The 144179-nt window shown below is 43.4% G+C and overlaps 3 protein-coding genes across 9 annotated transcripts in view; 2 read left to right on the top strand and 1 right to left on the bottom strand.

Moving 5' to 3' along the window:
- The window catches only part of MAGI2 (membrane associated guanylate kinase, WW and PDZ domain containing 2), a gene marked incomplete at its 5' end in the record, with an annotated part of 567180 nt that extends 509813 nt beyond the window's left edge, over nucleotides 1-57367 (top strand). The window contains 7 exons of one of the 2 annotated variants that reach the window (XM_081331358.1): nucleotides 4898-5146; nucleotides 11117-11302; nucleotides 14218-14356; nucleotides 16143-16362; nucleotides 19706-19849; nucleotides 29858-29996; nucleotides 54351-57367. In XM_081331358.1, the coding sequence (XP_081187484.1) occupies nucleotides 4898-5146; nucleotides 11117-11302; nucleotides 14218-14356; nucleotides 16143-16362; nucleotides 19706-19849; nucleotides 29858-29996; nucleotides 54351-55141 (1868 nt within the window). In that variant the 3' untranslated portion in view covers nucleotides 55142-57367. Of the gene's footprint in view, nucleotides 1-4801; nucleotides 5147-11116; nucleotides 11303-14217; nucleotides 14357-16142; nucleotides 16363-19705; nucleotides 19850-29857; nucleotides 29997-54350 lie in introns of both variants that reach the window. The other variant, XM_081331357.1, reaches the window with a different exon arrangement.
- An 8084-nt stretch (nucleotides 57368-65451) lies between these two features.
- On the bottom strand, nucleotides 65452-137679 carry PHTF2 (putative homeodomain transcription factor 2). 5 transcript variants are annotated; one of them, XM_081330915.1, is made up of 18 exons: nucleotides 118515-119539; nucleotides 115486-115560; nucleotides 99915-99971; nucleotides 92246-92315; nucleotides 90687-90845; nucleotides 89196-89361; nucleotides 88168-88332; nucleotides 86377-86575; nucleotides 84554-84712; nucleotides 83767-83985; nucleotides 82299-82427; nucleotides 79825-80097; nucleotides 76069-76200; nucleotides 73400-73486; nucleotides 71201-71356; nucleotides 69580-69675; nucleotides 68147-68272; nucleotides 65452-66627 (listed from the first exon to the last, which is right to left on the bottom strand). In XM_081330915.1, the coding sequence occupies exons 2-18, from the start codon at nucleotides 115528-115530 to the stop codon at nucleotides 66607-66609; spliced, it is 2259 nt and encodes a 752-aa protein (XP_081187041.1). In that variant the 5' UTR covers nucleotides 115531-115560; nucleotides 118515-119539; the 3' UTR covers nucleotides 65452-66606. The 5 variants fall into 5 exon arrangements, with proteins under 5 accessions (XP_081187041.1, XP_081187039.1, XP_081187040.1 ...); XM_081330913.1 differs by lacking the exon at nucleotides 65452-66627 and having other exon boundaries at nucleotides 67845-68272; nucleotides 118515-118640; nucleotides 118726-119539; XM_081330914.1 differs by lacking the exon at nucleotides 65452-66627 and having other exon boundaries at nucleotides 67845-68272; nucleotides 118515-118640; nucleotides 118793-119539.
- A 775-nt stretch (nucleotides 137680-138454) lies between these two features.
- Nucleotides 138455-143229, top strand: TMEM60 (transmembrane protein 60). 2 transcript variants are annotated; one of them, XM_081331365.1, is made up of 3 exons: nucleotides 138547-138591; nucleotides 142088-142200; nucleotides 142602-143229. In XM_081331365.1, exon 3 carries the CDS (start codon nucleotides 142648-142650, stop codon nucleotides 143050-143052), a length of 405 nt encoding a protein of 134 aa, XP_081187491.1. In that variant the 5' UTR covers nucleotides 138547-138591; nucleotides 142088-142200; nucleotides 142602-142647; the 3' UTR covers nucleotides 143053-143229. The 2 variants fall into 2 exon arrangements, with proteins under 2 accessions (XP_081187490.1, XP_081187491.1); XM_081331364.1 differs by lacking the exon at nucleotides 142088-142200 and having other exon boundaries at nucleotides 138455-138591.
- The last annotated feature ends 950 nt before the right edge of the window (nucleotides 143230-144179 follow it).

Here is a 144179-nt window from a genome sequence, read left to right as displayed (position 1 = left end):
TCTCATTCGCATAAAATCAATAGCACGCTACTGTAATTAGTTTATTTCATTTTTTCCCCAGACTGGTGACCCTTGTCATCATTCATTATTAAAAATAAAACAAGAAACCGGTCCAGTTAAAATAATTTAAAATTATTAAATTAAATTAATCAAGCTAAACACGATGGAGAGTGGGATAGCGTACTTGGCTGCTGGAAGTCCTTTGGTATTGCTTCTGGCTAAGTGAGTATAGAAATGCAGCTTCTGTTGATTAAATTAGTTTCAATTAATTTGTCCCTCTCTTTTCAATTAAATATTACTAATTTTAGCTGGATCGAGGCCATTTAACTCCTTCCAGTTTTTCCTAATGCAGGAGCATGGAAGGAAAAACCTTTCCAGTATATATGTATTTCCTAAACCAGGGCTTTTCAACCAGTGGTACGGGTACCACCTGTGGTACATTGGCACCTGGCAGGTGGTACGCGACCATCCTAGAAAAGTGGTAGCGGGGGAGGGGAATGAGCTGAACCGGTGGCAGCACCACACAAGCCTGAGCGAGAGATGGCTGGAGCTGCAGGGCTGTCAGGGCTCAGCGGAAGTGCCAGGATCAGTTCCAGGCTCCAACTGGAGCTCGGCGCTAATTCTGGCGCTTCTGAGCCCAGAAGAAGCGCTGATCAGCTGGAATGTTGCAGCCTCTCCAGGGTCTTGTGATTTACATTCAGATGCTTGGCAACTGATTCATATTTATGACGGCCACAGTGTCCCAGGGTCATGTGAAGTGGCCAAAACCTGCTGCAACCACCCAGCAGACGGGGAGAATAAAAACCAAACACCCCCCACTCCACCCCCGCTGCCAATCCTCAACAGAAATGCTCACAACAATGAAAACCTCGGACAGGAGGAAGAGCGCTGCCGGGCGGGCAGACAGGTGTCTTGATCGGCCGTGGCTTGGGGGGCACTTTTTCCAGTGGCTCTGTAACTTCGAACAGTCACTAAGCAAACTGTTGTAAGTCTTGGTGCCTTGGTGGAGCAGTGGGCTAATGCCTCCTTAAGTAACACCAGCTGCCTGCAATTAATTTGAATTTGAATTTTATTGAATTTATATACCGCCCTTTCCCGTAGGACTCAGGGCGGTTTACAGGGTACTTAAAACATCGATACAAAAATTAAAAACAATTTAAAAAGATTAAATTAAATCCCTGAAAAATTAGTGCAGGTTCGCATCCCACCAGGCTCAAGGTTGACTCAGCCTTCCATCCTTCCGAGGTAGGTAAAATGAGGACCCAGATTGTTGGGGGCAATTAAGCTGACTTTGTAATAATGCCGCTTGACCGGGGGGGGGGGGCGAAAGCCCTAATAAGCAGGCATATACATAGAATGAAGGCTATTGCTAAGCACATTGATTTGTGCTTTAAATTGTAAGCCGCCCTGAGTCTTCAGAGAAGGGCGGGATATAAATGGGATTTTTTTTAAAAAAAAGTCAAGGACTACCTGTACTTCATCACTTTTTTCCTTTTTTTGACACCTTGCTAGGTGACGGGTGGTCCTCGGATGTTGCCATATCCTAAAAGTGGTATACAATGGGTGAAAAGGTTGAAAAGCCCTGACCTAAACCATACGATGCCCAGTTAAGGAAACTAGGAATATTTAGCCTAATGAACAGAAGACTTGGGGGTGGGGGGTAATTTGATAGCCATTTTCAAAACTTGAAGGGGGGTGGTCTCACTCTGTTAGCTACCTGAGGCAGAACAAGAACCAACAGATGCAAACTCCACAGAGAGAGATCTAGCTTGAAAATAAGGAGATATAAAGGGTTACCAGAATGAGGGAATTCTAACTCAACCCAAGCACGAAGAGTCCAGCTTATTCTAAAAGCATTTCATAAATGGCGACCTGAAGGTCCTCAGTTCTTGTTCCTGACGCTTTTTTGAAGGGAAGAAGGCGGCTGTCAACGATGGAAGCCCGAATACGTGGAATCCTCAACTTACATTTCGTTTAGCGACCGTTCGAAGTTATGGCGGCACTGAAAAAGGTGACCGTTTTTCGCACTCAAGACCATTGTGGTACACACATACCCCAGCGTCCCGTGATCAAAATTCCGACGCCTGGCAACTGATTCGTATTTACGACGGTCGCAGTGTCCCGGGGATCCTGTGATCCCCTTTTGCGACCTTCTGACAGGCAAAGTCGATGGGGGGAAGCCAGATTCGCTTTAACCACTGTGGTTAAGGAAGGTCATAAAATGGGGGCAAAACTCAATTGTCTCGCTTAGCGACAGAACTTTTGGGCTCAGTTGTGGATGTAAGTCGAGGACTACCTGTCATCAGGAAATACTGACATTTCAAGGAAGAAAGAGGTTAAACCTGCTGCATTCTGCGGAGCATATGGCTAATCTTGAACTCTTCTTTTCCCGACGCATAGATTTTTTCAGATTAGACAGAAACACTACAGCAAAATAAGTTGATTTTTTTCCCGTCGTGAACTGCAACCTGTTGTGTTCATTTACAGCAAAGACAGCTGTCAGTAATTCTGTGGGGTGAGTTCATTTCCTTCCCGTTGCACCCACAGCGACATAAACACCCTTCAGCCATCCGAAACGTGACAGCCAGAAAATTAAATTTTTCTCGTCACTGATGGTGGCCCCTAGTTTTGACTTGGGTTCGACTTTAGGAGGTTTTCCATCCGAAACGTAGTGGCTCAGTCATTGTTCGATGGGATTTGTTTCTTTCCTTCGTGCCTTAATCCTTTCTTATCAAAGGTCTACGAGGGCTGCTAGAAGACACACACTTCCAGGAATAAATGATTGCCTTCTTTGTTTTTGCTCCTTGCGGAAACGTAATAATTTGCGCTGCGTTTGATTGTATCTGAAGATCCAATTATTTATTTGATGGCAAGCAGATGGCGCCCGGCTAAGAGCCAACCTGTCACTCAAACTATCGCGTAGTCATGTAGGAATCAACAGTGTTGCGTTTGTCGGCATGTGCTTTGGGCACGACACTTGTGCTGGTTGTAGCCGTTCGGTTGTGTCCGCCTCTCGGCAACTTTAGAGACAAGCGCTTTTTGTCAAGCCCAGCTTCTTTCAATTGTGAGATGTTCAACTTTATACCAGATTTGATATTGTCCAGCCAGGACGTTCTTTGTTTGCCATTTCTTCTTGTTCCACTAGCCCAGGGGTAGGCAACCTTGGCTCTTTTATGACTCATGGACTTCAACTCCCAGAATTCCTGAGCCAGCATAGCTCAGTATGGAAACCTCTCCATTTCTCCTCAGCATAGCTGGCTGAGGAATTCTGGGAGTTGAAGTCCATGAGTCATAAAAGAGCCAAGGTTGCCTACCCCTGGGCTAGCCATTCCTAGTATCACTGACTACTCCAATGAATTTGCACACATGACATGGCCTAAGTAAATCAGACCTACTCTTGTCATTTTGGCTTCTAGTGATATGTCTGGTTTGATACAATTCAGCATGTCTCTGTTGGTTGCATCGGATGTCCATGGTATAAGCAATAAATTACACCAGCACCACAGTTCAAAGGAGTAATCCTTCTTTGATCAGCCATTGTTCCTGTCCAGCTCTCACACCCATATATATCAATCAATCAAAATAAATCAGAACACAGCTGGAAGAGACCTTGGAGGTCTTCTAGTCCAACCCCCTGCTCAGGCAGAAAACTCTATACCATTTCAGACAAATGGCTGTCCAGTCTCTTCTTAAAAGCCTCCAGTGATGGAGCACCCACAACGTCTGAAGGCAAGTTATTCCACTGGTTGATTGTTCTCACCATTAGGAAATTTCTCCTTAATTCCAGTTTGCTTCTCTCCTTGATCAGTTTTCACCCGCTGTTTCTTGTCCTGCCTTCTGGTCCTTTGGAAAATAAATTGACCCCCTCCCTCCTTGTGGCAGCCCCTCAAATACTGGAACACTGCTATCATCTCCCCCCTAGTCCTTCTTTTCTTCATACTGGCCATTCCCAAATCCTGCAACTGTTCCTCCTATGTTTTAGTCGCCAGGCCTTGGATCACCTTAGTTGCTCTTCTTTGTACTTTTTCCAAAGTCTCAACATCAGAGACAGAGCTGGGTGGGCATCATTTCAGCCATGGACCACTTGAAATAATCCATAAAGTTGCTTCGATGACCTGAATTGGGAGTCACCAATTGTTACCTCTTGAAAGAGAGAAGCCCAATTTTGCATAGCAATAGCGCATAGACTTATATACCACTTCACAATGTTTTACAGTCCTCTCAAAGCGGTTTACAGAGTAAGCATATGGCCCCCAACAATCTGGGTCCTCATTTTACCAACCTCGGAAGGATGGAAGGCTGAGTCAACTTAGAGCCAGTCAGGATCGAACTCCTGGCATTCGGTAGAGTTAGCCTGCAGTACTGCATTCTCACCACTGCGCCACCACAGCTTTGATAGCAATAGCACTTAGACTTATGTACCACTTCACAGTGCTTTGCAGCCCTCTCTAAGAGGTTTACAGAGTCTGCAGGTTGCCCCCAACAATCTGGGTCCTCGTTCTACCAACCTCGGAAGGATGGAAGGCTGAGTCAACCTAGAGCCGGTCAGGATTGAACTCCTGGCATTCGGTAGAGTTAGCCTGCAATACTGCATTCTCACCACTGCACCACCACAGCTTTGTTAGCAATAGCACTTAGACTTATGTACCGCTTCACAGTGCTTTGCATCCCTCTCTAAGAGGTTTACAGAGTCTGCAGGTTGCCCCCAATAATCTGGGTCCTTGTTTTACCAACCTCGGAAGGATGGAAGGCTGAGTCAACCTAGAGCCGGTCAGGATCAAACTCCTGGCATTCGGTAGAGTTAGCCTGCAATACTGCATTCTCACCACTGCACCACCATGGAATGAAAAAAAAACCCATCTCTCTGATTCTGGTCAATGTCTTTTTTTTTTCCCAGGGGAACCGTGTCCAGAAAATGGCAGAAGTCCAGGGTCTGTGTCCACCCACCACAGTTCTCCCAGAAGCGACTATGCTACATACGCAAACAGCAATCACGTTGCATCCAGCAACAACACTACGCCCCCGGAGAGCGTCCCTTCGCAGAGCGTGCCAACCAGCGACGTCATCATCCATCGGAAAGAAAACGAAGGGTTTGGATTCGTTATCATTAGCTCCTTAAACAGGCCCGAATCTGGGTCAACGATGGGTAAGTTAAATCTCCTGTTAAATCTTCTTGATTAAAACCCCGAACAAGCTATTTTGCTAGCAACAATAGTTGCCAACTATTTAACCGTAGCGTTCAGCATTGATTCTCTCTTGATGTCCTTGGAATCAATGAGATCAATTATTTCCTTGGGTTTATGACATCCAGGGCACGGTTGTCCCAAAGGTCCTTTTTTCAAAAGACCACTGGACTTGGTTTCTTCTTGAAGCTGTTTTGCTTTTCATCCAAGGAGCTTCTTCAGTTCTGACTCCCTCAACGCCTGCCAGAAACCACAAAGTCCAGTTGCCTTTTGAAAAAAGCATCTTTGGGACAATGTCACCGGGTGGTCTGTTTCAAATCTGGTCATTGTCAGACACGTAAGATTTAAAGAGTGCCCTATCCATGTGCTAATGTTTCAGTTTGGGACAGGCTCTGCAGCTCTAAAGAAAGGAATAGATAAGCATCGCATCTCTCCAGCAGGGCATAAAGAACCAGGTTAGCTATTTGCAGGCCTCATCAGAGTCAGAAAGGCCAAACATGCTAGGCAGCGTAAAATGCACTTAGTACAGTACGTCCTTATCAGGTGCTGTTTTTGGAAAAGAAAGTCCTGTTAAATTAGGTGAAGGTAAAGGTTCCCCTGCACATGCGTGCTAGTCTTTTCCAACTCTAGGGGCCGGTGCTCATCTCCGTTTCAAAGCCGAAGAGCCAGTGCTTGTCTGAGGACATCTCCGTGGTCATGTGGCCAGCATGACTAGACACCAAAGGCGCACGGAACGCTGTTACCTTCCCATTGTAGTGGTCCCTATTTTTCTACTTGCATTTTAATGTGCTTTCGAACTGCTAGGTTGGCAGAAGCTGGGACGAGTAACAGGCGCTCACTCTGTTACACGGCACTCGGGATTTGACCCGCCAAACTGCCGACCTTCAGATCGACAAGCTCAGCGTCCTAACCCACTGAGCCACCGCGTCCCTGTTAAATTACTCTTGTTGAATTACCTTTTTTTTTTACAATTTGTGCACTTACCTGTCACTTACGACGCAAAAAAAAATCTAATGGGAGAGAGTCGTAAATTCATCATGGGAACAGACTCTGTGAATCACGCACCCCCGTGCTAAAGGGGCAATCTGCCTGATAATTCTCATAGTATTAAATTTCAGCGTTAATGGCTCCTCTTGGAAGAGGATGAAAAGAAATTAGAGAGGTGACTTTACTTGTCTTTTAAAATGGCATAGAACAGACATGTCAAACACAAGGCCCGGGGGCCGGATCCGGCCCGCGAAGTGGTTTCATGCGGCCCGCGAAGCCATCCTGGAAACAGTGAGGGAACGGCCCCCACTGCCTTGGCCCTGGCCCAGAGACCCTCCTTCTGCCAGAGACCCTCAGATCTGTCCCACTCCTGCCCAGGCCCCCATAGGCACCCTTGATGCGAACGATGTAGAGCTGGTCACGCCCACCCAGTAGGCCACACACACACTAGCCACGCCCACCCAGTAGGCCATGCCCACCCGGCCCCCTGAGGGCAACCGCAATGCTGATGCGGCCCTCAATGAAATTGAGTTTGACACCCCTGTTCTAGACCAACTCCCTGCTCAAGGAAGAGATCCTTTTGTAGCATTTTTGGGAAAATGGCCGTCCAGTCTCTTCGGCATGCAGGAGATGGAGCTGAAAAATCCCTTTTGAGAATATATTTTGTATGAGCTGTTGACGTTCCTACATGAACTTGGATTTGCTTGGATTTCATGGTAGAAATTTCCCGTGGGTTTTGTTTGTTTGTTTGCAGTTCCCTTGATGCAAGCTTGATGTTTTGAGAATTTAGTGGGACCCAGAGTCATTCTCAGCCTTACATACCAGAAGACCCAGGCTGGAAGACGTCACTGGATACAATCAAGAGAAAGCTAAGTGAGCTTATGTTCAGTTGAAATCAATGAGATTTAAGCTCAGAGACAAGCACTTAAGCCCCATTGATTTCATAGTTAACTTTCTCTGGATTGTGCCCACTGTATTTCAGTGTTCTCCTAATATTTCCATCTGTAGTCGAGGCTTTCTAGAGGATCGTATCCTTATCAAAGTTAGCAATATTTGTCATACTTAACTACAGATTTACAAGAAACCTGTGACTGTTTCAGGTCAGCTGGCCATGGCTGGCAGGATGTAGCTTATTAGCCGTCCCTCACTTAGGAGTAGCTGCACTCCCCCCAACGAATGAAATGGGAAATTTGAAAGAGAGAGAGAGAGATGTATAGATTAAGATGATAGATGGTGGTAGGTAGGTAGGTAGGTAGGTAGGTAGGTAGATAGATAGATAGATAGATAGATAGATAGATAGATAGATAGATAGATAGATAGATAGATAGACAGACAGACAGACATAAATTATAGATGATAGATTGAGAGGTGATGAAAGAAAGAAAAAGGAAGAAAGAAAGAGAAAGAAAGAGAAAAAGATGATATAGATTGATATATAAAACAACTGCTTAAGACGCAGTTGGCCCAGGTTCGAATCTCAGAAGGGTATGGCTGACTGATAAGAACAAATAAGTTTGAAATGATCATATCGGTCTCCCTTTATTCTTTGTTAGCAAGCCAAAAAATTTACACAAATATGAGCTGCCACTGCTGTGGCTACTGCCTGTAGATGGCCTTGGGCTAGGCTGAAACAGGAAATAAGATTTGTCCCGTGTCTGGGACCAAGGAAGTGTATTCTGAATGCTTAACAAACATTTAACATAGATAGATAGATAGATAGATAGATAGATAGATAGATAGATAGATAGATAGATAGATAGATAGATAGATAGAGATAGAGATAGATAGATAGATAGATAGATAGATAGATAGATAGATAGATAGATAGATAGATAGATAGATAGATAGATAGATAGATAGATAGATGATAGATAGATAGATAGATAGATAGATAGATAGATATAGATATAGATATAGATATAGATATAGATATAGATATAGATGATAGATACATAGATAGATACATAGATAGATAGATAGATAGATAGATAGATAGATAGATAGATAGATAGATAGATAGATAGATAAAGAGAGAGAGATGATAGATAGACAGATATAGATAGACAGATAAAATATAGATAGATGTTAGATAGATAGATATAAATGATACATGATAGATTCAGAGGTGATGAAAGAAAAACAAAGAAAGATGATAGAGATTTATACACACACACACACACACACACATATATATATATACACATGCACACATATATATTTGAAATCAGTAAAAATAAAAACAATGAACTCCGAGATATAAGAAAAAATTCTTCTTTATTGCTGAGCTTTGTCAACAAGCTGTTGACATCATCACAGCAAGGGCTGAACGATAAGGGAGTCAGTACATACACTTGTATGGCAGTTACAACATTCAAATTGTGGGATCTGGGTGTGGCCTATTCGTGACCTGGGATTCCAGTTTTTAAATTTATTATATATACATATACATATAGGATAGGATTCCGTCGAAACGTTGCTCCTACACCTTTAGTTCTACGCGGGGGGAAAACCCGAATGACCAAAGATCCACATACGAACACCCGCGAAAACCTCAGAAAACACATATACATATACATATACATATACATATACATATACATATACATATACATATACATACATACATACATACATACATACATACATACAGAGAGAGAGAGAGAGAGAGAGATGATAGATAGATAGATGATAGATAGATAGATAGATAGATAGATAGATAGATAGATAGATAGATAGATAGATAGATAGATAGATAGATGATAGATAGATAGATAGATAGATAGATAGATAGATAGATAGATAGATAATAGATAGATGATAGATAGATAGATAGATGATAGATAGATAGATAGATAGATAGATAGATAGATAGATAGATAGATAGATAGATAGATAGATAGATAGATAGATAAAATATAGATAGATTAGAGGTAGATATAGATAGAAAGAAAGAAAGACAGATAGACAGATATATAAATATAAATAGATAAAATATAGATGTTAGAGAGAGAGAGAAATAGGCAGCAGGCAGGCAGACAGACAGGCAGATACACAATATCTTGGTTGACATTTTTTTCTTTTACTAAATTATTGTCTGGAAAAGCAAAGACTGGGTTTGCATTTTTGCTTCTCTCTATTGCAGTCGCTTTCAATCAAACTAGACAGACCCTTGTTCTGGAGGAAGAAGGGACGGAAAAAAATTCACTCTGAAATTCTCTTTTGCAGTGTATAGCTAGAAAACACCTTAATTTATTTGCAAGGGGCCTCTGCGCAAATATCTCTTTGAAGAGTTCCATTAACCCTAAAACAGAGGCTGCCACGCCCAGAAGCAATTCACACTCCTAACCAATCATGGGAATGCAGTCTTTTTTTTTTAATGATGTTCTGAGTGTATATATGATGTTTTACCATAATTCAGCAGGTCAAGCTTTGATCAAGGTTTATTCTTTTTCCATCCATTTAACTGCTCAAAATTGCCCTGCCTGGCTATTTTGCGAGAGAAACGTGGGCTCCACTTTTTTTTTCTTTTTAACTGGAAAAGAGAATTAAAAGGATTTTTTTAAAAAAAAAGATAGGAGAAAGGAGTAGACAGCTCTTCTCTGCTTTCGGTAAATAAATATCTGCTGATTTATGAGCCCTCCCCCCCCCCCCGAAGATTCTTTGGGTTTTAAAAAAATTAAGCAGCAAGCTCCTGCGTGTTTTATGCACTTTCTGTCAAAATGAATAGATGAGTGAAAAAGGCAAGTCGGGGAAAAGGACAGCATGAGAATCAAATTCACCTATGCAGAAAGTGGTTATATTTCACTGTCTTAGACTGGATAAATGTAAGCTGGGTTTAGTCATTTCTTTAGCACCGATGCAAACCAGCTGCAATTATCCAGAATCTTCTTAGGAATCCACATTGAATTTAAGAGCCCATTGTCAGGGCAGAATCCGTCACTGTGATCAAAACGATAGACTGGCGTTGGACTCTCACAATGCCACAAAGCACACACACACACAGAGAGAGAGAACTGAAATAGAAATAGTACTCAGACTTATATAGCGCTTCACAGTGCTTTTTTGCCCCCAACAATCTGGCTCCTCATTTCACCGACCTCAGAAGGATGGAAGGCTGAGTTAATCTTGGGCTGGTCAGGATCGAACTTCTGGCAGTGGGCTGTCAGCCTGCAATACTGCATTCTAACCACTGGGTCGCCACAGAATGCTCTGGTTTTGGAGATGGTTTAGTTGTTGTTACTGCTGTTATTTTTGTTGTTTCCCTCCCCTCCCCCCCGTGACGTATATATCTTTTGGGATGCTTCTCCGTGTTCAATCACGTTACAGCATCCAACGCAGGTTTTGTCTGCTTCCCATCTTATACGGGTGAGAAGCAATCATGACACCACTCCTTTTGAATGAGTAGTTGTAACCATCGTTGAATTGTTTTTGTCCAGCTAGTGTCCAGGGGGAAAGCCTGCTGAAAGTGCCATACGTTTTCTATCTGTGGTGGGGTAATCTCTTATGTTTCCTCAGCCATCTTGAGAGAACTTGCCGGCGGGGCCACCATGACACTGTAGACTTCCACAATGTAGACACTGAAAGACTTCTGAAACTAGTCTGTGCCAATTGTCACCTTCAGCAAAGACAGGGCTAGGAGAAGCTATTTTGTCTTCAGATGGATCTTCAAGAGGAGATGCATTCCTAATGGAAGGCAGCTCCTCTACTTACCTTATTGTTGCCATTCCTTCCAATAACGGCTGAAGTTTTGAAAGAAAACAACCAAGGTGGCAGTGGAAGCTCAGGCAGTAGAGAAACTAAAGGACAAAGAGAGAAGCCGGGCGGGAATAACTAGGAGAACTTGGGCAAGCTCAGTCTGGACATTTTCCAGGGGGAGCCATTTTGTCTGTCAATAAATCTCTGTAGATGTGGCTTGCTTCTTATCCATCCCTTCTTTTGCCTTCCAGCCGTACCCCATAAAATAGGGAGGATAATCGAAGGGAGTCCTGCTGATCGCTGTGCGAAATTGAAAGTCGGAGACCGGATCTTAGCTGTGAATGGCCAGTCCATTATTAACATGCCTCATGCCGATATTGTGAAGCTAATTAAAGATGCTGGCCTTAGCGTAACTCTTCGCATCATTCCTCAGGAGGGTAAGTCCTTGACCCTTAAACTCCAGGATGGAACTTGACGGAGGAACCAATTAATCCGAACGGCTCTCTTGGGAAAGAGGAGGGATGTTCAGAGGGGTGGGCAGGGCCCGACATTATATCAAGGGTATTGCTGGACCCCTGCCGACTTTGCTGGATACTGATGATGTTACCTAGTTTAGACCATGAAATGTCTTCTAGAAAACAACCACACTGAAAGAGCTCCTCGTTTCAACCCTGAGCTACAAATGTTCACCTTTATTGGCTGGCTGGAATAGAATCTCAGCCCTTCAGATGACAAACGTACCCCCCTGTTGTTCCACAGAGGTTCCACAGAGACTGCAAGAAGCAGGAAAGTTTACATTGAGGAGAAGGATATGAGACTGTCTTTTTGTTGTTGTTGTTGTTGTTGTCGTTGTTAGCTGCGAAGTCGTGTCCGACCCATCGCGACCCCACGGACAATGTTCCTCCAGGCCTTCCTGTCCTCTACCATCTTCTGGAGTCCATTTAAGCTCACGCCTACTGCTTCAGTGACTCCGTCCAGCCACCTCATTCTCTGTCGTCCCCTTCTTCTCTTGCCTCAACCTTTCCCAACATTAGGCTCTTCTCCAGTGAGTCCTTCCTTCTCATTAGGTGTCCAAAGTATTTGAGTTTTAGCTTCAGGATCTGGCCTTCTAAAGAGCAGTCAGGGTTGATCTCCTCTAGGACTGACCGGTTTGATCGCCTTGCAGTCCAAGGGACTCGCAGGAGTCTTCTCCAGCACCACAGTTCAAAGGCCTCCATTCTTTGGCGCTCGGCCTTTCTTATGGTCCAACTTTCACAGCTGTGCATTGCAACTGGGAAAACCAAAGTATTCCACGGTTGCTCACAAATAAGACCAGGTCTTATATTAATCTTTGCTCCAAAAGACGCATTAGTGCCTCTTTTCCAGTTAGGTTTCATTTTGGGGGAAGAAATACAATACTAAATGCGTCAGCCTGGCTAACAATCTTAACTGGGGCTTATTTTGGGGGTAGGGCTTATATTACGAGCATCCTGAAAAATCAGGCAAGGGCTTATCTTCCAATTTGGTCTTGTCTTCCAGGAAACAGGGTATATTTGAATCCATCAGAAAAAGCCCTGGATGGAGCATGTTTTTTGCCTTGTAAGAAAACTAGCCTTGTCCCAACTAGAATCGGAAATCATCTTTGCAGCCTCTAATAGTTGCCATCTCATTCCATTTTACATTTGTTTGTTTTACCATCTCGCTTTTCATTTTGGGGAGGACCCCCCACCCTGCAGTCTGTACTCTCTGACTTTCTGCCTAACCAAACATTTCCATTTCGACTGAAAAAAAATTACTTGGAGGAGTATCAAAACATCTCAGTTTTAATAAACTTTGATCCAGTTCCCTTTTAAGGTATTTTACGTAGTTGCATTTCCACTGACCTCGGTTAACTTCCTCGGGGCTTTTTAGGGTTGTTAGCTGAGAACGGAGTCAAAACATTCAGACTCTTAACAGATCACTCGGAACTTTAGGTATTTTTGCTATTTCTCCTTGTGGATCCCCACTGCTCAACCGAGCGGAGATTTGTCCACAGATGGTAGTCAAAAAATTAATCATGGTAGCAGTGAGACTGAAGCTTGACCTGTTTTAGATCTAATTTGCAAACTATAAAAGCAAAGGTAGAACATAGATAGGTAGATATAGACAGATGATAGATAGATAGATAGATAGATAGATAGATAGATAGATAGATAGATAGATAGATAGATAGATAGATAGATAGACAAATGATAGATATGATAAATAGATGATAGATAGATATGATCGAGATAGATAGATAGATAGATAGATAGATAGATAGATAGATAGATAGACAAATGATAGATATGATAAATAGATGATAGATAGATATGATCGAGATAGATAGATAGATAGATAGATAGATAGATAGATAGATAGATAGATAGATATGATCGATAGATAGAGATAGATAGATAGACAGACAGACAGACAGACAGACAGAGAGACAGACAGACAGACAGACAGACAGACAGACAGATAGATAGATAGATGGATGGCAGATATGATAGATGGTAGATTAGATTAGATAGATAGATAGATAGATAGATAGATAGATAGATAGATAGATAGATAGATAGATAGATAGATAGATAGATAGATAGATATGATCGATAGATAGAGATAGATAGACAGACAGACAGACAGACAGACAGACAGACAGACAGACAGACAGATAGATAGATAGATAGATAGATAGATAGATAGATAGATAGATGGCAGATATGATAGATGGTAGATTAGATAGATAGATAGATAGATAGATAGATAGATAGATAGATAGATAGATAGATAGATAGATAGATAGATAGATAGATAGATAGATGGTAGATTAGATAGATAGATAGATAGATAGATAGATAGATAGATAGATAGATAGATAGATAGATAGATAGATAGATAGATAGATGATAGATAGATAGATAGATAGATAGATAGATAGATAGATAGATAGACAGACAGACAGATAGGATAGGTATAGATAGATGAGAGATAGATATGTTTGAGATAGATAGATAAATAGATATGATAGATATAGATAGATATAATAGAGAGAGGTAGATAAATAATAGAGATAGAATGACAGATATAGAGAGATCATAGACAGACAGACATAGAGAGAGAGATGAGAAAGAGACAGATGAGAGAGATAATAGATAGATAGATAGACAGATAGATAGATAGATAGATAGATAGATAGATAGATAGATAGATAGATAGATAGATAGATAGATAGATAGATAGATAGGAGAAAGAAAATAGATAGCTTGATTGGACTAGTTGCCTTCTTTTTTTCTTCACTTAATGCCATCTGGAGTGGCACCTCTCTAACCTCTTTTGTTCCATCATGCAGAGGTGAGCAGCCCAGCTTCCGCACCCAGCTCAGAAAAGCAGAGTCCCATGGCCCAGCAACACAGCCCTGGGACTCAGCAGAGCCCTGTAGCACAACCAGCCCCTCCACAGCCTCTACAGACTCAAGGACATGAAAACAGGTAAGGCAAGAATGTTTGGCTCTTGGTTCCAGTGGGAAGGTGGGAAGAGCTTATTGGGCTGAAGCTCAGCTTGACTTAATGCTTTGGTTGGTCTGAAGAAAGATTTCCATTCATAGAATAGGAGAGGGGTGGGCGGAGTTAAACGAGTCCTTAGCCTAGAATCAATACATTCCCACAAACGATTTAAGTTCAAGCCCTCCTGAATTCCACTGACTCTTATCTGGTGCCAATTTAGAGTTGAACTTTAGCTGACTAGATTCTTGTGTACAGGTACTCCTTGACTTACAACCATTCATTTAGTGAGAGTTCAAAGTTACAACAGCACTGATAAACTGACTTATGACTGTTTTCTCACAACCGTTGCAGCATCCCCATGGTCACGTGAACAAAATTTGGATGCTTGGCAAATGACTCATATTTACGATGGTTGCAGTGTCCCGGGGTCACGTGATCCCCTTTTGCAATCTTCTCCCAAGCAAATTCAAGGAGAAGCCAGATTTGCCGTGTTACTAACTGAACAACTGTGGCAAGAAAAGCTATAAAACGGGGCAAAACCCATTTAACAATTGTCTTGTTTAGCAACGGAAACTGTGGGGTCAATTGTGGCCGTAAGTCGAGGACTACCTATACAGGCTTGTGCAATGAATCTTCTGAGCTGCAACTTAACGTATGGTTCTGATTCTTTGCCTCTGACACATAGGCTGGTTTTATGTTCTCTGCCTCTTAAATCTCATCCTGTTCTAAATATTCTCCTAGCGCAGGGGTCTTCAAACTTGGCAACTTTAAGACTTGTGGACTTCAATGCCCAGAATTCCTCAGCCAGCCACTGGCTGAGGAATTCTGGGAGTTGAAGTCCACAAGTCTTAAAGTTGCCAAGTTTGAAGACCCCTGTCCTAGTGCCTCTCCATTTCTGTCCTTACAGCATCTACGTAGTTTTGCACACCAGAACCATAACTGGTCATCCTACGGACATCTCAAACACCACCGTCTTAGGAAAAGTTTTCTCCATTTCAACCGGGGCCCTCCAGATTGAAAATGAAATGCTGCGTGCTTTGATTACTTAGCCAAGCTTAGTGGTACTCGGTTTTGCCAGGGCAATTTGGAAATAAGCCTCCGTTTGGTTATCAATGACAGATACAGAACTTGTATTATGCACATTAGAAAAATACAACATTACCTTACTTTTCGACATAATCACCATTCAAATTGAGGCACTTGTCATCACGTCTTACAAGGTTTGAAAATTCCTTCTGCCAAAAAAAAAAAATCTCCCGCCTGGGAATGAAGGCACCCTGTAACACAGGGGCGTCAAAACTCTCAACGTCGTGTGACATGTCACCACGTATCGTGACTGTTTTTCCATTGCCGGCAATGGGGTGGGCGCGGTTTCGACATGACGCATCTGGCCCGCAGGCCGGCAGTTTGACACCCGTGCTGTAACAGCATCATGGAGCAAATTGTCATCATCAAAGCGGTGTGACGCAAGCCACTGTTCCATTTAAAAAACTGGTTCATTTTCAATTGATCTAGCGGATGAGTCAAACTGCAACACACTCTTCTCCTTCCTCTCCTCACCGCCTACTGAAATACTGTGCACGGCGCCATAGGACAGGCGTCGCTATCCCCGCCTATTTTTTGCACATGCTCAAACGGAGGTTTATTTCTGAATTGCACACGTACAATCCAGCAATCTACATTTCATTTCCGGGCATGTGTTTTACAGGTTCGCAATGTAACCCACAACAGAGTGTTCAGGTCCTAATGCCATTGTTCTTTTCTTGTTTAGTTATAGGTCAGAAGTAAAAGCAAGGCAGGATGTCAAACCTGACATTCGGCAACCTCCGTTTACAGATTACAGGCAGCCTCCGTTAGATTATCGCCATCCGCCAGTATTAGATTACCAGCAATCCCCCCCTTTGGATTACCGGCAACCACCTTTGATAGACTACCGACAGCATTCTCCAGACACCAGGCAGTTCCCCTTATCGGATTACAGACCACCTCAGGTATTTCCCTTCATTGACATCAACATCTAGATTGAGGATCCAAATAAATCACCAGGTTCATTCCGTTTTCGAAAATCTTACTGTTTATTGAAAACACAGCATGGTACCGTCGAAGCAAAATTAACTCTGAGGTTCCAAGACACCGATTCATAGAATTAAATAATAGTCTCTTCGGCCAAAGCCCCGCCCTCTCAACATAGCCCCTGTAAACAATTTCACTTTGTTATGGGAACCGTCTGCTTCTCCTCAACACCTACTGCAGTGTCCTTGGAAATGTTTCAGGCTGTCACGGTCTTCAGCAGAATCGTAAAGGTTTCATTTCTCCATCTAAACACTTCTGAAGCATCACCTCCCCCCAACTCTAATGCAGCAGTTCCCAACCTTTTCTATACCTCACACCCCTAGAACGCTTCTGATATATTCTCATACCCCTTACAAAAGTTTGAAATAACAGCAACGAATTACGCATATACACTCTAAGTGTGAAATTTCTAAACCCAGGTTTTTGCACCCCCTGGAATATCGTCTCGCACCCCCAGGTGGTGTGAGCACCCCTGGTTGGGAACCCCTGCTCTAAAGGCAAGTCAAAACGAAGAGGCATGTAGCTGCCAAAGTTTCATTCTTGACAATCAGTGTCACTGGAAAGCCGACAGGCCGGGTTTGAGACCCGGCACCACGCAACGGGGTGAGCTCCTGTTCCTTGGTCCAGCTCCTGCCCACCTAGCAGTTCAAAAGCATGCAAATGCAAGTAGATAAATAGGTATTACTTCAGCAGGAAGGTAACCGCGTTCCAAGTGCCTTCAGCGTATAGACTTGCTGGCCACATAACTGCGGAAGTGTCTTCCGACATTGCTGGCTTCCTCAACTAAGAAACAGAGATAAGCACCACCACCCTACAGTTGGACACAAAACCTTTACCTTTATTTGTTCTATTAGTTTTTGGGAAAGGTTTGGGTTAAGAAATAAATGTTTTCTTTCACTTTCTTTGTAAAGTGTGGTGCAGTGTGTGAAAGAAAGCAAGCTACAGAAACCCTTCTGTATTTAAAAACACAGCTTCCCAGATACTGTGGCTGAAAGGACTAGCTAATCAAGTCAAATGCTGCTCCTCTTGTTCTTTGGATGGGAGACCTGTCATTTCTGCAAGCAAGAGGGTCACTTTTACACATGGATAATCTAAGCAGTTCCACCAGCAGATTGGCTAAATATAAACGCTATGGAACGACTGTGTAAATATTGCCACTTTCCCACCCACCCCCCCTTTTTTTTTACAGATCAATTCTGGTAATTAGGAAATCATTTTTAAAACCCACAAAGGAGCTCAAGCAAAAAACCCCGACTGTTTGTTCAGCAGCTCATACCTTATGTATCTGTTTGCGTTGCTGTTCGAGCTGTCCAAGCAGACATTCTTCGCACATAAATTGCACAGATGCACAGATTCTGACATACTCACCAACTCCAGCAATGTTATACTGAGACGTCTTCCATCGAGACACAAATTTGATAAGCATAGAGGGTCAGCCAAATATATATAATATGTGTATGTGTGTGTGTGTGTATGAATCTGTGTGTGTTATATATAATCCCTTAATTCGAGGTAGAGTCAGGGTGACTCTGATGGAGCTGAGCGTTTACTGGCTGGATGCCCTTCCTGACACCTATGCAGAGTTCACAGCAGAAATTTTCTCTTTCCACCCTGACAGAGAAACATCTGCCGCTACCCAGGATTAAACTCTTAACCTTCCGAGTGGGAGGCAAGGTCTTCACCACTAGGCCACCCTGCCGCTCAATAAAATCATAAACATTTTATCGTATCCACAATACAAAAAAATATGACAATACTTTCAATTTAGAACGAATACAGAGAAGAGAAACCAAGGTGGTGAGGGGTCTAAAGGCTAAATCCTATGAAGAATGGCTAAAAGAAGAAGGACAGGTTTAGGTTAAGGAAGAGAAGTTTGAGGAGAGACGTCATAGCAATATTTGAAGGGCTGCCACAGGAAAGAGGGGGGTCAGTTTATTCTCCAATGAGGGCAGGACAAGAAGAAATGGATGGAAGCTCCCCAGAGGGACAGCCAACCTGGAAATAAGGAGGTAATTCCTGATAGAACAATTAATCGGTGGAACAGCTTGCCTTCAGGAGTTGTGGGTCCTCCATTGCTGGAGGCTTTCAGGTAAAGATTGAACAACCATTTCTCTAGGATGGGCAGATGGTTAGACAAGAAGACCTCCCAGCCTTATGATTCTATGATAATTACCCATCTGCCAGTACCTGAACTGTTTTATCTTACGTGTGTTGTCTCCATTCGGATGCGAAAATAAACTATAGCTTGTCTTGACAGAACAGAGACTAGGTGGTCTTTAAGTCTTCTATGTTCCCCTCTTCTTTTTTACCTCTGGAACAGCCATGAAGAAAAGGCGTTTTTGCTTTAGCTCGTATCGCCCCTTGACCGCACTTTTCTTCATCTAAAATATAAATACACCAGCTGCCTGCAATTAGTGCAGATTCGAGTCCCACCAGGCTCAAGGTTGACTCAGCCTTCCATCCTTCCGAGGTAGGTAAAATGAGGACCCAGATTGTTGGGGGCAATTAAGCTGACTTTGTAATAATGCTGCTTGGGGGGTGTATGAAAGCCCTAATAAGCAGGCATATACATAGAATGAAGGCTACTGCTAAGCTTGTAAGCCGCCCTGAGTCTTCGGAGAAGGGCGGGATATAAATGGAATTAAAATAAAAAAAATAAATAAAAAATAAATTCCAGCAAAGTTAACTCAGGATTTGAAGCATCATTGTTTCAAGAAAATTGTACTTGTCATTAGTCATAATTTTCCAGCTCCAGAGACTACGGCAAGTTGCCGTGTTACTGAGTTGAAGAAAACAACATCCAACCCAAAGCTGGAGTTTACACTAAACCTATAGCAAGATTAGGAGCACTTAGACTTATATACTGCTTCACAGTGCTTTACAGCCCTCTCTAAGCGGTTTGCTGAGTCAGCAAATTGCCCCCGACAATCTGGGTCCTCATTTTACCCACCTCGGAAGGATGGAAGGCTGAGTCAACCTTGAGCCAGTCAAGATCAAACTCCTGGCAGTAGGCAGAGTTAGCCTGCAATGCTGCATTCTAACCACTGCACCCTCAGGGCTCTTAATGATCTTAATGAGATCCATATGATCTTTAAAAAAAAACTCCTGGTGAATATCTCAATTAAGCATTGTGATTTAAAGAGGTCAACTTTTCTGAGTCTGTGTCCCGTCTGAAAGTATTGGCCTTGGTAAAAAAAAAAAAAAAACCTCTACCATTTCTTAAAATTTGTTAATTTTTCTTCTCACCCTTGGTTTGTCTAGGATTTTGATTATTTTACTGTGGACTTGGAAAAGGGTGCCAAAGGGTTTGGATTCAGCATTCGTGGAGGAAGAGAATACAAAATGGACCTGTATGTCTTGAGATTGGCAGAAGAAGGGCCAGCAATAAGAAACGGACGAATGAGGGTAAGACAACTTAAGGAGGTAAATGCTAACAGATCATGGAAAGCCACTGGCATTGAGCAAAATTAAGCTTATCTCTCACTAAAAATGCACAGGGTGGAGTATCAACGCTGGAGTCTGTGCATCCATAACTGTCAGTCTATAAATATGTTTGTGTTAATAAACATAAACATAAATAAACATTTAATAAACATCTTAGAGAGGTTGCAGTAATTGGGTATATCTAATGTGGTGAAAAGAAGGACTAGTGGGCGACCGGATAACAGTGTCCCCATTGAGCTGCCACAAACAAGAGGCAGTCAATCTATTTTCCAAAGCACCTGAAGGCTGAATAAGAAGCAATGGATGGAAACTTACAACAAGGAGAGAAGCAACCTAGAACTAAGGAGAAATTTCCTGACAATGAGAATAATTAATCAGTGGAACAACTTGCTGCCAGATGTTGTGGGTGCTCCATCACCAGAGGCCTTTAAGAAGAGACTGGACAGCCATTTGTCTGAAATGGTACAAAGTCTCCTGCTTGAGCAGTGGGTTGGACTAGAAGACCTCCAAGGTCCCTTTCAACTCTGTTATTCTATTAATATGATTTTCAAGTTGTTGGGACTTTAAACACCCGGCAGGTAGAGTGTAGCTGTCGGGCATAAAGAGCCCACACTTGCAGGGTTTAAACTAACTACTTTATTATCTTCGGCCTATAATACAGGAATCTGTCCAGCCTGGCAGCCTACGCCTGGGAACAATTAGCTAAGTCTCCAAGGATTTGAAGGGTGTGTGTGTGTGTGTGTGTGTGTGTGTGTGTGTGTGTGTGTGGACTTGCCCTTTTGTGGTTGCACAGCAACTCCAAGCCAGTTCCACACTCCCTGTCAGACTGGGTAATTCCTCGCAGTACCCCAGATGCAGACTAGGAGTAGGCTGGGTTGACTTCAATGGGCTCCCATCACGATAAATAAATATCTCTTCATTTGTTTGGTGTACAGAATAATGTTGAGGGTTGTAAGCCAGATGTTGTGACTGTATAGCATTATGTAGCAATACATTTGCAGTGAAGTGTTTTCTTGAGGAACTAATCTATCCTCCAGCATTGATAGATTTCAGCAAAACATCAGTATTAACCATCTGCGTTTTCTCTTTCTTTTTTCCCTGTCGTTTCCTTTCAAAGGGAAAGCAATGCTCTTCTCGCTGAGCTGACGTGCACATTAATAAAGTTAAGTCACAGAATTAAAAACACGAGCCTTGGTAATTGCACAAAACAATAGCCGTTATGTAAGGAACACACAAACAGAGCTAAGCAAGTCTGTCTGATCACTGTGGCAGATTTATCTGCACATCAAAGTATCTTCCAAGGAATAAAACTACCCCGTGCCGGTCTTTGTAAGATTGCATTCCTGCCAAGATGCAATTTTTTTTCCTCTTTAGCGGCAGTAACTATTACCGAAGTACATGTTTGAAGATGGAGAGACAACTTTATAATTAGGTACCTTCGAGAAAGGCAATGAGGGTGATTCAAAAACTAGAAACGAGGTTCCACAGAGATTGCAAAAAGCAGGAATGTTTAAATTGAGGAGAAGGATATGAAACTGTCTTGTTGTTGTTGTTAGTTGTGAAGTCGTGTCCGACCCATCGCGACCCCATGGACAACGTTCCTCCAGGCCTTCCTGTCCTCTACCATCTTCTGGAGTCCATTTAAGCTCACGCCTACTGCTTCAGTGACTCCATCCAGCCACCTCATTCTCTGTCGTCCCCTTCTTCTCTTGCCCTCAACCTTTCCCAGCGTTAGGCTCTTCTCCAGGGAGTCCTTCCTTCTCATTAGGTGGCCAAAGGATTTGAGTTTTAGCTTCAGGATCTGGCCTTCTAAAGAGCAATCAGGGTTGATCTCCTCTAGGACTGACCGGTTTGATCGCCTTGCAGTCCAAGGGACTCGCAGGAGTCTTCTCCAGCGCCACAGTTCAAAGGCCTCCATTCTTTGGCGCTCAGCGTTTCTTATGGTCCAACTTTCACTGCCATACATTGCAACTGGGAAGACCACAGCTTTGACTATACGCACTTTTGTTGGCAGGTTGACGTCTCTGGTTTTTAGTCTGCTGTCTAGATTTGCCATGGCTTTCCTCCCCAGAAGCAAGCGTCTTATAATTTCTTGGCTGCAGTCCCCATCTGCGGTGGTCTTGGAGCACAGGAAAATAAAACCTGTCACTACCTCCATTTCTTCCCCATCTATTTGCCAGACTGTCTTAATATAGCTAAACGGATATCCTCCAAAGGACGATCAAGACTCGTTTTGTATTGCCCCGGAGTCCAGAACATGGAGCCATTTATTTAAATTAAAGGGAGGTGGATTCTGATTAAATACTAGAGGGGGGGGAGACCCCATCCAAAAATAGAAGCAACTCAGCCAGAGGAACCAACCCTCCAGACGGATGGCATTTTCTTGTCCACTGGGTGTGTTCAGGTAGAGATGGGATGAGTTTTAATTTGAATCCCTCATTAAACAGGAGGCTGGGAAGCTGACACGGCAGTTTTCAGTGCTAATGAAAAGATTCTGTGAGAAAGTCTGAATTCAGCGGAGTCAAAAGTTTTAAGCGTCCCGTTTTTCAGTTACTCCGATCAGCAAGGGGTTTCCCTGTCACCATTCGTCATTGCTAAAGATTCTCCCCTTAAATGTATCATTGCCTCGTCTTTGAAAGCAAATCTTCATCACCACGGTCATGCGTGACATTTTCCCCGTTGATCGATTATTCTCCAAAATTCAGGTAATGTAATTTGCTTTCTGGTCTGCCCACTATGAAGGAACAATCCAGTCCTGGTGATCTCAATTGCATGTGAATCTCAAATCATACAACATTTCAGCTAGATCTGGAAGAAAAAGAGGGACATTTTTAACAAATGGTGTGCCTTGTAAACTTCTCCTCTGCAAGCATCCATCGACGGGTCCATTCTATCCCTTAAAAGCCTCAAATTTGCTATCCGCTAAGGGATCCATTTTATCCCTTAAAAGCCCCAAATTTGCCACGCTACAAAATAAAGCTGCGATATTTGGCCACACCTCTTCTAGGGCTATCACTTTGTTCAGATCCCCAGTAGCTAAGATAGGCCCTGAGCAATTTGGCGGAATTATGTTTTATAATTGAAGGATTTGGGTATGTCTAGTTCAGGGGTAGGCAACCTCGGCTCTTTTATGACTCATGGACTTCAACTCCCAGAATTCCTGAGTCAGAGCTGACTCAGGAATTCTGGGAGTTGAAGTCCATGAGTCATAAAAGAGCCGAGGTTGCCTACCCCTGAACTAGACATACCCAAATCCTAGACCAAATCCTGGTCTAGTTTAAGGAAAAGAAAGACTAGGGGTGACATAATAGCAGTCTTCCAACATCTCAGGGGCTGCCACAAAGAAGAGGGGGGGTCAACCTATTCTCCAAAGCACCTGAGGGCAGGACAAGAAGCAACGGATGGAAATTAATCAACCAACCTTGAATGAAGGAGAAATTTCCTGACAATGAGAACAATTAACCAGTGGAATGGCTTGCCTTCAGATGTTGTGGGTGCTCCATCCCCTGAAGGTTGTCTGGAATGGTATAGGGACTTCTGCTTGAGTAGAGGGTTGGACTAGAAGACCTCCAAGGTCCCTTCCAACTTTCTTATTTTGTTATTCTGAGAGAATGTCAGCAGTATTAACTTTTATTGACAGCAAATGTCTTATATTTTCCCACCTTTTGGTAGTTTGGACCTCCAAAGTTCCTTCCAACTCTGTTATTCTATTATAATTAAACAAAAAATAATTAATTAGCACACTGAACATTATTTAGGAATTCATTCTGGGTTCCAGTGACTTCTGTTAAGGCTTTGTATGGGCTGCATTCTGAATTTAAAGTGGAATCTCCTTCTCATCAATCTCAGCTCCCATTGCCAATTCTTTGGTCATCTTTTTTTTTTATTCTGAAGCATTTGGAAGACATGAAACTAATTCTCTACTGCATTCTTCTTCATCCACTTTTAATAAAATAGGCATTAGCTTTTGATGGATCAGAATCCTACAACTCTAGTAACATAATGTATTGCAGTAAGACCTAAGTGAAATAATAGATAAAGTAGGTAAATGCATTTTCTTGAGGGCACTTGAATTGATTTCAGCTGCATATTTTATTTCATCTTAATAAGAAACAAATGGGGGATCTATTATATAGCCTATTTTCAAAAACGGTTTAGCTCTCATAGTCAAAGAAACCTAAACAGAAAGGAAATGACTTCTTTTACACTTGTGATTAATTTTATTCTTTAAAACATGTAAGTCAGCTTGTCTAGCTGCAAGTATGTTCATAATTCATGGGAAATTACCTCCAAAAAAGAAAGTCAGGCTATTAATCTCAGTTTTAATCAGGCTGAATTCAACTTTTTATTTTTAAAAAAAATGATAATGTTGTTAAATTAATGTGGTTAAATCTGAATTATCTATAAGAGTACATACATTTTTCCCCTCTATGGAATGAGTTAGCATAGCTTACTGATACATTATGCAAACATTTCGGGAATATATTTTTGAAGAAAATTACAACTCGTAAAATAAGGAGTCATCCAGAATCTCGATGTAAATCTTCTGTTAACAGAACAGTGTAGGTCAAAATGCATATTGGTTTATTCTTTTACATAATTTAGATGGCCACCTAAAATATATTGCTGCTTCACAATTTCCAGAGCATTCATTGATTCAGGACCAATCAAGCCCTAATAAGCAGGCATATACATAGAATGAAGGCTACTGCTAAGCTTGTAAGCTGCCCTGAGTCTTCGGAGAAGGGCGGGATATAAATGGAATTAAAATAAAATTAAAATAAATAAATGACAGTGTTTCCCAGATTTATTCAAAAATTGAAGTCCTGTCATTTTCCTAGGATTACACAGAGTGAAAGGACAGCTTGTGGCTGCTCCATCACTGGATGTTTTCAAAGAGACTGAACAACCATTTATCTGAAATGGCCTAGGGTCTTTCTCTTGAGCAGGGGGTCAGACTAGATTAGAAGACCTTCCAGCTTCCTTCCAACTCTGTTATTCTATGTTCTGAGTTCTCTCTTCTATGACATGGAAGCTTCCTAAACTTCTTGCTTCCCAGATAATTCCTCTACTTTTTTTTAAGCATTCCTAGTTAAGGAAAATCATCCAAATAAGATTCAATCATCCTACTTGGACAAGAAACTACTGGTTTATGTCCACTAATTTTAACATCAATAGTATAGGAATAATTCTCAATGAGATAATGGGAGGCAGCTTAAGCACAGAGACACAAAACCCACAAAAGAACTACCATTGCTTGGTTCTGTTGCTTAATTTGCAAGGCTCTAACCAGCTCACTGCAGGCTTAGTACCAAAACTACACCCTAGGTACAAGGGTAGGCAACCTTGGCTCTTTTATGACTCGTGGACTTCAACTCCGAGAATTCCTGAGCCAGCATGGCTCAGCTTGGAAACCTCTTCCTTTCCCCTCAGCATGGCTGGCTCAAGAATTCTGGGAGTTGAAGTCCATGAGTCATAAAGCGGCCTAGGGCAGGGGTAGGCAACCTTGGCTCTTTTATGACTTGTGGACTTCAACTCCCAGAATTCCTGAGCCAGCATGGCTCAGCTTGGAAATCTCTCCCTTTTCTCCTCAGCATGGCTGGCTCAGGAATTCTGGGAGTTGAAGTCCACGAGTCATAAAGTGGCCTAGGCCTAGGGCAGGGGTAGGCAACCTTGGCTCTTTTATGACTCGTGGACTTCAACTCCCAGAATTCCTGAGCCAGCATGGCTCAGCTTGGAAACCTCTCCCTTTTCTCCTCAGCATGGCTGGCTCAGGAATTCTGGGAGTTGAAGTCCACCAGTCATAAAAGAGCCAAGATTGCCTACCCCTGGGCTAGGACATAATGTAGCCCTATTCTCCTGTGTCCCCATTAGATATATATAGCAATGAACAAGAATAGCATGGATTCCTCCTAATAATAAGACTGATTAAACTTTAGTGTTTGTGATCCTTAACAACCCTTGAAGGAATGGAGTCATCACTTCATTCGGGCTATCTAAAAGAAAGTGAGCAATCTCCTGATGGCCAGAAGGAGCCAGAGACATGGGACCTCTGGTGTGACAATAATGCAGAGCGCATGAGTCAGTCACAAGGGTTTTTCACTGATGTCTAAATTTGATAAATATTTCCGAACGCAAGAGATTTTCATCCGTTTTCCTTCTCATAATGGCCGGGCGCCAAACATTTTGACCTGAGCTACTATTTGTAGTTCAGGGTTCAACTGTATGGATCTTGGTGCTCTCTGAGCTTGGTAACTTTAGGGCAGAACAGAACAACAGAGTTGGAAGGGATCTTGGAGGTCTTCTAGTCCACCCCCCTGCTCAAGCAGGACACCCTCTGCCACTTCAGACAAATGGTTGTCCAATCTCTTATTAAAAGCCTCCAGTGTTGGAGTAGCATGGTGTAGTTGTAGTCTTTGAGGTGGGTCATAAAACCTTGCTAACTTAACCTCGAGGAGGTAACTTATGTTTAGTTTTTGTTATAAGCCGAAGTGTGAGCAGACTTTTCCCAAACACAACAAGTTGCCTTGCTCTCTCTTTCTGTCAACAAGAAGGATGGGGAAGGAAAAAGATACCCAAACAATTTGTCTGGAAATTACAATCCACATTTAGAAAGACAATGTCATTTTCCGCACAGGCAATTAGTCTGTTCCAGGAGCTTTAATTATGGAAATGCATTAAATTGGCAGGCAAGGCTACCCTGGGTGCACACTCAGAGGCTGTTTTGATCATTAAAAGTTGCCACTTAACAGAGGCTTGAAAGCCCACGCATGTAATTACATTTTGTTCTGATGTGGCCGGGAAATAGTCCACCTGGAATGGATTTTGGAGATTGGCCGAACTTTGCTCACTCAGGAATGACATGCAACATCCTTGGTTTAAAGTTTAAACTTTCAACAAAGCTGGGGTAATTATTTTGAATTATTTTGAAACATCAGAGGTGAACCAGGGACTTCAGCTGAAAATATTTACTGAGATGTTAAAATCAACGGCCTGTTTTGTCATTCCAGGGTTATTGGAGGGGCAGGGTTTTCATTTATTATTCTTTAGGGAAGATGAGAACATGATAGAAGAGAAGCAAACATATATACACAGCCCAGATAATTATATATAAAACTTCTACTGGGATATGGCAGTGGCCTCATAACTTAATATCCAATTCAGTATTCAGACTATTGCCTTTGGGTGTTGCTTCATGCAGATCCTCTACGGAACCAGAGAATGCACATATGTGGGCAATCATGCACAATATATTTGCATATTAGCACCACAGTCATGACAAGGGGAATAGAATAGAATAGAATAGAATAGAATAGAATAGAATAGAATAGAATAGAATAGAATAGAATAGAATAGAATAGAATAGAATAGAATAGAATAGAATAGAATAGAATAGAATAGAATAGAATAGAATAGAATAGAATAGAATAGAATAGAATAGAGAATAAAGTAGAGTAGAAATAGAAATAGAATAAAATAGAATAGAGTAGAGTAGAGTAGAGTAGAGTAGAGTAGAGTAGAGTAGAGTAGAGTAGAGTAGAGGAATGGAGAATAGAATAGAGTAGAGTAGAGTAGAATAGAGTAGAATAGAATAGAATAGAATAGAATAGAATAGAATAGAATAGAATAGAATAGAATAGAATAGAATAGAATAGAATAGAATAGAATAGAATAGGAGTAGAGTAGAGTAGAGTAGAGTAGAATAGAATAGAATAGAATAGAATAGAATAGAATAGAATAGAATAGAATAGAATAGAATAGAATAGAATAGAATAGAATAGAATAGAATAGAATAGAATATTAGCATTATATCTACCGGTAGCTCTACATGTACAGAGTAGTGTAACTATGCTTGGAATAAAAATGTGTTTGGGTTTTGCTTGCAATACACGGGTCAAAAGTATACCGTTACAGTCCTTGCCGATAGCATGTTTGCTCTGCCTTGTGCTGAGATATATTTTTTTTTGTGCGTCTCATGAAATGCAAACAAAATGCCAGAGAAAAATGCAACCAGGAAGCTGGAATTGCCTTGCATCAATAAAGGTTGCTTGGCTGGGTAGATATGGCTTGTTAAAGAGAGTCATTTCTTGATCGTATTGAGAGAACTCCATCAGAACATATAAATGATTTGCTTACATATAGAAGAAATATTTTGGAAATAATCATGTCGTTTAGATGTTCCCTCCAAATATTACCTGCTCATTATTGTCAGAAAGCCGGCCACCCAATTTCATAGCTCAGCGCATGGCTGATGAATCTGAATTAAGCTGAATGGTGGCCACGCTTTCTTCTGAATGCAAAAAGGAAAGGAAAGAAAAGTGTAATTAAGACGTAACTTACATTGGACTCGCAGAATTGCAGAAGGGTGTGGTGCCTGCAAACAGGCCCTTCAGTGTATGTACTACTGAAACACAATTGTTGATTCGGGGAAACGCAAAGGCGGTGGAACAATATGTTTGCTTAAAGAGCTTCTGAACTCTTCAATTGATCAATCAGAATGGAGCTGGAAGGGACCTTGGAGGTCTTCTAGTCCAACCCCCTGCTCATGCAGGAGACTCTATAGTACCATTTCTGAGAAGTGGCTAGCCAGTCTCTCCTTAAAAACTTCCAGTGTTGGAGCATTCACCACTTCTGAAGGCAAGATGTTCCACTGGTTAATTGTTCTCACTGTCAGGAAGTTTCTCCTTAGTTCTAGGCTGCTTCTCTCCTTGACGAGTTTCCATCCATTGCTTCTTCTCCTGCCTTCAGGTGCTTTGGAGAATAGCTTGACTCCTTCTTCTTTGGAGCAGCCCCTGAGATATTGGAACGCTGCTATCATGTCACCCCTAGTCCTTCTTTTCACTAGATTAGCCACACCCAGTTCCTGCAAGCGTTCTTCATATGTTCTTCGTCTTCTACTCAGTGATTATTCTTCCTGCAGTTGTGGGATGTCTTCACTGCATTTTCAGAAAGAGACTGAGGCTGCAGCTCTACACACTTTTAAATTGGGGACTCGGCCACCACACAACAGATTCCTGAGGCTCCAATTACATTCCCGAGGTCATCGCAATGTAAATAGTTTTGCAGAACTTGGCGGGGTGGATTGGATGAGGTTGTTGGACCAAGACTAGGAACATTCAAACTCAAGAATATTGCAATCAGTTTTGGCCACCATGCTATAAAAAAGATGCTGAGACTCTAGAAAGAGTGCAGAGGAAAGCAACTAAGGTGATTAGTGGACTGGCGGATAAAACATATGAAGAACGGTTGAAGGAATTGGGTGTGGCTAGTCTAGTGAGAAGAAGGACAATGGGTGACATGATAGCTGTGTTTCAATATTTGAGGGGCTGCCACAGAGAAGAGGGGGTCAGCCTATTCTCCAAAGCATCTGAAGGCAAGACAAAAAAAACAATGGATGAAAACCAATCAAGGAGAGAAGCAACCAAGGAGAAATTTCCTGACAATGGGAACAATTAACCAGCGGAACGGCTTGCCTCCAGAAGTTGTGGATGCTCCAACACTGAAGGTTTTTAAGAAAAGATTGGACAACTATTTCCTGAAATAGTATAGGGTCTCCTGCTTGAGCTGGGTGTGTGTGTGTGTGTGTTGGACTAGAAGTCCTCCAAGGTCTCTTCCAATTCTTGTTATTCTGTTAAGTCAGTTCTGGAAGATCACGAGGTGACTTGACAAGTTTGTCTCTTTTAGGCCAGTTTTCCCCACCAAATTGTGGTTCCGGAGATAAAATGAAGGGAAATCCCTTTTTTGTTCCTGGAAGATTCACATTGGACGTGAGACTCTAAATTGCCGCAATAAGAAAGAAGAGGAGGGGCAGGTAGACTGAGATACGTAGAACTTTTATTCGTTAAGCAGCAGGGCGAAAATCCAGATTCTGTGAACTTAGCAGTGTGTGAATTAATCACTGTGGTGCTCCTGTGTGAAATGCTCTGTCTACGAGGACTAACGTGGCCCCTTTTTGTCCCAACCTGGCAGGTCGGCGACCAAATTATTGAAATCAACGGGGAAAGTACAAGAGACATGACCCACGCCAGAGCAATAGAACTCATCAAATCCGGTGGCCGAAGAGTACGGTTGTTACTAAAACGTGGAACTGGACAGGTCCCAGAATATGGTGGGTTTCCTCTTTTTTTTTTTCCATTATCATTGTCGTTGTGGTTGTGCCTGTCGATTTAGTGGTCCTCACATTTCAAAATAGCTGTATTGCGTTTGGTGTAGCACGGAGGCAATGCTGCAAAAAAGAGAGGGAGGGGAGATGTTTCATTGTGCAGTGGCGTTTCCTCTTTGTCTCCATCCTGAAGGAACGTTCCAGAAAGACTCTTAGAGGAATTCATCTTTCTGGAACATTCTTTCATCCTTGTAGGGGGGAGAGGGATATGGAGGTGGTAGAAGAAAGATCCATTATAAGTGGATCTTTCTTCTACCACGTCCATACATTTTTTTTCCAGAAGATGAAAGAATGTTCCAGAAAGACTCTTAGATGAATTCATCTTTCTGGAACATTCTTTCATCCTCGGGGGGGGAGGGATATGGAGGTGGTAGAAGAAAGATCCATTATAAGTGGATCTTTCTTCTACCACGTCCATACATTTTTTTTCCAGAAGATGAAAGAATGTTCCAGAAAGACTCTTAGATGAATTCATCTTTCTGGAACATTCTTTCATCCTCGAGGGGGGAGGGATATGGAGGTGGTAGAAGAAAGATCCATTATAAGTGGATCTTTCTTCTACCACGTCCGTACATTTTTTTTCCAGAAGATGAAAGAATGTTCCAGAAAGACTCTTAGATGAATTCATCTTTCTGGAACATTCTTTCATCCTCGGGGGGGGAGGGATATGGAGGTGGTAGAAGAAAGATCCATTATAAGTGGATCTTTCTTCTACCACGTCCATACATTTTTTTTCCAGAAGATGAAAGAATGTTCCAGAAAGACTCTTAGATGAATTCATCTTTCTGGAACATTCTTTCATCCTCGAGGGGGGAGGGATATGGAGGTGGTAGAAGAAAGATCCATTATAAGTGGATCTTTCTTCTACCACGTCCGTACATTTTTTTTCCAGAAGATGAAAGAATGTTCCAGAAAGACTCTTAGATGAATTCATCTTTCTGGAACATTCTTTCATCCTCGGGGGGGAGGGATATGGAGGTGGTAGAAGAAAGATCCATTATAAGTGGATCTTTCTTCTACCACGTCCATACATTTTTTTTCCAGAAGATGAAAGAATGTTCCAGAAAGACTCTTAGATGAATTCATCTTTCTGGAACATTCTTTCATCCTCGGGGGCGGATATGGAGGTGGTAGAAGAAAGATCCATTATAAGTGGATCTTTCTTCTACCATGTCCATACATTTTTTTCCAGAAGATGAAAGAATGTTCCAGAAAGACTCTTAGAGGAATTCATCTTTCTGGAACATTCTTTCATCCTGGGGGTGGGGCGAATATGGAAGGTGGTAGAAGAAAGATCCATTATAAACGGATCTTTCTTCTACCACGTCCGTATTTTTTTTCCAGATGATGAAAGAATGTTCCAGTAAGACTAATTCCTGACATCTGGACCCACTCCTTTCCCCCCTTCTTATTTTGGCAAAATAAATACAATTACAAGGGCACTCAATTTGACACTCCCGCCTACCAAATTGTCATTAAATGCAACATTACAGAGGAGAGGATACCTTAACTACACAGAGGCATCCTGTTATTCTTAGGATGGTTTTTTTTAATGACTAAGTCGCTCCCACTCCCATTTTTTCACTAACAAATTTGCATATAAATTTATTGGGGAAAAGCCTGCAGGTTAGCTGGCTGCTGATACAAGCCCTTTCTGCAATCAAATATTTTGCAATTTTTTTTTCCATCCGCGGAGGTTCCCACCATGCCTATTTTATTTCTCTTTCAATGCTTGTTTGGAACTTGCCAGACCTTTTTTTTCCCTAGTATTTTTATTAGTTTTTATTTCAAGAGAGAGAGTTTTTTTAAAAAAAAATGATTTTAATTGCTCCGGCTTTCCTGCGCTTTTAATGGGAAGAGGAGTAGGAATACACCTTTATTGAATAAAACAAAACAAAATGGGATCAGCTGCATATGCTATTTTTCCCAGTAGAACTATCTGGAAATTGTTAGTCTTGATTTTCCATGCATGAATACAGAAAAAAATATATATATTCGTTTGGGACCTGGTTTCTTCTGTGGTGTGATGCATGAGATAACGTTGCTTTTCCTTTGTATGCGGCCTTCTACATGTAAATATCTGCATGCTGCAGTGTTAATCATTGGTCTTTGTCATATTTCATGTGCTAGGGGGTATCTGCAGGGACGCGGTGGCTCAGTGGGTTAGGACGCTGAACTTGTCGATCAGAAGATCGGCAGTTTGGCGGGTCGAATCCTGAGTGCCGCATAGCAAAGTGAGCGCCTGTTACTCGTCCCAGCTTCGGCCAACCTAGCAGTTCGAAAGCACGTAAAAAATGCAAGTAGAAAAATAGGGACCGCTACGGTGGGAAGGTAACAGCGTTCCGTGCGCCTTTAGCATCTAGACATGCCGGCCACATGACCACGGAGACGTCCTCGGACAAGCGCTGGCTCTTCGGCTTTGAAACGGAGATGAGCATCGGCCCCTAGAGTTGGAAACGACTAGCACGCACATGTGGGGGAACCTTTACCTTTACCTTTTTAGGGGGTATCTGCAGATTTATTTTTTTTCCAGAGGGAAAAAAAAACACCTTCTAGCTTTGAGTAAATTTCAAATTTCCAATAGCTTTATTGCAATCCTTACCCAGCAGAAAGAAAAAAGAGGAGAAAATGGTTTTTGAATCAGGTACTCCTTGACTTACGACCTCAATTCAGCCCAAAATTTCTGTTGCCAAGTGGGACATTTGCTAAGTGACTTTTGACCCGTTTTATGACCTTCCTTGCCACGGTTGTTAAGTGAATCTGGCTTCTCAGTTGCCAAGCGTCTGAATTTTGATCACATGACCACAGGGACGCTGCGACGGTCGTAAGTGTGAAAAATGGTCATAGGTCCCTTTGTTCAATGCCACTGTAACTTCAAACCGTCACTGGACAAACTCTTGTAAGTTGAGGACTTGGATATTTTTTTCTTTCTGCTGGTTAGTGACCACAATAAAGTTATTTGAAGTTTTTGATTAATAAATACATTAGGAGGGAGGGGTGCAAAATTTGTCTAGAGTCGGTACCTAAACGAGATCAGGAATCCCAGGAACTGTATATTAGCTTGGAAAGTTGAAAATATCCTTGGAATAAAGCCCTTTTTATTGATGCAAACAGAACCGACTGGATGTGTCCCTGAGGAATTATAGTCAACTCAAAGGTGATTTTAGCTTCTGCAAGATACAGGCAGTCCTCGACTTACAACGGTTCATTTAGTGACTGTTCAAAGTTGCAACGTCACTGACAAAAGTCACGTACAACCGTTTTTCCCACTTAACGACCGGTCACACAATCAAAATTGAGATGCTTGGCAACCAACCCGTTTTGACGACGGTCACAGTGTCCCCGGGGTCATGCGATCCCCTTTTAAGACAAGGACTATCTGTACATAAAAATCCTATTTTAGGTTCAAAATAGATGCCTACATATCGACATCTGAAAACTTTTAATTAGTGTATTTTATTGCTAGTAGCATTAACCAGGGCTGAGATAATTCAGACAAGATTTTATTTTAGTTGTATTTTTCTTCTGATGAGGTTGCTTTATAAAAGAAAAAGATGTTGCATGCAAGGAGCATTAAAACTTCCATAGCCAGTTTGCATTTTTATGTGACTGCTGTCTTGGTGGCTCTTTAAGAAAGAAGCAACATAATCTAAGGGCAAATACATGAATGATTTAAACTGTGCACCTCTCTGTTCTAAAATACCCTAATTAATACCCTACTGCTAAGCTTGTAAGCCGCCCTGAGTCTTCGGAGAAGGGCGGGATATAAATGTAATAAACAAAATTAAATAAAAAAAAATTAAAGGCTTTTAGGACTGATCAGAATTTTTTTAAAAAAAAACAGAAAGTAACGTGAGTTTATTATTATACAATTGATCAACAAAACAATCATGTGCATTAATCTGGGTTTGTTCTATTACAAAAAGGGAGAAGAGAATCGATAAGAATGAAGTCATTTGAAACTTATTCAAACACACACACACAAACACACAAAATGGGGAAATCAATTGCATTTGAAATCCACATCTCACATAATGGTCTCAAGTGTGCAAAGCGGGATTAAGAATACTAATGTCTGCCGGGGAAGTGTGAGAATCCCTGGAGACTTGTGTTGCTCTCCGCTTCTATAAAATGACATTTAAGTGGAGTTAAAAGGCAATATTGTGCCTCAGGAAAAACAAAGTCGACAGGCTGCCGTGAAAAGAAATATTTAAAAAGTGTCCCACAGAAAGTCCAATTCCGTGACAATAAGCCATTTATTGTTAAAGGCCATTTCTTGCACCGGCTCCAAGTTTGAAGAAACTTAACAGGCAAAACTGAAGCATTAAAAGTCATTTGATGTTGACTTTTCCTCGTCACGTTACAAGGACTGAGCTGGCCAAGAAAAGCTTCTGACAGTCAAAATGAGCCAACAAAGATGTTTGTGAAGGTTATGCACCTCAAAAGAGGCAAAGTATAAATCCAAAGCAGTTAATCCGCAGGGGATTTAAAACATCCACAAGAAAGGGAGATTATTCACGCTCATTCGCTAATTACAGGTAGCCCTTGAAGACCACGACTGAGCCCCAAATTTCTGTCATTAAATGGGACGTTTGTTCAATGAGTTTTGCCCCATTTTACGACCTTTCTTGCCACAGTCGCTGGACAGAAGGTCGCGAAAGGGGATCGCGCTACCTTGGCACGCTGCAACTGTCGTAAGTACGAGTCAGTTGCCAAGCATCCGAATTTTGATCACATGAACATGGGGATGCTGCAAAGGTCGTAACGATGGAAAACGGTGATAAGACAGACATTTCAGTGCCGTTGTAACTTTGAGCGGTCGCTAAACCAACTATTGTTTACTCAAGGACTGCCTGTATCTTGGGGAAGAAAGGATCTAAACGTTCTCCTGCCTATTTTCATGTGCTTTCATTTTAATCTTGACTAACACATGAACTAAACCAGGGGTCTTCAAACTTGGCCCCTTTATGACTTGTGGACTTCAACTCCCAGAATTCCTCAGCCAGGCACGCTGGCTGAGGAATTCTGGGAATTGAAGTCCACAAGTCATAAAGGGGCCAAGTTTGAAGACCCCTGATCTAAACACACAGGCCTAATGCAGCTCTCTTCCAGAGCTCTGGGGATGATGGGAAGTTTTTGAAATGAAATTATGAGTTCATCGTCAGGAAAAGTGATGCTAGAATGGAGAACAGGTTACTATTTTAAAATTAATGCCAGTTGGGTGATGATGGTTAAGGTACCAAGCTAGAACCCGGGGCACGGGGAGTTCTACTCTACTCAACCAAAGTTGAAACATTATGGCATAACCCAGCCACGGTTGCCCCAGTGGATATTGGCACACTGGGTGCTGTACCAAAAGAAATCTTAGATGGCATTTAGAATAGAATACAGCTGGAAGGGACCTTGGAGGTCTGCTAGTCCAGCCCCCTGCTCAAGCAGGAGAACCTATACCATCTCAGATAAGTGACTGTCCAGTCTCTTCTTGAACACCTCCAGTGATGGAGCATCTTTAAAAAAAAAGATGTAGCAATCCTGGTCTAGGGTGATGTGAATGTTGCATTTCCATCCCAAAGGTGTTTTTTCCAGAAGGCAACTGGACTTTCTTGGTCTTTTTTCTTTGAAAACGTTGGCTTGCTTTTCCTCACTTTTCATCCAGGAAGCTTCTTCAATTCTAGAACCAAGGAAAAACCCCAAGAAGTTGAGTTGCCTTTTTGGAATAAAGCACTTTGGGGACAACCATGACCTGGATGACTGAAAATCTCCATGGATATTGCATCTCTGTCCAACGTTGACAGACAAAACTATTGGGTGAAACGAATCGGTTTCATCCAGATCCTCTTGTACCATCGTTTAACCTTCAGAGGCCTTTTGGGACCACCTGAAGGTTTATTGCTCACCTGTCCTATGCAGGTAGTTCTCGACTTATGACCACAATGGAACACCCAAAATTTCTGTCGCTAAGCGAGAGATTTGTTAAGTGACTTTATCCCCATTTTATGAACTTTCTTGCCACAGTGAATCACTGCAGTTGCTAAGCTAGCAATGTGGTTGTTAAGTGAATCCAGCTTGCCCCTTGACTTTGCTTGCCAGGAGGTCGCAAAAGGGGATCACGTGACCCCCAGGGACCCTGCAATCGTCATAAATATGAGCCAAGTTGCAAAGGTCTGAATTTCGATCACGTGACCATCAAGATGCTGCAACGGTCGTAAGCGTGAAAAATGGTCATAAGTCACTTTTTTCCCCAGTGCCATTGGAACTTGGAACTGTTGTTATAAGTCAAGGACTGTCTGTATTTCTGCTTCCGAAATGTGTCTGCAATTCTCTTCCTTTTATTAATCGTCTGCATGCCTCTTTGTCTTCTCTGTGTTAAAAAAAAAGTTGGCTATTGCTTATAAACGTCTCTTCTAATCATAGAAAGCTGTTTTGCTGTAGATGTTAATAATAATAATAATAATAATAATAATAATAATAATAATAATAATAATAATAATAATAATAGCAAATGATTAATAATGTCTTGATGTTACTGCGTCTGTTAATTGTAATGATTGGTCCTAGGCTGTTCCTCCCATTCCTTTAGGAACGCTATCTTCCAGTCTCTCCATGTGCATGAAAAGTGACAAGCATGGCTCCCCATATTTCTACTTACTGGGCCACCCTAAAGACACGGTGTGTACACTGCCCTTTGCTAATCTACGTTCATTTGACAGATTTCTTCTCTCTCTCTCTCTCTCTCTCTCTCTCTCTCTCTCTCTCTCTCTCTCTCTCTCTCTTTTTTTTTTTTTTTTTTTTAATGGAGCTTTGTCCAATTGCTCGTAACATGTATGATGCCTCCTTGAATCTGAAAAACATAAGAATAACGGAATAACAGAGCTGGAAGGGACCGTGGAGCTCTTCCAGTCCAACCTCTCGCTGAAGCCAGGAGACCCTAGACCCAGGGGTCTTCAAACATGGCCCTTTGATGACTTGTGGACTTCAACTCCCAGAATTCCTGAGCCAGCGTGGCAAATAGGATCCCATTTTAAAGACTAGATGGCAGAGATTAATTGGGCCTAGATTAATTGGAGTGTGAACCAAATGTCTCCTAAGTGTACAGATGAAGATATTAACAGAATAGAATAGAATAGAATAGAATAGAATAGAATAGAATAGAATAGAATAGAATAGAATAGAATAGAATAGAATAGAATAGAATAGAATAGAATAGAATAGAATAGAATAGAATCTTTATTGAGAATAGAATAGAATAGAATAGAATAGAATAGAATAGAATAGAATAGAATAGAATAGAATAGAATAGAATCTTTATTGAGAATAGAATAGAATAGAATAGAATCTTTATTGAGAATAGAATAGAATAGAATAGAATCTTTATTGAGAATAGAATAGAATAGAATAGAATAGAATAGAATAGAATAGAATCTTTATTGAGAATAGAATAGAATAGAATAGAATAGAATAGAATAGAATAGAATAGAATAGAATAGAATAGAATAGAATAGAATAGAATAGAATAGAATAGAATAGAATAGAATAGAATAGAATAGAATAGAATAGAATAGAATAACAGAGTTGGAAGGGACCTTGGAGGTCTTCTAGTCGAACCCCCTGCTCAGGCAGGAACCCTATATCATTTCAGACAAATAGGAAGTTGTCTTAAAAACCTCCAATGATGGATCACCCACAACTTCTGGAGGCAAGCTGTCCCACTGGTTAATTGTCCTCACTGTCAGGAAGTTTCTCCTTAGTTCCAGGTTGCTTCTCTCCTTGATGAGTTTCCATCCGTTGCTTCTTGTCCTGCCTTCAGGTGCTTTGGAGAATAGCTTGACTCCCTCTTCTTTGGGGCAGCCCCTGAGATATTGGAAGGCTGCTGTCATGTCACCCCTCATCCTTCTCTTCATTAAAGTAGACATACCCAATTCCAGCAACCTTCCTTATATGTTTTAGCCTCCAGTCCCCTGATCATCTTTGTTGCTCTTCTCTGTACTCTTTCTAGAGTCTCAACATCTTTTTTACATCGTGGTGACCAAAACTGGATGCAGTATTCCAAGTGTGGCCTTACCAAAGCCTTGTAAAGTGGTATTAGTACTTCACGTGATCTTGATTCTATCCTTCTGTTAAATGCAGCCTAGCACTGTGTTGGCTTTTTTGGCAGCTGGTGCACATGGCTGGCTCCTATTTAAGGGATTGTCCACTAGGACTCCGAGATCCCTCTCACAGTTGTTACTATTGAGTGAGGTTCCACCTATGCTATACCTGTGCATTTGGTTTTTCTTGCCTAAATGTAGAACTTCACTTTTTTCACCATTGAATTTCATTTTGTTAGATTGTTGAAAAGTTCTGTTCATTCATTTCAGTTGAAATGAACCATGTGAGGAAAAACATGTCGATGTTACATCCAGTTCATTTTTATCCTTTAATGAAGAGGCTCAGACATTTTTCTGCTTACATTATTTTTCTGTCATCAAGGGTTATTTTTTTTTCTGAATGATCTTTTTCCCCCCCACAATGAATAGCCAACTTGGGTGGTGTTCAGCTTCACCTAGCAGAACTCCTGCAGATGAAAAATTCAGAGGAAAAAAAAAGATTTTTTTAAACCTGCTAAATTATTGGCATGTTCAATCATGCGCCCCTTAAAGAAGTATGATCTGACAATCAGTTCACTGATCCAAACCAAGAAAAACTGTGGAAACTAACTTTTTTAAAAAATGATATTTTGCTGCATTTTATTTTTCTAAGAAGTTATGTTTTATTTAAAACATTTCCAACTTTTACTTATTCAGGCTGTGCCTTCTTATGAAAATTAGATCACATCCAAATGAGTCAGTTTGAATGATGAAGCCACAAAGATATTCCAAGGAAATTGGTTGTGTAAAAAGTAGAATAGATTGCTTAAAACCCATCCTATTACCATGGTATCCAAATTCAATTCTTCTTCAAGGAGAATATTCAATATTCATTTGGGGAAAAACAAACACCACTTTCCATTCTGGGACTTATTGTTAACTATTTTTATTTATTATTAAAAAAACCAAAATGCATAATACTGTTTAGGCATAACTTTCTTCGTGAACCAGGATAAATAATCCCAAGTTCATTACAGAAAATATTTTTTTTCTAATTTCATATATATAGTAAGAATAGAATAGAATAGAATAGAATAGAATAGAATAGAATAGAATAGAATAGAATAGAATAGAATAGAATAGAATAGAATAGAATAGTTGGAAGGGACCTTGGAGGTCATCTAGTCCAACCCCCTGCTCAGGCAGGAAATCCTATACCATTTCAGACAAATGGCTGTCCAGTCTCTTCTTAAAACGTTCCTGTGTTGGAGCATTCAGAATTTCTGGAGGCAGGTTGTTCCACTGATTAATTGCTCTCAGTGTCAGGAAATTTCTCCTTAATTCCAGTTTGCTTCTCTCCTTGGTTAGTTTCCATCCGTTGCTTCTTGTCCTGCCTTCAGGTGCTTTGAAGAATAGCTTGACTCCCTCTTCTTTGGGGCAGTCCCTGAGATACTGGAACAGTGCTATCATGTCCCCCCTCATCCTTCTCTTCATTAAACTAGACATACCCAATTCCAGAAACTATTCTTTATATGTGTATTATATTCACACATAGATAGATATAGAGATATAGAGATAGATAATGTCATTTTAATGTGAAGATGCACGTGTCTTCTCAATCTAGAATCCAGAAAAATAAAAAACAATTCAGATTATGAATAAACAGATTTCTGGTTGAACCCCGATATGTTTTAATGGTTGAAAAATGGCATCATACATGGGCTCAGAATTAATGACTGTTGCAATTCTTTGTTCTACCTTATGATCTGCTGTAACTTAACACAATTAACCAACCTGAAAAATGTTATTGTACGATATCCCTTGCGTAGAAAAGGTTGAAGGGAGTCTTATCTAATCCTCAAGAGGCCATCCTTTCACTTCTGTGGGTCTGCAGACAACAATTCTCTGCCCCAAGGGGCCGAAAGCTTCAGTTGTGCAACTGAAACCACAAGATCAGTTTAGGTCATGTGAGATGCACATTGACAAAATAGAGGGGGTGGGTGGATTTGATCTTGTGGTTGAGTTGCTGTCTTGACGTTTTTGGGCACAAAGACAACTACGGATGTTAACTCAAGGTGTTTGATTTTACTTGATCCTTTTTTTCCAAAATGTATCAATCGATTTGATGTTAGGTTAACCATTATGCTACGTCCTGTTGGATGATCCATGAGTACCGCAGTATTAAACATATACTTTATCTGAGATTTATTTGCACCAACAAATAAAGAGAGCTCCTTGGTGCTCTCCGAGCTTGGCGGTTTTCTTGCAGACGTTTCATTACCAAACTAGGTAACATCATCAGTGCTAGCGACGCTGAGATTTATTTGTATTTTCATCTCTGCAAGTTGCCAATTCAGCTGCTAACTCCTAACAGTTCAATGAATGCAATAGATTCACCGATGCACTACATGTTTCTTTAGAAGCTATGTTGTACCCGAATAGGTAAATTATTGAGTTCATTGGAGTTCTTTGATATTCCTCTCATGATTCTTTTTTTTTTAAAAAAAAATGGTGCAATATAAGCTTCCTTGGGCAATTATGCATTTCATTCAAGGTTAACCTGAGTTTGAAAGTCATAGGAAAATTAACGAACGTTTACTCTGAGCTTTAAAAGGGGTGATCTGAATTCAACGTACTTCATGGGGAAATAAAAGGGAAGAGAAACTAAGGAATTAATCTCCTTTTTAAAAAACACAGATTTTTTCCCCTTTTTTAAAAAACAAGTATATAAAAATTTACGGACTGCCCCTATTTCGGGCAACGCAAGGCTGCAGCTATTATCCAATCGGAATAAAAGATTAAAATGATCAGGAAATATTCTGTTGCCTTTTTTTTTTTTACACTGAAAAAGAAGCCAGGAGACATATTTAACCATAGTTCGAACGTTTTGACAAATTTCTGTTCTGCTTTGTTATGCCTTGCATTTTAATAAAGACACGCTGCAGATTTGAGGCAGTGTGTGAAAAGGATTTTTAAAAAGAGAGAGAGAGAGAGAGAGAGAGAGAGAGAGAGAGAAAGGATCCCTTTCAATCTGGGGAGATTTGCAAATGTGATAAATAAATAACATGTATAAAAAAAAGGATGTAACATCCTTTTGGAAAAATACGGCACTTATTTTATCCCAGCTTTGTAAACAAAAAGCAGATTAGAGAAATGTGTTGTGACACCAACGGGATCTGACCAGATCAGTAATTCACATCTTTTTTGAAACGTCTTCTGAAGTTTTAAATTATATTCACAAAATGGCTATTGTGATAGGCCAGCCACTCTCACCATATAAAGCGAAATGATGAACAGCAGCAGCAAAAGCAAACAGTGAAAGAAACAGATAGTCCTCGACTTATGACAATTCGACCCAAAAGGTCTGTTGTTATGTGAGACATTTAAGTGAGTTTTGTCCCATTTTACAACCTTCCTTGCCACAGTGGCTAAGGGAATCACTGCAGTGGATAAGTTAGTAATCTGGTTGTTAAGTGAATCTGGCTTCCCCATTGACTTTGCTTGTCAGAAGGTCGCAAAATGGGATCACATGACACACAGACACACACAGGACACAGCAAGTGTCGTAAATAGGAACCAGTTGCCAAAAATCTGAATTTTGATCACGTGTGAAAAATGGTCGTAAGTCACTTTTTTCAGTGCCACTGTAACTTTGAACGGTCATTAAATGAACTGTTGTAAGTCGAGGATTACCGATAAGGCCAACAGAACAATAGAAAGCTCACCCAGTTTTTAACATGCATTGTCGGACTTTTTTAAAGCTCCATCCTGATATATCCCGTGTCTTTACAGTATCAGGAAACATTTTAGTGCAAATTGATTTTGTAACAACACAAGCCTGACCCTTGACAAGAACAAAATACAAATAAGAAATAACTGATTTACTCCTTCCCTATAAGACTAAGTCCTACATGCTTAAACCTCAAAGATCAGAAATGAGAAAATACTTAATTTTATTGCATGGCTGCAACAGGATGGCTGCATGCGTGTCTTGTGAAAAAAAACCCAGTGTGTACTGATTAGTAGGAAATAATCCTTCAAAAATATTATCTGTTCTTGCATTGTGTTGCTTCGCATCTGCCTTAGTAGTTTTAGGGGTTAAGGATCTAATCTTCAAAGCCAGCCACTTCCTGAGTGAATTATAATTAAAGAAAAGCACATTGATTTTTTGCTATGAGACATAAGAGAGAGTGAGCGGTCAATTCTGCTGCTGAAGGATAAACGATTGTGGAAAATAGAAAGAGTTTCTTTGGCTATAAATTAGGAATTGGGAAATAATGTGGAGGAATGGAAGCAGTGTAAGAATAAAAATCCAGTAATAAGGTAAAAATGGGGAGAGCAGGACTGATTCCTCAATGGTTTTCCATTTCCTCGCCTCCTGTTCTCTGTCAAGATTATGGCCTCTAAAATATCTGGCAAAAGTGAACGCAGGAAATAGAATTTGTCACTTTTTAGAATTCCATTAGGGTTTGTAAGTTTTTTTTTTAATCTCAATTTCCTGTTTTATTCCTTTCATTAGAGCCGTGGTGGCGAACCTATGGCGGCACGCGTGCCACAGGTGGCACGCAAAGCCCTCTCTGTGGGCACGCGCGCCATTGCCCCAGTCCTAGGCCTTCAGCTGAGTTTTATAAAACCTTTTCGCTTTAGGCTTCCACCGCCATGTGCAAAAAAAAAAAAAAAGGTTCAATCAATCAATTTCAACTTCTCGTGGGGGAAAAAAAAAGATCTCGCAAAGTTGGAATTGACTGAACTTTTTAGTCCCACCCAGTCTGCTGTTACCACCGCAGCCACGCCCACCCAATGGGCCACGCCCACCCAATGGGCCACACCCAGCCAATTGGCCACACCCACCTGGCACCCGACGATACATAAGTGGGTTTTAGGTTGCAGTTTGGGCACTCGGTCTCTCAAAGGTTCGCCATCCCTGCATTAGAGGATAGTTTGGAGACGTAGTTTTGGATACTGGTTTTTCGACATTTCTCCTCGTTCTTTTTTTTTTTACGTTTTTCTCTTTCCTTCATGAAAACATCTCTAATTTAAACCAACAAAGGATAACTTAAGCAAAGAGAACTAGGAGCCTGGGATTTCTAGTCCTACCTTAGACACAAAGCCAGCTGGGTGGCCTTGAGCCAGTCACTTTCTCTCCACCCTAGGAAGGAGGCAATGGCAAACCCCTTCTGAAAAACTTTTCCAGAAAACTGCAGGCAGTCTCCAAAAATCAGACACGATTGAACCGAAAGAACAATTAAACACAGCATTCAGGAGCAGATATTGCGTTAAGTGGCCTCTCCGAAGGAATAAGGCAGGCATTTTCCTTGTGAAGGCGCAACAAGCAGGGATTATTTAACTTTATCATAAGTCGTTCACCAGCATAAGGGAATTAGTGCTCAGATATTCAAAACATCCAAAACCTGAACTGACAATGTCAGGATTGTTAAAGGGGAAAAAATGGGCAAAAAAAACCAACAAGGATATTTGAAATGACATATGCTCAAGGGCTCACTTCGGCTACACCCATGCAACAGGGAGAAATTAATAATAATAATAATAATAATAATAATAATAATAATAATAATAATAATAATAAGAAGAAGAAGAAGAAGAAGAAGAAGAAGAAGAAGAAGAAGAAGAAGAAGAAGAAGAAGAAGAAGAAGAAGAAGAAGAAGAAGAAGAAGAAGAAGAAAGATGGAAGGGACCTTGAAGGTCATCTAGTCCAACCCCCTGCTCAGGCAGGAAACCCTATACCATTTCAGGCAAATGGCTGTCCAGTCTCTTCTTAAAAACCTCCCGTGTTGGAGCATTCACCGCCTCTGGAGGCAGGTTGTTCCACTGGTTAGTTGTTCTCACTGTCAGGAAGTTTCTCCTTAAATTAAAAGGATCAATCTGGTTCACACAACATTTGAAGCCCTGAGCAGGTAAAGCTGGAAAAACAAAGCTATTGCTTACCCTTCCGTGGAAAAGAAATGAATTAATCTGAGTTCTCTCTAGAGAGCTTATTGATCTTGTGTCTCTGGCTGACCTCACTAGCAGAGTCAGGCAGTTTGAATGACGCATCTTCCCAAATTGCACAGCTGCCGTATCAACCAACAGGGAGGCAATGTTCGTGGTTCCTTTCTCTGCCTTTTTCTTACCCTTTTTCTTCCGATCTTTTCTTTTTGAAGCCCTAAGTGGGAAGGAGAGAGAGAGAGGGGGGGGAGAGGGAGAGGGAGAGGGAGAGGAATAACCAGAGTGGAATGATTGCCATCCAAAATAGCCACCGGGAAGGTAATAATAACAATAACAATAATAAAAAAAGTTGGAAGGGACCTCGGAGGTCATCTAGTCCAACCCCACCCTGCTCAGGCAGGAAACCCTATCCCGTTTCAGACAAATGGCTGTCCAGTCTCTTCTTAAAAACTTCCAGTGTTGGAGCATTCACCGCTTCTGGTGGCAGGTCGTTCCAGGCGAAAGGAAGTTATTATGCAAAGCTGTAAAGGACCATCAGAAGGGGCAATTAGGATTGGGAAAACAACAACTCTTCATCTCAAATTTACCTTTCCAGTTTGGGCAAGCAAAAATCTCTATTTCTGATGAGGCTTTAGGAGATTTGAAGGAAGGAAGGAAGGAAGGAATCAACAGACTAGTTCTGGAAGGGACCTTGAAGTAGTCCAGTCAGAGACTGTCCAGTCTCTTCTTAAAAACCTCCAGTGATGGAGCGCCCATGACTTCTGGTGGCAAGCTGTTCCACTGGTTAATTGTTCTCACTGTTCTGAAGTTTCTCCTTAATTCAGGTTGCTTCTCTCTTTGATCAGTTTCCAACCGTTGTTTCTTTGTCCTGCCTTCAGGTGCTGCTTTTCTCTAGACTGGCCATGCCCAAATCCTGCAACCGTTCTTCATCCTCTGTGAAGATCTGACCTGGAAAGTTAACACAACCCAGGTGGCTAGAAAGGCCCAACAGAGGCTTCACTTTCTTAGGGTCTTGCGGAAGAACAGGGTAGAACAACGGCTAATGACCCTCTTTTACCGGTCTACTATAGAGAGCGTCCTCTCGTACGGTATTGTGGTCTGGTATGCCGGTCTGACAGCCGCGGACAGGAAAGTATTACAGAGGGTAGTGAGCACAGCACAAGACATTGTGGGCTGTCCCCTGGCACCACTGGATGACCTCACCAGGACTCGTTGACTTGGAAGAGTGAGGAAGATTATCAGGGATGACTCACACCCTGGACAGTATCTCTTTACTCTCCTACCATCCGGTAGGAGATATAGGAGTATAGCCAGCCGTACCAACAGGCTGAAAAATAGCTTTTATCCGTGGGCTGTTAGGCTTTTAAATGGGATATAATCTCTGTGAACTTATGCAGAATTGACTTGGGAGGCCGGTGTGTGGTGTAGTTGGTTCACATAGTGTGGTGGGATGGAGGGTTTGTGGTCACTGTGTGTTGGGGGGAGAGAGCACGGGAGGAGGCTCAGCTAATCTCAATGTACACATGTTGTACTTTATTTTATTTATTTTATTTTTTATTTTAATTCCATTTATATCCCACCCTTCTCCGAAGACTCAGGGCGGCTTACAAGCTTAGCAGTAGCCTTCATTCTATGTATATGCCTGGGGCTTTCACACACACCCCCAAGCGGCATTATTACAAAGTCAGCTTAATTGCCCCCAACAATCTGGGTCCTCATTTTACCTACCTCGGAAGGATGGAAGGCTGAGTCAACCTTGAGCCTGGTTTATTATTATTATTATTATTATTATTATTATTATTATTATTATTATTATTATTATTATTATTATTATTATTATTATTATTATTATTAATAATAATAATAATAATAATAATAATAATAATAATAAAGGTTTATTATTATTATTATTAGTCTCCAGGCCTTGGATCATCTTAGTTTATGTTCTTTGCACTTTTTCCAAAGTCTCGACATCTTTTTTGTAATCTGGTGACCAAAACTGGATGCAGGATTCCAGGTGTGGCCTTGTTTTATAAAGTGGTAGTAACACTTCACGTGATTTTGAAGCCCAGCTCAGCGTCCCGTGGGAAGAAACTTTTAAAAAGCTGCAGTTCCCTGCTTTAATGCTTATCAAATCAAACTGATTGGCAGAATAGACACACACACACACACACACACACACACACACACACACACGGGAATGGGGATTGTCTGCTGATTGGACGAACTCAGAAAGTTGGATATCATGAATAAAGATAGCACAGTGAGGGCTGATTGATTTTTTTTTTTAGCTGGTTGCCTTTAATTGAACGAATGGAGTTTCTAGCTGTTAACAAGTCAAGCTGAAGGTGATTTAATTATATCTTCCCGTTTCAAAAGGGCAGTGTAAAAATTGCTCCAATCTCACAGGAAGAAGATGCCAACTAAAGCAAAAACTGCAGGAGGCCAAAATTAAGAAGATTAAAGACTTAAAAACTTTTTGTTTTGTTTTGGTTGTTTTTTTTCCCCTACCATTCTTGCCATATTAAGAAAACATTGTAGTCTTCATTAGCTGTATCTGCTCCGAAGAATAATATTTGCTTCCTACCAGCTCCTCGCTTCATAGACAGAATTGTAATGTAGCCTACTTGGACTCTGAAATGAGAGTTTTTGGAACTTTTCATAAAAATTACCGTAGAAGCAGAAGTCTGACCTTGGGTGGGTTTGAGTTTGACGGAAACCGGGAATCACAAGCATGACTAATGAGATGATCAAAATGCTCAAGGAAGGAGTTGGGTGTTGGTTAGGCTTCCTTCCTGGTTTACCAGTTGCAGAAATTAATATATTTATTTATTTATTTATTTATTTAGATTTATATACCGCCCTTTCCCGAAGGACTCAGGGCGGTTTACAGGATATTTAAAAGAAAATCAATACAAAAGTTAAAACAAATTAAAAAAGATTAAATGAAACCCTGAGAGAAAATATAAACCCAGTTAAAATTAAAAATTAAAAATTCTCAGCCTGGGCCAGAGAGCTCGAAGAACCAGGTCTTCAGGTCCCGGCGAAATGAACGGAGGTCGGGGGCAGTCCTAATCTCCGCGGGCAGCTGGTTCCAAAGAGCAGGCATGCCCACTGAGAAGGCCTTACCCCTGGGTGTCACCCGCCGGCAATCTTTAACCGGCGGCACCCTGAGAAGACCCTCCCTGTGGGAGCGCACTGGACGAAGGGAGCTTGATGCTGGAAGCAGGTGTTCCCTCAAATATCCCAGACCCTCGCCATTTAGGGCTTTATAGGTCATCACCAGCACCTTGAATCTCACCCGGAGGGCAACTGGGAGCCAATGCAGCTCGCGGAGTAGAGGTGTTACATGGGAGTATTGGGAGACCCCCATCACGATTCGCGCGGCCGCATTCTGCACCAGCTGAAGCCTCCGGGTGGTCCTCAAGGGCAGCCCCATGTAGAGAGCATTGATGAATGGATGAATCAATCAATCAATCAAGGAATCGATCAAGGAAGCAGTAAATTGCCATCACTCCCAGATGAATGAACAGATCTAGGGATTCTTGATTGTAAACGGGGAGTGAAGAGCCAAAGAATCTTCCTCCATGGTTTTGTCAATGTGCATGGTGTATGCAAACATGTGCTTTTGTGTGTTGTTTCCAGACTTATCTAGAGCAGCGGTCCCCAACCTTTGCAGCTTGGTGGTCTGACAGCATAGCTCGACTCCAAGTTGAGTTGCACATGCATGCACGTGGGCGCCAGCCCAACCCCTTGTGTGAGTAGAGCTGCATGCAGCTGGCCCACCACTTGCACGGCCCAGTTCTAAATAGGCCATAGGCCAGGAGTGGGCTGAGGCCCTGGGGGTTGGGGACCCCTGATGTACAGCACCTCTTCCAAACTAAATTTCTGAAATTGATAGATTTAGGTCCAAAGATTGAGCAGCGTAGATCCGAGGTCCCCAACCTTTTGGGCACCAGGGACCGGTTCGGTGGAGAGAGGTTTTTCCACGGACTGTAGGGTGCGTGGTTTTGTGTGCTGCCTGCATCCTGCAGATGGGGCTTTGCTTGTTTGTGCAGACCGGTTGCTGGCGTGCTGCGGCCCAGTACCGGTCAACAGACCGGGGGTTGGGGACCCTTGGCGTAGATGATCCAAAGTGACTTCCCCCACACATACTTTTTTTGCAAATGTATCATGGTCACACAGTTATGTTGTGTTTCGCCACCAAGATTTGAACCCCATTTATTTTGTTTTCAAAAGTATTAACAAGTCAGTACCTTTCAGAATAAGTAATTTGGATTTTGTCTTAAGAAGAGCAGCATCCTTCATCTCTTGGAAGGAGAATGAGAACACAAATGTAATAATAAAAAACAATAATCTGAGAATCCATCCAAAACTCCCCCTAGGGAAGCAAATGACAGATCCTGTAGTTTTAGACAGGAATGATGCAAAATTCATCTTTGGGATATAATGACTTAGAGAAGGACACAAGCAAGCATCTGTGTGTATTAGTCAAAGGACATGCTTCAAAAATTGAGGGACGTGGTGGCTCAGTGGGTTAGGACGCTGAGCTTGTCGATCAGATGGTCGAAAGTTTGGTGGGTCGAATCCCGAGTGCCGCATAGCAGAGTGAGCACCTGTTACTCATCCCAGCTTCTGCCAACCTAGCAGTTCGAAAGCACGTAAAAATGCAAGTAGAAGAATAGGGACGACTATGGTGGGAAGGTAACAGCGTTCTGTGCGCCTTTGGCATCTAGTCATGCCAGCCACATGACCACGGAGACGTCCTCGGACAAGCGCTGGCTCTTCGGCTTTGAAACGGAGATGAGCACCGGCCCCTAGAGTCGGAAACGACTAGCATGCATGTGCGGGGGAACCTTTACCTTTACCTTTTTTTATGCTTCAAAAATACTAATATCTCCAGAATTTACCTGGAAAGACCAAAAACACTAATACATATAAGGTAGGAGTCCACAACCTGTGAGCACACACACAGAGAGATGCATGTGCGTCTTCCCTTGCACAAGCAGCGGGAGGGGCCGCGCATGCTCCATTTAAGTAAGCGGCAGGCGCATATACAGGCTGCTTGCGCAGAGCTGCGCGCTTGCTTGCATGCTGGCCAGCCCCTCATGTGGAACCATCCCTTCTCCTCTTTCCCACCCCTCACCCCCACCCCCACTGGTCCACAAAGCCGGAAACGTTGGGGAACTCTGCTATAAGGGACATTTTTTCCTATTCAACTATTTGTAAAACGTTATCAACGTACTGAGGGCAGAGCAAATGCAAATGAGCTGTTTGATTGAGTAGAGTTGCATTTGAGCAGAGAGAAAAAAATCACAGGATGATAATGTTCTCTGATGCGACCTAGTCATTTTATAGCACACTTCATCACCGTCGCCATAGGAGCAATAAAACCCCGAGTAAAATTGGGCTGGGTATTTTCATCCCGAGAAAGAGGAAGCTTGCTAAGGAGGTGCCTTAGGATGCCGTTAAAATTAATTTTCAATCCCCCAAACTTGACCGTTTACCTCCAGCTTTTCTCATCCAGCCCTTTGACCACCGAGCAGCTGTTTTAGGACTTGTAGCCACACTGAAAGGTATTAGAAGAAGAAAAAAAGGGGGGGGCTATTTTATTTATTCGCATCCCACCATCAACATTTTGCTCACCCCAGAACGAGACCTTTTGGGTTATGAGAGACAATTTGGAAAAGCAAGGATTGTATAATTCGTGAAATTGAGCCTGGAAAGGGGCCAGATAGCTATTTAGATGTAAGGCTAATTGATTACAAAACCTCACAAAGCCTTTTTTTTTTAATTTCACTATTTGCCACCTCCAAAACTTGGCTTTTCTTATCTGTTGAATTATCATTGGCTTTAACTCCTGGCCTAATGAATTGCTTAATGTTTATAGCTTCATTGGTGATTTTCACGGCCTTAACCAAATACGTTTAATTTCAAGCCTAATAGGGATAATTAACTGGGCTCTTTATCTTTTGCTTTCTGTATCATTTCTTTAACTTATGCTGGACTCATTTAGGCGCTTTCAAAATACATACATTAATTTCCTTGTTGAATGTTAGCCTCTCCTCCTCCTCCTCCTCCCCCCCCCACCACCACGTTACATCAAATCAAGCAGCGGTTATGCTCGTTTTTGTGTTTTGCAGAGGAATCCTGTCGTGTTGTGGGGTCTTGGGGGGGGTTGGTTTCATTCTCTTTTCTGAAAAGGCTGCTGAAATGATAAAATGGAGATGAAAGGGAAGAAGAAGAAGTAATAGTAATTGTGGTTTGTCATTCTATAGAATGACTCAAAAGCACGGCACAATTTTCAGCTTCCCTGGCATTATATTCAGCAGGCACCTCACTGCAAAAAGCTCGTAGCTTATGTTGGAGAGCAACCGTTCCAATCAAGTTGTTGTTGTTAGCTGCGAAGTCGTGTCCGACCCATCACGACCCTATGGACAACGTTCCTCCAGGCCTTCCTGTCCTCTACCATCTTCTGGAGTTCCTTTAAGCTCATGCCTACTGCTTCGGTGACTCCATCCAGCCACCTCCTTCTCTGTCGTCCCCTTCTTCTCTTGCACTCAATCTTTCCCAGCATTAGGCACTTCTCCAGTGAGTCTTTCCTTCTCATTAGGTGGCCAAAGTATTTTGAGTTTCAGCTTCAGGATCTGACCTTCTAAAGAGCAGTCAGGGTTGATCTCCTCTAGGACTGACCGGTTTGATCGCCTTGCAGTCCAAGGGACTCGCAGGAGTCTTCTCCAGCACCATAGTTCAAAGGCCTCAATTCTTTGGCACTCAGCCTTTCTTATGGTCCAACTTTCACAGCCATACATTGCAACTGGGAAGACCATAGCCTTGACCAATCAAGAGGAGGGGTCAAATAGGGAATTAGTCTGGAATCCTTATGAGAGCACAAGAGGGTAAGGTTTGTCCCGCCCCCCCCCCCCCCCCGCAATCCCTGGATGCCATTGGACTTTATCTAGCCTTTCCCAGGCAAAAGCTACGTGCCTGAGAAGATTCCTGTAAAATAGGCATTGAGCAATAAAGTAGCTCATTCAGGAGTTCTTGATTGCAAGAGGGGAATGGTTCTCCAGGGTTCTGTCAACGTGTGTGGTGTATATGTTGTAGATGTGTTGCCGTTATTAATATTTTAACACAGAGAAGCTGTATCACAAAGGACTGCACAGAGGCTGTCAGTAGGATCTTCAATTAAAACAATAACCCCCTGAAATTTAGTTAAGCCCCCATTCACTTCAATTTCAACTAAATTCAATTTATTTCCTGACTCACTATGATCTTCAGTTATTGCTCATGCTTTTTGTTGAAAACTCTTTGACCCAGGGGAAAGACATGGAGACAATCAATGTAGATGGGATTAATATCCATAGTATGTGTACGTTATTCAAAAAGCTGGAAGAAAATTGAAAATGATTCTCTAAGACTGAGTGCCCAAACTACAACCCTAAACCCACTTATGTATCCTCAGGTGCCGGGTGGGCATGGCCCATTGGGAGGGCGTGGCCCATTGGGTGGGCATGGCTGCTGTGGTAACAGCAGACTGGGTGGGACTAAAAAGTTCAATCAATCAATTCCAATTTTGCAAGATCTTTTTTTTCCCCACGATAAGTTGAAATTGATTGATTGATTGAACCTTTTTTTTTGCACACGGCAGCGGAGGCCTAAAGCGAAAAGGTTTTATAAAACCCAGCTGAAGGCCTAGGACTGGGGCGAAGGTGTGCGTGCCCACAGAGAGGGCTCTCCATGCCACCTGTGGCACGTGTGCCATAGGTTCGCCACCATGGCTCTAGGACAAAAGTGGTTCTTTGTGGATGGGATGGTTTTCAAAGCATTTTTTTTTCTTCATTCAAGCACCCGATGAAAAATCATAATTTCTCTGCATTACATGGAGGCACTCCATGAAATCAACAAATCTGCTTCATCCCACTTGCCATCTTCTTCCATGTGCAAACTTTCTCCACGCACAGATGTTATTTGCCTTGAATGAAATGTGTAATATTTAAGGCAGACATGAAATGACCATCAAAGGGCAATGAACAGAACCTGTGGTATAATTTAAAAATCTAGCTCTGAGCGTGCCAACCAGGATCAGCTATGGGGTTCAATGTGCTGCAAACATTTATTTATATATCAAATGTCTTAACCACCCATCTCCCTGACAGAGGGTCTCACGTTTCCATGATAAATGCTGCATTTGCTACAGTATAGAAGATGGAGCCCATTCTGTTGCATAATGGTTAACCTGCCATCTTTTTATAACTATCTGATGACCAAAATTACATGGTGAGGCCAACGTTCTTCCTTAGGAATTGACTAGAATGCCCAACATTTTTATGACGTGTTATGTTGGGGGTTACACATTGGCCCAGGGAAAGGAATGTTCGAATAATCTTTTACGAATAAAGGCAAATATACGTGTACCAGGACAATGTTGCAAGATCTAACCTGGGTCGGTCATTGGGAACCAGAGGTTTAATCTTTCAAGCTTTTGGACTCGTGATGGAGCCCATCTTTTGGGGAACTTCCCTCTGTAGCAGGGGTAGGCAACCTTGGCTCTTTTATGACTCGTGGACTTCAACTCCCAGAATTCCTGAGCCAGCCACGCTGAGGGAAAAGAGAGAGGTTTCCAAGCTGAGCCATGCTGGGAGTTGAAGTCCACAAGTCATAAAAGAGCCAAGGTGGCCTACCCCTGCTCTATAGGAATATGTGCTTTGGGTATTCTGTGAGTCGTATTTATGTGGTGTCTTCCTATTGGCTGATTGGTGTGTTGATGGCTGGTGATTGGCTGTTGCATCCTTGTGCTGCCAAGCCCCCTGCCAATCACTTCCCTGGCTGTTTTTGTACCTTTTTACAGTAATAACATTTTCTAGGTAGGTACAAAGATAACCAGGAAGTGATGGAAGCCTTTGAATTGGGACCCTCGTCAGTCAACAGGAGTGCTGATTGACCACCAGCTTATCAGGTAGTTAGGAGCCAAGGAAACAGCAGCCAATCGCCAGCCATCAACACACCAATCAGCCAATAGGAAGGCACCACATAAACACGACTCACAGAATAGCCCAAAGCACATATTCCAGCAGAAGAAGTTCTCTGAAGATGGGCTCCAGCACGAAAGTCTGAAAGTTCAGAAGACTAAACTTCTAATTCTGGTGGCTGATTTGATTTTGTAATCATCTTTTTCCCTGGGTGGGCCAACCCCCTTCTTCAATGCCCCTTCCAAAAGACAGCCAGGGGACAGATATGATTGACCCAAAAGATAAAAGCCAAGCAGTTTTCTTCTTCCTTCTCCTCCTCCTCCTCCTCCTCTTCTTCTTTCTCCTCCTTGCTCTCCTGGTCCTTCTCCTCTTCATGTTCCTCCTCCTCCTCATTCTCCTCCTTCTCCTCTTCTTCTCGTTCTCTTCCTCCTCCTCCTCCTCCTCCTCTTCTTCTTCTTCCTCCACCTCCTCCTCCTCCTCCTTGTTCTCCTCCTTCTCCAATTCTTCCTCCTCCTTCTCCTCCTCTTCTTTTTCTTTCTCCGTCATCTCTTCCTTGTTGTCCTCCTTTCTTTTCTCCTCATTCTCCTCCTGCCTTTCTTCTTTCTCCTCCTCCTTGTTCTCCTCCTCCTCTTCCTCCTCCTCTTCTTCTTCTTTCTCCTCCTTGCTCTCCTGGTCCTTCTCCTCTTCATGTTCCTCCTCCTCCTCCTCATTCTCCTCCTTCTCCTCTTCTTCTCTTCCTCCTCCTCCTCCTCTTCTTCTTCTTCTTCTTCCTCCACCTCCTCCTCCTCGTTCTCCTCCTTCTCCAATTCTTCTTCCTCCTCCTTCTCCTCCTCTTCTTTTTCTTTCTCCCTCATCTCTTCCTTGTTGTCCTCCTTTCTTTTCTCCTCATTCTCCTCCTGCCTTTCTTCTTTCTCCTCCTCCTTGTTCTCCTCCTCCTCCTCCTCCTCCTTCTCCTCCTCCTCCTCCTTCTTCTTCTGCTTCTTCTTCTTCTATGGTCTAGAATAGATGGCTAGCATAGGCATAGGTCTAGCGTGGCATAGGTCTACCACCCCTATGTTGAGAGACGTAACTCTCAACATGCAACTTTAGAAGAGTATCAAGAGAAAAGCTAGCAATGCCTCCGTTGAAATTTCTGTTAAAATGACTTCTCTTGCTTACTTGTCCCCTCCCTCCTTTTCACCAAGGTTTCGAAAACGACGGAGGCGACTTTCTGTTGAACTCTCTAGGCATTGTAATGAATACTCAACAGAAGGCTGTGGAACTAACCTTGTTTCTCTTCGTTATGGAACTAACCTTGTTTCTCTTCATTAAAACAGACGAACCCAACTCCTGGAGCGCCCCCGCTGCCACCTCCCCAGGTCTGTCGGAAGTAACTCTTTCCCCTGATGACATTGTCCTGCCATTATCTTCATCGCATCTAGCCCAATCCTCTGACCCTTCCCGTCCGATAAGCCCAGATTCAGCTTGGGATATCAAGAGGGAACATCACGCCAACAAACCAAAGGAGCTTTCGGTCAATGGCCACAGGAAGAAAAGGTTAGGCGAACAGACAGAGAGATCCGCAAGTCCTAAGAAGGCAGATAGGTCAAAACATGAAGAGGTGTGGAGGAAAGCAAGCTCAGAAGGCAAGGGTAAGACCACCGAGAGTTCAAGGCGATTGGCGGAAACTAAGGCAGGAGGACTCCACCCAACAGCCGAGGACGGTGTCAGAGGACATGAGTGCGCGGGAGCCAACGAGGAATGGGTTGGGAGATCCAAGAGGTTGGAAAGCAAGCGAGGGGGATCCCTTGGAGCGAAGGATCCTTACGTCACGGTGGCTGCAGAGAAGAAGTCAACCGAACACGTCAAGCTGGATTCCATTGGTGCTACCAAGGCGTACAGTAGCAATAGCTGCAGCTCCCATGGAAGTGACATGGATCACAGCCAGAAAGAATTGGAGAGGAAGCCCGGTGAATTCCCACGGAAGGGACACGCCCATCCCATCCCAACACACTACCCCAATCCCACCGCTCGCAAGGCAACGGTCTCGCCGGGGCCATGGAAGGTCCCTGGCTCCGATAAGCTCCCCGGCATCCTAAAATCGACCACCTCTGCAATGAGCAGATAAGCCAGCTGTGACTGTTGCCTTCTCGTGGTACACCGCATTGCAGAATGTCCTCCCTACTTCTGTCTCACTTCGTTTTAATTTATTTTAACTCATACGGCTCAAAACGATGGAGAAACGAGAGCAGTCATGTGTAATTCTGTGACAACATGCATAATGTCTTAATACGTTAACGGAAGATAGCGTCACTCTTGTATCCCGATGTGACCTTCAAGTCCCCCAGTTTCATTTCAGAGACTTTGGCAGCTACGGAAGAAACCAAAATAATATGAAGGACCGTTGACCCCATGCAGTGTAGCTTTAGTTTGATGTTGACCACTGCATGAAGGACTTGGGATTTTTTTTTTCATTCAGACTTTATATCTAGAAACTGGAAGAAGTTAGAGCAATCATGAACTGGAACATCGCCTTAAATAAAAAACTGCACGGGGAAAGTTAAAAGTGGAAATAGAATATTTTATCTGAATTCAGTGTTGTAAATAAATAGTTCTCGGCATATCTAGACAGGGGTTGAAGCATTGAAATTGTAAATCCATGCTATGTCTCTACTGTTAACACTTTGGGAGGGGGGGAAAAGAATCAAATCTGCCCAATATTAGTATCATAATTCATTATGAGGCACCCTAGTGAGTTAGCTAAAGCAGAACCATTTTTATACCCATTTTGTGAACCAATCATATTTCTGTACACTGAGAAACAAGGGTGGAATTATATTTGGAAACCTAGCCTCAGATAGATTTCTCTCCCAGAGAGGCACATTTACAGAACTGGATCCCCAAATGTCACCTAGGTCAGGGGTCCCCAACCCCAAACCCCCAGGCCGTGGACCAGCACCGAGCCGCAGCATGCCAGAAACTGGGCTGCACAAACAAGCGAAGCCCCATCCACAGGATGCAGGCAGCACACAAAACCACACTGCCCCCTGCTCCAGTCTGCATAAAAATCTCTGTCCACGGAACCGGTTCCTGGTGCCCAAAAGTTTGGGTGTCTCTGACCTAGTTTTCACAGAAGGGATCCTAAACTACAACTGCCGGATCACCACAACGGGAGGCCGATTCCTGAAAAACAGCCTCGGTCGCCTGCAAGAACTCATAAATGTCTAAAATACTAATGCAACTTCTTTTTAATAGGACCACCTTTGAATTTTTCACCCCCTGGGGTCCTCTAGAAAGTCCAAAATAGATGTCCACAAAAGTCCTATTTTTTATGATAGAAACCCACCAGGCAACGCCGTGTTTCTTCCTTCCATGTTCTGTGTCTTTTTCACGTCTCCAGTGCCATAACAACGTTTCATTTGCACTCCGATGAGGTGTAGCTTGTTTGCCGGGCTCCGTGAATCAACCCGTTTAATTTCCGAGAGGTTTGCTTTTTTTTTTTTTTTTAAGCAAGAGCAATAGAAACAAGAGCAGCAGCACTCGGTAATATTTGTTTTTTAAACTTGAAAAGATTTTTTTTTCCCTCGCAAACCCTCCTGTTTCTCGGAGGTAACCTTGTGAGGTGAGCAGAATCGAGTTATTTTTTAAGATCGGGAGAAATTTTGATTCAAAGCGAGGCATAAGCGAGAGATTGAACCTTAGTCCATCGACAAAATCCCATATTTCTAGTTCCCCCCCCAATCTACAATCAGTTAATCCGTCTTTTTCATTTGTTTTCTTTAGGAGCTGTGGAGCTCTCTTAGACTAAATTAAATTGAGAAGAAAAAAAAAGGACTTTGCACCTTGGAACTCAAAAATGCATATTTAAGACCTTGTCCCATTCTAGTTTTTTAAGAAAGCACAAAGATATGTAGCTGTTTACAAAATAGAATATCTATCTGTCTATATATATATTAATGAAAGAAATAGAGATATATCTTTATTCCCAGCCTAGATTATTTGGCATAATTTGCTGTTAATTTATTAAGCCTGAAACGTAGACAGGACTTCGCTAGCAAAGAGGGAGAAACTGGGAATCTGTTCCACTTCAGCACCTGCCCCTCCCTCTTTTTGTGCAGATCACACGGCTTTATGCGGCTGTAATTGATAACCTGTGAAGGCATCATTTAAACCCCATTCCAAATAATATTTCTGTGTAGTGTTAGCTGTGAATTTACCTTGTACAGCTCTATTGCTATAAATATAATTCCATGTATTAATAGTCACAGAAAAGCTGTAAGTGAGCAACTATTTTTATGAAACACCGCTATGGATAAATTAACTTTTACAGAAATCTTGTTTACTGTATGATATTCTAAACCACTCAAATAAAATATATATCCAAGAATCTTTTTTTCCCAACTGTTTATACCGTGTAATTCATTGTGGGTCCCCCAAGAACCGTGAATGAGATGTGGAGTTACTGCTGAGTAGTTCCGCCTACAACTGAATCTTGCCATACTAAAGCAGTTTTCTTTAGCAATGCTATATAGATACAGCTAGTCCTCGACTTATGACAGCAGCTGAGCTCAACATTTCTGTTAAGAGAGACAATTGTTAGGTGAGTTTTGCCCCCTTTGCTTCCCCCATTAACTTTGTCAGGAGGTCTCAAAAAGGGGATCACATGACCCTGGGGCGCTGCAACCATCATAAATATGAACCATGTGATGCTGTGACAGTCGTGTGAAAAATGGTCATTAAGTCACTTTTTTCAATGCCATTGTAATTTCAAAGTTAACTCAACAAATAGTTGTAAGTCTAGGACTTCCTGTATACTGTTAGGGAGGGTCCACTTTTGCCCTCTTCCCATGCACCAAACATTTGAAACTCAGAATAACAGAATAATAACAGAATAACAGCTTTGGAAGGGACCTTGGAGGTCTTCTAGTCCAGCCTCCTGCTCAAGCAGGAGACACTGTACCATTCCTGACAAATGGTGGTCCAATCTCTTCTTGAAAACTTCCAGTGTTGGAGCACCCACCACTTATAGAGGCAAGCCATCCCAAACTCCGCTGTCTCCGCAGTATTCCAGTATTTGAGAGGCTGCCACAAAGAGGAGGGGGTGGGGTCAATTTATTTTCCAAAGCACCTGAAGGCAGGACAAGAAAAAACAGATGGAAACTAAGCAAGGAGAGAAGCAACCTCATTGCTTCATTACTCAGTTTTAAAGAAGAGACTGAACAGCCACTTATCTGAAATGGTAGGGTCTCCTGCTTGAGCAGGGGGTTGGACTAGAAGACCTCCAACTCTATTCTGATTCTGATTCTTTATCCTTGGAAGGACATTGTCCCAAAGAGAGGAAGAAACTAAAGCTCCAAGAAGCTAAAATCCCTGAAGAGTTCATCAAATTTCACCTCAGCATTCAGTTCTTTCCCCAGTTTCTTTCCACGCACACAGCTCCCCAAAACTGGTCTCTCTCCGCAGCTGCATTTTTGCATTGCAGTAACCAGTTTGCTTCAAATCTTTCCCCAATAATCCCTAAGTTCTCAAACTAGGGATACCACATTGGTCTTCTAGTCCAGCCCCCTACTCAAGCAGACCTTACACCATTCTGGACAAATGGCTGTGATGGAGCACCCACATCACAATTTTCTTCCCACGCACACAGCTCCCCAAAATTGGTCTCTCTCCGCAGCTACATTTTTGCATTGCAGTAACCAGTTTGCTTCAAACCTTTCCCCAATAATCCCTAAGTTCTGAAACTAGGGATACCACACTGGTCTTCTAGTCCAGCCCCCTACTCAAGCAGACCTTAAACCATTTTGGACAAATGGCTATGATGGAGCACCCACAACATCACAATTTTCTTTCCATGCACACAGCTCCCCAAAATTGGTCTCTCTCCACAGCTGCATTTTTGCATTGCAGTAAACAGTTTGCTTCAAATCTTTCCCCAATAATCCCTAAGTTCTCAAACTAGGGATACCACATTGGTCTTCTAGTCCAGCCCCCTACTCAAGCAGACCTTACACCATTCTGGACAAATAGCTGTGATGGAGCACCCACAACATCTGGAGGTAAGCCGTTCCATTAATAGTTTTCACTGTCGGATTTCTCCTTCATTCTAGGCTGGATCTCTGTTTCATGATCTTCCTCCAATTCCATTGCTTCTTCTTCTGCCTTCAGGTGGTTTGGAGAATAGTCTATCCCTTGTTCTCTGTGGGAGCACCCCCAAATATTGGAAGACGGCTAGCATCTCCCCCGTTGTCCTTTTCTTCGTTAAACTGGACATGCCTAGGTTCCTCAATTGTTCATTGTATGGTTTAGCCTCCAGATCCCTCATCTTAATTGAAGTCTCCTCCATTGAGAGTGTGTGACATTAATCACATAATGTTTCAGAAGTGAACGGGAATTTCTTCTTTGGCTTCAAGATTACAGCATCTTGAGAAGATTGATACCAAGAGACCTCCAGTCTGAATTTTCTTGATCGACTTAACCAGCTCTAGATAGCTTTTTAGTGGGTCAGAGCGCCACCTTGTGGCACTAGCAGGGGAAACATCAAGAGATCAGAAATGATATTTCAGAACAGACTAACAGAATTGGAAGGGACCTTGGAGGTCTTCTACACGAACACCCTGCTCAAGCAGAAGACCTTAAACCATTCCAGACAAGTCCAGTCTCTTCTTAACAGCCTCCATTGATGGAGCATCCACAACTTCTGGAGGCAAGTTGTTTCACTGGTTAATTGTCCTCCTTATCAGGAAGTTTCTCCTTAGTTCTAAGTTGGTTCTCTCCTTGATGAGTTTCCATCCATTGTTTCTTGTCCTACCTTCAGGTCTTTTGGAGAATAGATTAACCCCCTCCTTTTTGGGACAGCCCCTCAAATATTGGAACACTGCTATTATATCACCTTCTACTTCTTCTTTTCGCTAGACTAGACCAATGCTTTTCAACCTTTTCATGCATTGTACCACTTTTAGGATATGGCAACATCTGAGTACCACCAGTCGCCTAGCAAGGTGTCAAAAACGTGATGACAAAAAAAGAAAGAAAAAAAGTGAAGTACAGGTAGTCCTCAACTTACAACAGTTCGCTTAGCGACTGTTTGAAATTACAATGGCACTGAAAAAAGTGCCCCCCAAGCCACAACCAAGCAAGACACCAGCCTGCCCGCCAGGCAGCGCTCTTCTTCCTGTCTGAGGTTTGCATTGTTGTGAGCATTTCTGTTGAGGATTGGCAGCGGGGGGTGAGGTGGGGGGGTGTTTGGTTTTTATTCCCCCCATCTGCTGGGTGGTTGCAGCAGGTTTGGGTCACTTCACATGACCCTGGGAAACTGTGACCGTCATAAATATGAAACATTTGCCAAGCATCTGAATGTAAATCACAAGACCCTGGAGATGCTGCACTTTCCAGCTGATCGGCGCTTCTTCTGGGCTCAGCAGACATGCCGGGATCAGCGCCGAGCTCCAGCTGGAGCCTAGCGCTGATCCTGGCGCTTCCACTGGGCCCTGATAGCCCTGCAGCTCTAGCCATCTGCCACCGGTTCAGCTCATTCCCCTCCCCTGCTACCACTTTTCTAGAATGGTCGCGTACCACCTGCCAGGTGCCAATGTACCACAGGTGGTACCCGTACCACTGGTTGAAAAGCCCTGGACTAGGCAAACCAGCTCATGAAATTCAACCTGTTGTGAAGTTTCCGGACTTGTTCCTTATTTCCCGCAAGAGCGAATAAAATATCATTGCATCAACATCAAGTGAGTAGTCTGCACATTTTGTAATGGAAATGGAATCAGCCGGTCATGCGGAGCACTTGGGAAGGGAACATCTGTGCATACCCTGAAATACCTTTACCAAATAAATAGTGCTTTCCTTCTTACACTTCAGCAGAGGAACTGGGAGAACGTAGAAGTCACCCTTAGTCTGGAGAAGTCACCATCTTCAAACTCATGCAAGCCTTAACAAGGGAAAAGCTAACAAACGATCTTGGTCTTCACAACTGAAAGATGATTGATTGAATTTTTGTTAAACTAGCTTGCGTTTTTGATACCTTGATACCGTTCTTGGGTTAAGGTACAGGTGAGCAGTGATCAGTTGCAGAGGTACGGTATGCTTACAATCAAATTTCTGCTCAAAACTCAAACTGCTGCCATCAAATAAGATCCTACTCGGTATTTAGATATCTCAACAACAACAAAAAAATGCTTCCTTATGAAAACATCTATTCTTTTTTTTTCTTTACAAAAAATTGGTAAGACAGAATGGAATATGGTTTCTGATCGCTTTACAACTGATCCTCAACTCATATTGTTCTTTAGGGGGTTTTTTTTCTTCTTACAATATCTTCTTTGTAAAATTTAGCTTTAGGGAGGTCCATACCGTATTTTGGAAAAAAATATATATACAAAACAGACTTAATTCCTAAACATAACCTGAAGATCAGACAACACGAATGAAGAAGAAGAACAGGTCACGTGGTCAAAGTTTTGTCAGGATAAATTAGGCAATGCATGTTGTTAAAGCTCTAGTAGCACATTCTTTTGGGGGAAAGCGTGAAGAAACAATAAGAGAACAGAAGGTACTTTGGTCTTTAGTACAGCAACAAATAAAATACAAAATGTTTGCGTTACTTTTGGGGGCATCCGACCTACATATGACGCCCTCCCCACTCTCAATGGGTCTTGAATTTATTTTGGAAAGCAAAGACGCCACACACTTAGGCATTCAATTGTCCACTTAAGATGGCTTAGATGCGCAAATAAACATAGAAATGGAACTAAAACAAACCATCTTCTCTGTCAAATTACAGGTAGCTCTTGACTTACAACAATTCATTTAGTGACTGAAGTTACAATAGAGCTAAAAATGTGACTTACAACCGGTTTTCACAACTTACGGTTTTCACGTGATCAAAATTCAGACGTGTGGCAACTAGTTCATATTTATGACCGTTGCAGTGTCCCGGGGTCACATGATCCCCTTTTGCGACCTTCTGATAAGCAAATGCCCTATGTACGGTCACTCATGCACTCGTTACCTCCCAGATAGATTACTGCAATGCTCTCTACATGGGGCTGCCCTTGAAGACCACCCGGAGGCTCCAGCTGGTGCAGAATGCGGCCGCGCGGGTAGTGATGGGAGCATCCCGATACTCCCATATTACACCCCTCCTGCGTGAGCTGCATTGGTTACCGGTTGTCTTCCGGGTGAGATTTAAGGTGCTGGTACTTACCTTTAAAGCCCTACACGGCCTAGGCCCGGGATATTTGCAGGACCGTCTGCTGCCGGGAATGACTTCCCATCGCCCAGTGCGCTCACACAGAGAGGGCCTCCTCAGGGTGCCGTCGGCTAGACAATGTCGGCTGGCGACCCCCAGGGGGAGGGCCTTCTCTGTGGGAGCGCCAGCCCTGTGGAACCAGCTCTCCCCTGAGCTTCGGATGGCCCCGGATCTACGGTCCTTTCGCCGCAGCCTTAAAACTTTCCTTTTTCATCAGGCTGAGCTGGACTGACGACAGGGTTTTTAAAATGTTTTTTTTAATTTTTAATTGTTTAGTTTAACTTATTTATTGGGGCTGTTTATTTAATTTCTTTTAACTTTTGTATTGTTGTTTTTATTGTTGTTATCCGCCCTGAGTCCTTCGGGAGATAGGGCGGCATATAAGTCCCAAAAATAAATAAATAAATAAATAAAGTCAATGGGGAAGCCAGATTCACTTAACAACCAGGTTACTAAGTTATCATCTGTGTTGACTGTGTCAGTTAACTTTTTGGGTGTGTCCATGATGCAATAGTCCATTTCTATTGTCCCATTAGATATATCAGAACAAGACCCAGACACTTCTCAGAAATCCATTTCTAGAAAGAGCTGAACTAAAGGGGAGAAAATGCATTATGTCCCTAAGTAGTTGACGATCTATTCTGCAATTAATGCGGTCACTTCTGTTTATTGCAATCTATTTCTAAAATCTGTGTTGTGACGACACAATACATAAGTCTCTGGTTTGCCCAGGATAGCATCGGGAATATTTTTATGAGATGCTCAAAATGTCTTGCTCCATGTAGTAGCTGTAGAGAATCTGGAAGGATGCAAAAGAGTTAACAATAAAATGGTCTCCTGGATGTGTGTGCCAAGACTTTTAGAGGCAATCACAGAGAACAAGGAAGATCCAAACCAATCTGAAGAAAGACAAGAGCTTCAGTGAGGAAATGTAAAGAGAAGGAACGGCAGAACGTGGGGGGCGGAGTTAAGAGAAGGCTCAGCCTAGAATCCTTACATAGCCACAAGTGGACTACATCTAATCTCCCTTGATGCCGTTGACACCTTATCTAACCCCAAACAGGTGCTGTTAATTGAAAAGAACCTTGTAACTATTTAGCAATAAATCAGTTTCATTGGGCCTTCGTGCGTGGATCTGATCTTTTGGCAGGAAGACTCTGATCGGAAAAACACAAAGGACTACCATCAGCCACTGGTTTTATTCAAAAAGCTTGAACACGCTGCCGGTTACAAACGTAAGTCAACAACAATTAAACAACAGCTGCCGTATTCTCCTTACTGCTGTCTCTCAAATAAGGGATGTAACATAAGCTTAGCTTCTCAACGGTAGGCTTGATTTACCAATGGCACAATTTAAAACTGTCATTACTGTGAGGTACTTTTCCTACCAAATACTTCGGCAAGTTTGCCAACGCCGACCATAATTAGTGCAACAATCCAGCATACCGCCAGTTGCAGAGGTACGGTATGCTTACGATCAAATTTCTGCTCAAAACTCAAAACTGCTGCCATCAAGTAAGATCTTACTCGGTATTTAGATATCTCCAAAAAAACACACACCCCAAAATGCTTCCTTATGAAAACATCTATTCTTTTTTTTTCTTTAAAAAAATGGTAAGGCAGAATGGAGTATGATTTCTGATTGCTACACAACTCATCCTCAATTTATATTGTTCTTCAGGTTGTTGTTTTTTTCTTCTTAAAATATATTCTTTGTAAAATTTAGCTTTAGGTAGGGTCCGTACCGTATTTTGGAAAGAAAAAAAAATCTATAAAACAGACTTGATTCCTAAACATACCTGAAAATCAGACAATGCAAATGAAGAACAGGTCAGGCGGTCAAAGTTTTGTCATGATAAATTAGGCAATGCATGTTGTTAAAGCTCTAGTAACACATTTTTTTGGGGGGAAAGGGTGAACAAACAATAACACAAGAGAAGGTACTTTGGTCATTAGTACAGCAATGAATAAAATACAAAATGTTTGCGTTACTTTATATATAAAAATACCTTATACCACACAAGAGCAATTGCAATAATTCTGCAGAGGAAGTGACTGTCTATATTTTCTTTCTGCTCAGCTACATTATTTTCTCTTACTTACATTTAAAATAACTACGTTTTCAAACTCTTACACTCAAGAGGTCAGCTCAGAAATGCAGGTTCTTCCAAGTGCAGTCAACATAACACAATGGTATCTTTTTACCCACTTGATTACAATTTGATAACATAAGCCGACTTTCACAAAGACTTTGTTCTCAGCCAATTTTTTATTTTTATTTTTTAAAAAATCAAGCGGTCCTTTTTCTCCAAATAGCGATCGACCTAACCCGTAGAGCCAATCATTTAACTTTTTATTAATTCAAATTTGTTAAACTGCCCAACTCTGATAGACTTTTATGCAAAAGGCCACAAATTTCACCTAAGACCCAAGGTGCCCTCCAGCAAATGCCCACAGCCTTTGGGCTATCCCGCTCACCTAACGGAGTGACAACTTGTCACAGGCAACTTTTTGTGATGTGCTGTGTTGACTGCTCAACGGAATGGGAGAAACCCAGTCTCTGCTTGCACGCCTAACCTTTTGTCTGCCCCTCCACAGATCAGAACTGTGCATGTTACATCAAGGTAACTCAATTATAGACGTCACACCCCCGTTTACTGCATCGCTAACCACTAGTTACTAATATTATTACCAAAGGCAAAACTGACTAATACTGTCTACACATATAAACCTATATAGCTTTAGAAAATTACAGAAGCCCAGTTTAAATGGCCCTACCTGGAACCAGAAATAAATTTAGCCTGTAATCTGATTGCGCATGTATTTGAAAGCAAGGAAGAAAATCCGTTCCTCTTTGTCCTTTCAGATCACAAATGGAACTTTTAAACTGGCAATCAGACTGCCTGTTGTTTTTTTTTTTTAAAAAAATATGCTCACTCTAAGCTATTCTGGGAAGTTCAGCATACAATAACTTCCTCCAGAGCGAAGAGGCAAATGGGGAATTTGGGGAAAAAATTTTTTTTCAATAATTCAAGGATTTTTTTGGGTGTGTGTGTGTGTGTGTCCGGAAAGAGCTTCCCTGAAATAATCCGCCATTGCTTATTAGCCAGGATAGGAACAGGACTGAAAAACTGGCATTCCATCACAATATGTGTGTGTGTGTGTGTGTGTGTGTGTGTGTGTGTGTGTGTGTGTATGTGTATGTGTGTATATATATATATATATACACATACACATACATATATATGTATGTATGCATGTATGTATGTGTATGTATGTATGTATGTATGTATATGTATATATATAATTTAAAACATAAACCTTATTAAGAAGTTCACTGTGTGGTACAAGTCGCCTATACTATAGTGTACTGTGGGAAAAAATATTCATTCTGAGCATAAACATCTTTTCTTTTCTTTTTATGCCTGCTTGCAAAAGCTATATTATTGCGCCACAGTGCACCGTAGCATATGCCGTTTAGTATATATAAAGATCGTTATTAAAACAACCACAAAAGTGCACATACTGAGCGGCAGAGAGCTGGATTAAACAGCCCCACGTTTAAAATAAATACTACAGCTAATTTTTTTTTATCAAAATATCTTACAACGTAGTAACAGTTTACAATTATTGCTCGGCTAAAAAAAACATCACGAAAGAGGACTTGTTGTCTTGCTCGGTAACGCCTTGAGATTCAGCCATGTTTAAACAGCAGTTCCGCGCGGATCCTGGAATCGCTTGAGTAAGAACGCTGCTGGATCTTGCATTTATTCTTTTTTTTTTAAAAAAAAGAAAATTTTACTCATATCTATTAGCTCCCTGGCATAATGCGTTGTCGTTCGCAGTAAGTGTCACTTTCTACTGCAAGCGACAAAATGCTGGTGTGCTCAAGACTCTCTTCCCAAAGGCGGTATATAAAACCTTCTAAATACTTTGTAACACTTATTCAGTAAAGTGATTTCCTGTAACAATAACTTCTTTAGCTAAAAGGGCTTCATTCTTTCACAAATCCATGAAGCCAATCTAAACTTATTTCAGGTGAGCCACAACCGGTGTTGAGATCCCTCCAATTTTGACCTTTTCGGTAACCAAAGCCTGTTGTGGATCCACAATCAAACACACTTGTCAGCTAAAACAAAGTTTACAAAAAAAAATATCTGAAAAGGTAAAATAAATATTTAGATTGCACTAGTCAGTTGTAAACACTTCAGGGTTGTTGTTGTTTTTTCCCCCCTCCCCCTCCGAGGATGTCCGTCAAGAGATTGCAATGACTGAAATCCACCACTGGGGGGCTGCACAGAGGCCGTTGAGTTCTTCAATGCAACGTGTTGGAAGAGGGGTCAGGATTTGATCTTCCAAAGCTGAAATTAAAAAGAGTGGTAAGCAAAAGATTCCCAATTTGACCGCTTGTCCTCCCTAAATTTGCATTTCATAGAGCAGAATATCTGCAGCTCGGGGTTGAGTGGTGGGGTCCTTGGTGCTCTCTGAGCTTGGTGGTTTTCTTGCAGACATTTCACTACCAGACTAGGTAACATCATCAGTGCTAGAAGGGAGGAGGAGGAGGAGGAGGAGGAGGAGGAAGAGGAGGAGGAGGAGGAGGAGGAGGAGGAGGAAGAGGAGGAGGAGGAGGAAGACCGTGGGGTCCTTGGTGCTCTCTGAGCTTGGTGGTTTTCTTGCAGACATTTCACTACCAGACTAGGTAACATCATCAGTGCTAGAAGGGAGGAGGAGGAGGAGGAGGAGGAAGACCGTGGGGTCCTTGGTGCTCTCTGAGCTTGGTGGTTTTCTTGCAGACGTTTCACTACCAGACTAGGTAACATCATCAGTGCTAGAAGGGAGGAGGAGGAGGAGGAGGAGGAGGAAGAGGAGGAGGAGGAGGAAGACCGTGGGGTCCTTGGTGCTCTCTGAGCTTGGTGGTTTTCTTGCAGACTAGGTTAACATCATCAGTGCTAGAAGGGAGGGGTTAGGGTTGTGGAGAGGAGGAGGAAGAGGAGGAGGAGGAGGAGAATAATGACTGTGGGGTCCTTGGTGCTCTCTGAGCTTGGTGGTTTTCTTCCAGACATTTCATTAAACGAGGTAACATCATCAGTGCTAATGAGGGTGTGGGGTTTGCTCTCATTTTATACTAGTGGCTTGCTCTGTCAGTGCTGGTAGATGTTTCATTCCCAACTAGGTAACATCGGTCCTGCACTGATGATGTTACCTAGCCTGGTAATGAAACGTCTTCAAGAAAACCACCAAGCTCAGAGAACACCAAGGACCTCACAGTCCCTCCTCCACGCTTGAAAAAAAATATAGGAGCAAAACCTATCATCAAGTATTTCCACTGAAAGTTGATCAATCGTCATTTAAGTCAGTCAATTATCTAACAGCTTCGAAAGTGGCAGACAATGGCTTTCACTTAAAGCTGTTTTTATTGCAAATCGCTAGTTAGTCGAAGCTTATTCCAGTCTGAAGCGGTCCAAACTCGTTCTCATGTTCCTTTTTTCATTGTTTTTATTTTAACGAGTTCTATTATTTTACTCCTTTCATTTTCTTTTTTAATATTGTAAGCCACCTAGAGAAGCTCTAAGGCGTGGTAGGCGGCAAATAAAATTAACAAATCAATCAATAAAAAAAATATGCCAGGGATCTATGTGTCCATATTTAGGACTGAAATGAAAGAAATTTCACCACACAAATGCGATGGTTGCCGACATATTGTCGTATAGTTCAGAAAAGAACAGATGCTAGTGACAGAAACAAATCAATGCTTTTTAAAATAACAGGCACTTTTCAACATTTATAAATGAAATCACAGTTAACGTTTTTTTAAAAAAAAATTTTTTAAAAATCCAGAAAAGTCAAAGATTAAATTCAAGACGAAATTAGAAAAGTTACCTTTAGGTTAAATCCAAGCAGGTCACTGATTACGCCCGAAACAGCAGACAGAATAACAACTTGTGTTATATTGTAGAGTAGAGGATTCATTGTTAATCCATATAATCTGAAGGGACTGTCCAATTCCTGGGAAGATGAAATATATTTTACGTCATCTAAATGGGAGAAATATTAAGTCATCTACATGGAGGAAATGCAGCTAGTCCTCTACTTACAATGGTTCATTTAGGGTTCAAAGTTACAACGGCATTGGAAAAAATGACCGTTTCTTCGCATGACCGTTGCAACATTCCCCCCCCCATGGTCCCGTGATCAAAATTCGGATGTAATACAACAGTTTTGATTTATTAAAGGGGATATTGTATTATTGATGGTTTAATACGATGGGAAATAGATAACTTTTAGGAAAGAGAACAAGATTATATTCAAATAGATAAAATGTCTATTCTGGATATTATATTTTGTTATGAAGTGAGAGATAAGGGAAATCTTGGTTACCCAAAGTCTGGAAATTATAAATATCAAAGGTTAAATTGTAATATTGATGAGAAATCAAAAATTGGGTAAAAATTAACAACAGGATATGGATTGTTTATGAAGACGGAATGTAATTCAGATATGTATAAGCCAAAAAATTATTGACAAATGTAATGATGATGTTTTTATTGAGTTGATGTAATTAGAACTGCACTAGCTTGAATACGAAACAGTGAATGTTAAGGGAAAAAAAGAAGAAATATCTGATGCTGTAACCTGAGATTTGCACTAAAGATTTTGTTATCGAACTATTGATTAACCCAGTCGCCACGCTGCTTTTCAAATACTCAAATGGAAAATTGGAAAATTAATAAAATATTATTTTTTTAAAAAAAAAATTCAGACGCTTGGCAACTGACTGGTATTTATGACGGTTGCAGTGTCCTGGGGTCACGTGATCCCCTTTGGTGACCTCCTGACAAGCAAAGTCAGTGGGGAAACTGCAGTGATCCGCTTAACAACCGTGTCAAGCGTAAAATGGGGCAGAATTCACTTAACAGCTGCCTTGCTTAGCAATGGAAAATTTTGGGCCCCACTGCCGTAAGTCAAGGACTACTTATAATTACAGGTGGCTATTAAATTCACTTAACTGTCTTGCTTAGCAATGGAAAATTTGGGCGAGAATTACCAGTACTGTTTAAATATTCTTTTTTCACTGATCGTTACGGATTTTAATTTTTGCTAAGGTACACTTGGGCACCTTCTGCAGCAAAAAGGGCAGAATTTAAGGTGTTTAAAGAAAAAATAAAAATCAATAAATCTGAATTGGCAGAAGACAAATGGCAAATTATCGGGGCGGGGGGGGGAAATGAAAATCACAGCCTCCAAGGGAACCGTACTGAGCAAAGCTGGCATGTTTATAGCAACCAAAATCATTTCCACGTTTTAATTCTTACCTTTAATAACTTGGTGGCAAGTTTTAAGACGTTGTTTACCAACGTCAGCTCTTCTTTCTTGTTCGGTTTCTTTTCCATTTTCAAGTACAAGTTGATCTAAGCCACGGCGGAGAAACAGGTGTTACTTAAAGCAAACCATCATCTCAAGTAGCATATTTTTTTTTAAACACGTGATAGTGTTTATTTTTCATTATCATGGCTTTAAAACGTTTATTTGTATAAACAATCCGCAAGTCTCTCTTTAGCCAAGGAAATCTCAGGGCCGTGTATAAATGATGAACCAAATTAAATTAACATTTAAGTGCAGACAGACCTGTCAACTTTTTTTTTTTTAATGAAGAATGGTAAAATGGTTAAACAAAAGACAATGAGCTGACGTGCTTAATAAATGTTTTAAAGCCTTCCTTGGGTGCTTATAAAGGAAAAGGTAAAGGTTCCCCCGCACATGCATGCTAGTCGTTTCCGACTCTAGGGGCCGGTGCTCATCTCCGTTTCAAAGCCAAAGAGCCAGCGCTTGTCCAAGGACGTCTCCGTGGTCATGTGGCCGGCATGACTAGACGCCAAAGGCGCACGGAACGCTGTTACCTTCCCACCGTAGTGGTCCCTATTTTTCTACTTGCATTTTTACGTGCTTTCGAACTGCTAGGTTGGCAGAAGCTGGGACAAGTAACAGGCGCTCACTCTGTTACGCAGCACTTGGGATTCGACCCGCCAAACTGCCGACCTTCTGATCAACAAGCTCAGCGTCCTAACCCATTGAGCCACCGCATGCTTATAAGATACTACTATTTCCAAGGGAAAGCATTTCAAGGGCAGAGCATCAAAACTACAATATTCGCTCCCAAGGACTTTCTTGGTTTTTCCCTTGAAGATGTTTCACTTCTCACCCAAGAAGCTTCTTCAGTTCAGCCTGAGTGATGGAGAATGGGAGGATTTATATTCCTTGCAGTCATCTGGTCATTAGTACTCTTTCTGAGAGTTATGGAGTCCACTTGGGAGTTTATCTGTGTCCTCAGGGTCACCTGAGTGGTGCAAATGGACATGTGGAGCCTTCTGGGAACTGCTGAAAGGACCGTGTCGTAAACAGGAAACGGGTGATGTTGTATCCCTACCCCTCGGTTGAGAGAGGGCTGTTCAATTTTAACCTGGATGGACTCTTTGGCCATTTTTTTTTCAAACCATTCTCCACGATTATTGCAAACAATACTAAAAATGAATCTAAACGCTTAAGAACTGATGTTAAGAGATTGACTGGAGAATCAAGAAAAATATATCTAAAAGGAACAGTACTGAATATTACCCAAGGTCAAACGTTGCACAAATATATGATTTTTATCAGTTAAACCTGAATGGTGTAAAAAAAAATATCCACTTTAAAAAGAGTCTCAGCCTGAACTCTCTGAGATTATTCTGGTTCCCATTTTTAAAATACGGCATTCGTTATTTGTTTTAACACCTCAAATTTGAGGTCGCCTGACTCTGTCGTGCTTCTGAGCAGCTTTCAGATAAAAATTCTTTTTTTTTAAAAAAAAAGCAGAATATATCCAGAGAAAAGAATAATAAATTGTAACACGATGCTTTGAGGGAAATCTTTTCCGTCAACGCCAGAAAATTTCCTTACCTGTTCCGTAAGTAAAATTGATGTATTGCTGTATTTCTTGCTTGTTTCGGACCCAAGTGTTACAAATCTCAAAAGAAAGAGTGTTAATGAAATGCACCAGATCACTAGTTCCCAATTATAATGGCAATCCAGGAAGACTGCATGGACATGAAGCAGCTGAAATAAGGCAAAAAAAACAAAAAACAGAGGGGTTAATTCTCCTTAAGCACTGGAGGATCTTTCAAAAAAATTAAATTCACGAGTAATCGACTTCTGTTGCAATCTTAATAACAGGGGTCTTCAAACTTGGCCCTTTATATGACTTGTCGACTTCAACTCCCAGAATGCCTCAGCCGGCGACGTATGAAGACCCCTGGTCTGGATCCAAGCCTGCTGTTTCATCAAAATGGCCGACTGAGGAATTCTGGGAGTTGAAGTCCACAAGTCACAAAAGGGCCACGTTTGAAGACCCCTGCTTTATAAAATGCTCACTTTCCTGAGGGACAGGTCTGTTCAACGTTAATGTGGTATACATTTCTGAGTAGACACGCATACGGCTCTATTAGCCGAAGTAAAGGAATTACAACTTCTTTCCTCTGTGCAAGTTTTTAAAAAATGGGCTAGGCCAGGGGTAGGTAACCTCAGCTCTTTTATGACTCATGGACTTCAACTCCCAGAATTCCTGAGTAGCTGACTCAGGAATTCTGGGAGTTGAAGTCCATGAGTCATAAAAGAGCCGAGGTTGCCTACCCCTGGGCTAGGCAAATCACCCTGGCCTTTGGACCAGTGCCATCTCTTGTGGTATGCTACCAAGTGGAAACGTTCAGCTGTGTTTATAGTTAAGGGAAAAAAATAGTCATAAATTGATATATCAATGCTAGTTAAGATTCCTTCCTGTCCCTTGATTAGCCACTGACAAAGTCTCTTTTGCATACTTCTTTGTGGTAATGATCCACACAAAGCAAACGACATTCTAAGGCCCGTTATCTAGATCAGGGTTGCTCAACCTTGTCACCTTGCAGATCTGTGGACTTCAAATCCCAGAATTCACCAGAGAAGAGCAACTAAGATGATTAAGGGCCTGGAGACTAAAACATATGAAGAACGGTTGCAGGAACTGGGTTTGGCTAGTCCAGAGAAAGGAAGGACTAAGAGGGAGATGATAGGAGCCTTCCAGCATTTGAGGGGCTGCCACAAAGAGGGGGGGGTGTCAACTTTTCCAAAGCACTAGAGGGGAGGACAAGAAACAACGGATGGAAAGTAATCAAGGAGAGAAGCTATCTGGAATTAAGGAGAAACTTCCTGACAGTGGGGACAATTAACCAGTGGAACGGCTTGCCTCCAGAACCTGTGGGTGCTTCATCACTGGAGGTTTTTAAGACAAGACTGGGTATCCACTTGTCTGAAATGGTATAGGGTCTCCTATACCACTGAGCAAGGGGTTGGACTAGAAGACCTCCAAGGTCCAGCTCTGTCTGTTGTGATTCAGCGTCAGCCTGTGGTTTCGGCATTCTGAAGAGGAGGAGGAGGAGGGGTTTGGAGAGCCTTTGGTTGCAGAGGAAAGTTCTGATGCACCGCAGAGCTCTCAGCCAGGCCCCTCCCGTCTTGTTCCTCCTCAGACCCAGCTGTGTGAGCCTGAAAGATTGGAAGAAGACGATCCACAGCTGGCTCTGTTCAGGGACGCTCGAAGCAGGAGGCATACTAGCAGAAGTGAAGAAAGAAAAGCAATGAGGCACCTCGGGAGAAGGCAATGAGAAGCCACGCCTTAAGACTGCTGTTTAAAAGGGGAATGTGTGGGAGGTGCTGGTTGCTGAAGGCAACCGTTTGAAGAGCTTCTGATATAGTCTCGGTCTGTATTTGTTTAACTCTATTTTGAACTGTTTCATTTAGTTTTTGCAAATAAATTTGGTTGGCTTAATTCCAGGCTATTGAATATAAAAAAGGGGTTGTCCCTGACATTCCAACAGGGCCGGTCGTAGGCTGGAACAGAACACTGTTCTGATTGATTGAGTGGATTGATTTACTGATTGACAAGGCTGAAAAATAACTGATCCAGCTAAACACATTTGCTGTTGGATCAACCTCCACTTTTGCTTCTGGGTTACGGATGCATTTGACCTCTGAAGTCCATCTGAAGAGGCATGCCGGAACGTTTCTAAATAAGCTGCGCAATGGCGATATTTTGACATGAAGGACATCGGTTCCCATCAGGTTCCTTACCTGCGCGCAGCAGATAAATACAACAGAAATAGTCAACAAGAAAGCAGAGGAAACTATGACATCCACCGAACGCTGAGGTCCTCTTCGCTGGAAATAAAAACAAAAACAGTGAACGGAACGCACGAATGAACCATCACACAAGCTGGTCTCATATTAATATACAGCAATGTGGTAACTTGTGCAAATAAAATATTGCACGCATATGTATATGTATATGTATATGTATATGTATATGTATATGTATATGTATATGTATATGTATATGTATATGTATATGTATGTATATGCATATGCATATGTATACGTATATGTATATATACGTGTGTGTAATGTATGTATATGTATATGTGTGTGTATATAGGTGTGTGTATAATACAATAACAAATATCTTTAGTACAAGTCTCAAGCTGCTACATTAACTTTTTCCTCTCTTTTCACCTTAGTATTTACCACCTCCTGTTTAAACTAGTACAATTCTTATTAAATCAATTGAATAAAAATAACTTTGTCAAATTTGTCAATAATTTTTAGCTTGTACATATCCTTATTGTTTTAACATTCACTCTTTATGGACAATCAATGTCCTAATTGGTTTCTCCCAATTTTTAATTTCCCGTTAATATTTAACTTAACATTTAATATTTATAGTTTCCAAGTTTTAAATAACCAAAGTTCCCATTATCACCATACATCAGAAAGTCTAATATTCAGAATACACATCGTATCTATTTAAATATATTCTATTTCTCTCCAAAATATTGCATTATTTGCTGTACGGTTCAGCGCATCAGTTCTTAAAAAAGGAATTATTTACAATGAATGGGAAGAAATGCTAGGGATAGCTCTAAAGATATAGAAAAAACTGGATCACAGTGTAGGTCAGGGGCAGGCAACCTTGGCTCTTTTATGACTTGTGGACTTCAACCCCCAGAATTCCTGAGCCAGCATGGGTCAGCATGGAAACCTCTCCCTTTCCCTTCAGCATGGCTGCCTCAGGAATTCTGGGAGTTGAAGTCCACGAGTCATAAAGCGGCCTAGGCCTAGGCCAGGGGTAGGCAACCTTGGCTCTTTTATGTCTCGTGGACTTCAACTCCCAGAATTCCTGAGCCAGCATGGCTCAGCTTGGAAACCTCTCCCTTTCCCCTCAGCGTGGCTGGCTCAGGGATTCTGGGAGTTGAAGTCCATGAGTCATAAAAGGTTGCCTACCACTGGACTGTAGGTAGTCCTCAAATTAGGAGGACAATGGAGCCCAAAATTTAAGCTCACACAGTTATTGAGTTTTGCCCCATTTTGCGACCTTTCCTGCCGCAGCTGATAAGACGAATCCCTGCAGCTGTTAAATTAGTAACACAATTGTTAAGTGAACCTGGCTTTTTGACATTGACTTTGCTCCTTGGAAGATGACAAAAGGCAGTCACATGTTCCCGCGACATTGCGACCGTCATAAATAGAAGCCAGTTGCCAAGCGCCTGAATTTTGATCACCTGACCATGGGGATGCTGCAACAACAGTTGTGTGAAAAATGGCCGTAAGTCATTTTTTTTCAGTGCCGTTGTTAACTTTGGAACAATTGTTAAGGTGAGGACTACTTGCAGCATTATAAACTTCAACTATGTGAAAGCAAGCAACACGGGGGGAAAAATGAAAATCAAGTAAAGCAAACGTGTGCCTTTAATCAAGGAGTAACGGTAGCCTTGCTTTCCAATTATATGATCATTTGGGAAAAGACCACGTGATCACGTGTAGATCCTTTGAGGGTTAGTCTCTTCAGATAGACCTCAGGAAACAAGACTACAGGTGATCCTTGACTTATGAGGGCTTTCAACTGAGCCCCAAACTTCTGTTGCTAAGTGAAACATTTGCAAAGCGAGTTACTTCTTGTCCGGCCTTCAGGTGCTTTGGAGAATAGCTTGACTCCCTCTTCTTTGGGGTAACCCCTGAGATATTGGAAGGCTGCTATCCTGTCACCCCTCGTCCTTCTCTTCATTGAACTAGACACATACCCAATTCCAGCAGCCGTTCCTGATATGTTTTAGCCTTCAGTCCCCTGATCATCTTTGTTGCTCTACTCTGCCTGATCAGCACGAAAGGCAAGATGAAGAAAGAAACGGGATCTACTGCGGTCCTGGCTGATCTTCTGTTCTTTCTTGACCTACTGATTTGTTTGTGCCATCCTGAGAAATATGGGCCTTTAATTCTATACTGTGTGTGGTGTAGGTATATATAGCTTTATAGCATGTGTATAAGTGTGTCATGTATGTGCGCGGGTAGATATATACTTTCTTTGGAGAGCAGGCCACAGAATTTCATTTTTCATGTGTGCCGGTGAGTTCACAGTAAAAAAAAAAACAAAAAATGATAATGAAGGTTATCTTAATCTTACAATCTTAAAAACAAGGGGAGAGTTTAAGCCCATCGCGTGAATAGCACCTACGGCAGGGGTAGGCAACCTCGGCTCTTTTATGACTCATGGACTTCAACTCCCAGAATTCCAGCATAGCTGACTCAGGAATTCTGGGAGTTGAAGTCCATGAGTCATAAAAGAGCGCTGACTCAGGAATTCTGGGAGTTGAAGTCCATGAGTCATAAAAGAGCCGAGGTTGCCTACCCCTGACCTACGGCATTAAATAGAAATAATAAGAAATAAATAAAATAGACTGCCAACAAACCTTTAGATAGGAGCGAAGGGAAAGCCACATTTTAATATTCTGCACTTTTTTCAGTCGGAAGTGCGGGACTTCTGACTTCCGAGCTCTCCTGGCAGATGTTAAATGACCGAACAGTTTGGCAAAAAGCAGTCTCTGCAAAAAAGAAAAGGTTTTGAAACATGGAACAAATCGCGGTCTTCGTTGTGTCCCTCTCCATTTGGAGCAATTAAAGGGCGGTTTGAATTGCCCTCTTTGAATTGCAAAGGAGTAACAGCGCTCCGTGCGCCTTTGGTGTCTAGTCATGCCAGCCACACGACCATGGAGACGTCCTCGGACAAGCGCTGGCTCTTTGGCTTTGAAACAGAGATGAGCACCGGCCCCTAGAGTTGGAAACGACTAGCACGCATGTGCAGGGGAACCTTTACCTTTACCTTACCTGAATTGCCAGCTGACTGCATTGCCTCTGTGCTGTGCCCTGGGTCACCACGAGGCTTGCGCGAGGCTCACGCGAATGGGGCAGTGAGCCTCTGCAATGCGTCGTCCCAGTGGGGCCCCCAGCGCCTGTGACGCTTGCACAAGTGAGGCCCGAGCGCCTGTGACACTCGAGTGTGGCTGTGTGCATGTGTGTGCATGCGCATGGACCAGCCAGCCATTCACACGAGCCAGTTGCACGGGACCGGTAGTGGGCTGCGGCCCACAGGTTGGGGACCCCTGGTTTAGAGTATTACAGCTGCGTATTTCTTTATTAGGTCCCCAATATTAGGAATCTCCCAAGACATCAAAAGATGCACGAAGGATCTGCTTGTGTTAAGATGTATCCTACAATACCGCATGAGCCTGATTTGCAAGACCGGATTACTGACATGTGTAACCAATATTTAAATTAATTGTTTTGGGTTTTTTGTGGTTTTTTTTGTTTTGTTCTTTGCAAAGGAGCAAAGGAAGACGACTGTCACTAATTAGATTCGTTTTCGGAAATGTTTTCTTTATGATACGATTTTCTAAGTGTACTTTTTTCTTTAATTACATTGTTTACGCTGTCAGTGGGATTATGTTAGATGTGCAATAATAATAGTCATACCCAATTAAAATGTGGATATTTTCAGGAATTCTATTTTTAGTGACTAAGCCATGCTAGAAAAAATGTTTTTAAGGACAGAGTACATATTTCTGGCATAAAAAAATAATAAAATAGCATTAGACGTAAACCGTTTCAACTTCTCCCCTCGAGACACTGCTATAGGGCAGGGGTGTCAAACTCAATTTCATTGAGGGCCGCATCAGCATTGCGGTTGCCCTCAAGGGGCCGGGTGGTGGGTATGGCCAGGGTGGGTGTGGCCTACTGGGTGGGCATGGCCAGCTCTACATCGTTCGCATCAAGGGTGCCTATGGGGGCCTGGGCAGGAGTGGGACAGATCTGAGGGTCTCTGGTGGAAGGAGGGTGTCTGGGCCGGGGCCAAGGCAGTGGGGGCCGTTCCCTCACTGTTGCCAGGATGGCTTCGCGGGCCGCATGAAACCACTTCGCGGGCCGGATCCGGCCCCCGGGCCTTGTGTTTGACATGTCTGCTATAGGGCATTGCACGCCAAAAGAACTAGACACAAAGATAGTTTTTCTCCTGTGCCATCACTTTGCTAAACACCTAAATTACACAGTACTGTCTTGGGCATAAAGATATTTACCCATGTAGAAAGGCTGTATTGCTATTATCCCTGTCACCTTTCTCTCATCTTTCCTACTATCTTCCCCTATCAGTTTCTTACGATTTATCGCTTATTGTTTATGTCTTATGATTAAGGATTGAAACTATGATTAATGATCTATGACTTTGTGGTTTATACGTACGCTGAGAGCTTAGGCACCGGAGACAAATTCAAATGTGTATAACCACACCTGGCCAAATTCAGAATATGAGATGTGTTTGAATAAATAGAATATATCTATTATTCTAAATGTAGGGACGCGGTGGCTCAGTGGGTTAGGACGCTGAGCCTGTCGATCAGAAGGTCGGCAGTTTGGCGGGTCGAATCCCGAGTGCCGCGTAGCAGAGTGAGCGCCTGTTACTCATCCCAGCTTCTGCCAACCTAGCAGTTCGAAAGCACATAAAAATGCAAGTAGAAAAATAGGGACCACTCCGGTGGGAAGGTAACAGCGTTCCGTGCGCCTTTGGCGTCCAGTCATGCCGGCCACATGACCACAGAGATGTCCTCGGACAAGCGCTGGCTCTTCAGCTTTGAAACGGAGATGAGCACCGGCCCCTAGAGTCGGAAACGACTAGCACGCATGTGCGGGGGAACCTTTACCTTTACCTATTATTCTAAATGGAATAAAGAATATTCTATTCTGTTGTAACCAAGGCATGAAAAAGCAGAGATCGTAGGCATGTCTATGGAGATGCTCAGTCTATCCAGGTCGTGGTTGTCCCAAAGGTGCTTTTTTTCAAGAGGCAACTGGACTTCCTTGTTTTTCTTCGAAGACCTTTCGCTTCTCATCCAAGAAGCTTCTTCGGCGCTGACTGGATGGTGGGGAATGGAAGGATTTATACTCCTTGAAGACAGCTGGTCATTTGTATTCTTTCAGAGAGTTGCTGATGCCACTTGGAGGTGTTTACCTGTGTCCTCAGGGTCACCTGAGTGATGCAAATAAACGTGGAGCCTTCGTGGAACTGCTGATTGTATTGTAGACTGGAGATAGATGATGTTGTATCCCCCCACTCTCTGTTGAGAGAGGGCTATTCAGTTTTGACATAGGACGAGATTCAGCTGTCCATCTGCATTTAAAGGACAAAGACCACTCTTTTGAAGACCGCAACGTCCACATTTTGGACAGAGAAGACTGCCGGTTTGAAAAAGGGGGTCAAAGAGGCCATCTAGGTCAAAAACCTCCCGGTGGCCTCAATGACTCTCTACAAGAATGCAAAGGACCAGCCGTCTGCAAGGAGTATAAATAAATCCTTCCACGCCCCACCTGTTGTGATTCAGTGTCAGCCTGTGCTCCCAGCAGCTGAGTCTGAGGAATCTGAGGAGGAGGAGGAGGAGGAGGAGGGGTTTGGAGAGCCTTCGGTGTTGGCAGGAGGCTCTGATGCACTGCAGGACTCTCAGCCTGGCCCCTCCAGTCATGTTCCTCATGAGGCTCAGCTGTGTGAGGAGGAGGTGTCGGACTCAGAGGAGTCACAGCTGAATCTGTTCAGAGACGCTAGAAGCAGAAGGCAATCCAGCAGAGCAGAGCAGAGAAAATCAATGAGGCAACTCAAGTGAGAGGAGGAGAAGGCATTGAGAAGCCACGCCTTGGGACTGATAATAAAAGGGGAAGATGTGGGCAGGGCTGGTTGCTGAAGGCAACCGTTCGGAGACATTCAAAGAGAATCCTGGTCTGTTCTTGCTAATCTGTTTGACTGTTGTTTGTTGATTCTTCTTTGATGTTTCGAATCATTTATTGAAGAAAATATTCTGCTGCTTTTTTGTTTGAAAGACTTTTATCATTTTGGAACTGTAAATAAATTTGGGTTGGGTTTTTCCCCAGCCTATTAATTTGTCAAAAGGAAAAAGGGGTTGTCCCTGTCGCACAAACAGGGCCCGTCGTAGGCTGGAACAGAACACCACCATTCTGTCAGAGCTGAAGCAGCTTCTCGCATGAGAAGCGAAAGGTCTTCAAAGAAAGAAAAAAAACAAGACGGTCCAGTTGCCTCCACCCCTTTGGGATGAGATCATGGACAAATACGTCAATTCTTTTCCCCAAAAAAGAAGACTTGGAGAGAGAGGTGTGGGGCAAAGGCCTACCTGCTTGTAAGTTCTCTCAGCCACGCATAAAAGGAAGAAAAAAATCCAGACGAGGGAAACGCGAACTATAAAGCACACGAGAACCATGGATATCACCATGATGTTTCCATTTGACCCAAAGGCAATGGCATAGAGCTCAGTAGCCGTGTGCGTGGCCAAATGTTCCAGGTCTTTTTCTTGTGACAGTCTAAATACAAATGGTGTTAGTCCTAGGATTAAGGAGACCACATTTCCAAAAATCTGATAGCCGATGCCTGGAACGTAGCTGTTCACCTAAAGAGAGGAAACAAAGCAAAGATGACGGGGTGCGTTTTTGATAAAATCGCGTTCCGTGGAGCGGTTTACGGTGCATCGAAAGGAAGTCTGAATTCAGCTCAATGGAAGTGTAAAATCTAATCCCATCCCAAACCCATCCCCGTGGTGGTGCAGTGGTTAGAATGCAGCGCTGCAAGTTAACTCACCGCCCACTGCCAGGAGCTCGATCCTGACTGGCTCAAGGTTGACTCAGCCTTCCCTCCTTCCGAGGTCGGTAAAATGAGGAGCCAGATTGTTTGGGGGTAAGAGGCCGACTCTGTAAACCGCTTAGAGAGGGCCGTAAAGCTCCGTGAAGCGGTATATAAGTCTAAGTGATATCGCTATGCTTTCCTTTCCTCTTTCCCTTTTTCCTTTCCACTTTCCCTTTTTCCTTTCCTTTCCTCTTTCCCTTTTTCCTTTCCTCTTCCTCTTTCCTTTCCCCCTTTCCTTTCTTCCTTTCCTCTTTCCCTTTCCTTTCCTCTTTCCCTTTTCCTTTCCTCTTTCCCTTTCCCTTTCCACTTTCCCTTTCCTCTTTCCCTTTTTCCTTTCCACTTTCCCTTTTTCCTTTCCTTTCCTCTTTCCCTTTTTCCTTTCCTCTTTCCCTTTTTCCTTTCCTTTCCTTTCCCTACTTCCTTTCCTCTTTCCCTTTTCCTTTCCACTTTCCCTTTTCCACTTTCCCTTTTTCCTTTCCTTTCCTCATTCTTTTTCCTTTCCTTTCCTTTCTTCCTTTCCTCTTTCCCTTTCCTTTCCTCTTTCCCTTTTTCCTCTTTCCTTTCCCCCTTTCCTTTCTTCCTTTCCTCTTTCCCTTTCCTTTCCTCTTTCCCTTTTCCTTTCCTCTTTCCCTTTCCCTTTCCACTTTCCCTTTCCTCTTTCCCTTTTTCCTTTCCACTTTCCCTTTTTCCTTTCCTTTCCTCTTTCCCTTTTTCCTTTCCTCTTTCCCTTTTTCCTTTCCTTTCCTTTCCCTACTTCCTTTCCTCTTTCCCTTTTCCTTTCCACTTTTCCTTTTCCACTTTCCCTTTTTCCTTTCCTTTCCTCATTCTTTTTCCTTTCCTTTCCTTTCTTCCTTTCCTCTTTCCCTTTCCTTTCCTCTTTCCCTTTTTCCTCTTTCCTTTCCCCCTTTCCTTTCTTCCTTTCCTCTTTCCCTTTCCTTTCCTCTTTCCCTTTTCCTTTCCCTTTCCACTTTCCCTTTCCTCTTTCCCTTTTTCCTTTCCACTTTCCCTTTTTCCTTTCCTTTCCTCTTTCCCTTTTTCCTTTCCTCTTTCCCTTCCTTTCCTCTTTCCCTTTTTCCTTTCCTTTCCTTTCCCTACTTCCTTTCCTCTTTCCCTTTAACTTTCCACTTTCCCTTTTCCACTTTCCCTTTTTCCTTTCCTTTCCTCATTCTTTTTCCTTTCCTTTCCTTTCTTCCTTTCCTCTTTGCCTTTCCCTTTTTCGCTTTCCTTTCCTCTTTCCCTTTTTCCTCTTTCCTTTCCCCCTTTCCTTTCCTCTTTCCCTTTTCCTTTCCTCTTTCCCTTTCCCTTTCCACTTTCCCTTTCCTCTTTCCCTTTTTCCTTTCCTTTCCTCATTCTTTTTCCTTTCCTTTCCTTTCCCTTCTTCCTTTCCTCTTTCCCTTTTTTGCTTTCCTTTCCTCTTTCCCTTTTTCCTCTTTCCTTTCCCCTTTTCCTTTCCTTTCCTTTTTCCCTTCCTTTCCTTTTTCCCTTTTTCCTTTTCATTTCCTCTTTCCCCTTCTTTTCCTTTTCCCTTTCCTCTTTCCCTTTTCCTCTTTCCTCTTTCCCTTTTCCTCTTTCCCTCCTATCCTATCCTATCCTATCCTATCCTATCCTCATTAAGTTCTACAGAATCTTCAGAGTGTGGATGTAAGCTCAATCCTCCAGGCCAAAAGTATCTTAAAAGTTTAAATCATGACAACTGGACCAAAGTTTATTAAAACTGAGAAGTTTCATTACTCATCTAAGTAACTTCTTCAGTCAAAATGAACATTTTGGGTTAGGCACAGAGTCTTCATTCACATATTGCATTTCCTTTTGGGGGAGAAACCCCCAGCAAGCATTTTAGCAGGGGTTAGTACATTCCGACGACTCTAAAACAACGTAAGGAATCAGCCAACAATCTATACACGTCGATGAGCCTTTCAACCCTCCTATTTCATCGGGGCAAATCTCAGAAGCTTAAAAGAGACTCACTCTGTTCATGATCATGCCGCTGATCTCCAGAACGGACATGTCAGCCTTTTTGCAGTCGTTCCCTTCCCACACGATGGCGCTGACTTTCTCTAACCCGGGATTAGAGCTGTGGAACCAGGGCAAATGACTCTGCCAAAAATAAACAGAAAAAGGGCACAGAAGTTTCCGTAAACACGTAATAACAATAATAACAAAAATCATATTGTCAATAGCAGGTGAGTTGTCAAGCAAACATTATAGCTTCGGACAGATTTGGCCAGCTCCATATAAATATAAAATATAAATCTAAAATCTAAGTATAAATCTAAATCTAAATCTAAATCTAAATCTAAATCTAAATCTAAATCTAAATATAAATATAAATATAAATATAAATATAAATATAAATATAAATATAAATATAAATAATATAATGCTGAAACTCTAGAACAGGGGTCTTCAAACTTGGCTCTTTTATGACTTGTGGACTTCAACTCCCAGAATTCCTCAGCCAGCGTGCCAGGTTGAGGAATTCTGGGTGGGGTCTTCAAACCTGGCCCTTTTATGACTTGTGGACTTCAACTCCCAGAATTCCTCAGCCAGCGTGCCAGGTTGAGGAATTCTGGGTGGGGTCTCCAAACCTGGCCCTTTTATGACTTGTGGACTTCAACTCCCAGAATTCCTCAGCCAGCGTGCCTGGCTGAGGAATTCTGGGAGTTGAAGTCCACAAGTCATGAAAGGGCCAAGTTTGAAGACCCCTGCTCTAGAAAGAGTACAGAGAAGAGCAACAAAGATGATTAGTGGACCGGAGGCCAAAACATATGAAGAATGGTTGCAGGAATTGGGTTTGTCTAGTCTAGTGAAAAGAAGGACCAGGGACGATAGCAGTCTTCCAACAGTATTTTTTAGATCACGTGAAGTGTTAGTACCGCTTTACAATGCCTCGGTAAGGCCACACTTGTAATACTGCATCCAGTTTTGATCACCACGATGTAAAAAAGATGTTGAGACTCTAGAGAGAGTGCAGAGAAGGGCAACAAGGATGATTAGGGGACTGGAGGCTAAAACATATAAGGAACGGTTGCAGGAATTGGGTATGTCTAGTCTACTGAAAAGAAGGACTAGGAGAGAAATGGTAGCAGTGTTCCAATATCTCAGGAGCTGCCCCAAAGAAGAGGGAGTCAAGCTATTTTCCAAAGCGCCTGAAGGCAGGACAAAAAGCAATGGATGGAAACTAATGAGAGAGAGAAGCAACCTAGAACTAAGGAGAAATTTCCCGACAGTGAAAACAATCAACTAGTGGAATGACTTGCCTCCAGCACCTTATGGGTGCTGCAACACTAGCGGGTTTTATTTTTTAGAAGAGACTGGACAACCATTTGTCTGAAATGGTATAGGGTCTCCTGCCTGAGCAGAGGGTTGGACTAGAAGACCTCCGAGGCCCCTTCCACTTCTGTTATTCTGTTGCATTATTTATTCTTCGACTAACCGGATGAAAGGGGTCGTCCCTGTACTCTTTCTTCATGCAGGAGTTGACCTGAGAATTCTCCGCGTCGGTCTCGCTGCTACAGGATGAGCGGCACTCGGCGCAGTGCAAGAAATCCTCCCACAGCACATCTTCCGTCTCCGACTCTGGCCTGGCGCTCTCTGAATCTTGCCTGGAGCTTGAACATCGCGAACTGCAGCTCGTCCCCGATTTGGGGACATCCTGAAGGATACAGGAAGAACCACAGGATGCTATTCCACTGTCAGGCACAAGCAGCAAGGCCAACCCAGGCAGAGTTCAAGCTAGGTACTTTATTACGCTCAGCCTACAATACAGGAATCTCCCCGGACTGGCAGCCTATGCCTGGGAACAATTAAATAAGGTTACAAGGAACTTAGGGAAGGTCAGCCCTAGCCCTTTTGTGATTGTGTGGGGGATTCCAGGCTAGCTCTACACTTGATCCCTCCTCCCTGCCGGGCTGGGCATGTAGCAATAGCAGTGAGACTTATATATCACTTCTCAAGTGTTTTTACAGCCCTCTCTAAGCGGTTTACAGAATCAGCCTGTTGCCCCACCAATCTGGGTCCTCATTTCACCGAGCTCAGAAGGATAGAAGGCTGCTGAGTCAACCTTGAGCCGGTCAGGATCGAACTGCTGGCAGTGAGCAGTGAGTTAGCCTGCAATATTATATCCTCGTCACTGCCCCACCACAGCTCTTATGTCTCCCAAGACTACGTGTGAATTTGATGTCCTTAAAAGCTTGCTCAGCAGCAGTGCAAAGTGTTGTTACCTCTACGGGATAATGTTTCTTGTAGTGATGAGATTTCTTGCTCCGAAACGCACAATCACTGGAAGCACGTTCAGCATTCCGTCGTAAAGGATAGCCAGTTTCCGGGCCCTCCTCACTAGAAACTTCATCGGATATATTTGTCATTGTTCGGTGACTGTCCTAAACCAAAGAAGAACGTACTACCAATAAAAGGCACATCTTTGATCTCGTACACTTTTAATATACAATTCTAGCCCAACCCCTTTATTCCCACCTGTAGCGCCTACTCATCAGTTGCCATCAACTGTGACGCTCTTTATCTGCCATTTTTAGACTCAGGATGCTAATAGTAAGTCATAAAATCGGCTTAAGTTATTTTTAAAAAGTAGGAAGGGAAAAAAATAATAAAAGAATATCCTCCCTCCCCCCGCCCTGTTTTACTTTATTTTAGTTAGTTTTCACATTTCTGAACCACCTATCTCCCCCCAAAAGGGACTTTGGGTGTGGACCTTAAACCATTAAAACTATAAAATGGTACTATAGGCAAAAGTTAAAAAATTTAAAAGGAGGGGGCAGGTGTGAAAGATCAGGCCCACACGTGAAGGTCAAGTTAAGACTGATTAACAGCAATATTCTCAACAAGCAATTAGCACCTGCTTAGAGTTAAACAAGGATCCACAGAATTCAAGGATTTAGTACACTTGTGGCTACATAAGGATTCTAGGCTGATTCCTCTTTTGACTCCACCCCCAGTTTTTCCACTCCTTCTTACAGCCAGCTATTAAAATTAGTTAAAAGGCGAAGGGAGGGCTTTCAGGGCACTAACCAACCCCATGGCTGTATAGTCCTCTGAGCTCCCCATTGCATGGGAAACTGTGATGTTTCTCTGTATGATTTGTGGGGGGGAGGGGGTATATGCATAATGGTATTTTTTGAGACCTGTATGGAACAAAATTTCATTTTAATATATGCTAAGTGACAATAAAGTTCTAATTCTATTCCTATTCTATTCTATTCTATTCTATTCTATTCTATTCTATTACATTCTATTCTTTTCCATTCTTTATTCTATTCCATTCTCTATTCTATTCTAATTTCATTTCATTCTCTATTCTATTCTATTCTATTCTATTCTATTCTATTCTATTCCGTATTTTATTATTCTATTCTATTCTATTCTATTCTATTCCGTATTTTATTATTCTATTCTATTCTATTTCTATTTCATTCCATTCCATTCCATTCTTTTCCATTCTCTATTCTATTCCATTCTCTATTCTATTCTAATTCCATTCCATTCTCTATTCTATTCTATTCTATTCTATTCTATTCTATTCTATTCTATTCTATTCTATTCTATTCCATATTTTATTATTCTATTCTATTCTATTCCGTATTTTATTATTCTATTCTATTCTATTCTTGTATTCTATTCCATTCCATTCCATTCCATTCTCTATTCTATTCTATTCTATTCTATTCCGTATTTTATTATTCTATTCTATTCTATTCTAATTCTATTCTATTCTATTCCATATTTTATTATTCTATTCTGTTCTGTTCTGTTCTGTTCCGTTCCATTCCATTCCAACCATGTTTTGACTCCTTTTGGAAGGCCAGGAGAGTGGGGGTCCGTTTCACCTTGAGGGGGAGGGGGGCAGAGAGAATATTCCAGAAGGCTGGGGCAATGGCAGAAGGCTCTCTTCCTAGACCCTGTTCTTCTCTGTTTCTTTTGCATCCTAACTTTCTTCCCTTCCCTAATTTATTTATCTACCCGACGGAGAGCCCGCCCACCTCGTTCACAGAGAGAGTCTAATACCATGAGCACAAAATAAAGGACTCACTTTATGATTTGAAGTGTTGTATGTACTTCGGGCAGCTCCGACATTCCAGCCGGGCTCCTCTGCCCGGATGACCTGAGGGAGAGGATCCTGGACTTGCAAAGCCTCTTCATGGCTTCTCCCTGTCCTTTTTCCCTCAAGGGAGACGTACCCATTGTCGGTTTCTGTGGATTTGTCTATGGAGTTCTTCGCTTTCTTTGCTCTAGAGGCAAACCAAACACGCGAAATGATTATTGTTTAGCTGAAGACTTCTTCCTGATCCCGTTTCCCAAACTGATTTAAGGCAAAGGAGGGGGGGGGGAAACAAACAGGCAAAAATAGAATTCTTAGGAGATAAGCTGATCATACGTTTTAACTTACAAACTATTACAAATTAATTATTGATTTAGGATCTGTAAACCTACCTGTCGAAGTGAAAGAGGTGGTTTGGAGGCAATAATTACTTTAGGCCTAAATTTGCCTACATAGACAGAGGAAATCTTTAATCCAGGGGTCTTCAAACCTGGCCCTTTTATGACTTGTGGACTTCAACTCCCAGAATTCCTCAGCCAGCGTGCCTAGAACTCACAGTCACCTGCTGATTGGCCCAAAGTTACCCAGCCAGCTTTTGTGCCTCAGACGGGACTAGAACTCACAGTCACCGGGTGACTGGCCCAATGTCACCCAGCTGGCTTTCATGACTAAGGCGGGACTAGAATTCACAGTCTCCTGGTGATTGGCCCAAAGTTACCCAGCCAGCGTTTGTGCCTCAGACGGGACTAGAACTCACAGTCACCGGGTGACTGGCCCAATGTCACCCAGCTGGCTTTCATGACTAAGGCGCGACTAGAATTCACAGGCTCCTGGTGATTGGCCCAAAGTTACCCAGCCAGCTTTTGTGCCTCAGATGGGACTAGAACTCACAGTTACCTGGTGACTGGCCCAATGTCACCCAGCTGGCCTTTGTGCCTCAGGCAGGACTAGAACTCACAGCCTCCTGGTGATTGGCCCAAAGTTGCCCAGCCAGCTTTTGTCCCTCAGATGAGACTAGAACTCACAGTCACCTGGTGACTGGCCCAATGTCACCCAGCTGGCTTTTGTGCCTCAGGCAGGACTAGAACTCACAATCTCCTGGTGATTGGACCAAAGTTACCCAGGCAGCTTTTGTGCTTCAGGCGGGACTCGAACTCACAGTCACCTGGTGATGGGCCTAAAGTCACCAACTGGCTTTCGTGGCTAAGGCAAAACTAGAACTCACCCTCTCCTGGTGATTGGACCCAAGTCACCCAGCTGGCTTTCATGGCTAAAGCGGGACTAGAACTCAGTCACCTGGTGATGGGCCCAAAGTCACCAACTGGCTTTCGTGGCTAAGGCAAAACTAGAACTCACCATCTCCTGGTGATTGGGCCAGTCATGGCTAAGGCGGGGCAGGAACTCACAGTCTCCTGCTTCCTAGCCAGGTGCCTTAACCACTATATCAACTGTTTTATCTTGCTTGTCGGAATTAAAGGAGATTTCCCGGAAAGTGAAAAAAGTAGGAAGGCCATTCCTAATTTAACAGGAAGTCCACCAGAGCCAAGTAAGAAACTCGGCTTGAAAAATGACTAGCAGATTTAGAGCAGAATCTAATTTTTTTTCCCATGGACTTTGGGCCTCTGCTACCTCAATTTTCTCCTCCTGGTTTCCAGTGTTGGCATACGTGAAAGGGTGGAAAACAAAGTTGCAGGTGCTCAAAACCTTTTCACAGGATTAGGATGGAGAAAGGGAACAGTGCCCCCTTTAAGATGAACCAAGGCCTGAATGAAATATACCCACCCTGACAAAAAGGAAGTGGCATGCCAGAGTTCCTTGAAGACAGAGCAAAGACCATAAGAGCTGCTGGTGCCGTAACTCTGGACGGTCCCTTCCTGGGTGTTATCGGTCGTGCTTGAGCCATCCCCTTCACGATGCACTTCCAAGTGGGCTGCTTTCCTTAATTTCCTTCATCGGAAGAAATTGAAAATGGGAGACAGTTTGGTAAAAGTAATTCACAAGCACCTGTTCTGTTCCAGCCTGCAACCGGCCCTGTTTGTGTGTCAGGGACAACCCCTTTTTCCTTTTTAACAGTCAATAGGCTGGAAAAACCCAACCCAAATTTATTTACAGTTCAAACCAAAAAACAACAGAATATTTCCTTCAATAAATGATTCAAAATATCAAACAAGAGTCAACAATCAAGAGTTAAAACAGATTAGCAAGAACAGACCAGGATTCCCTTAGAATGTCTCCAAACGGTTGCCTTCAGCAACCAGCCCCGCTCGCACCTTCCCCTTTTATTATCTGTCCCAAGGCGTGGCTTCTCACTGCCTTCTCCTCCTCTCACTGAGTTGCCTCATTGATTTTCTCTGATCTGCTCTGCTGGATTGCCTTCTGCTTCTAGCGTCTTTGAACAGATTCATCTGTGACTCCTCTGAGTCCGACACCTCGTACTCACACAGCTGAGCCTCATGAGGAACATGACTGGAGGGGCCAGGCTGAGAGTCCTGCAGTGCATCAGAGCCTCCCTCTGACACCAAAGGCTCTCCAAACCCCTCCTCCTCCTCCTCAGATTCCTCGGACTCAGCTGCTGGGAGCACAGGCTGACGCTGAATCACAACAGCACCAAACTACGGACAGAGTTATCCGTCAGCGTACTGAAAAGCTGAAACGGCTTTGTTAATTTAAATGCGACGAATGACATTGTCATTTCATTTCGGTAAAGGCCACGAGGAATCAGGACCACGCATTAAAAGTTCCAGTTGAGCTGATTTATTGCTCAAGCCTATGCACCTGAAACTTTAATAGTCACACCAGCACAAAAATACCTCCTCCTTCTCCCTCCGGTGTTTGCGGATGACTTGGGGGTCCTTGTGGAGACAATCTGGCAGTGCACAGTTCCCAGAAGCAGCATGAGCCATGCTGGGCCGATGACTTCCGTCAGAGGTATGTGGTGTGGGCTCTCTATTGTAAAGAAGAGTATGACTGCAGCCACTGTTGGAAAGAAAGAAAGAGGATGCAAGTGGCGAAGCAATTCATGGCTACACCAGAGAATAGGAGCTCATTAATCAGAAGACCACGATCCACAGAAAACCTTCCCACTTGCTCCTATCCCCGGGCGGAGGGGATCTAAACAGGCATGTCAGTCTTCCGCTGAAATCAAGGTATCTAACCATTCTTAATTTGGCTGGAGGCCATTCTCTAAATAAAGTGAAAACCCCTTTAAAATACACACACACACACACACACACACACACACACAGAGTACGGTAGAACTTGTTACCTATCCGGTATCTCACCCTATATATAAATACAGTTCTTTTTCCACAGCTAAAATGTTCAGGAGAGCTCATTTCAGAACGTGTATTTTAAAAATAACATTAAGTGGGATTGCAGCTGCACACACAAAAGTGTTTATAGTCAAGGCCACGGTTTTCCCAGTTGCAATGTATGGCTGTGAAAGTTGGACCGTAAGAAAGGCCGAGCGCCAAAGAATTGAGGCCTTTGAACTATGGTGCTGGAGAAGACTCCTGCGAGTCCCTTGGACTGCAAGGCGATCAAACCGGTCAGTCCTAGAGGAGATCAACCCTGACTGCTCTTTAGAAGGCCAGATCCTGAAATTGAAACTCAAAGACTTTGGCCACCTAATGAGAAGGAAGGACTCGAGAAGAAGGGGACGACAGAGAATGAGGTGGCTGGATGGAGTCACTGAAGCAAGAGGCGTGAGCCTAAAGGGACTCCAGAAGATGGTAGAGGACAGGAAGGCCTGGAGGAACGTTGTACATGGAGTCGCGATGGGTCGGACACAACTTCGCAACTAACAACAACAACAGCTGCACACCAGTAAAACTGCCTTTTGCAATTGACCGATAAGGATAGTGTCAATTCCAGTGGTGTTCAGATGTTTGCATCCAAAGCACCTATTATTATCGGTACCACCTTTGCTTTGCTTTTGCCACAATTGTTCTATTTCTGTGTTTTTTTTTTCTATTTTGTTATTTTCTCCAGTTTTTTCTCTTTTAACCTGCTGTCTCTAGCAGTGTCCACTATCTTCCACTTTCTTGTCAACAAGTGTGAAATCTGGGCTGTTGCATTATTATTACCCTGTCAAGTTTCTTTTTTACACCCGTTAGCGTTCTAAACGTTGTCATTCCCTTATTACGCTTTAAGACAAAGGCATTTTAAATATGTTATTTTAGTGTTATTCAACTACTGGGACACGTGTTTCTCCAAAGACTAGAACTGGAAGCTAGGGCTGTTGTTGTTGTTGTTTTTTAAACCCAGGCACCTCTTAGGCAGAAGATCTCGTCCATAAGTACCTTGAAGAAGATAAAGGAAAAGGAGCCACAGAAATATAACTTTGGAGGTCACTTGTAGCCACCAGTTGAAGAAAAAGGGAAAGAAAACGACTCTGACAATTCCCTTTCGAGTCAAGGATGTCCAGGGACTCTCCGGTTTCGCTTTTGCAAAGGCTGATCCTAAAGAGAAGCAAAATCAATGACTTTTATTGATTTTCAACAAAATCGCTTTAACATTTGGTAAAGAGTGTGTTCTCTGGGTTAGTATTTAAATAACAATCAATGACAGTTAATTTTTATAATTCTATCATCCGTATATAATGGCTTTGCATGATTTTCTCTTCTTCCAATAATATTCTCCTCTGCCAACCTTAAATCAATATAAAGGTAAAGGTAAAGGTAAAGGTTCCCCCGCACAGGCGTGCTAGTCATTTCCAACTCTAGGGGCCAGTGCTCATCTCCGTTTCAAAGCTGAAGAGCCAGCGCTTGTCCAAGGACGTCTCCGTAGTCATGTGGCCGGCATGACTAGACGCCAAAGGCGCACGGAACGCTGTTACCTTCCCACCATAGTGGTCCCTATTTTTCTACTTGCATTTTTACGTGCTTTCGAACTGCTAGGTTGGCAGAAGCTGGGACAAGTAACTGTAACAGTAACGCGGCACTCGGGATTCGATCCGCCAAACTGCCGACCTTCTGATCGACAAGCTCAGTGTCCTAACCCACTGAGCCACTGCAACTTCACTAATTAATTAATATTAAATTAATATACAGTAGGTCTTATTATTTGAAAACGTGACAATTGAATGTAGGCATTTTTCTCATGTTTCTGCAAATAAGAACCACACCAATATAAAGCTTCTTTTCTAATTGCTTTGTCCTAGATCCTGTTTACACAATTCTGAACGGCTGTAAGTTGCGGACTACCTTTATATATAGTATATATTTAGATATAAGATTTGCCCTTGATACTGATCCCAGCCTTTCTATCTAAGGGCAAGGAGGCCATTGTCAACCTGCTCACAATGGAGAAGAGTTCACTTTTCATCCACAAGGCTTCTTCTTCCTAAGTCCCATGTTTTGTGGACCACGGGTAGTCCGTTTAGCGTCCGTTCAAAGTTACGACGGCACTGAAAAAAGTGACTGATGACCCCTTTCTTCTTTGTGGCAGCCCCTCAAATAGTGGAAGACTGCTATCATGTCCCCCCCCACACACACACACACACAGTCCTTCTTTTCTCTAGACCAGAGGTAAGCAACCTCGGCTCTTTTATGACTCGTGGACTTCAACTCCCAGAATTCTTGAGTCAGCTGACTCAGGAATTCTGGGAGTTGAAGTCCATGAGTCATATAAGAGCCGAGGTTGCCTACCCCTGCTCTAGACTAGCCAAACCCAATTCCTGCAACCATTCTTCATACGTTTTTGTCTCCGGGTACTTTAATTATCCGAGTTGCTCGTCTTTGCACTTTTTTCTCCAAAGTCTCGACATCTTTTTTTGCAACGTGCAAAAAAAAAATGATAAAATGGAGCTAACGCCTTATTGAATAAAATGAGATCTCCGGTTGAGGAGACCAAGTCTTACCTCTGACAAGGTCCACGTCGATGAGATCGGGCTTCACGTGCCCAGTTTTTTTTGGCTTGTTTCTCAAACCCTACAAGAGGCATAAAATGCGTTATTTCACTACGTTGGAAGTGGAATACGGGTCAGCCCTGAACTGCAGCCTGAAATCTATCTGGTGGAAGGCTGCAGTGTAAAAAGGGTTCAGATCTGTATTATTATTATTATTATTATTATTATTATTATTATTATTATTATTATTATTATTATTATTATTAATTATTATTAATTTAATTTGTATACCGCCCTTCTCCCGAAGGACTCAAGGCGGTGAACAGGGCAATACATATTAAAAGACAAAATTAAAAAATTAAAAAAGATTAAACAAGGTGCCCACAAATAAGTTAAAACACATTAAAAGCAGGTTAAAACACATTAATAAAACCCAACCCCATCCCATCAGGCCAGGCCAGCTTGTTCGAACAGATAAGTCTTTAGATCGCGCCGGAAGGAGCGGAGGTCAGGCACCATCCGGAGCTCAACCGGAAGATGGTTCCATAAATCCGGCGCACCCACAGAGAACGCCCTCCCCCTGGGGGCCACCAGTCCTCCTCCCTGAGGAGGCCCTCTCTGTGGGAACGCACTGGGCGGAGGGAAGTTGATGCCAGCCGCAGGTGTTCCCCAAGGTATTCCGGACCCATGCCATGTAGGGCTTTGTAGGTCATTACCAACACCTTGAATCTCACCCGGAAGACAACTGGAAGCCAATGCAGCTCGCGGAGCAGAGGTGTAACATGGGAGTGTCGGGAAACTCCCAACACAACTCTCGCGGCTGCATTCTGTACCAGTTGGGGCCTCCGAGTGGTCTTCAAGGGCAGCCCCATGTAGAGAGCGTTGCAGTAGTCCAGACGAGAGGTCACGAGCGCGTGAGTGACCGTATGTAAGGCATCCCGGTCTAAATAGGGCCGCAACTGGCGCACCAGGCGGACCTGGGCGAAGGCCCCCCTAGTCACAGCTACTATATGGTCTTCTAAAGAAAGCTGTGAGTCTAGGAGGACTCCCAAGTTGCGAGCCCTATATGGCCACAGTTAGAAAACTTAGCATCCTGGTTGTTGTTTTTATTATTATTATTATTATTATTATTATTATTATTATTATTATTATTATTATTATTATTATTATTATTATTATTATTATTATTATTATTATTATTATTATTATTATTATTATTTTGATAAATAACTCCAGGCAATGAAGGGACATTTAAGAGAAACTCTAACATAATCCCATTAGAATGTTAGGAGGATATCTGCCTAGCTTAATGTCTTTTAGTTCAGGTACCGCAGTGACCAAAGCAGCTAATATAGGAAATTTAATTTACTACCATCAGGTCTCCCCAGTGCCAAAAACCTTCAAAATATTAAGGGAGACTGAAGTAGATACTCAATCTTACCCAAACATTAGCCCAAATCCCCCATTCTCACCACCAATGAGATTTACAGCTTTGGGAAGAAGCCATTTTGGTTTTTAGTCGCTTAACAGCAAGACCCTGGTGAAGTGCCTGCCTTTTCTGCTTCGCGTGAGAAAAGCCCATCTTCCTTCCCCCGTCCTGACCACTTTCTACGGAGGGACGATCGAGAGCATCCTGTCATACGGCATCACAGTCTGGTTTGGAAGCATCCCTGCTTCGGACAGGAAGGCGGTGCAGAGAGTGGTGAGGACAGCTGAAAAGATCATTGGCAGTTTCCTCCCTTCCATCCAGGACTTGAGCAGGGTCCACAAGATTGTCTGGGACACGACTCATCCTCTTCACGGCGTGTTTTTCCTTGTTACCTTCTGGGAGGAGGGGGCTCTGTGGTATCCGAAGAAAAACCTCCAGATTCAGCCACAGTTATGTTCCATACAGTGTCAACCTTGTGAACGCTAAAGCTTCCTCTTTCCGTAATGTATTCAAGATGGTCAGGGATTAATATTTATAGGTTATTTCTATGAAAGGGTGAAGGTTTAGACATATGTTGTATATCGCCTGCTTAAATGTGTATTGTGGATGTGTACACTTTCGAGAGCAAGCAACTGCATTTCATTTTTTATGAGTGCCAATGTGCTCACAGTAAAAAAAAATGACTAGAAAGGTTATCTTATCTTATCTTATCTATGTTGTTTCCACAGGCTTCTTTTAGAGGGCTGTTCTTTGCCCTCTCTCCCCACAAAAAAAATTATCAGAATTTTTTTCTCTGAAATATGATTCCAATTAGCTTGTTATTATCAAACAAATATATATATGGCTGTCCAACTTACACATAGTGACTTCGAGCAGTTTAGGACATTAAAAGGTCACAAAATAAACACACACACACACACACACACACACACACACACACACCGGGAATTACAACGCAACCAAACCAGCCACTTGATTGGTTCCTTATCAACCTGTAGAAAGGGCTGTAAAGCAGGGCTTTTCAACCAGTGGTACGGGTACCACCTGTGGTACGTTGGCACCTGGCAGGTGGTACACGACCATCCTAGAAAAGTGGTAGTAGGGGAGGGGAATGAGCTGAACCGGTGGCAGCACCGCACAAGCCTGAGCGAGAGACGGCTGGAGCTGCAGGGCTGTCAGGGCTCAGCGGAAGCGCCAGGATCAGCGCCAGGATCCAGCTGGAGCTCGGCGCTGATCCTGCTGCTTCTGCTGAGCCCAGAAGAAGCGCCGATCAGCTGGAATGTTGCAGCCTCTCCAGGGTCTTCTGATTTACATTCAGATGCTTGGCAAATGATTCATATTTATGACGGTCACAGTGTCCCAGGGTCATGTGAAGTGACCAAAACCTGCTGCAACCACCCAGCAGAGGGGGGGGGAATAAAAACCAAACACCGCCCCACCCCACCCCCGCTGCCAATCCTCAACAGACATGCTCACAACAACGAAAACCTCGGACAGGAGGAAGAGCGCCGCCGGGCGGGCAGGCAGGTGTCTTGCTCGGCTGTGGCTTGGGGGGCACTTTTTTCAGTGCCATTGTAACTTTGAATAGTGACTAAGCGAACTGTTGTAAGTCGAGGACTACCTGTACTTCATCACTTTTTTTCCTTTTTTTTTGTCATCAAGGTTTTGACACCTTGCTAGGCGACTGGTGGTCGTCGGATGTTGCCATATCCTAAAAGTGGTACAATGGGTGAAAAAGTTGAAAAGCCCTGCTGTAAAGCACTGTGGAGAGGTATATAAGTCTAAGTGCTATTGCAATTGCTACTTTTGAAGTCTGCCCTAGCTCGTCTCTGGTCTTTGACTGTAATGAACTTGAACTATCCTGGCTCTTGATATCTTGGCCCTGACAGCATGCAGGTAAGCAACAAACAATCAAGGAAGAGCAAGCAAATCCAAGTAGGAAGTAGCTACTTGCCAGGAGTAGCGGAGAGGCAGGCAACAGCTTACCAAAATGTCTCCGACCCTGTCAGGAAGGGACCCTTGTCTCAGGGTCTTCTGAAACAAGCCATTAAGCTTTCAAAAAGTCTTCTCATCCCACCCAAATCAGTACACCAAACCACTTTTTTAAAAAAATTGAATAAGCCGGGTATTCCATGGGGTGTGGTGAAAAAGTCAAGATGGCGGCCAGGATGGTGTGAACAATGCTCCGCCCCTTTTTAGATGCACCACATTTCTTTGTACGACTCTGTAATCCCTTCATTTGGGGACAACTGGATGGAGCTGAGCATTTGCTGGCTGGATGCCCTTCCTGATGCCTACATAGAGTTCACAGCAGATTTTTTTTTCTTTGCGCCCGGAGAAAGAAAAATCTTGTCCGAAATAGTATAGGGTTTCCTGCCTGAGCAGGGGGTTGGACTAGATGACCTCCAAGGTCCCTTCCAACTTTATTATTATTATAAAACTTTTATTCATAAAACGTGAAACTCAGTCAACTGAACACTCAAATTGACTGGCACTAATGGTTGAAACGGGTTGCTGCCAGCATCCTAGCTATCAACCAGGTATCTCCTTAAAATGTAAGATGTTCCGAGTAGCGCAGTTTTTTGTAGCTTTGCTGGAGTTACTGCAGAAAGCTGCAATTTCTTGATGTATTTTGCAAAGTTTTTGGACATAGTTCCCAGTGCCCCGATGACAATGGATATCACTGTTACACGTTTCATCCATAATCAGGCAGTTTCGATGGCCAGGTTGCGGTATTTCATAATTTTTTCCAGTTCTTTTTCTTCGATTCTGGCATCTCCTGGTACAGCGATATCAATCAACTGTACGCTTCGGTTCTCTATGACTGAGATATCTGGCGTGTTGTGTTCCAAATGGCGATCTGTCTGCATTCGGAAGTCCCACAAAATCTTCACCCTCTCATTCTTGACTTTTTCCACCCTATGTTCCCACGACTTTTCGGACACAGGCAAGTCGTATTTTTTTTACACAATGGCCAGTGGATTCGTTTAGCAACTTGGTCATGTCTAGCTTTGTAATCAGTTTGCGCGATTTTGCTGCACTCACATATTAAATGTGAAACAGTTGTTGTTGTTGTTGTTGTTGTTATCTGCCGCTACCTAGGATTGAACTCTCAACCTTCCAAGTGAGAGGCAAGCGTCTTCACCACTAGGCCACCACGCCACTCATGCCCCCCATGTGCAATAGAGATTAAAAAAAACAGCTGGAGGTTCAATCACACTGCCAATTTGACTTTTTTTCACCATACCTTGCAGACACTCTACGGGGGGGGGCGCTAAATTTCTAAAGCTGGACTCAAATTGTTGCATTTCCCTTGATCCCATAAAAAAATGAGAACGGGAAATTTGACGCTGGCCAAATGTTGAAACAAGGGATCCTTTGCCCAGAGCTGGGTCTTACAGGTATAGGCCATTATTGATTTGGGAACACTACGACATGGCTACTTCCAGCGTGTGAAATTATTAGCTCACAAACTGGCAAACAACGGGCAGGTAACTCAACACAGACTCACATTCCCAAGCTGTGAAGCCGACTTCTCAAGGGCCACCTCTGAGAAGTCTACCGAGGTTTATTTCACACACCCACGAACAAAAGCGGGGGGGGGGGGGGGGGAAACAACCACATCCACATTCTCAAAAAGGAAAGCCAGATTAGGTAGTCAGCCTAGACGCTGGTGTGAAGAACGTATTATGTCTAACCAAGGTGAAAAAAGCAGGATTTCCCCCCCCCCAATGAAGCTAAGAAAGGGCAGGCTTTTGACATGGGCTGCTTCGTGAATCGAAACAGCTGATAAATCTGATAAAATTAAGAAGGAAAGGACGCAAATTGTATGCTGCCCCTCCTGATCTTAGCTTCTGAATCCAAAGAAAAATGAGGCAAAATACCTTCAGATGCCTCCAGACAATATCTATTATGGTGATTAGAATGGACAGATTTCACACAGGCTATAAGCCATTAAAGACTGGCAGAGCCCTGATGGGGTTACCTAGTTTGGTAATGAAATGTCTGCAAGAAAGGCACCAAACTCAGAGAACAACCAGGGACACCACGATTCAACTTTGAGCTATAAATATTCTCTTCTAAAGTTTGTTCTCCGGACTCAAAGACAATCACCGCTTAGTTCCATTTCCGTTTCAACACAGGAGATGAGAACCAAGAACGCAACCACGGTGTCTGAGAATAAAGACAAAATTCTCAGAAACCTTTAAAGGTAAAGTTTCCCCCGCACATGCGTGCTAGTCGTTTCCGACTCTAGGGGCCGGTGCTCATCTCCGTTTCAAAGCCGAGGAGCCAGCACTTGTCCTAGGACGTCTCCGTGGTCATGTGGCCGGCATGACTAGACGCCAAAGGCGCACGGAACGCTGTTACCTTCCCACCGGAGTGGTCCCTATTTTTCTACTTGCATTTTTACGTGCTTTCGAACTGTTAGGTTGGCAGAAGCTGGGATGAGTAACAGGCGCTCACTCTGTTACGCGGCACTCGGGATTCGACCCGCCAAACTGCCGACCTTCTGATCGACAAGCTCAGCATCCTAACCCACTGAGCCACCGCATCCCTTCAGAAACCTTTAGCTGCCTTTATATCTGTTTGTCAAAAGACAGGCAGTGAAAGGAAATACACAATAAAATAGTATGGAATTTGCTGACCCTCCAGAAGAACAGCAGAAGGGTCAGTTCAGAAATATGGAGACTTCCAACCAAGTAAGCATTTCCAGATATTAGAAACTCTTAACTAAGTTCTCTTTAACTGAGTTAAGGGAACAAACATATACTCCTGCTTAGCTCAATCTGCAGAAAAGGCTAATTATTAAGTTATTGCTACTTGTTCCTAGCAATCTTTTTTTTTTAAGATTAGGCATTTTCTTCAGAATAAAATGACTATTTTGAGCCCATGCAGCTTACATCTAAGTTCCACTGCACCAAACAGGTTAGAACCATGATTTAAAGTCAAAATCTGGGCTTAGGTCCCAAAGTTTTAAATTTCCGCCATAGAAGATGAAGTTTATTGTACACATTCCTGCGCCCTTTGGAAAACTGTACAAATACTAAGAGTTAACCTAATGGTGCAATCCTGTACAGGTTTATTCAGGGGTTTAACAAGACCTTTTCAGAACTAAATTGCGCAGGACTGCAGCCTTATTTTATTTTATGTTATTTTATTTATTTTATTTTATTGAGAAGGAAGGGACCCTTAAAGATTCAAGTGTGTTTGCTTGTAGCTCACCAGATACTAAGCGGATTTGGTTAGTGAGGCAAAGATGCAGAGACAGTTAATCTACGAAAGCTGTTTGCTTAATGCAGATTTCGGCCATCATCATATACTCACCAATTTAATAAACTGTTCAAAAGAATAACAGGATGAAAAAGTGAAGTGGAACTATAAACGCAACCAGGAGACAATCAACTAAAACTGACAAAAGTCACAGGAAAGTTTACAATAAGAGAGCACAAATGAAATGACAGGCAAGCAACGTTGACTCAACCCAGCAATATTTTTGTCAGCGTTTGGATTTTTTTTAAAGAGAGAGAAATGTAATTTTCGACACCAATGCAGGAGCTTTTATAGAGGTACCCACAGCAGGCAAACTGTGGTGCCGTTTATCAGGTGGACATAAAACCTATACAGATGTTCAAATCCTATAATTTCCCTTCCTGTTCTTGATGCCTTCTGCCAATGTTTCATTTCAGCAGGAGAAAAGCGGATTTAAAACTACTAAAACTGCTGCAAATCTGTAAGAATCAGCAGAATAAATCTTATCACTTCGTAAGGAAATGTGGTAGAAATCTTTCAAGCAGGATCTTTGAAAAGTGCTTGACTCTCCACAGTTGGTTATTTTCCCCCCCCCAAATAATTTTCTGTGGGTCACGTTCAGAATTTGATAGGACTTCTTCAAAAAGTTAATAAAGGAAGCTGCGCGAAGCTTATTCCATCTGCAAGCATTTCCATAAAACGCATCCTTTGAAAAGGAGTTCTAAATGTGTTACCGAAACTTGGAAAAGTTTATTGTGGTCATTAACCAGAGCAGGAAAGTCAGTATGCAAATATCTAAAACTGAATTGACAATATCAAACGTATTATTGGTTGTAGATAAGCTTATTATGGAACAGGTAAGCAGTGCTAATAATACTCAACACTAAACATCATTGTAAAGATTAGACGTTTTTGCGCAAAAACTCTTGCTTTTCTTAACCAGTGTAAAAGAAATTTATTAAGGAAAGCGTTGCTATAAAAGTACTGAAGTCTGAAATTTACCTTGATTTCTCTTTGTTCAACAGATTTTTCCCATATTTGCTGATCGTAAGCCCCAATCTATAAAGGAAAAAAAGGATTTAATTAAAATATGGCATAGCAAAATATTAAATCATTGCAGAATGCAAATTTGACACAACGTCCAAAATAGCGCATCTCTACATATACATACATATTAGATGTAGAAAAAAAGCTGCAAATCAAAGAGATGAACCAGCTTAAATACATTTGACTAATTTAAATCTGCCCTTTAAAAATTAAAAAAAACCAGTTTAGCAGTTACAAACTGAAGCTTTGCCCGTAGTATAGCTGTTTAAACAGAAGAGCTGATAATAAATCACATTTATCTGTTTTAACAGCATGACGGTGTTTTGGTTTATGACTCCTAGCTAAGTGTGTTGCAAATCATCATTATAAAATGTCTTTTCTGCGTCATCCACACTGCTCCAATAGGTGGCAGCACCCAGCTGATGTTACCGGGACTCCGAGTTAACGGTATTTGAGAGGGTGACTCTTGGGATACTTAGAGGCTGGACTCAGAATTCGGAAAATGGGCCAAAGAAAGCAACAGCATTGTCCCACAATCATAGAAGTCCTATTAAAACATTTGACTCAGAAGACTGCTCAATTCAAGAGACTGCATTGTAGTGGCGATGGGTGCGCTGTTCGAAGTCTTGAAAAGATCCAGTTAGGGACATAAGATTGTCATGGAGAAAAATCTCTCTACGTTGCTAGAAATCAAAAACAACTTGATGGCACATAATCAATCAACCCATCAAACAAATTCAAGGAACTGCATTACAGGGCAGTACACTTGAATACGGTGCTTTTAGTTAACTCCTGGTTAAATGAACTAAACATCTAAGAATTGCTCCTACTAAGATAGTCCTCAGAAAGAAAGAAAAATTGCTATCCTTTGTTGTGCATAGGATCTATCTATCTATATCTATATTCTATATCTACTATATTTATCTCTATCTATCCATCTAACCATCCATCTATCTATCTTATATTTATCTACTATATCTATCTACTATCTCTCTCTATCTACTATATTTAACTACTATATCTATCTACTATATCTATTTCTCCATCCTATCTATCCACCCATCTACTATTTTTATCTATCTAATTATCTATCTATTTTCTAAATAATAATAATAATAATAATAAGAAGAAGAAGAAGAAGAAGAAGAAGTTGGAAGGGACATTGGAGGTCATCTAGTCCAACCCCCTGCTAAGGCAGGAAACCCTATACCACGGGTCGGCAACCTGCGGCTCCGGAGCCGCATGCGGCTCTTTGAGCTGTCTCCTGCGGCTCCCAGCCGCCCGGTGCGCGCGCACCTCTTCGAACGGGCAGTGGTGCGCGCGCACCTCTCCAAATGGAGAGTGGCACCGCCCGTTTGGAGAGGTGCGCGCGCACCTCCCCGAATGGGCGGAGGTGCGCGCGCACCTCCCCAAACCTTTGGAGAGGTGCGCGCGTACCTCCGCGCGAACGGGCCGCGGCGTCGTTCTTTGAGGAAGCTGCCGCGGCCCGTCTGCAAAGCTGCCGAAAGCGGCAGCTTTGCAGATGGGCCACAGCAGCTTCCTGAAAGAGCGACGCCGCGGCCCGTTCCGAGAGGTGCGCGCGCACTTCCCCGAATGGGCGGGCCTGCGCGCGCACCTCCCCAAACCTTTGGAGAGGTGCGCGCGTACCTCCGCGCGAACGGGCCGCGGCGTCGCTCTTTGAGGACGCTGCTGCGGCCCGTCTGCAAAGCTGCCGAAAGCGGCAGCTTTGCAGATGGGCCACAGCAGCTTCCTGAAAGAGCGACGCCGCGGCCCGTTCCGAGAGGTGCGCGCGCACCTCCCCGAATGAGCAGAGCTGCGCACGCACCTCCCCAAACCTTTGGAGAGGTGCGCGCGTACCTCCGCACGAACGGGCCGCGGCGTCGCTCTTTGAGGAAGCTGCCGCGGCCCGTCTGCAAAGCTGCCGAAAGCGGCAGCTTTGCAGATGGGCCGTCGCCGTCGGGCAACCGGGAACCGGTTCCATCTCACTTTTTAAAAAAATGGCAACCGCGTGCGTCCGCGCATGCGCAAAAAAACATTTTGCGCATGCGCAAAACGTTTTTTGCGCATGCGCGTGCATGGACACACACGCGCGGCTCCCAGTTTTTTTAATTTGTGATGGAACCGGTTCCCGGTGGCTCTTTTCCTTTTTTAGGTTGCCGACCCCTGCCCTATACCATTTCAGACAAATGGCTGTCCAGTCTCTTCTTAAAAACTTCCAGTGTTGGAGCATTCACCACTTCTGGAGGCAGGTTGTTCCACTTGTTAATTGTTCTAACTGTCAGGAAGTTTCTCCTTAGTTCTAGGTTGCTTCTCTACTATATCTACTATATCTATCCATCATCTATCTATCTAATCTATCTATCTTATATTTATCTACTATATCTACTATCTCTCTCTATCTCCTATATTTAACTACTATATCTATCTACTATATATTTCTCCATCCTATCTATCTATCCACCCATTCACTCTTCTTTCTTTCTAACTATCTATCTACTATATCTCCATCCATCTGTAGATTCTGCTTCCTTGTAAAACAGATAACTGATTAATGTGCCAAAATCCATAATTTACTGTCATTAATAACAAAATATTTCATGCTCTATGTTCAAACAGGAATAGAAAAAAATAAATATATACAAATAAAAGAAGAATCTACACATTTCTATAAACTGTATTGTTCCAGGATCCTACATCCCTCTCAAGAGCTGCCCCCAGATTGTTCTAGATGTAATTCAAGATTGTGCTAGATAATAATTTATTCTATCCGTACACAGTTTGGTGTTACAGATGGTGAAATAAAACAATTTCAGGAGTGCTAGATAAAACATGAAAGGCAGTTTTGACTCTTTCCTGTGCTGATTTCATTACAGTAAAAAATTAAAGGATCGCCACCATTTCAGAGACGCTTCAAGAATTTGGAAATTATTTATGTGCCATGTTGAACAAACACACCACCAGTTCCCATTCTACAATTGTTATCTTTAGACAAAGAAGAAAGAATAGAAACTTGTGGTTTACCACAGAGTTTGCAAATGAACATATTGCATTTCAGTTTAGTACTACTGAATTTAGTAATTTCATAACATTTCATTAAAAGACTGAAGACTCTACAGTAGATTTACAAGGCATATTCTACACGTTAACCGTTCTTTTTTAAAACATGCTGTATGTCATATATATTTTTTTCTATTAAAGCATTTATCTTCCTTTTCGATTAAATCCTGTTTTCAAGTTTTTTCAGCTTCTCACTCTAATAGGGAATAGATGTCGGGTGTCGTAAGAGATGGAACTAAAATTCTGCCTCTGGTAAACTACGAGGAGATGGATCAGTCTTCTTGTATGAACGCTGAGATTTGCGCGGGCAGTTAAATAATTATCTGTAACGGGGTTCACACCGAAAGATAACAAAATCTATTGAAAAACTCATTTTTTACGACCCCATCATCCTTTAATTTGGGATAGAATTGGGGCAACTGGATGGAACTGAGCATTTACTAGCTGGATGCCCTTCCTGACGAACTGTTGTAAGTTGAGGACTGCCTGTATAATGAAAACACCGGGGCAAAAGCTGACTAAAAACAACCTTGTGTATACTTCAACCGACATCAGACTTTGACATCTGAAGGAAGAGAAACCGTGTAATTATCCAGTCATCGTACAATTGCTTTTTTATGATAACTAAAAATGAGCTATGTCAGCCACCCATTGCTTGACTCCTGTGTAATTCGATTCCTTCAATAGGATATTTAATATTTATAACTGGCTGTTGCTGAGTCAGACTATGAGACGGTGTGCGGGAATGTTATTAGCTTAAACCAACATGTTGATGACTGGTGCAATTGGAATTCCATTATGAGCGGGCTTCTAAATTACCTCAGTTCCATTTCAGATGCGTTACTTGGCCAGACGCAGCTGGGAGTTAGCTGAGGGATCACCTTTTTTCTCGTCTCAAAGAGCTGCCTGCCAAATGGAATTCAGCCCCGTCAGCCGAGCTGCAGAAACAGGATTCAGATCTGGAAGTCCTGATCACCATTTCTGCAGCTCCATGGAGGCGTTCACTTCCACACAGAGAGAAAAGCTCAACCGGGCTACAGAAAAACAGAGTTGGAAGGGACCTTGGAGGTCTTCTAGTCCAATCCCCTGCTCTAGCAGGAGACCCTCTACCATTTCAGACAAATGGCTACCCAATCTCTTCTTAAACGCTTCCAGTGATGTAGTAGTATGGAGTAGATGTAGCATCTGTGGTGGTTCATAAAACCATGCTACCTTAACCTCGAGGAGGTAACCTATGTCTAGTTTTTGTTATGAGCCCAGATGTGAGCAGACTTTCCCAAATACCACAAGTTGACTTGCCCTCTCTCTCCGTCAACAGGAAGGATGGGGGAAGGAAACGATACCCAAACCATCTCTTCTTAGAAACCTTCAGTGATGGAGCACCTATAACTTCTGGAGGCAAGTCGTTCCATTGATTAATTCTTCTCACCGTCGGGAAAGTTCTCCTTAATTCTAGGTTGGTTCTCACCAAGATTAGCTTCCATCCATTGCTTCTTGTTCTGCTTTCTGATGCTTAGGAGAATAGGCTGACCCCCTCTTCTTTGTGGCAGCCCCTTAGATATTGGAAGACTGCTACCATGTCTCCCCTGGTTCTTTTTTCACTAGACAAACCCAAACTCAAATACTTTGGCCACCTAATGAGAAGGAAGGACTCACTGGAGAAGAACCTAATGCTGGGAAAGATTGAGGTCAAGAGAAGAAGGGGATGACAGAGAATGAGGTGGCTGGAGGGAGTCACTGAAGCAGTAGGTGTGAGCTTAAATGGACTCCAGAAGATGGTAGAGGACAGGAAGGCCTGGAGGAACGTTGTCCATAGGGTCGTGATGGGTCGGACATGACTTCGCAGCTAACAACAACAACAAGACAAACCCAATTCCAGCAACTGCTCTTCATGTGTTTTGGCCTCCAGCCCCCCCCAATCATCTTTGTTGCTCTTCTCTGCACTCTTTCTAGAGTCTCAACGTCTTTTTTTTATATCGCGGTGACTAAAATTGGATGCAGTATTCCAAGTGCGGTCTTACCAAGGCATTGTAAAATGGTACTAACACTTCACACGATGTTAAAAAAGGGAAAGGTTACGTGGACCTGGGCACAGTAGGAATAAAATATGTCAGTGCCTCCCAGGCCAAGTGGCATGGAGATGGGGCCTCCATTTAACAACCCGTTTATTGCTGCAACTAGGAGAGCCTGGATTATAGTCACTGAGCAAAGCAATCCCATAGGCATCTTAACGACTGCTTGTTCAAAGACTGAATTTCCGGCGTGAACTGTGGTTTATAATCCAGGGGTCTCCAAACTTGGCAACTTTAAGACGTGTGGACTTCAACTCCCAAAATTCCTCAGCCAGCCAGGCCCCTGTTATAAGTCAAGGTCTATCTGCGTGGTAAGAGAAGAAATGGAAAAATACTATTTCTTATCCGTTCTTTACTATCATCGCTATGTACTTTTTTTGATCTATTTCCCACGCTGCTGTGGAAGTTATAGAAAAACATTTACCCTTAGCCAGCTCACTGGCTTAGCTGCTACCCTTAGCAGAAAGTCGCGGTTGAGAAACAAATAAAATTATCCGCTCAAAACAAACTGACAAAAGAGTTTTATACTCCGTACTGCACGGCAAACAAACTTTTGAGCAGATAAAATGACCCCAATTATTTTTACGTTTTGGATTTCGTGAAGATTCTTGCCCTACGACTTGAAAACCTGAAAGGTGAAGACAAGTTAGAAATATGTCAACACTGCAATTTCTCTAGAGGTAGTCCTTGACTTACAACAATTTTGTTTAGAGACTATTCGAAGTAAAAGCAACGCTGAAAAAAGTGACTTATGACCGTTTTTCACACTGATGACCGTTGCAGCATCCCCACGGTCCCAGGATCGAAATTCAGACGCTTGGTAACTGATTCATATTTACGACCGTTGCAGTATCCCAGGGGCCCGTGATCCTCTTTTGTGACCTTCTGAGAAGGTCTGTGTTCCTCACTTTACAACGGCAGTGGTTCACTTAGCAACCGGGGCAAAAAGGTCGTAAAATGGGGCAATGATGTTACTTAGTCAATTAACAATTGTCTCACTTGGCGACATAAATTAGCAAAGGAAATTTGGGGCTGAATTGCACTCGTAAGTCAAAGACCTCCTGCATTTGGGATCAAAGCCAGCGTGAGTTTCAACCAGCTTCCATTGGACAAGGTAGTTTCAACAATTTCTTTACATCTCCTCATCCAATGCTATTCTATTCCAGTGGCATTTCCTGTGAGTAGGCTTTTGCAGAAGGAAAGAGTTCCTTTTTTGGATCTATCGCTGTGCATATAAACAGTTTTGAATGCAGAAATTGTTCTGTACCAGCCTGCTACCGGCCCTGCAGAAAAGGCAACCCCTTTACAAACGGCAAAAGGCTGGAATAACGTCTGCCAAATTTATTACTACAAAAACAAACAAGACACGAACCAAGATACAGGAGCTTTGAAACACTATCTGAGCGGTTGCTTTCAGCAAACCAGCCCTCCCCACACATTCCCTTTATAAAGAGTTCAGGGCGTGGCTTCTCTCTGCCTCCTTCCGAGAAGCCCCATTGCCTTCCTCTGTTTACTCCTACTTGACTGCCTCCTGCGTCGGGCGTCCTTGAACAGGGCCAGCTGTGGGTCATCTTCATCCACACTGTCAGGCTCACACAGCTGGGTCTCCATGGTGACCAAGTGGGAGGGGCCTGCCTGAGGGCTATCATCAGCAAGATCTTCAACCCCCTCAGCAAGGTCTTCAACACCCCCCTCCTCCTCTGAGTTGTCCGACCCAACTGCCGAACCCACAGGCTGACCCTGAATCACAACAGAAATAAACAGAAAGCATCTTTGCAGGCTTGGCTGGAAATTGCTGCAGCTCATGATTTTTTCTTTCACGAACCACGTGCAACCGAGGGCTTCAGCTCTTCCAGTCAAGATACCTTGGTAATATAGAATGCAATGGCCGTAGGCTGTCCAGGATCTTATTTATATTAGCTATTATTAGGGTCTAGTTTTAAAGCATGCATATATAGAGAATAGAGAGAATAGAACAGAGCTGGAAGGGACCTTGGAGGTCTTCTAGTCCAGCCCTCTGCTCAAGCAGGAGAACCTATACCATCTCAGACAGGTGAATGTCCAGTCTCTTCTTAAAAATCTCCAGTGATGGAGCCCCCACGATTTCTGGTGGCAAGCTGTTCCACTGGTTAATTGTTCTCACTGTCAGGAAGTTTCTCCTTAATTCCAGGTTGCTTCTCTCTTTGATCAGTTTCCAACCATTGTTTCTCGTCCTTCCCTCGGGTGCTTTGGTGAACAACCTGGCCCCCTCTGCCTTGTGGCAGCCCCTCAGATACTGGAATGCTGCTATCATGTCTCCCCTATTTCTTCTTTTCTTTAGACTAGCCCAGGGGTAGGCAACCTTGGCTTTTATGACTCGTGGACTTCAACTCCCAGAATTCCTGAGCCATAAAGCAGCCTAGGCCTAGGCCAGGGGTAGGCAACCTTGGCTCTTTTATGACTCGTGGACTTCAACTCCCAGAATTCCTGAGCCTTGGTGGAGCAGTGGGCTAATGCCTCCTTAAGTAACACCAGCTGCCTGCAATTAGTGCAGGTTCACATCCCACCAGGCTCAAGGTTGACTCAGCCTTCCATCCTTCCGAGGTAGGTAAAATGAGGACCCAGATAGTTGGGGGCAATAAGCTGACTTTGTAATAATGCCACTTGGGGGGGGAGCGAAAGCCCTAATTAAGCAGGCATATACATAGAATGAAGGCTATTGCTAAGCACATTGATTTGTGAGTCTTCGGAGAAGGGCAGGATATAAATGGGATTAAAAAAAAACTCCCAGAATTCCTCAGCCAGCATGGCTCAGCTTGGAAACCTCTCCCTTTCCCCTCAGCGTGGCTGGCTCAGGAATTCTGGGAGTTGAAGTCCATGAGTCATAAAAGAGCCACGGTTGCCTACCCCTGGGCTAGCCAGACCCAAATCCCGCAGCCATTCTTCGTATGTTTTGGTCTCCAGGCCTTGGATCATCTTAGTTGTTCTTCTCTGAATTTTTTCCAAACTCTCAACATCTTTTTTGTGATATATGCACAAATGCGATATGCACAAATGCATGTGCGTCACATTATTATTATACCAGACAGAGAAGTGGACAAGAAATAATCAGTCACAAAAATTGAAGACGCCAGAAAAAGTTCCACCTAATGGTTTACAGCATTACAGTGTGGTATGCTACTCCTCTCCATATTTTCTTATCTTTGCTAAATGTTCTTCCTTCCACCACAAGTAGGTCCTCGACTTACGGCTACAATCGAGCCCACGGTTTCTCTTGCTAAGTGAGAGATCTGTTAAGTGAATTTTGCCCCCTTTCACGACCTTTCCTTGCCACACTTGTGCAGTGGATCCCCTGCCGTTGTTACACGACTGTTAAGTCAATCTGGCTTCCCCTATCGATTCTGCTGGTTAGAAGGTCACAAAAAGGGATCACGTGATCCCTGGGACACTGGCCACCGTCATAAATACGAAACAGTTTTCAAGCATCCGAATGTAAATCCCGGGACCTCGGGGGACGCTGCAAATGGTTGTAAATGTGAAAAATGGTCAGACGTCACCTTTCACCAGAGCTGTTGTAACTTCAAACGGTCGCTAAACGGGCTTCTGTAAGTTGAGGACTACCTTTATAAGAATCCCCAACTTCATTTTAGATGCTAAATTTCTCTTTGTTTTGATCACAAGCTTGTTTTTGGGACGAGCGCCAAGAACATTTTGACCTGGGCATTTGCAGGTGTGCCCGTCAGGGAGTAACCTTCATATCTACTTAGCTTTGAGTAAGATTTTTACGAGGGGAGAAGACCAGATGAAAACAAGAGAAGGAGAAATCTTAACATCCCACTAAACCTCACAGTAAACCCCTGGAGTTTTATTTTATTTATTTTTATTTTAATTCCATTTATATCCCGCCCTTCTCCGAAGACTCAGGGCGGCTTACAAGCTTAGCAGTAGCTTACAAGCTTAGCATTAGATGGCATTTGCTCAGTCAAATGCCTTCTAATGATAACAGAGATGTATAAGTAGTCCTCAACTTACAACAATTTATTTAGTGACCGTTCAAAGTTACAACGGCAGTAAAAAAAAAAAAGCGACTTATGATCCGTTTTCACACACTTGCGACTTTTCCGGCATCCACACGATCGCGTGATCAAAATTCAGACGCTTGGGCAAGGGGCTCGTATTTATGACGGGCGGCCGCCTCCCGGAGGTTCACGTGATCCCCTTTGGTGTCCTCCTGACGAGCAAAGTCAACGGGGGGAAAGGCAGGTTCCCTTAACCGCCGTGTCACCGACCTATCCGCTGCAGTGATTCACTTAACAACGAGGGTGAGAAAGGTCATAAAAGGGGGCAAAACTCGTTTAACCTGTGTCACTTAGCAATAGAAATTTTGGGATCCATTGTGGTTGCTAAAAAAAAAAAAAAGGAGGTAGCTGCCGGTGTGTTGGTATCTGCCTTTAGATCTGTGTGGTTTTTTTTAAATGGGATTGTGAAGCTGGGAGAAGAGAAATTGTTGATTAATTGCTCTCGTTAAGTTTCTGGTGGAAAGAATAATGTGTATCCTTTCCAAAGCTAAACCTGAGCTTTGGGGCAGACACCTTGTCGCCAGCTTAACTATCAGCTGTGACAGTATCACCGTGTACTTCAATGCCCGGTGTTTCTAATAGAAACAATAAATATTTCAGCAGCAATGTATAATTGATGTCCGGATGGACAACCTTAATATTGATGCAATCAACCTGATTGACATTTGGGCCGTCAGAAAACAAGAATAAAACAAGAATAAATTCTGCAACGCATAAACTGCAATATAAGTTACCTGAAGAGTCCAGCATTAAATTTTAGCTGAAATCATTACTGAGCAAAAATGTACTGCTTTTATAAAAGGTAAAGGTAAAGGTTCCCCCGCACATGCGTGCTAGTCGTTTCCGACTCTAGGGGCCGGTGCTCATCTCCGTTTCAAAGCCGAAGAGCCAGCGCTTGTCCGAGGACGTCTCCGTGGTCATGTGGCCGGCATGTCTAGATGCCAAAGGCGCAAGGAACGCTGTTACCTTCCCACCATAGTGGTCCCTATTTTTCTACTTGCATTTTTTTATGTGCTTTCGAACTGCTAGGTTGGCAGAAGCTGGGATGAGTAACAGGCGCTCACTCTGCTACGCAGCACTCGGGATTCGACCCGCCAAACTGCTGACCTTCTGATCGACAAGCTCAACGTCCTAACCCACTGAGCCACCGCATCCCTTAGACTGCTTTTATGAAACCACCTAAATATTGATGTAATCAACCTGATTGATATTTGGGCTGTCAGAAAACAAGAATAAAACTTTCAGGAGATATATAAATTCTGCAATGCATAAACTGCAATATAGGTTACCTGAAGAGTCCAGCATTAAATTTTAGCTGAAACCATTACTGAGTAAAAATGTACTGGTTTTATGAGGCAACCTAAATATTGATGTAATCAACCTGATTGACATTTGGGCCGTCAGGAAACAAGAATAAAACTTTCAGCCCATATGTAAATTCTGCAATTTATAACTGCAATATAAGCTACAATAAGAGTCAAGCATTAAATTTTAGCTGAAACCATTACTGAGTAAAATGTGCTGCACTTATGAGACAGCCTAAATATTGATGTAATCAACCTGATGGACATTTCAGCCGTCGGAATGAAATCTGGAGCAGAAACAGAAATTCTGCAATGCATAACGGCAAAAATAAGTTGCAAAAAGAAGCCGAGCAGATATTCCAAAGTCAATTTACATTTTAGCTGGGATGGATTATTACTGAGTAAAACGGTCCGCGTTTATGAGAACCTGAATTTAAGACTAGCTTTCCCAAAGGAAGATTTGATAGGAAAAGAAATTGTAAACAGGGACAAAACATTTGTATATTATGCTAGTCTGCCCCATTCGTTCAACCTGGGGATTCTCACCTCCATGTGGAACCAATCAGAGAAACTTCCACGTTTCCAAAGATTACATAAACAGTTCTATTTACCGGCCAGAAGCTCTACGCTTGGGGGGGGGGAAGCTCTATGAAAATAAAATGATTGATTTTACTAATTAAACTTAATTCCGCAAGGTTTACGAAACTAACGGACTTTCCATTTGACCTATACAACCGGCATCACTTCCAAGCAAGCAAAGAGCAAGAAAGAAGAATGGATGAGAAAAAGAAGGAAGGAAGGAAGGAAGGAAGGAAGGAAGGAAGGAAGGAAGGAAGGAAGGAAGGAAGGAAGGAAGGAAGGAAGGAAAGAAAGAAAAAGAAAGAAAGAAGAAAGAAAGAAAGAAAGAAAGAAAGAAAGAAAGAAAGAAAGAAAGAAAGAAAGAAAGAAAGAAAGAAAGAAAGAAAGAAAGAAAGAAAGAAAGAAAGAAAGAAAAGGAGTAATGCTCTGTTTGGGTCCAACTACAAAAATTTAAATTGAATAGGCAACTTCTAGCTCTTTATACATCAGTGGGGCTTATCTCCGAGGGGGACGAATCTGCCTACCGGGATGAGATGGAGCAGTTGTCTTTGTGGTGCACAGACAATAATCTGGTTCTCAACATTACTAAGACCAAGGAGCTTATAGTAGACATTCAGCCCCTGATCATCAGTGGAGACCGTGTGGAGCGGGTGGCCAGCTTTAGGTTCCTGGGTGTTACCATAATGGAGGACCTAACCTGGAGTGCTCACGTTACAGCACTGGCTAAGAAGGCCCAGCAGAGATTGTATTTCTTGAGACTTCTCAGGAAACAACAACTGAACGAAAAACAGCTGGTGACCTTCTATCGTGCTCCATAAAGAGCATTCTAACCTATTGCATTTGTGTGTGGTTTGCCAGCTGCACAGCAACAGATAGGAAAGCGCTCCAGAGGGTCATTATTATCGCCCAGAAGATTATGGCTGCCATCTCATTTCCCCCCCTCCCCCTACCCAGACGAACTGTACAGTTCCAGTTGTCCTAGGAAAGCTCAAAATATTCTTAAAGACTCATCACATCCCGGACGTTCTTTTTTTTTTTTAACTACGACCATCTAGCAGACGGTACAGGATATTAAAAAACAAAGACAAATAGGCTGAAAAGTAGTTTTTAACCCCAGGGCTGTAACCATATTAAATACCGCAGTATAGTGTGACACTGAAATGCGATATTAGGGACAGCGCAAGGGTGAATAGAAAGCGAAGGATGCGTGTATATAGTGTAGGTTTTTACTTGTGGTTTTGACCGGTGTGTGGTGTGCACTGTGGACAGCACTTACCGTAATTGCGTTGTGAGATACACAATGGCAATAAAAGTCATTCTGTTCTATTCTACAAGCAAGGGGCCAGGTTCGCTTAATGACCGCCTGATTCACTTAACAACTGCAGCGACTTACTTAACAGCCATGGCATTAAAATGGGGGCAAATCTCATTGAACAACCGTCTTGTTTAGCAACCGAAATTTTAGGCTTCAATTGTGATCATAATTTGAGGACTACGTGTGTTCTACTCTTCCCTGTGAAGATAAGATTACTCCTTCAATTCAAAGCTTATCGTTTTTGGAGAAAAACTTTTGTCTTACTGGGTAAACACGCAGCGAACAATTATACAGACTTATTTTTTAAAAAAAAACATCTACCGTAAATTTGGAGTGGGTTGCGTTAACTTGGAACTCAACTTTATTTTTATGCAAAAATCAGCGTAGGTCTGTGTCACGGTGATCAAAGCTAACTGATGTTTTTAGAGTCTAATCATCCTCTGTAAATAAGAAGGCAATTATATTAAAATTTAAGGCACTGTATGGCGCCCTGAACAATAATCAGCCATATTTGTTGCCATTTAAAAATTCCTTAGGACGTAAAAATGTTTTATTCACCAAAAAGACATTTAGCTAAGGAAGATTATTGGAGCCTCACAAAGTCATTAATTAGTTGGTTCTAAATAAGAAGACGTAGAATTCAGCTCCTGAACAGAGAATTTCTGCAAGATTATTCTTCTTCTCTTCCTTTTTTCCTATAATCTTAAAAAAAACAAAAAAACAACTTCTAGGAACAATGAATCCTCTACTACAACCTGATGTAGTTACACCAGGCTGGATTAAACCTGACCAACCGAATTTCAGGAGATTTCTTGTGACGTTCACCCTCTTAAGCTGCAGTAAATGGAATCTGGTAATCAATATAGGGGAATATTTATAGCTCGGGGTCAAAATGAGGAGTCCTTGGTGGTCTCTGAGCTTGGTGGTTTCCTTGCAGACCTTTCATTACCCAACTAGGTAACATCATCAGTGCTACAAGGGAGGGAGGTTTGTAGGGTGGAGGAGAAGTAGAGGAAGAGGAAGAGGGGAAGGGGGAGGGGGGAGGAGGACTGAGGATGTCCTTGGTGCTCTCTAATGTGGGTGGTTTTCTTGGAGATGTTTCATTACCCAACTAGGTAACATCATCAGTGCTGGAAGGGAGGGGGTTTGCAAAGAGGAGAAGAGGAGGAGGAGGAGGAGGAGGAGGAGGAGGAGGTGGAGGAGGAGAACTGTGGGGTCCTTGGTGCTCTCTGAGCTGGGTGGCTTTCTTGCAGACGTTTCACTACCAGACTAGGTAACATCATCAGTGCTAGAAGGGAGGGGGGTTTGCAAAGAGGAGAAGGGGAGGGGGAGGAGGAGGAGGAGGAAGAGGAGGAGGAGAACTGTGGGGTCCTTGGTGCTCTCTGAGCTGGGTGGCTTTCTTGCAGACGTTTCATGACCCAACTAAGTAACATCATCAGTGCTAGCAAGAAAAACCACCCAGCTGAAAGAGTACCAAGGGATCTAGTAAACAATTTGTACTTGTTCCTAACTAGGGTTGAGGGAGCTAAACATCAAGTTCAACCTTCAGCCCAAGCACAAACAGACAAAACATCTGCCCTTTAAAAAAAAGGCACGTCTGCATTTGCTGTCCCAAAAATTCAAATGCAAGAATAAACTCCATTAAACCAGCTGAATAAAGAGGACACAATGACTGCATTCATATATTAATCAGCGTGCCCGAGGCAGTTTACACCCTTGCATATTTCTCCCAAGTCACATTTGAAAAACTAAGAACACGGCGGGGTGAGCTTGGCAGCGAGTTATTTTCCACATAAAGATGAAAGCGTTGCCACACACATCTGCTCCACGTACTGCTTTCAGACATTACACAAGCTTTGTGGGAGAAAAGGATAAACTGAATTGTTTTTGTTTTTACAGAAATCTGTAAAAGGGTGAATCCCTTCCACACAAGAGGCTTAGTTTAGTAACTTCTCTTCATTCCGGGAATAGTTCAACCCACATAAAAAAAGAAACTACAGGTTTACAAACTGAACGACCAGACGCTGATTAAATGAGTTTTGCCGCATTGTACGACTTTTCTTGCCTCAGTTCTTAAGTGAATCACTGCAGTTGTTAAGTTAGTTAGCTGGTTGTTAAGTGGATCTGGCTTCCCCCCTTGACTTTGCTTGTCAGATGGTCGCCAAAGGGGGGGGGTCTCACGTGACACCCCCTGGGGAACGCTGCGGCCGTCATAAATGTGAGTCAGTTCCCGGGCATCTGAATTTTGATTGTGTGACGCTCGGCAGGCTGCAATGGTCGTCAGTGTGAAAAACGGTCACAAGTCCCTTTTTTCCGTGCCGTTGTAACTTTGAAGGGTCGCTAAGTGAACTGTTGTAAATTGAGGACTGCCTGGATTAAATCCTTAGCAGATGATTTCAAGGAACTAAAAGCTGCTAGGCTATGCCCAATCTTTAAAAACAAGCCTGTTTAAACATTCAGGTAAAGAAAAATATACTCAACGCAGAAGATGCTAAGAGGCTGGCTTCACTGCCCTGAGTCCTTCGGGAGAAGGGCGGTATATAAATAAAATTATTATTATTATTATTATTATTAACAAGTCTCCTAGTTGCACGAAGACTATTTCTCAGAATACAGCGGAGTATAAATTTCGTTCAAAGCTTTGGAGCGAGCCTTGAAAAAAAGCAGACAGCAGCACAGCACAAATACACAGGAGTCGGACTAAGTGCGGGCAGTCCTCAACCTACGACAATTGAGCCCAGATTTCCTGTTGCTTAAGCGAGACATTTGCTAAGTGAATTTCGCCCCGTTTTACGACCTTCCTTGCCACAGTTGTTAAGTGAATCTGGCTTCGGCTGTTGACTTTGTCAGATGGTCGCCAAAGGGGGGGTCTCACGTGACACCCCCTGGGGAACGCTGCGGCCGTCATAAATGTGAGTCAGTTCCCGGGCGTCTGGATTTTGATCGTGTGATCGCGGGGACGACGCAACGGTGGTCGTTGTGAAGAGCGGGCAAAAGTTCACTTTTTCCAGTGCCGCTGTAACTTGGAACAGTCACTAAAATGAACTGTTATAAATCAAGGATTACTTGTAATCCATCTTAGGCCAGGCTATAATTTGTTTTAGAACCAATAATTTCACACTAGGAAAAAAAAAATCTTACCTTTTTCTGGTACCAGACAATAGCATCTGTCACTTTGGATGCCATTTATTCTGTGGCATTTATACAGAATTTAGGCTGCGGAGAAAAAAGACAACACAAGTTGAACCTTAGAATTTCAACTAAAGCAAGCGTGATGTTTTAGTTTCAATCCAGACGGCCGATTAATCTGTCAAATGTTGTCAATGACTAATTTAATAGCCATGGGGATAACTATTTCACCCAGGGGTCTTCAAACTCGGCCCTTTGATGACTTGTGGACTTCCACTCCCAGAATTCCTCAGCCAGCATGCCTAGCTAAGGAATTCTGGGAGTTGGAGTCCACAAGCAGGGGTCTTCAAACTCGGCCCTTTGATGACTTGTGGACTTCAACTCCCAGAATTCCTCAGCCAGGCACGCCTGGCTGAGGAATTCTGGGAGTTGAGGTCCACAAGTCATCAAAGGGCCGAGTTTGAAGACCCCTGATTTAACCCAAGTTGAAATATTATGAATAAAGCCAATCGTGTCTCAGATTCTACTTGTGATTTTTAGATGAGGATGATTTTCTATTTCACAATATTCTTAAAGGATGGAAACTTATCAAGGAGAGCTCCAACTTAGAACTAAGGAGAAATTTCCTGACAATGTCAACCATTAATCAGTGGGACGGCTTGCCTCTAGAAGTTGTGGGTGCTCCATCAACTTCAAGAAGAGATTGGAGAGCCATTGGTCTAGAATGGTGTAAGGTCTCCTGCTTGTTCACGGAGTTTGACTAGAAGACCTCCAAGGTCATAATAATAATAATAATAATAATAATAATAATAATAATAATAATAATAATAATAAGAAGAAGAAGAAGTTGGAAGGGACCTTGGAGATCATCTAGCCCAACCTCCTACTCAGGCAGGAAACCCTATAGCATTTCAGAGAAATGGCTGTCCAGTTTCTTCTTAAAAACTTCCAGTGTTGGCGCATTCACAACTTCTGGAGGCAGGTAGTTCCACTGGTTAATTGTCCACATTATCAGGAAATTTCTCCTTAGTTCTACGTTGCTTCTCTCCTTGGTTAGTTTCCATCTGTTGCTTCTTGTCCTGACTCCCTCTTCTTTGGGGCAGCCCCTGAGATACTGGAACAACTGCTATCATGTCCCCCCTCATCCTTCTCTTCATTAAACCAGACATGCCCAATTCCAGCAAGCGTTCTTTATATGTTTTAGCCTCCAGTCCCCTATTCTATTACACTCTTAATTCAGGAACAAACTCCCTTTACTCTTTCTGGGGGATTTGAGGTTTCTTCTTCCCAATTATTTGACACAGTCAACTGCATCTACTTCCGGCACAGGAATGGAGAACTTCAGATTTTTAATGGGGTTCCAAAGGAAGCAACTAACCAGTTTCCTTCAGAATAAACAGCTGTGTTGCTAATAAACACAAGATCTGCATTGTAAAATGAAACCTGGCTTGGACCCAAGGGCAGATCTCCTTGTATCCATTCTCCCCATGGCAGCTCAGCTCCAACTCTTAGGTAGGAGATACACAATCAGTGTTCAATGGGACAAACACTACGGGAAGTAAAGTGCTAAGCTGAAGGGGCCTTGGCGTTCTCTGAGCTCGGCGGTTTTCTTGCAGACATTTCATTACCCATCTAGGTAACATCATCAGTGCTGGTAAAAAGTGGTAAACGTTGGACAAAAGGATCATAAAGGTGCAAAAAATTCCATTCTTGGGATGTTATTGATTATCAAGTCACATCACTTTCTGTCCCATCAAAGAATAGAACAGAATAGAATAGAATAGAATAGAATAGAACAGAACTTTGTTGTCACTTTAAATGTACACTAATCAGCATACATTAAAATGAAATTTCGTTGCATTCAGCTCGCATAGGGTAACCACCTCTAATATACACTACATAAACATGACAAAAGATTATGCATATACCCACATACTCACACATATATGACACAGACAAACAACACAGTCTAGTTGGGATGTATACATATACATGGCAAGAAAAAAGAATGTCGCAAGACAGATTCCCTAAGGAGCAAAGCTGCTGCAGAATTGGGTATAAATACTCTGAAACCTCCTCCCAGAGGGGAACAACAGGAACAGACCATGAAGTGGGGTCTCTAACAATGCTTCGAGCTCATGCTGGAACTTAAGTATCCTTCCACTGAGCTACTTAAAATTTTCCTTGTGCTATGCAAGTGATGATTACAGCCGGTGTGCCACTACAATCTTGATTTGGAAAAGAAACAATTTGAAGCAAACATCACACTTGCGGTACCTTATTTGTTGAATTTTATTTATTCATCACAAGACAAGATAGAAAGATCTGCACATGGACTAGAACAGGGGTCCCCAACCCCCGGGTCATGGACCTCTACCAGTCCACGGCACGCCAGCAACCGGTCCGCACAAACAAGCAAAATCCCATCCGCCGGATGCGGACACCACTCAAAACCACGCCCCTTCCGGTCCGTGGAAAAACGTTTCTCCACGAAACCGGTCCCCGGTGCCCAGTAGGTTGAGGGCCGCTGAGCTAGAGAACAAACGAAAATGTAACAATATCATCAAGAGAGGAAAAGATCTGAAATGGAAACATAGGAAGAAGAACAATGGATCCCACTTGATCAAAAGGCGCCCCCGTAAGAGACCTGAAACAAGATGGATTGACGGCAAGTATGGATGGCTAGAACGATGATCTAGTCAAGCACATATTTTACTGGGATGCCCGATAAGCCTCTTTAAGAGAGCTTAATGATTTCTGCTCTGCTTGGGGGAAAAAATACGGATTGGGGAGAGAAAGAGAGGCGACGTGTCGCTTGGGCCGATTCTCTGGATGGTTACTGGCACGTTCCCACGTGCACATTCTGTGCCCGTACGGGACGACCGTCAGAAGGTCACTGAATGGAGACCTTCTGGAAGAACTGCTGCTGACGTTCCCCTGGGCCTGTCTAAGGCATCAGAAAAGCACCAATTCCCCTCCGTGTTCCCCAGGCACAAGATAGCATTATCACTACAGGGACGAAGCCACGATGCAAAATGTACCGTCTCTTTCATAATGAGTACAGTCTGTTCTGCGTGGCTTCTGTTCATCCCACATCTGGGGGCGAGCTGAACTTTCAGCGCCAGGCGCCAGGCCCCTCGCATCAAAACTCAAGATCTCTCCAAGCCCTAGTTTTAAAAAAAATATATCCAAAAGTCAGACTGAAAAGAAAAAAAAAGAAAAAAAAAGGACCTCGAGAAGACATTTCCGTACCCAGCTCTCTCCTTCAGAAGACGGCAAAAGCGGATCAGATCAGCCGTCCAACAGCTCGCCGGCTCACCTTGCCGAATGTAGCTGTCCCTAAGCGCACGCCTTCTCGGTTCTCGAACCCTAACCCTCCGCAAGCGGGCCGAGTCTCAAAAAGTTTCTCTCCTGAACAATCTGAAAACAAGAAAAGGCTTCAGGAGGCCTCGGAGGAAGTGGGCGAGCAACAGCTTGAAAGCTCCGAGCGTTGAGGAGAGGAAAAAGAAATTTATTTTGTAGGTGGTGGATGACACAGCTGCAAAATATTCAAAAAAAAAAAAGAAGAAGAAGAAGAAGAAAAAGAAGAACAACAACGCCGGGCAACTTGCGGGAATATTTATTTAGCGTTGCACAGGGAACATGCAACGCTAAATAAATGTTAGCATGAAGAAACGTCGAAATGTAAGGTAAGGACCTCATTTTGTACCAGGTAGAACCAGGTGATAGCAAAAAAAAAAAAAAACAGCGATCCGGTTGCATCTGTTCCGATTACAAGCAGTCCTCGACTTACAACAGTTCATTTAGCGACCATTCAGAGTTACAACGGCACTAAAAAAAGGGACTTATGGCTGTTTTCCACACTTACAACCATTGCAGCACACACACACACACACACAACCACACACACCCCGTGGTCACATGATCAAAATTCAGTCCCTAGGTAATTGACTCATATTTATGACGGTCGCAGTGTCCCAAACGAATGCGATCCGCTTTTGCAATGAACGAGGCCAATGGGGAAGCCAGATTCATCGAACAACCACGGTAACGGCAGCTGCGCTTCACTTAACAACCGAGGCCAGAAAGGTCGTAAAATGGCGCAAAATTCACTTCACAAAAGTCTCCCTTAACAACAGAAACTTTGGGGACCACTGTGGCCGTAAGCCGAGGAGTAGCTGTACAACTTTCTAATTAAAAAATACGGTGGCGTGCCTGAAATTACTTGCATGTAATATCCCGCAAAACCATAAACGGTTATGTTATTGAGGGTGTTCTCCATGCCGGTACCCTCCGCATATGTCGAAATTATATTTCTCATTCCATTTGTGGCCAGCACGGTGGTTGAGTCTGCTTCGTGGGAAGTCTGGCACTGTAACTCAAATAAAGCCTGTCAAATCCACAACTTTGGGAGAGGCGAAATCAGGAGTCAGCATAAAAAACCTCTGGCACAGAAAACCTTCCCTTCGGCAGCTGGATCCGAACATTCCTTTTCTTACCATTAACACCACGCCCAGCCTTAAGGACACAAGCACAACCATTCCCGATGCAGCAAAAGGCATCCGTATCCTTCCCAAAGAATTCCAATTTACTGGGAAACACGGCAAGTTGAAATTGACACGAGTAAAACAGCCATTGCATTTAAGACTTATATACCGCTTCACAGTGCTTTACAGTGCCCTCTCTGGGTCCTCGTTTTACTGACCTCGGAAGGAGGGAAGGCTGAGCCAACGTTGAGCTGGTGAGGATCGAACTGCTGGCAGTCGGCAGAATTAGCCTGCAATACTTCCTTCTAACCTCTGTGCCAGCAGAAAGGAGAATGAGAAAGGGAATAAGAGAGGAATAGGAAGAAAAGGAGGGAGGGAGGGAGGGAGGGAAGGAAGGAAGGAAGGAAGGAAGGAAGGAAGGAAGGAAGGAAGGAAGGAAGGAAGGAAGGAAGGAAGGAAAAGCAATAGCACGTAGACTTGTATACTGCTTCACAGTGCTTTCCAGCCCTCTCTAAGCAGTTTCCAGAGTCAGCCATTTGCCCCCCAACGATCTGGGTCCTCATTTTACTGACCTCGGAAGGAGGGAAGGCTGAGCCAACCTTGAGCTGGTGAAGATCGAACTCCTGGCAGTCGGCAGAATTAGCCTGCAATACTTCCTTCTAACCTCTGTGCCAGCAGAAAGGAGAATGAGAAAGGGGATAAGAGAGGAATAGGAAGAAAAGGAGGGAGGGAGGGAAGGAAGGAAGGACGGAAGGAAGGGAGGGAGGGAGGGAGGGAGGGGACTAAATGAACTGTTGCAAATTGAGGACTACCTGTACTTCATTCCATTGCTCCCAGGCCAGGCCCTTTGCTTTGGATATGAGGGGTGACATGATAGCAGTGCTCCAATATCTCAGGGGCTGCCCCAAAGAAGACGCAGTCAAGCTATTCTCCGAAGCGCCTGAAGGCAGGACAAGAAGCAATGGAGGGAAACTAAACAAGGAGAGAATCAACCTAGAACTAAGGAGAAACCTCCTGACAGTGAGGACAATTAACCAGTGGAACCACCTGCCTCCAGAACCTGTGGATGCTCCAACACTGGAAGTTTTTAAGAAGAGATTGGACAACCGTTTGTCTGAAATGGTATAAGGTTTCCTGCCTGAGAAGGCGGTTGGACTAGATGACCTCCAAGGTCCCTTCCAACTCTATTTTTATTACTATAACTCTCTCACAGCAGCCACAAACAATCAAGCTTTAATCAGAGTTCCCCAAGGTTTCCAGCTTTGCGGACCAGTGGGGAGGGGAGAGAGGATGGCTCCACACGAGCAGCCGGTAAGCACGCATGCATGCGTGAACGGCGTGCAGTTGCGCCTACCGCTCGCTTAAGTGGAGCGCTCACTCATGCACTCACCCGCTGCTCGCAAGAGGTGCATGCGTGTGCTCACCAGCCGTTTCCACGGCCCGGTTGCAAACCCCTCACGGCCCACTAGAGGGCAGCAGCCCACAGGTTGGGGACCCCTGCTTTAGATTATCTGTAAATGTTTATATTTCATTTGCACGTTACTCATTTGATTTTTAGTTTACGGGCGGAGATGAAGTTTGTGCTGATCTTTAGGGAGACCTCCTGCAGGACAAGGTGTCTCTAACCTGTCATTCCACCTGCCAAAGCCTCTCTTTAATATACGTGCAGCATAAAGGTCAAATTGTTAGAACAACTAACCAGTGGAACAACCTGCCTCCAGAAGCTGTGGATGCTCCAACACTGGAAGTTTTTAAGAAGAGACTGGACAGCCATTTGTATGAAATGGTATAGGGTTTCCTGCCTGAGCAGGGGGTTGGACTAGATGACCTCCAAGGTCCCTTCCAACCTTATTATTATTACATTATTATTCCAGCAGTGGTACAATTAGTTTTTCCTAGAGTCACAAAAAGACGGTTCAGTGGTACAGCTCAGTCCTCCTCTATTTAAACATTAAAAACATATTTTACTTTTAGATACGTATTTAATTGCCTCCAACAGCCCGCCGGGAAGAATCCTGACGACACACACGTAGCTCCAGGCATTTTTCAGTAATGTTGACTTCATTCTTAACAATGAGTCATTTTAATAAGGAATACCAATATGCACTGCTGAATTCCGGATTTTGTTTGTCCAAAGCTTACCTGCCTTGTTCATATTTACACGGCTCTTGCTTTGTTAAAGCTTACGAGAAATCCTTTGCCAAATAAATGGAAAAGGGGCCATCTTTAGGCAAACATTTGTGAACAATGAAAATGTTACGATTTTTCATCCTTGCTTAATCGAGCCGTACGTGAGGACGTCATTACAGTTCATTTAGCGACCGTTCAAACGTTACCACGGCACCAAAAAAAAATGGACTTAGGACCATTTTTCACACTTACAACCATCGCCTCGGTCACGTGATGAAAATTGGGACGCTTTGGCAACTGACTCATATTTATGACGGTCGCACTGTCCCAGAGTCATGTGATCACGTTTTGCAAACATCTGACAAGCAAAGTCAATGGGGGAAGCCAGATTCACTTAAGAGCCGTGAGACTAAATTATCAACCGCATTGATTCACTTAACAACTGTGGCCGGAAAGGTTGTAAAAAGGGGCAAAACTCGCTGAACAAATGCCTCGCTTAGTAGCAGAAATTTTGGGCTCCTTTGTGGTCATTAAGCCGAGGACTACCTGCTTTTCAAGACTCGCTGCTACTTAATCAAGGAGAGAAGCAACCTAGAACTAAGGAGAAATTTCCTGAGAAGTGAGGACAATTAACCAGTGGAACAACCTGCCTCCAGAAGTTGTGGATGCTCCATCAGTGGAAGTTTTAAAGAGAGACTGGACAGCCATTTGTCTGAAATTGTATAGGGTTTCCTGCCTGAGCAGGGGGTTGGACTAGATGACCCCCAAGGTCCCTTCCAACATTATTATTATTATTATATAAAACTTTTATTCATAAAATATGAAAGTCAACTGAACACTCCAATTGACTGGCACTAATGGTTGACACGGGTTGCTGCCAGCATCCTAGGTGGTAATAATAATAATAATAATAATAATAATAATAATAATAATAATAATAATAATAATAATAATAATAATAATAATAATAATAATAATAATAATAATAAATATAAATTCACATATTAAATGTGAAACAGTTTCAACTTTGTAACTGTTTCACATTTAATATGTGAGATGATGATGATTCAAACTGAATTATCTTTCCATTCCTTTTTTTTTTGTATTGTAACAACATATAAGGATCTATTCAAGAACTTATTTAGGAAATTGTATATAAAAAAAAAAAGTAGAACGGACCTTGGAGGCCTTCTAGTCCAAAGTTCACCAACCTTTTGCCGGTTGGTGGACAAGAGGAAAAGGGAGGGGGAAGCATTTTACATACGTGTGCACACGCAAGGGGCCACAAGCACGTGTGCACTGCAGAAGGGGCAGAGCTAGCGCTCGGGTGATCCTCGCTAGCCCTGTCCCGTTCTTGCATGATGTACTGCGTTGTTTCTGCACCCCACGGCGCGGCTGTTTTTGCGCTTTGCAGCGCAACGGCAGCCCGTTTTTGCACCCTCTGGCATGGTGGCGTCCTGTTTTCGTGCCCTGAGGCGCAATAGTGGTGTCCCATTTTCACACTCTGAGGCACAGCATCCTGTTTTTGCGCCCCACAGCCGTGGCGCTAACACAAGTGAGGGGGGTGTGCACGCACACTGGCCAGCCTGTCCCGCTGCCCACAGGTTGGGGATCCCTGTTCTAGTACAACCTCCTGCTCAGGCAGGAAGCCCAATACCATTTTAGACAAATGGTTGTCCACTCTCTTCATAAAAATTTCCAGTGTTGGAGCGCCCACAACTTTTCCATTCCTGTATAGGAAGTAGAAGACGCTGACTGTGTCAAATGATTGGGAAGAAGAAGAAACCTCGAATCCCCCAGAAAGAGTAAAGCAGGGGTCTTCAAACTTGGCCCTTTGATGACTTGTGGACTTCAACTCCCAGAATTCCTCAGCCAGAGTGCCTGGCTGAGGAATTCTGGGAGTTGAAGTCCAGAAGTCATCAAAGGGCCAAGTTTGAAAAACTCCTGGAGTAAAAGGGAGTGTGTTTCTGAATTAAGAGCGTAACAGAATAACAGCGTTGGAAGGGAACTTGGAGGTCTTCTAGTCCAAGCAGAAGACCTTACACCATTCTGGATCAATGGCTCTCCAAATTTCTTCTTGAAAGTGATGGAGCACCCACAACTTCTGGAGGCAAGCCGTTCCACTGATTGTTCTAACTGGCAGGAAATGTCTCCTTAGTTGACAGTAAGGTTCTTGTTTTTGAAGAAAGCCACTCAACGGTGGGGAAGATTGTTCATCCAGAACGCTAGTTAGGGAAAAAAAAATAAGACTTCCTGTTTCTTCTTCGGTGTCCTTTGCCAGCAGTTCCATGAATAGCAGTATTTTGCCCGTACAAGTACAGCTTTGTTAATTGATTTGAAACTATGATGGTAAGTTCCTTGTTCTGCAATATTTACGTCTATCCCTCTACTGTGTCATTATACATATGGTACATCAATCATTCTCAGCTAACATTCACACACATACACACACACACACACACACGGTCTCCTTGGAGAGTTATGTATTAAAAAAAACGATATGTAAATTGTTAATGCTGTAAACAATTTAGAAAGGACAGTGTGCCATACCGCTTAAGCAAAAAAAATATTCCGTAGATTTTTTCAAGGAACTACAGTTTGCGGTACAGAAAAGCGAAGATAAATTTGAAGACGTACTCAAGACCTGATAGGCTAAGTTTAATGAAGCTGCTGGAAGTCTTTTAGTAGCTGTTCAAACTTACAAGGGCAGTGGAAAAAAGCGGCTTACGCTGTTTTTCACACAACCATCGCAAAATCCCTCCGGTCGCACGATCAAAATTCAGACGCTTGGCAACAGACTGGCATTTATGACGGTTGCCGTGTCCCAGGGGATCACGTGATCCCCTTTTGCGACCTTCCGACAAGCAAAGTCAATGGGGAAGCCAGATTCAGAGATTACTATTGCCAAAGGAAAAATCTTCACCAGGGTCCAGTCCAAGCCTGGAATAATCAAAATGGAGACTGCTTTAGAAAGAAAGTTGCAGTTTATTGAAGAGGAGAGCTAGACAGAAAGATGGCTCTGGAAAAAACTGACACATATAGTAGGGAATGGTGGGCTTTTATACCTTCTGGGGCTCTTGAGGTTCTTTTCCTGTTCCTGTTTTGAGGTTTTGTATTTCCTGTGTCATGTACTTTGACCTGAGTCTGAGTGTGTCCTTTTGGTTTTGGTGGGTTCATCCTATTATGTCTCCTGTCCTTAGAATTTGGGTGGATTATGTAGATTTTTATGGGTCTTTGTCTTCCTAATTTCTAGCTTCCTGGCTCCATTCTTCCTGAATGGATTACTGAATTTGCATTTCTAAAAGCTGGCCTCTGCCTAGGGCAGGGGCGGGCAACCTTGGCTCTTTTATGACTCATGGACTTCAACTCCCAGAATTCCTGAGCAGAGCATGGCACAGTTTGGAAACCTTTCCCTTTCCCCTCAGCGTGGCTGGCTGAGGAATTCTGGGAGTTGAAGTCCACAAGTCATAAAGCGGCCTAGGCCAGGGGTAGGCAACCTTGGCCCTTTTATGACTCGTGAACTTCAACTCCCAGAATGCCTGAGCCAGCATGGCTCAGCTTGGAAACCTCTCCCTTTTCCCTCAGCGTGGCTGGCTCAGGAATTCTGGAAGTTGAAGTCCACCAGTCATAAAGCGGCCTAGGCCCAGGGCAGGGGTAGGCAACCTTGGCCTTTTTATGACTCGTGGACATTCTTATTTGAACAAGCCGGCCTGGCCTGATGGGGGATGGGTGGGGTTTTTTATTGTTATTTTAATATTTGTATTTACTGTTTTTAGTGGGCATATATTTAATCCTTTTTTAACTTTTGTAACTCTGTATTTTTTATGCTTGCCCTGTTCACCGCCCTGAGTCCTTCGGGAGAAGGGCGGTATATAAATAAAATTTAAAAAAAAAATTTAAAAAAAAATAAAAAAAAACTTCCAGAATTCCTGAGCCAGCCACGCTGAGGGGAAATGAAGAGGTTTCCATGCTGAGCCATGCTGGCTCGGGAATTCTGGGAGTTGAAGTCCACGAGTCATAAAAGAGCCATGGTTGCCTACCCCTGGCCTAGGGGCTGGTCTGTCTTTTTTTTTAAGACCTTCTCCATTATTCCTTTGGGGAAATATATTCTGCCTTTTTAATATTCCCCCCAATATTTCTTTCTCTGGATTCTTCCCACACCATCTTAACCACTGCAGTGACTCACTTAACCCCCGTGGCAAGAAAAGCCGCAAAATGGGGCAACGCTCACTTCCCAAATGTCTCGCTTAGCAACACGACGTTGGGCTACCTATATATTCATTCTGAAAACCTCCGGAGGGCTGATCCCTGAAGTGTTATTATTAAATGCACTTTTTTTCCCCTCACTAAAATTCAAAAGTACGATTGTCAACTCTCAATTCTAAGCCCAACCCTCAACTCAAGGAAATTCCATCCTATCTGACTTTCTAGCCCACAGGATTTACGGTGTTTATTAGCCCGTTTCAATAAACACATTTAAACTTTTGTCACAACTTTTTAGGTGAAGCTTTCTGAACGGTCTACCCAGCCGTTCTAAATATAAATATACGCAAATAGCTTTCCTCCTTGTACAGTACCCAAACCTGCTTTCAAGATGATAAAATGTTGCCAAACTTGCCCACGCACAGAAAGGAGCAGGATTTGGAGATTTCATTGCAAAACCATCCGTAATAACAAACGTTTTTCTCATTCGGGACATATTTTCATGGAGGATGTTATTTGCAAACCTTCCTTATCCACGAATTGGGTTCGGCTAAACAAGCTGAAATGTCAGGTCATAAATTATATACGTATATTCATAGCGCAAGAGGGATTCCATTCTCTGTTCACATGATTTTGTTCCCGGTTTTGTAGGAAAATGTGGCAAGCCCTCTTTCTTTCTTTCTTTCTGTGCCTGATGCAACCCTGGGAAATAATAACAATAACATTTTTCCCCACAATGTCTGGATTGTTTAATTTTGAGAAGGAAAAAAAAAACAGAAGGGAAAAAGAGTCACTGGGGGTAGCGTCACGCTGTAATCCGAAGGCCAAAATGGACGCTTGGTAGAAATGGAATCTCTATATATAACAATTATTTTTAGAAAGAGACATTCCAAATAACTTACTATTCCCCACACTTAATTCTTCCTGGAAAACAAGCTTGATCTCCTGTTGCCAAGGTCCAACACACAGTTCAGTGTTCAAGGGTGTTTACGCATCAGGACTCAAATGATGGGCTTGGGTGCAATGGCTGCAATGGGTCTATGACAACTCGCCACAGACAACTCATCACAGCCAACCCGCCATGGGACAGTTAGTTACACTAATGTCAAAGAAAGAGCGGAATAGACTCATTGAAGAAAGAGGGACAAAATGAAATTTTAAATAATTAAACTGAATTGTTGAATTGTCCCTCAGTGAGTTGTGTCCTCTGGCGAGTTGGCTGTGGCGAATTGTCCCATCCTGGGCTGCAACTGTCTACTAATAGACATTTTAGTCTAATAGACATAGAATGTGTATGAATATGAATATGTTAAGAAACCAGACTATTGGAACGACCTACTAACAAGAGAACCAATCAGCCGCTCAGGATTTAAATATAGCTCCAAACCAACCACCAATCCCAAGACTAGCTGACCACACACTGGCACGCAAAACATTTATACATCCTGCTGATGATGTTACCTAGTCCGGTAATGAAACGTCCAGAAACTAAATTGGAACAAGCTTGGAGAGCAAACCATTGCCAAAATAGACAGGGTATATATAACTTATAGCCTAACTTATAGGACAAGGGTCTTCAAACTTGGCCCTTTTATGACTTGTGGACTTCAACTCCCAGAATTCCACAGCCAGGCACGTTGAATTCTGGGAGTTGAAGTCCATGTCATAAAAGGGCCAAGTTTGAAGACCCGTTATAGGAGATTGCAAAAAGTCCAGATGACATCGTTTATTACATGTCGGTAGAATATATCCAAACTTTAATAATAACTACCGATGAGGCATTTTATTTTGCTGGTTAACAGTCAATTGCTAAACTAATGGCTATAAGTCAACATTGTACCATGACTTGTTTGCATCCGTTCATCTCTTTTAACAATACTTTTTAAAATTATGTTTATTATGTGTTCTTATTCATTATTAGATCATGCTGAGGGCATTTTTATGTATGTATGTATGTATGTATGTATATAAGTAGCCTGCAATTGGATACTTTACTGTTTCTGGCCATTTGGAAGTAATAAACTGATTTGTTTTGACTGGGCAAGTCTAGTCTAATGAAAAGAAGGACTAAGAGAGAGACGGTAGCAGTCTTCCAATATTTGAGGGGCTCTTACAAAGACGAGGGGGTCAGCCAATTCTCCAAGGCACCAAAGGGCAAGAAACAAATGATGGAAACTAATCAAGGAGAGAAGCAACCTAGAACTAAGCAGAAATCATGGAATAATTAGAAAGCCTGCTGGATTTTCTTTCCGGAGAAGCAAGTAGACAATGGAAGAGGAAAAAAATGTCCACCCTGCACCTTTAGAACATGTAGTTCAAGGCAACACAATCAGAGATGGGGGCATTTAAAACATAGAACGTGGAATAACAGAGTCTCTTTTTGAAAGCCTCCAGTGATGGAGCACCCACAACGTCTGAAGGCAGAAATTTCTTAATGGTGAGAGCAGTCAAGCAATGGAATAGCTTGCCTTCAGACGTTGTGGGTGCTCCATCACTGGAGGCTTTCAAAAAGAGACTCTGTTATTCCACGTTCTATGTTTTAAATGCCCCCATCTCTGATTGTGTTGCCTTGAACTACATGTTCTAAAGGTGCAGGGTGGACATTTTTTTCCTCTTCCATTGTCTACTTGCTTCTCCGGAAAGAAAATCCAGCAGGCTTTCTAATTATTCCATGATGGCTCTCCATAACAACGTCAAGGGCTGAAAAAGACTCACTTTGAAGTCTGCCCTGGTTTCTGCTTTCTACTTAGAAGATTCCCAGGCAAACTCTTATCTCATCTGGCTTTCTTCCCTCATGTCCTAGGCTGGGAGGTCTGAATGATCTGAAGCTAGGGACCTTCCCTTGGCCAACAGGACTAACCTTGCTGTGTTCATTGCTCTAAAACTGATCTTAGGTATGGAGGTCATATCCGAATCTGAAGGTCACTGCATAAGCATAAGTGAGTTAGTGAGGGACAACCAACTCAAATTGACAGAAGAGCAGCAGAATCGACGGTTTTTTTCAGTCAAAATTCCTGCTTGAACAGGAAGAGAAAACAAAAAATTGTTTGACCGCTTGAATTCTTTGCTTTATAAAGGTCATGAAACAAGAACACGAAGGCACTTAAAATTCATGAAGATGTCAATTTCTGGAATTAAAGCCCTAGGAGCAGAATATGTCCAAGCTCAAATCAGATTAATATGAATTGAACCCAGTAAAAAACTAAGCAGAGGTATTAAATTAATGGCAGGAAGTAGATCTTATTGATTTTAGTAAAAGCTCTCCTGGCTTCGTTGTAAGCAATGCTACAGATCTATTCAGACATTTGATTTGTCTGCTTACAGTCTTAGTCACAGATTGTAGAATGAACACCTCAGGCACTTGAAGATGGGTGGACGTCAACTCCCAGAAATCTCCAGCCAGCTGGCTAGAGAATTTTGGGAGTTGAAGTCCACCCATCTTCAAGTGCCAGAGGAATTGAAGTCCACCCATCTTCAAGTGCCAGAAACAATGAACTACAGTATTTTTCAGAATAAGATGCATTGTTAAAATGTTCAAGTTAATTTTTTTTTAAAAAATATCCACCACTCTTGCCTAGTTATTTGCATTCAGGGCAAAGAATTTGATGCAGTTAATTTTTGCACTGGATCGTGTCCAGTTTACAACTAAATGTAATTAAATTCGAAACATAATGCAATTAGGAAGTAAATCCCAGTGGACATAGTGGATAAACAAGCAGACTCACGCCAAATTCTGCTTTAAGGTACATAACCCACAGGAGTTTCTTAATGTATAGGTAGTCCTTGACTTATGACCACAATTTTACCCAAGATTTGTTAAGTGAGTTTTGCCCTATTTTATGGGGACGCTGCAATGGTCATACATGTGAAAAATAGTCGTAAGTCCGTTCACTAAACAAACACTTGTAAGTCGTAGATTCCGTTCATGATTCACTAGAGGAACTACTCGGGTGCAAGAAGATCAAAGGACCCACCATATCCCTTGAGGTTTTGATTTGCAGTGGTTACAAGTTTTTATTAGTTTGTCAACATCTAAAACACAGAAATACAAAGAAAAAAAATGAGAATAATTGGGGGGGAAGAGAAGGAGAAGAAAAAGAGGGAAAAGTGTAGGATAAAAAGAACAAGGGAAAAAAAGCATTGATTTTCGACACTTTTTGGCTCAATAGAATCTACCACCTCAATTTTTCACTTTTCCATAATAATATATGCTGGCCATTTCCATCACAACAAACCATCCAATCAGCAAAACCCAAAATCAAAGTTTCATATATTTTTTCCCCACCTCAAGCACAAAGTCCAGAAGCGGTTTCCAGGTAGAAACAAAAGTAATTGTGGTTTCCCCCACCCACTCACCCCCACCCCTTCAATCAAAGCAGTCAATTTAGCCATCTCCGCTAACTCCGTCAACTTTTGCAGCCATGTGCCCATTGTGGGAAATCAAAGTATCCTTCCATTTTTCGTGCCCAGAGTATTTTTGCTGCTGTCAGCATACAGTATGTAACATCAATATTGGAGCAGGCTTCATGTCTAAATGCAGAAGATTCTTAAACGGATTTTAAAGATAAAATCAGAGACTTTTCTATTGGGGCTTAATGGAGAGAGAACTTGGGGGGGGAAGAATTTGGAACTTCGATGCATGCATGCTGACAGAAACCAGAAGTTTTGATTTGCATAAGTGGTTTCGTTTCTGAGAAAAAGGGGAAAAAATTGGTCTGGGGAGGATGATATTATGGGGATTGTCTGAAAAGGACCAGAGCGGAGGAGTCTGCATTGTAACCAAAGAGTAGAGAAAAACGATAAGGGGAAAATTCTCCAACCACAGAAGAAAACTGGAGAGCATTAAAGAAAGAGGGGAGAAGGGTGAAAAATGGAAAAGCTCCTTCCATCAGCACAAAAGGGGGGAGGGGGGGCGCGCGAATATATTCTACATCAGGGCTTTTCAACCTTTTCACCCATTGTACCACTTTTAGGATATGGCAACATAAGGAAAAAAAGTGATGAAGTACAGATAGTCCTCGACTTACAACCGTTTGCTTAGTGACTGTTCGAAGCTACAAGGGCACTGAAAAAAGTGTCCCCCCCAAGCCACAGCCGAGCAAGACACCTGCCTGCCCGCCCGGCGGCGCTCTTCCTCCTGTCCGAGATTTTTATTTCCCCCTTCTGCTGGGTGGTTGCAGAAAGTTTTGGTCACTTCACATGACCCTGGGACACTGTGACCGTCATAAATATGAATCAGTTACCAAGCATCTGAATGTAAATCAGAAGACCCTGGAGATGCTGCAACATTCCAGCTGATCACGCTTCTTCTGGGCTCAGCAGAAGCACCAGGATCAGCACTGAGCTCCAGCTGGATCCTGGCGCTGATCCTGGTGCTTCCGCTGAGCCCTGACAGCCCTGCAGCTCCGGCCGTCTCTCGCTCAGGTTTGTGCGGTGCTGCCACCGGTTCAGCTCCTTGCCCTCCCCCGCTACCACTATTCTAGGATGGTCGCGTACCGCCTGCCAGGTGCCAATGGACCACAGGTGGTACCCCGTACCACTGGTTGAAAAGCCCTGGTCTACATCCAAAGAGGGAGCAAGAGGTGAACACGGAGTGAGAAGGGGTGAAAAAGGCAAGGTGCAAATGTGTAGAGCTTTTAATTTTGTAAAGAGGCCGGTGGCAAAAAAATAATAATAATAATTCTTCAAGGGCCAAAAAAAACTTGGGAGGAGGAGGAGATAAACAGAAGGAGCAGAAAGACAGGGAGGAGGAGGAGATAGGAGGAGACAGGGGGAAGGAAAAGGAGGATAGACAGAAGGAGAGGGAAGAGGAGAAGGTGGGGGAGATAGACAGAAGGAGAAAAGGAGGAAAAGGGAGAGGGAGGAGGAGAGGAGGAGGGGGCAGGAGATAGAAGGAGAAGAGAGAAGAAGAGAAAGGAGAGTGGGAGGAGGAAGAGGAGATACACAGGAAGGAGAAGGAGATGGACAGAATGAGGAAGAGGAGGGGGAAGAGATGATGACCCAACATTCAACTCCTCTGATGTCCTCACGCCTCCTGCTTCAGTGACTCCATCCAGCCACCTCATTCTCTGTCGTCCCCTTCTTCTCTTGCCCTCAATCTTTCCCAGCATGAGGCTCTTCTCCAGTGAGTCCTTCCTTCTCATTAGGTGGCCAAAGTATTTGAGTTTCAACTTCAGGATCTGGCCTTCTAAAGAGCAGTCAGGGTTGATCTCCTCTAGGACTGACCGGTTTGATCGCCTTGCAGTCCAAGGGACTCGCAGGAATCTTCTCCAGCACCATAGTTCAAAGGCCTCCATTCTTTGGCGCTCAGCCTTTCTTATGGTCCAACTTTCACTGCCATACATTGCAACTGGGAAAACCATGTCCTCGACAATACGCACTTTTGTTGGCAGGGTGATGTTTCTGCTTTTTAGTGTGCTGTCTAGATTGGCCATGGCTTTCCTCCCCAGGAGCAAGCGTCTTTTAATTTCTTGGCTGCAGTCCCCATCTGCAGTGATCTTGGAGCCCAGGAAAATAAAATCTGTCACTACCTCCATTTCTTCCCCATCTATTTGCCAGGAATTGAGAGGGCCGGATGCCGTGATCTTGGTTTTCTTAATGTTAAGTTTCAACCCAACTTCTGCACTCTCCTTCTTCACTCGCAACAAGAAGCTCTTTAGTTCTTCTTCACTTTCTGCCATTAGAGTGGTATCATCTGCATATCTTAGGTTGTTGATATTTCTTCCGGCAATATATATGCACATATATAAAGGGCAAAATTCCCTGAAAGTAGTTACGACAGATAACTTTTTTTCCTACCTCTCTGCAGTATATCTACTTATCAAGTCTTCCTGAATTTCTCTGAATATATGGAGCAGAGATAAATACCTCTGGACTGGAAAGATGCAGAAGATAAGGGAAAAGCAAGCTCCCTGAGACAAAATAGCAACAGAAATGTAAATAATTGAATATTTAAGTGCCCTCAAGTCAGGTGAAATTCCTGCCAACTACCTCAGCCTACCTTCATTTCATCCGGGATCAATTGATAAGAATCTCCACACAGTGCATAGTATTTATGGACATCTCCAAATTATTTACACTCCAAAATTTCTGCATTCTTTCTCTCGTTTTCTCTCAATGTCCAGCTTTTATAGTTATCACTGAAAGAAAACCCTGCTTTAAGATTTCTCCTTCGTGATCTCTTATAACTTGGCAATTGAAGTTCTCTCTGGGGTTCATTTTCTCCATCCTTCTTCTCAACTTCACTCTCCCAACTTCACTCTTGAGCCCAATAAAACAAAACTATCTGCCATCTTTCAGGCTGACATCTGTGAGTTCAGGAAGCAAGCGGGCTGAAATTACCTGTGCATCAATTAAACAAAAGCTCTGACCACACACATCCTCCTTTCATTCCCTTTCCGAGTCTTCTCCTCCTCCTCCTCCGCTCCTCAAAAATTCAGTTCTTATGACAGCTTCTTTTCTTTATAAAGATTCCTCAGCAGAAGAAGCAAGCCTTCTGCCGTGCCTGGTTTGCTTTCGCAGAATTCCGCGTTTCCTTCGGTTCATGCTTTTGCTATTCCAACAGTCCAACAGTGAAAAAGTTGAGCTCCAGCTTGCCTGCAGAAATTGCGGGCGCTCCATCACTGGAGATTTTTAAGAAGAGACTGGACATTTCATCTGTCTGAGATGGTATAGGTTCTCCTGCTTGAGCAAGGGGCTGGACTAGATGACCTCCAAGGTCCCTTCCAGCTCTATTCTATTCTATTCTATTCTATTCTATTCTATTCTATTCTATTCTATTATTCTATTCTAATCTATTCTATTCCTGGCTCTGTTGAAGCTTCAGTCTACTCAGATGGGGTTTCTAGATGATTTGTGAAGATTTATATTTTGCCCTACAGCAACCAGAGAAATACATCCCATCTGGGAAACCTTATATGGCCCTCAAACGTTTTGAAAGGTTTCTGCAGATGGCAGCTTTTGGCCACAGTCTTTTGCCCAATTTGATTTCTGATCTCTCCGAAGCACCAGGACGAGAAGCCACGGATGGAAACTAATCAAGGAGAGAAGCAACCTAGAACTAAGGAGAAATTTCCTGGCACTGAGAACAATTAATCAGCGGAACAACTTTGTCTCCTGAAGCTGTGGATGCTCCATCAATGGAGGTTTGGGACAACTGTTGGTCTGAAATGGTGTAGGGAGGGTCTCCTAGAAGACCTCAAAGTCCCCTCCAACTCCGTTATTCAGTTATTCTTAGGGGAGTGGGCTTTCCTCAAGCCTCTAGAGTCCACCACTCTCATTTTAATCTCACTTTCAATGGTAATCGTAACTTGAGTTCTTTGCAAGGGTCACTCCCAAAGTCATGGAGGTTACGGAGTTCTTCCAACCAAGTGATCACCCTCTAGAATAGAAATAGAGCTGCAAGAGACCTTGGAGGTCTTCTTGCTTGAGCAGGAGAACCTATATTGTCTCAGACAGGTGGATGTCCAGTCCCTTCTTAAAAGCCTCCAGTGATGGAGCGCCCACGATTTCTGGGGGCAAGCAGTTCCACTGGTTGATTGTCCTCAATGTCAGAAAGTTTCTCCTTAGTTCCAGGTTGCTTCTCTCTTGGATCAGTTTCCAACCGTAGTTTCTTGTCCTCCCCTCTCTGGTGCTTTGGTGAACAACCGGCCCCCCTCCCCACCTGCCCCTCAGATACTGGAACACTACTATCATGTCTCCCCTATTTCTTTTTTTCCTTACACTAGCCAGACCCAAATCCTGCAGCCGTTCTCCGTTATGTTTTAGTCTTCGGACCTTTGATCATCTTAGTTGCTCTTCTCTGAATTTTTTTTTCCCCCAAACTCTCTCTAGAAAGGTGGGAAGTCAAGAACCTCTTTTCTCTCAGCGTCTAAAGTTCAAGACAGACACCCCAGGATAGAATTGCCCAATCAAGCTTAAAGATTCCTTATTTCCACAGAGAGCAAGCTGACTATCTAGATCTTGGCACTCACCCTGAAAAGCGCTACCAGGCAGGGCCAATTGGAGATGAACACAGGAGACATCACCCAACATCTTGCTTCATCTGCTTACTGAAATAACCCCTGTCCTGCCTTCACCCAAAAACGGGCTGCATTTGCATAAGCGTAATTTAGGGACGCGGTGGCTCAGTGGGTTAGGACGCTGAGCTTGTCGATCAGAAGGTCGGCAGTTTGGCGGGTCGAATCCCAAGTGCCGTGTAACAGAGTGAGCGCCTGTTACTCGTCCCAGTTTCTGCCAACCTAGCAGTTCGAAAGCACATAAAAATGCAAGTAGAAAAATAGGGGCCACTACGGTGGGAAGGTAACAGCCTTCCGTGCGCCTTTGGCGTCTAGACATGCCAGCCACATGACCACGGAGATGTCCTCGGACAAACGCTGGCTCTTCGGCTTTGAAACAGAGATGAGCACAGGCCCCTAGAAACGACTAGCACGCATGTGCGGGGGAACCTTTACCTTTAATTACCATTTTCTCGGTAGTTTCCTTACCGCAGATGATTGTAATTAGTGCTGCTTTGCTATCCCTTTTTTTTCCATTTGAATTACAGAGATGGGAATTGTAGGTTGCCCAAGAGTCAGTTTCAGCCAGGGCAGCAAAAAACAAAACAAAACAACAAGAACAAAAAAACCCACCAAGCAACTCACTCGATCAGCCAGGAGGAAGCAGACCTGCGGATTTTCCATCAGGATCTACTTGCCACTTGCTCGGCATGCTGGACCAAACTTGCACCTTTCTGGGTTGCTTCCGTCGGAAGGATCCAGGCAGGTGTGGAGCTCACCAAGCAGGTGTGCTAATGCAATTGCAGGGAAGCTGCCAGGGGAGTCCTGACTGTGCCCGTCCCATCCCATCTCCCCGCAAGGGGGCAAAGCAGCCAAGACTCCCTTGTGTGGGGGTGGGGCGGGGGGTGGAGCCCCCCTCCTGATCTTTGCATCCCTTCCCAACTCCCTGCGAGGGGACAAAGCAGCCGAGATCCAGTCCTAGGAGAACCTGAAGCCCCTTACTGACCTGCGTGTCCCCTCCAACCTCCATGCAAGGGGCCAAGCAGCCAACTCCCCTTTATAAGTGGGCTAATGCCTCCTTAGGTAACCCCAGCTGCCTGCAATTAGTGCAGGTTCGAGTCCCACCAGGCTCAAGGTTGACTCAGCCTTCCATCCTTCCGAGGCAGGTAAAATGAGGACCCAGGTTGTTGGGGGCAATTAAGCTGACTTTGTAATAATGCCGCTTGGGAGGGGTGTGAAAGCCCTAATAAGCAGGCATATACATAGAATGAAGGCTACTGCTAAGCTTGTAAGCCGCCCTGAGTCTTCGGAGAAGGGCGGGATATAAATGGAATTAAAATTAAAAAAAATATATAAGGGAGCCCAGAGCCCTGCCTGAACTTGGCACACACACACCCATCTTCCTGCAAGGGGGCAAAGCCGCCAAGGCTCCCTTCTGGGGAGGGGGAGGCAGGAGGGTGGAGTCACCTCGTGATCTTTGCATCCCTTCCCACCTCCCTGCAAGGGGGAAAAACAGCCGAGACCCCCTTCTACGGGGGGGGGGGGCTGGAGCCCCCTGCTGACCTTTGTATACTCTACCTCCCTGCAAGGGGGAAAAACAGCCGAGACCCCCTTCTGGGGGGGGTCTGGAACCCCCTGCTGACCTTTGCATCCCCTCCTACCTCCCTGCAAGGGGGCAAAGCAGCCGAGACCCCCTTCTACGGGGGGGGTCTGGAACCCCCTGACCTTTGCATCCCCTCCTACCTCCCTGCAAGGGGGCAAAGCAGCCAAGACCCCCTTCTGGGGGGGGTCTGGAACCCCCTGACCTTTGCATCCCCTCCTACCTCCCTGCAAGGGGGCAAAGCAGCCGAGACCCCTTTCTTGGGGGGGGGTCTGGAACCCCCTGACCTTTGCATCCCCTCCTACCTCCCTGCAAGGGGGCAAAGCAGCCGAGACCCCTTTCTTGGGGAGGGGGGTCTGGAACCCCCTGACCTTTGCATCCCCTCCTACCTCCCTGCAAGGGGGTGGCAAAGCAGCCGAGAGACCCTAACCCTCCGAGGCAAGCGTGCAGCCCCCCCCTTCCTCTCTCTGGCAAGCAGCCAGCCAGTCCCCCCACCCCAGCCACGTCGCCCTCCTCCAAGGACAAACTTCCCCCCCCCCAACGCTTTCCTGGCTTTGCATCCTCCGCGCACGTGCATCAGCCCCCCCCTCTCCTCCTCCTCCTCCTCCTCCTCCTCCTCCCCGGCGGCGATCGCCCCCCCTCCCCTCCCAGCTGCAGGGCGGGGGCACTCACCGGTTCTTCGCTGGCGGGCGAGGGGCGGTAGGAGCCCGGGGAGGGAAACCCGCCCCCCCCCGTTCACCCGCTCCAGCCAGCCAGCCTCTGCAGAGCCGGGAAGGAGCAGCGCGCGCGCCGGGCAATTGCTACCGAGCTGGCTGGGGAGAAGGGCGGGGGGGGGAGGGCAGCGCGCGCTCCCGAGGCGGGGGGGGTGGAGGGACAGAGGGAGGGGGGGAGGAAAAGCGGCCGCAGCAACAGCCGCCGTGGAAGGACGGCGCGCCAATCTGGGCTCAGATCGCCCCGCCCCCTTTCTCCTCCTCCTCCTCCTCCTCCTCCTCCTCCTCCTCGAGGGGGCGGGGCGGAAGCAGGGCCCCGCGCCGCTCGAAAAGCCTCACGCGCGCCGAGCTCCGCCTACCCGATTGGGCGAGAAATCCGTGACGTGGAGAGAGGGGGGCGCGGCCTAGGACGCTGGCTTGGCTTGGCTTGGCTGACGGGCGGGGATGGTGGGTGGAGTTTCCCGGGAGGCCAAACCAGCCGAAGGGAAATGACAGCTCCGGCGGTGGGTGGGGGGGGGGGGGTGAGAGAGTGGGAGGGGCTTGAAGGGAAAACGATTCTGATAGGCAGCGGGGCTCCCGAATAGGGAGGGAGGGAGGGAAGGGAAAAAAAAAAAAGAAAGAGGAAGGGAGGAGCCAGGCGGGATGACAGACAGCCCGGCAAAAGCAGCCGAAGGGAAATGACAGCTCCGGCGGTGGGGGAGGTGAGAGAGTGGGAGGGGCTTGAAAGGAAACGATTCTGATAGGCAGCGGAGCTCCCGAATAGGGCGGGAGGGAGGGAGGGGGGGAAAAAAAAAGGAAGGGAGGAGCCAGGCGGGATGACAGACAGCCCCGCCAGCCGATGAGAACGCCGCGAAGGAGAAGCCGGGCGGCCTATGGGCAGGCGCCGCTTTCCAGAGGCGGGCCTCTCTCTGTCTCCTCCTTCTGGCCGACGAGGCTGCGCTGCCGTCCTAGAGCGGCGTCGGGTGGCGGCCTCCCATGGGGTCCTGAGGCGGGTGAGTAGCGGCCCCTCAGCACGGGGCCTTCCGAGACGCGGGTCGGGCTCCTCGGGAAGGCCAAGTCTTCCCTGTTTGGCCGCCTTTCCGCCGCGGGACGGGAAAAGGCGGCTTGGAGGGGGGGGACCAGGCCGGCTTTGAGGCGGGTAAACCTGGAGGAGGAGCGTTAAACACCCCCGAAGTCTCCCTCCCCGCAGCAGCCCGACCTCGGTTGGGGGACGGGGCGGAGAGGGGAGGCGGGCTCGGCTTCTTCCAGGCCAGGGGTAGGCAACCTCGGCTCTTTTAGGACTCCTGGACTTCAACTCCCAGAATTCCTCAGTCAGCAGAGCTGACTGAGGAATTCTGGGAGTTGAAGTCCAGGAGTCCTAAAAGAGCCGAGGTTGCCTACCCCTGTTCCAGGCTGTGCTGGGCCTGAAGGAGGGGTGGGGGGGCTCTTTCCCCCCCCCCAGGAGAGAGAGAGAGCTGCGTGGTGCGAAAGCGGCGCAGGTTCAGCTTGTCTGCAAGAAAACTGGTATTTTTATTATTATTTTATTATTTTATTTTATTATTTTATTTTATTTTATTATTTTATTTTATTATTTTATTTTATTATTTTATTTTATTTTATTTTATTGCTCCTGCGACTCTGGAGTCCCTTTTTTTTTTAGCCTTAGCAAAATGCCCAGGAGCCCTGGTGATGTTCCCTCGTTGGGTCGTGAAAGGTCCGCGAGGAAACGGGCTCAGAGAGCAACCAGGATTCCTTTTGCTCTTCCTCCTCCGCAAAACCTCACTCCCTTCGTGCACTGGTGACGTTCCCTAGTTGGGTTGGGAAAGGTCCGCGAGGAAATCGGCAAGCTCAGAGAGCACCTTGGTTCTCCTCCTCCTCCTCTCCGCAAACCCCACTCCTTCCAAGCTCTGATGTTCCCTAGTTGGGTAGTGCAACATCTGCAAGAAAGCCAGCATGCTCAGAGAGCACCCAGGTCTTCTTCTTCCTCCTCCTCCTCCTCCTCCTCCTCCTCCTCCTCTCCACAAACCCCACTCCCTCCAAGCTCTGATGTTCCCTAGTTGGGTAGTGCAACATCTGCAAGAAAGCCAGCATGCTCAGAGAGCACCCAGGTCTTCCTCCTCCTCCTCCTCCTCTAGCTCTGATGTTCCCTAGTTGGGTAGTGCAACATCTGCAAGAAAATCACCAAGCTCAGAAAGCACCCAGGTCTTCTTCCTCCTCCTCCTCCTCCTCCTCCTCCTCCTCCTCTCCGCAAACCCCACTCCCTCCAAGCTCTGATGTTCCCTAGTTGGGTAGTGCAACACCTGCAAGAAAATCACCAAGCTCAGAAAGCACCCAGGTCTTCCTCCTCCTCCTCCTCCTCCTCCTCTCCGCAAACCCCACTCCCTCCAAGCTCTGATGTTCCCTAGTTGGGTAGTGCAACATCTGCAAGAAAGCCAGCATGCTCAGAGAGCACCCAGGTCTCCCTCCTCCTCCTCCACCAACCCTACTCCCTCCAAGCAGTGATGATGTTACCTAATTGGGTCATGAAACGTCTGCAAGAAAACAGTCAAGGTCAGAGAACACCAAGGACACCTTGGTCTTCCTCCTCCCCACCAATCCTCCTCCTCCCTCCAAGCGCTGATGATGTTCCCTAGTCAGGTCACGAAACGTCTGCAAGAAAACCACCAAGCTGAAAGAGCACCCAGGACTCCTTGATCTTCCTCCTCCTCTTCTCCAGAAACCCCACTCCCTTCTAGCACTGATGATGTTCCCTAGTTGGGTAGTGCAACATCTGCAAGAAAGCCAGCATGCTCAGAGAGCACCCAGGTCTTCCTCCTCCTCCTCCTCCTCCACTAACCCTACTCCCTCCAAGCAGTGATGATGTTACCTAACTGGGTAGTGCAACATCTGCAAGAAAACCACCAAGCTCGGAGAGCACCCAGGACTCCTTGATCTTCCTCCTCCTCTTCTCCAGAAACCCCACTCCCTTCTAGCACTGATGATGTTCCCTAGCTGGGCAGCGAAACGTCTGCAAGGAAACCGTCGAGCGCAGAGAGCACCAAGGAGCTCTCAAAATGCCTAGAATGGGGCGGGTGCTTGGAAAGGTTTTTGTGTTTGTTTGTTGGAAACCTGTGATAGAGAAGGAACAGCTAAGAACTCTACTGGGGGTAAATAATACTTAAGGCAGGATCCCGGCATTTCGTTGCATGCTGTGTAATCTATAGATACCGGGTAGTCTTCAACTTAAAAAACGGCCACAATTGAGCCCAACATTTCTGTTGGCTGAGCGAGACATTTGCTAAGTGAGTTTTGCCCCATTTTATGACCTTTCTTGCCACGGCTGTTAAGTGAATCACCAGTTAGCACGGTTGTTAAGTGAATCTGGCTTCCCCCATTGACTTTGCTTGCTAGGAAGTTGCAAAAGGGGAATAACACGACCCCGGGACACTGCAACCGACCGTCGTAAATAAAAGAGCAAATTCTGATTTTGAGACCGTGGGGATGCTGCAAGTCATAAGTGTGAAAACCGGGCACGTCACTTTTTCTCCCAGTGCTGTTATAACTTTGGTCAATAAATGAACTGTTGTAAGTCGAGGACTTCCTGCATGCATAGGTTTAGCAACTCCATTAAGTTCATTAAGATGAGCCTTGGTGGAGCCGTGGGCTAAGTAACACCAGCTGCCTGCAATTAGTGCAGGTTCGCATCCCACCAGGCTCAAGGTTGACTCAGCCTTGCATCCTTCCGAGGTAGGTAAAATGAGGACCCAGATTGTTGGGGGCAATTAAGCTGACTTTGTAATAATGCCGCTTGGGGTGTGTGTGAAAGCCCTAATAAGCAGGCATATACATAGAATGAAGGCTACTGCTAAGTTTGTAAAGCCGCCCTGAGTCTTCGGAGAAGGGCGGGATATAAATGGAATTAAAATAAAATAAATAAATAAATATGCTGTTTGATAATGGATATAAGCACCTTTGTTGCAGCAGCTGCTCGACTTTCCTTTAAGAGAAGCATAGTGATAGGAACTAAGTCAAGCCTTTTTAAATTACTTGGGCTTGAGTCATTTATATTTCTTATCTTCGATAACAGCTTTTTAAACCTGGGAAAATGAGGGCAGAGTGAAAATTCTCCCACAGCCCTAAATCCAATAAAGCATAGATATATATACTTATTATAAGTTCTCCGGCTAATTAAGATACAGAACTTGTATCGTCGTCTGCCATCAGGGCCGTGCTATTTTTAATGATCACACCGATAATCTCCAGAACAAAATAAGAGAACTAGATGATGATAAAAAAAATACATATATTAGATTCCTGACGAGTACCAAAAATTGAAGAGGGCCAGTATTGTTAGGCAGCTGAATAACAGAAGCAGGTCTCTCTAATCATTCTGCTAAGCTAAAAGTGCAGCTATTCACACTTAGGAAACTTGAGTTTTGTAAAATTAGGGCTAATCTGCTGGTCCTAGAGAATCGTTTAGTTGAGGTTATCAGAGTTTTGGATTTTTATCTCACGTTTATTACTTTATAGGTTACTGAAAGCGGCAAACATGCCTAACAGTCTTTCCTTCGCTTAGTTTCCCCACAACAAAATCATGTGAGATGGGTTGACCCAAAGTCACCCACCTGGCTTTCATGCATAAGGTAAGACTAAAGCAGGGGTCTTCAAGCTTGGCCCTTTTATGACTTGTGGACTTCAACTCCCAGAATTCCTCAGCCAGGCACGCCTGGCTGAGGAATTCTGGGAGTTGAAGTCCACAAGTCATAAAAGGGCCAAGCTTGAAGACCCCTGGACTAAAGCATCTTCTGCTTTCTAATCTGATGCCTTAACCACCATACCTATCTGCCCCCCCCCCTCTGCCAAATTTTCAGCGTGGCTGTCCCTCAAGGAAATTTGTTTATTACAATAATCTGCAGGGCAAGGCCAAATGAATGAAATGCAACAAGTAGAATTTTCACTTTAAAAAAAAAAAGCTTTAAGGACGGGCATAAGTGGGGTGTCTTTTACCCATCATCCTATTTTTTTTTTCTTTCCTTTATTCTAGGCCGTATTTTTTCTGTTCCGGCTACTGACCTACCGAGGCTGTTTAAATGAGAATGTCCTTGGCCCAGAGAGTGCTACTCACCTGGCTCTTTACTTTACTGTTCCTGATCATGTTGGTGTTAAAACTGGACGAAAAGGCACCGTGGAACTGGTTTCTCATCTTTATTCCAGTTTGGATATTCGATACGATTCTTCTCGTGATGATCATTGTGAAAATGGCTCGCCGCTGTAAGTCCGGCTACGATCCTCGCAACGGCTCTCAGAATCTCAAGAAGAAAGCTTGGCACTTGACAGCCATGCTGCTAAAGTTGGCCTTCTGTCTGGCGCTCTGCGCAAAACTGGAACAATTTACTGTAATGAAACTTTCTTATGTCTTTATTCCTCTTTGGATTCTGCTAATTGGAGGGATGATAGAACTTGGCTATAATATTTTCTATGTAAGAAGGGACTAAACGTTTTTTTTTCCTTCGCATCCCTGAGCAATGCTGCCAAGAGTTTACTTCCTCTAAAGGGATTATTTAAAAATATATATTCTTCAAGCTGTCGGATGCGATTCCTCAGCACGGGAAGCAGAGCTATCCGATCTCCATGTACATATTGTAAATAAAGACAATCTCATGTTTTCTGTGGTTTCTACATTTTAAGTTCTTCTGCCTGGAAGCGTCTAGCGATTTAAGTCACGCTGACCAAATTTGCAATTACGCAAGAGCACCCCAGAACTCCCTTTAGCATTTTTGCAATTATTTCAGCCGTTATACTCCAAATCGCCATCTTTCCAACCAGTACACTTCCAGAATCCCCTGGCAAACATGTTCATAATTCTGGTAATTCAATCCGCACGTGTTCAGGGCATCCAGATTGTAGAAGGCAGTTTTTTTAAAAAAAGTATCTTAAAGAGAGGTGAACAAATTCTTGCGCGTCACCACAAGGTAAAAACGTAAAAAGAATGTAGGATAAAAGGGAAAAGGGAAAAAAAAGCCATGACTGCTGACCCCTTTTTGGTACAGTAGAATAAGGCAATTACATACAACCTCAACTTTTTAAAGATCAAGGTATCCGTCAGGTCAGCGTGGCTATACGCCAAAAAGAGCACAGAATGCTTACCTTCCCATCAAAGTGGTACCTATTAATCCATTCACGCTTGCATGCTTTTGAACTGCTAGATGGGGAGGAGCTGGTGCAAGTAATGGGAGCTTACACCGTTGCATGGCGCTTGGGGCTGTCAGCTTTCCAGCTGACAAAGCTCAGCATCTTTTAACCGCTGAGCCGTTGTGCCTCCTCACGCACAATCAGACAACTCTGTAATAAACAGCTGATACTAGCAAGAAGAGCCTTAGGTACCAAGCACTTCTCCAGATTAATGAAATACTACAATGTGGGATTTGTCTCCTGGGATCATTTTGGTTTTTCTTGTTTCCAACACGGGACAGGCTACCAAGCTATCGAGGAGGCTACTACGTACAGTTGCTAGGGGAAGATGACTGCTCTGCTGTGTTTGCACAACGTACTGAGACTGGGTCAAGGTAGAGATAAGCGTGTAGCTTGAAGCAAACTTAATCAGTTCCAGGGTTGATTTAAG

The sequence above is a fragment of the Vipera berus genome (assembly GCF_964194415.1).
Source record: "Vipera berus genome assembly, chromosome: 6".
NCBI lineage: Eukaryota > Metazoa > Chordata > Lepidosauria > Squamata > Viperidae > Vipera > Vipera berus.
The sequence above is the reverse complement of the archived record's forward strand: the minus strand, read 5'-3'. Positions and strand labels throughout refer to the sequence as shown.

Bases quoted from the DNA above. Each gene is read 5' to 3' on its own strand.
- TMEM60 (XM_081331364.1), top strand. From the start codon at position 142,648: ATGAGAATGTCCTTGGCCCAGAGAGTGCTACTCACCTGGCTCTTTACT.
- PHTF2 (XM_081330912.1), bottom strand. From the start codon at position 115,530: ATGGCATCCAAAGTGACAGATGCTATTGTCTGGTACCAGAAAAAG. The intron at 88,333-89,195 runs GTATTTTTGTGC...CTTCCGATGAAG, and splicing joins ACCGGAGGGAGAAGGAGGAG to GAAATTAAGGAAAGCAGCCC. The intron at 73,487-76,068 runs GTTTGTTGGCAG...TTTTATTTCCAG, and splicing joins CCCTTCGCTCCTATCTAAAG to CGAAGAGGACCTCAGCGTTC.